Below are 105354 nucleotides of genomic sequence, written 5' to 3'. Positions count from 1 at the left end.
ATGACTGGAAGAAGTTAGAGGAGCCAAAAACAATCAAGAGTTTGAGGAGGAAATAACCAGTAAAGTCAAAGGCACCTGGCAGATCAAGAGGAACTGGGACCAAATTACTGGCTTAGAGTACTGGCCGTGACCATGTGTCAGAGAAGTCAGCATGAGAAGATGGAGCTGGACCAAAGGCATTCCAAAAGTGTCTGATTTAAACCCAAATATTTTGTGTGTTTCTAAAAAAAAACCCTCGTGTGTTGTGATGGACAAACGACCGTTGTTCCCGCAAATGCTCTTTATGTTGATTCCATCCTGTAATAGCAATCCTCTTGTGAATCTTCCAGTAAATAGGACATGCCTGAACAAAACTGTCAGGTCAGCCAGCTTTGAACCAAGGGAATACAAAGGGGTTTTACTGTGGCTGGCAGCCATCAGTCGAACATGAAGCTTCTCCCACTTGGATAACCCAACATGATTCAGAGAGAATCTCACTTTTTGGACGAAAAGAAAACTGGTCCCCTGGGTGTTGTTGAGAAAAGCCTGAAATATTTGCATTTCAGAGGTCCAAATCAAGAAAACAAGCAACAAAAATAAAATAAAACATTTTTTTTTTATGCTTTCTTGTGAATTGTCGAGACTCACAGTCGGAAGCATTAAAGCTGTCCTGTCTGGGCTGACGGCTGGGAGGGGATGTCAGCCACAGGGACTTCTGGCCTTTTTGCTGATGTATCAGCAGGCAGATGTCAAGGGGCCCAGAGATGTGCCTTCAGCGAGAGCCTCGAGTCATTTTTCTGGGGAAGTGGTGAGAGAAAAGGGACAGCAGGGAGAAACAGCGCTGTGGTGACGGCTGCTCTGCCTCTCCTTCTCTTGGCCACCCATCCCTCCCTTTCCATCTTCTACCAGGCAGCCACCCAGCAAGGTGGTGATTTCACGTCACCGGGCTCTTCTTTTTCCTTCGAGGTGATCTGAAGGGAGATGTCGGCAAGCCGCCATCACTCTGGCTGGGTCCCCTGATTTGAGGGGGCACCGTTTGGTATCATTTACCTCAGAGCCCGGCTTTTCAAACCCCCGAGTGCTCACAGCTGGGGCAAAAACCACTCGGCGCTCCGCAGCAGCTTTGAAAACTCTGCGTTTCCTGAGAGGAGTCCCACACCCTTTACTTCCCTTATTTCGCGGCACAGCGGGGTGAGGGGGGGGGTCGGGCCCGGGACGGCCCCTCAGGCCGCGGCTTAGCCGAGGGCGGGCTCCCCTTCCCCTCCCTCCCCCTAGGTGTCCCCCTGGAGCGGCCTCTCGGCGGTTTATTTTCCGTTGAACCCCGAACCCCTCTCCCGTCTTGTCAGATTTGGGAACCGCTTTTGCTGCCCGGACGCCGTTTGACCGGGAGGGCTGCGAGGCGCGGAGCTTCTCCCTCAGGCGGGAGCCAACAAACGCCGCTTCCCGCCGCCCCCCTTCGCAGCCTGGAGTTTTTTCCTACTACAGCCCTCAAACTTTCCACCGGCTCTGACGCTTCGTAATTAACCCTCTGGAAGCCGCTGAGGGGTTTCTAGAGCTGGCCCAGGAGTTCGGGGGGGGATCTGAGGCGCCGCGGCCCTCTCCGCCCGCACCCCCCTCGACGGCTTCCCCTCCTCAGGACCGGCGGCAGCGCCGCTCGCCCTTGGCAACCGCCTCCCGCCTCGGGTCGGCCGGCGCCTGCCCCTTTAAATGGCGGCCGCGGCCCCGCCGTGCGCCCCGCTGAGGCAGTTAGCGGGCGCCGCGCCGCCCTCGCCCCCTTCCATGGTAAGCGCCGCCGCGGCCGCCGTCTGCACCCTCCCCGGTCCCACCGGCGGGCTCCATGCCCCCGGCCGCTGCCCCGCTGCCTCCCGGGCGAGCCGTCCGCCGGCGGCGGGCTGCGCAGGTAGGTGCGGGAGGGGGGGAAGGAAGTCCCGCTCCTTCCTCTCCCCCTCTCCCGACCCCGGGGACAACGGGCTAGGGTGTCCCGCACGGGTGAGGGGCCACCGCCCACCTCCCAGAAAGTTTTTTTTTTTGAGGGGTGGCGGCGGCCTTCCAGGCCCGTGAAGCGCCGGGGCTACTGCGGGCCCCTGAGGAAGGGTCCGGGCTCTGGGGTGCCGGGGTGCTGTGGGGAGGCGGCTCCGGGGTTGCTGTGGCGGCCGGGGAGCCCCGGCCATATGGCGGGTGGGTTGGGAGCGCCGCGCCCCTGACATTCACGGGGAGCCGCGGTGGCCAGCAGCAACTGGTGGAAGTCGCAGCGAGTCCGTGTGTTTGGGTGGAAATCCTCGGGAGAGCAGCTCTCACGCCACGTAGCCTGGGGTGTCTCTGCTGTCTGCCTCACCCCGTTGTTTTCTCTCGAGTGTACCCCCAGGCTGGGCCGCGGGCTTGGTCAGGGCCTCGGAGGAGTGCTAGCCTGCTGGCCAGCTGTTGACACCCCTGGCTAGCCACGGGCGCGCGTGTGTGTGCGCCAGCGGCGGTGTGATTTTTTGAGCAGTTTTAGCCTCAAAACCCACCTTCGGCTCTTACTGATGGATCCAGTAGTACAGGTGGCGTTAGTTATAGGTTGGGGCTGTGGACTGGTTTTGTACCAGTTTGCGAGGTGGCCTGGGACAGGTGTCTCTCTGCGGCTCGTTTTCCCTTCATAAAGTAAAACTGACCTCCCAAGTGAAGAGGATTGCTATCAAGGGAGAGTGCTTATCTTTATTATAAGTGATATGAGTAGAATGACTTGCCTCGGAAGTGTTGCACTTGAATTTACATACAACAATATACAATGTATCATGTAGCTAGTATTAAGTATAAATGCGTGATGTATTTGTATTATTATACAATATATACTGGTCCTCTGATAAGTGCTACTACACCTGTGTGACCTTTCTCAAGTTTTGAAAGGTCTCACAGATGCTAGAGATGTGCTGCATGTTACGTGCCAATGCCTCATGTCCTCGTGCTCTGCGCAGCTTCAGTGTGCAAGTTGAGGGTTTTCTGTGGAAATAAAATACTCTGATAAAAACGTAAGTAATAATTTAATGCAGTACACTCTATAAAAAATGTAAAATCAGCGAAAAGGCTGTCAATAGGAAGTGTTGCCATGCCGCTCACCTTGGTGAAACTAGCATGTGAAGTTTAATATGTAGCTGTTAAATGGATTAACCATCTTCTTATTTCACCCTTCTTCTCCGTTGTTGAATTACATACCTTGCTGCTTTGTTCACAGGAAGTTCATGAAGTGGATCATGGTGGTATTAGCCAGCTACATGCTGATTCAGAGGAGACTCTTAGTTCGTGCACAGAGAAAATGCAGGGCCCTGCTCAGTATAGCTGGAGCGCTGACTGGAGCTTTTGGGTAATGTGTTTTACCTTTCTTCTAGCTTGTGTTTTATTTATAAATATAATATATGTCTATTTAAATTTATATATATGTCTATATACTAGCTTTGTATCCACAGTTCTCAAGTTGCTTTGTAGTCATGAATTAGTAAAGCATTCTCCACCCATGTAGTGGGGTAGGTAATTTTATCATTATCAGCTTACTAAAGTGTAAACTGAGACTGAGGGGGGGGGTGAAGTTGTTTACCTGATGTTACCTATCAACTTAGTGACAGGACTTCTGGCTTTCATGCCCAGCCCTGTCTCCCAGTTCCTTGCATGGTTCGTTAACCTATCCGATGTCTCTTTATGCCTTTAGAAAGACTTAATGCTTTTTAGCAGTAAGGGCTGAATTTTGATTCTCAGTGTTGGGTAGTTCTTCTGATGTGCTTTCCTAGTGTCTGTTTTTTGTCAAGTAAACACATTGGTTTTCCACAAGAGTAAATAAGCTTCCTGTGTTCTGTGTAAAAAAAACATGTTTGTGAATAAGAAGAGCAGAAAGGAGGGGTTTAGTTTTGTTTTTCTCCGGGGAGATGCCTCACTGAGAGTGGAGGGTGTAATAATAAATTCTGTCTTTAATACTCTTCTCATGCTTTTCATGAATTTTTTCTTTTTTTTTTCCCCAGTGCCATGAGAGAAGGTAAACTTACAGGTGTAGACTTACAGCATATGCTTTGCTGTTAGTTTGGTGGATGGGTTGCTGCTGTAGGTAGGGAAGGGGAACACTTGTGCGTGCAGCTACAGGCAGGGTAACACCTGATCTTGTGAGAGACTTGGATTCCTTTCCTCACAGCTCTGACTCAGGTTCTGCATCAGGTGGCCTCAGTCAATTGGCGTGCTTCAGCTTGTGTGTAGGAACATCATCTGGACTGTGGTGTCCTTGTCCTGATGAGGTTATCAGAGTGTTCACTGTGCTCAGCAGGTGAAAGATTAAGTAACTAGCGAAGGCCATAGAGAGTCTGTGGCAGAGCTGTGTTCAGAACTGGGGGATCTGATTTCCCAACTCCTTACTTACGAATCTAGCTTGTATATGTCTTTCCATCCTTCCTGTTCAAACTATGCACATGTCCTAAGGGTCAGAACATTGATTTAGCATAAACTTCCCCCAAAATGCATGTGTGTGTACTTTTAAACCAATCAACAGTAGTCTGGAGCCAATAGAAATGGTACAGACTGAATGAATCCTGGCACGTTGTAGAATTGTGTTGCTAGAGACTGAGTACTTGGATCATTGGATATTTTCTCCACTGCTCCTACAGCGATGATACAGGGCTGTCTGCCTGTGCCCAGCTGTATCTCTACTTGAATCAATAGCAAATCATGCTGCACAGACCTTGTAACTGCCAGCTGTGCTCTCATTAGATGGCAAATTAGTTTGTGTAAACTAACTCTTGATGGTTTGTATACAACTGTTAATACAGTTGGTAGTTTGTGAGAAACCAACCTGTTCAGGTCTTGGAGTCAGTTTGTTGCAACTCAGTCTTTCCTTGACAAGCTTGGCAATCTTAAAGTAAGGTATAATACATGAAGACTATAACTGTGCTGTTGGCTTTGCATTTTCAGGTTTGAGATACACGCCAAAGGTTAGAAGTTTCTTTGCCCAGAGCTTTAGGCATGTAGGGTGGAGGATATTGTGTGTCCTGTAGTAATGTGTGCCTGTAACTGCAGGGGAATGAGCTGCTTCTGTGCAGTGACGGCCACTGAGAGAGTGTGAGGTGTTGCCCTGTGTGATTAAATGGTCTATGATTTATACTTTGAGACCTCAGTATTTGTTTGAAGTTAGTGTTTATCTGGTTCTGCAAATATGACCTTGCAGTTAAAACAAAGGAATTGTGTAAATACTTGCCTCTTGTAAGACAGTGCTGTGGCTTGTAAAGTTCTAGCCATACTGTTTGTCACAGATTAGTTTTAAAAAACCTCTTCCAATCTGGTTATAGGAGTTTGGTACTCATTTTCTCAGTCTCAAGAGGACTGAATTTAAAAGTAGTGAGAGAAAAAAGTCTCAAATTCAAGGCAAAAAGTAAGATTTTTCTAATTAAAATGTTGCATCATTGGCATCTTTCCCTGCTCTTCTTAGACGGAAAATGTGTTTTAATAACCTGCATGGGTGATGATCAGCTGCTGACTATATAAACAAATCATTAAAACTCCCTAAATACTGAGTCATAGTAAATGTGTAGGTGATAACACAGAAGGCAGCTTGTTGCAGTGTGCAAAGCATGTGTCACTAACACTTGGCAAAGGATGATCTTGGTGTCTTGTGGCAGGTGTGGATTTGTTATGCTCATTCCTACTCTTGAATCAGCAGGACTAAGGAGTAGCTACAACAGGGAGACTAGCCAGTGGTAGCATGCAGGGATCAGCTTTGTCTGGGTTATTTGCTTTGAGAGGCTGCACGTTTCTGACCAATTTAGTTTGCTCCAATGATTCATTTCTTCTAAGCAGGTGCTCTTGCTTCTCTGATGGTGGAAAACAAATGTGGATGTTAGAGCCTGACTGGTTTGACTTCAATTTTTCCTGGATTTGAGTGGGAGTAGGCAGTTGTGCCATGCCTCTGGAAGCCAAGCCAGGTATCCTGAATGCTCAGTAGGTGCTGTGAGCACATCTAATTAGCAGCAAGCTAGGGTTGGGAGCCTCTGGGATATAATCTCTTTCCTGGCTATGGTGAGTGGGGAGAAGGAAGGCAGCAGAAAAATGAGCAGGGAAGGAAGAAAAGAGGAGAGTCTTACCATGCATAGTTTTTCCCAAGCTCTAAAAAAAATACTTTGGATAGCTTTACTGAAAGATTTGGAGAAAGAATTCTTTTTCAATCCTACTATGAGCAGTTCTTAAATTGGTAGTGCTACTAACTGCTGTTTTGAAGGTGGGTGTTTATTTTGTTGTTTAGTAGGGTTGGGGTTTTTTTTAACACTGTTCCCTGGAGGTGGACAAAGGTTTTTATAACCTCACTGGAGGAAGAAAAAAATCTTGCTTACAAACTTAATCTCAGGGCTTTCCTTCTTTACTTGAACCTGTAAAGCTTGCATCTACTTTTGATTAAATGGTTCTGTTTTGGCAACTGCAAATAGACATAATGAAAGTCAAAGATGCTGTGGAAATTAAGTTACAACTGGAAGCCCTATCTCAAGATTCTGAATTCTTTTTTACACTCTTCATACTGAGATATGATTCAGTTTAATATCCTTGGAAGAAGAAACCTGTAAAAGTCTTAAAGTGTTCTACTGTAATGAAGAAGGTAAAAGTGAATGAGGAAGCTAACGAAAAGGATCCTTGCATCAAAAGTGAGGGTGTTGTCTCTGGGGACTCTAGTTTCTGTTAATAAGCAGTCAAAGAAAGTTCATACATATCTACAATAAGAAGAATGCCCATGGAAAGGAAGACCAAAAAAGTAAGTCCTTCCCTTGCAATGAAAAGGTAGGTGGAAAGAGTTAAAATCAAATGAGCGTCTCTCAGAAAATTGCTTTTATCTGGGAGGCTTGTTCAAGAATTTGGAAGTGTGAGGTGCCAGGGAGGTGTTGGAAAGAAGATACTAGAAAAGGCTTTTAAAAAAGTCAATTTGACTGCAGTGTAATGTCAGTTTAAAGAGTTGATCAGTGTGAGGGAGTACGATGATAGACGCAAGCAGGTGAGACAGTGAAAAGTGAAAATAAGCCTTTTATTTTTCGTAGTAGAAGAACGAATGAGGTTGCACAAGATTTGGATAAGCATTTTGAATTTTTGCAAACATGGATTTGGTTTCTGTGAGAAAGATCTATTCCGTGGGAGCATGTGAAAATACATATGCTAAGAATATGACAAACATGTGTGACTCAAACCTGCACAGGAGGGATGCAGATACACATTACAGCTGGGAAGATCACTTATTGCAGCACAGATACAAGTTGACATGCTTTGGGGCCCAAGACTAGGAAGGGTTAGAAGAAATATTTCTTGCATTTATAGTTGTTTGAATGCTCCTTCCACCTTCCTCTGAATACTCATTGCTTACTCTGGGAAGGGTTTACTGGGCTTGTTAAATCGGTAACTATGTTCTGGCAGGCTGGTATTTAAGGCCTCTGGACAGTTGCTTCATCTCCTGTGTTGTGTACTTGGTATGTTACTACCTCTACAGAAAGCTTTTCTTCTCATCTGTGCCTCCAAATGCTTGGCTTGTGAAGAAGGGACATCATGGCTTGTGATGTCAGAGGAGGGTTTTTAGCCTCCTTTTTGTTTGCTGGTGTAAAACAGTCTGCTAAGGAGGATGAAAATTGGATAAATACTCTGGGTCTCCAAAGAGAGTAATCTTAAGCACACTTAAGCAGGTTTTTTTCTGGAATGTCATAACTTGAATCTAAATAGGTTTTGCTGTGCTTGTAACACTGGTATGTTTGTATCTGTAATCTCTAGAAAGGTGCCTTTTCTTTAGCCCTGTGATAGCACTGATTATCCAGAAGCAGTGTTTTAAAATGGTAAGAACAGATAAACTGTGTAGTTCTGATCAGCCCTTGAACATGACTGATTAGGCTAAAGTTTTTAGCCTAATTTTCTCACATCTTTTCACTCGGGGAATCTTTCTTGCTGTGGATGTAGCTCCAAATGGAGCACTGGGGTAGATCTGACTGCCATCAAGTTTCAGCCTGTTCTGAACAACTGACAGTTGGTGCCCTGTCTAAATAAGCTTTCCCCAGCTGCAGCAGTGGGAAGTTCTATATAATATGAATTATTATTACACACATCTAAATAATTAGTCTAGAACCAGAAGATTAATAGATCGGGAAGAAAATACTTCAGATACATGTGATTTACTGTTTGGGGTTTTTTTTTAAGTCACTGAGGGCAAAACCATTAGAAATGTAATGTGGTTCAGAAAATCAGCATGGAGTTGGTTGAATGGTGATACCCTTTCAATGAAAGGGCAGTTCATAGCTTGTGGAATGAAAGGCTTAGATAACTCTGGGAGATGAAGTAACCTCTTTTTTTTTGGCTTTTGTGGCTTGGTTGCAGCTTTGTTGTTTAGTGCTTCTGCAAACAAGCAGTGGTATAGCACTGTCTTTTTCAAGTCTGCTACAGGCAAGCTACTTTTATCCCTTTGGAGGGAGAGAAGGCAAGTAAACACAACTGTAGAAGATATGATTGTTTAGTGGTACGTTTAATTAAGTCATTCATTAGCAGCAATTAGGAGTAGGAAATTCTCCAGGAGATGCTTAAGAGGGGAAAAAAAAAAACGGCCAGCAAAATCTGAAATATTTTGTTGAGGTTTAGATGATATGGGACACATACTTAGCTATCCAAAACATGAGCATTCTGGACAAGAGTATGTGGCTTTTCTGCTCATGACTACTCTGAAAGTTCTATTTTGTGTCTTCCTATGTAGCAGGTGGTTATGCACTAACTGAGTTATGTCAAGATTCCATGGTGATATTGGTAGCATTTTAGAAACTACATGTAGTAAGTGGGGTTTTTTTAGGTAGTGCTTTTTTATTGAAGCTGCTTGCCTAAACTTGGAATATTTGTGTATTTGTTACTGCAACCCCCTAAAGCCCCTAGGGAAATGACAGATAAAGTCATTCAGGGCTTTGGCCTGCACATAGGATCTCTCAGCTTCTCCTGTTTTCTACCCACCAGGACTCGAGATCACCCCTTTTCAGAATGAGTGGAGGTATGTGATTGTGAACTATGGTGTGTATGTAGCTCTGATCATGTCTCAGCTGACCCTTTAAACTCCATTTTTATATAAACTTGAAGAAAAATTATGTATGGTCTGTCTTTGCTGAGAATGGTTCAATAAAATCTGGTAGCAGCTTTTAATATAGAAATGACAAAATCTACATTTGGTTTCTGAGGTAGCAAAGGAAGAGCTCATATTAGATATTTCATAGAAAAATTAGGTTTGAGGCAATTGCTTGGCAGGTGCTGTTTTCCATGTAATTAAGTGCAGTAGGGCTGCTGGCAGACTTAATGAGATGACCAGTATAATTTATACCAAAACAGTTCATGTAATTGGCTACAGTCACTACTGCATTAACTATGTAACTACTGTTTAGCTTGTTTAATATGCTCTTTCAGGTTTTCATTGTATTCTTGATCCGAAGTATTTATGTATCCTGTGAGTTGCTGAAAAGTAAATGATGCCATGAGGGATTACTTTCAAGAGGATTGTTTTTCTTTCATGACCTTTTCTTCTGACCAATATTTGGGGACTGTTACTAAACTTAAATACAGATCAGAGATGCCAGAGTCCAGTTCTGGTAAAGTAAGGAGGGAAAAGGGCAACTGAAGTATGCCATTCTTCTGTATTTGGCTACTTTTGTATTAAGTAATCTTGGTGGGACTTAGTTGCAGGTAAGGAAGAGGAGTTCAGAAGTAATGTGTCATGGTTACTTTATCATATGAGAGTCTCCCCACCACTTCCCCCCCAGCCTGCCTGCCCCCCAAGAATCTGGATTTTTTTCACCATATTTAAGTGGACCAAGTAAGTCTAAAAACAAGCAGTTTGAATTTTTTTCATTACTTAGGCAGCCTGCAGTGAAAGATCAGGTGAAGGAACAGATGTTCTTAACAAATAACATTGGCTAATTGTTTCACACACATGCTGTAGGAAGAAATGTGAGTCAGATGAAACTGCTGTTCAGAAAGGAATGTATTTTTTATCTAAAAGGAAATCTTGACAGAGCTTTTAATTGTCATTGCATCATATTAGTACGCTTATGGCTGTTGAAACCTGAACAGTGTGGTTACAGGACTCGAAATTAAACTGGGGAGCAGACAAATTGTCTGAGCTAAAGGATAACTTTGTGCTGGGAGGGTGACAAACTTACTTCCATTACACAATGTTAAAATAGTAACTGCAGAGTTCATACAAACACACTTGGTTTATTTGTATTAAGTTTGTTTTAGACTTAATGTATCATGGTGGTGGTTGTTGGCTTTTTTGGTGGTGGTTGTTGGAAGTCCTCCTGCAGTAGATGAAATTACGAAAACAAAAGATTGCTTGAATGCTGCATCTTTGAAGTCAGGAAAGTAGGTAGAGATCCACAATTTTTCCCTAAAATAGAGAGGAGCTCAGCACTTGAGACCCTTGTGAACTTGGCTTGTACTTGTGTATTGGGGGGGCAGCATGAAACATGGTCTCTGGCAGGGGCATTACAGGCATAATTTTACTACCAGGTTCAAAGAAGCTATTGCCAGCTATGACTGGTATTGATGAAGATGCTGAGTAAATCTGAGATTGGAGCATCTTGCCTCCTGGAAGCTAAAAGTACCTTTGTTTCTAGTTCAGAGTTTGGGAAGATGTTTGTTGATGAAAGTGTCCAGATCTCTTGAACTTTTTGCTTAACATTCCTATTTAAAATTGAAATGTTTGTTTCGTTCAAACTCAGAGGTACTTGGTAGCAGTTATATAAATAAGTATTTTTGAAACTGAAATTATCAGCCTCACTGCTAATTGCAAGTTTCCAGACTGAGGTGAAGATGGTGTTATCAGATGACACCATCAGGTGAAGATGGTGTTATCTTATAAACAGGAAATGCACTGAAATCACTTCATGCTCATGCTACTTCTGAGGCCTGAGTCAGTGGTACCCAGACTTCGGCAGGGCCTTTCTGAGATCACTTTGGGTCCTCTTACTGTCTTTCTGATGGAAAGAAATCACCAATTAATATTTCTTTGTATAGATTTGCCTCCCAATATCTTGCTGCTCTTTCAGCACACAGTGATTCCCTGATGGATCCTAGCTTTGATTTGGGAAGGCAGAAGAGTTGCCTTGTTCTTCTGGTGAAACCAGTTCCTGCTATTTACATATGTAGCTGATCTTGACAACAGAACTGCGGCCATCCGAAGTGCCACCACCCAGCTAGGTGCATACAGACAACTGCTTAATCCTAGTGAGTAAGATTACTCCACTTCTGCCAGTGTGGCTAGCAAAATGACTGTAAAAATAGCCCCATTGTATTCAATTATCTTCTCCTTTCGGGCATCCAGATTTAAATCTGATTATCAAGTGACTAAAATGCCTTGAAATGCGTTTTTCTGTTTCTTCTCTCAGCTTTCTCTGTAGGGCTGTGCTAGGAAAGGGATCTCTCCCCTGCTGTCGGGTGAGTCATTAGCCCTACATTCAGCCAAGTGCTCAAGGGGATCAGACTTGTAGGAGGCTGGGTCTTTAGTGGGCGAAGTGGATGCACCGTAGAGACACCTGCCTATTCTCCTATAGCTCTGAAAACGCGTGTGTGTGTTGTGATAGCTTCTAGGGATGCAGTCTTGCAGGTGGGGGTGGGTGGATGGTGCCATGCAGCAAAGAAAAAGGGGCTCCACAGCCCCTCACTGCTGTAGCGGCTAACCCTCTGTGCAGGGTGAAGCTCCTGTGCAGCCTGCGTTTTCCTCTGTAGTCCTCCTTGTTTCCAGAACAGCCCCTTACACAAATGGCAGTCAGAGTCTGACTTCAGGTAGTTCCTTGCAGGAATTTAGCAGATGGGTCCTAGGTAGGGCAGATGGAAAAGGGACAGACAGCACAAAGCAAACAATAGATGCATGTCTGCTGTTCCCCTGTCAGAGCAGGCAGGGAGGTCTGATGGGCATGCAAAGTCCTCTATCCCTTGCCTCAAAGTGTTTGCTTTGTGTCTACAGAGAACTGAGCTCTGTGCAGCTGATGGAGAGGTAGGTGGTAGTGTACTTGTTTGGGGAGCTTGGGTGTGCATGAAGCCTGTCCTGATCTCCCTACCTCCCTGCTCTGGAGCTCAGACTGAGGAGGCCTTTTAGCAAGGGCTTGACATACAGAGCAGACAATAACCAGGTCTTGTGTGAGAGTAGACTTAGGTCCACGCCGAGTTACCAGGGGTAAATGTACTCAATATCTAAGGCTGGTGCATGAGCTGTAGCTTTCGGTGATGTAGAGGAGGAGCACTGGGTGTTGAGTGCTCCTTTCCAAGCTGGTGTTTCCCTGGTGATGATGCTTTTCTCTGCTGTCCCCTTTGGGACTTTTGTGAACTTGAAATGACCTATGCTACTACAGTCTGCCTCCCAAAATCCATTTAGATGATAGTGATTTTTAGATTGGAGCTGGGCAGCTCTCTGCTTCCCCCCACGTCCTAAGTTTTCTTTGACCACTTGCTGCAGCATTTGTGTGCATGTTCTGCAAGGTTAGTGTGTTTCAGCCTGTTTTCCAAGCTGGCATGCAAGCAGAGGCTGGCAGAACTTTAGTTCTAGTTCTGCTGGATGGTGTCCAGCACCAGCTCTGAGCAAGTGGGTGAGAAAGGGGGAGCCGTGGAGGCTGCCTGAGTGTTGGCCAGGGATTTGCATGGGTTGGAACAGGCTGCAGGCAGCTAGAGGAGGAGGTATGTGTAGGGGGTGTGTGTGTTTTCTGAGTTTTAGCTTCATGCCTCAGTTTTATTTCTGAAATGGAGCATATGCTTTGCTCCTCACTGTGTCAAACTTGATCTTATATTCAAATTTGAGCTGTTACAAAAGTACACTGGTTTCACCATTTAAAAATGCTTTAGAATGCTTACTTGCAGAAAGTAAGTACTGAATACTACAAAGCAGTTGTTTCAGAATAAGCAGGGAATATTGTCAATCCAAACTTTTTTTTCAGGGAAAAGTTTCTAATACTAATGACAAGTGGCTTTCTTATCATTGGTAAGGAGATTATCAGCTTGTTTTGTTGGAATAGCTGCAGCTGAACCCTACTTCAGGGAAATGTAATGCTTTGTGAAATTGAGCTAATTCTGGTGGGATCTTAAGGGAGAAACTTGGGGTTCCTCATATGTTCTAAGATGAAACGATTTGTTACAAAATTCTTCCGTGTTATTTTCTACTTTTTTTCCTAAAGAACATTAAAAAAAATCTTTTAAATGGTTGTGCAACTTAGTCCTCAAAAAAAAAAAATCTTTCCCTTTCAACTTTTTAAACATTAAGTCTTTGAGTTTTCTACTTGGGAAGGAAGCCAAATTTAAAAATTCTTCACCAAAAAATGATACTTTTGTTCTATTTCTAATTATATTACCTAATGTTAGCAGCGTAGTTCTCAGTATTTCATATGATGCTAAATTTTCTTGTCTGTCAAAATTGTAGCTGTGACAATTTTGGTTGTGGATTTTGTAGGCTATTTTCCAAGCCGTGTTCCAGCATGATTTGATATTTGTACTTATATAGGCAAAGCTCAAGTATGAGACCACCTTTCCTGCTCTCAAAAGAACAAGGTGGCTGGTGAGGTGCAGGAGAGTGTGATAGGTGGTAAACCGTCTGTTCATCAAATTCAGCGAACTGTAATATGAACTATTGCGTATTGTGTAATACTAACAGCAAATGCTTAGTTGAACTAACATGATAGTGTAAAAAAAAAAGTGACAGGAAGGGGAGGGGAACAACAAGAGAGGAAGCATCTGTAGGTCAGAAGATGTGGAGAATTGCAGGCGCATAATTGAATAAAACAGGAGGATGTTCACGACCATGAATCTCTTTATGCAAAGAGATTACTGGGCCTAGACTGATAAGAACTCTGCAAACTCAGAGGATCATCACATTCCAAGCCAAAGGTGAAACGTACACTGTGAGGAGGACCTACGGCCTTCCTCCCAGAAGACCACCCCCCACGATTTGAAGACCCCTGACCGTAGTTTTAACAACTTCTGCGCAAGCGTAAAGGACCGATAAGCTAATTACCATACGAAGCGGGAGTAGGCGGGTTCAAGTAATGAATATGTATAGTGTATAATGACTATGTAATAGTTTGTAGTATAAGATTGAAACAGAGTGCCCTGGAGGGTGCGGTCCGTTGTTGGAGCAGGAGACTCCCCGGCCGCCCAGCGCTGTTTTGCTTGTTGCCGCTTGCTAAATAAAGAAATTGGGAACTCTGACTCAGCCAAATTTAAGAAGTCCGTTTATAACAGAGAGGACCAGGCCTTTTGTGAGCAGGATTCCAGTTCAGCTGAGTTCATGTTATGCCACAAGGTCAAGAGTTGTGATACAGGCCTCCCTGGTCAGTGGTCGACCAGAACTACTTTTTGGAAAAGCAGAGTCTTACCACTTTTCAGTCCCACCAACTGACCTGACGTCCACAGTGGAGGTGGTAAGGGCTGGATTGCTGTGGAGGTGCTGTGGGACACAGTTCTTCTGATGTACTAGAGCTGGTCTTTAAAATAAATAGGAGCCATGTCCCTTTTGGAATTACCTAATTCAGTCAAGTTTTATGACACTGGGTGTCAAACACTTTGTAAGTGGGCATCCAATATTTTGGAAGCTCTCCATAATGAAATAATTCTGAGGAATTTCTTCCTACATGGATTTTTGAAAGCTACTGATGTTAGTGATAAATAAGTCTGACATTTTTCATGTGCCTGCCTGTGCATCTATGAGAACAAGTTAATAGTAACACTCATTTTGAGGGGACTAGGGACTCTAGCCTTGCTTATGGGATCTCATAGGATTTTTTTAAAAAAAACCCCACAGAACCCCCAAACAAAGAAAACCCTGGAAAATACAGTAGCTTGAGTATTTGCTCAGGACCTGTATTTTAATATCTCTTCCTTGAAATTTTACATGTTTCATTTCCAACAAATGAAAGACATAGTTACACCAGAATTCTTACTGGATGCTACTCTGCCTGTACACAGATGCCGCTGAAGAACTGCCCCTGGTTTGTCTTCTGCTCGGTTACTAAGAAATGTTAAAATCTGTTTCTCCTTCAGTCTCTGAGAATGAGTGGGGCTGGGCCACAGAGGAGGATGTAATGACCCCAGTGCACAGCCCCATGCTTGCCAGTGGCCCACTAGAAGAGTGCCCTGTGCTTATGAGACTCCCCTCTCCAGAGAAGTTAAGGGTGAATGAAGAAGGGCATATAATAAATATTAGTAAAACAGTGCTTAAACTCTTCTCCCTCCCACTGTGGCTATGAGCTTGTGTCCATTTCCTTGAGAGCATGGGAACTTCTGGAAAACAGGCTCCTAGGGAATACAGTGGCTGAGCCAACCCTGGCAACAGTTGTTTGTTTTTTTTTTTTTTTTTAAATTGGTTGACATGCCTCATATGACCTATGAATTAAATACAACTGTGTGGATAATCGCGTGTGATCAAATAGCTCCTAATTTAAAAAAAAGTGGAGACTATGTACACATCCAGTCCCAAATTGCACAGTGTATTGTACACAGTGCAGTAAGTCACCCTAAGTAAGGTGGTGTTGCTCTTCAGGTCCTGTGAGTGGTTTTTTCCCGGTGTGAGTTTAATGATTTTGTGCTTCAAGAGAAAGAAAAGAGCAGTAAGTTACTGCTAGTAAAGCTTATGAGTATTCAATAATTGAAAGTTATGTCTAACCCCAATTTTTTCTGTGATTCTCTCAAGAAAAGGTTAGTGAAAATAGATCACTGTAACAGAGTGGATCCAGACTGTTTGCTTGTGACAGGATAAACAGAACAAGTCTGACACTTTCAAAATACATCCTCGTGCTTGTTTCCAGGAGAAATGGAAAACTGCCCTAGAACTGTGAAAAGATAAGGGAGGCTGGTAGTCATGTGGACATAAGCTTCCATTGTGATTCTGCGCCTGCGGTGCTGCGTCTAGCTCTTAAGAAGCACATTGAAAGTAGGAGGGGATTCAGAAGACCTATGAGAATAAGTCCAAATGGTAATAGACTTGAGAAGCTTGATCCCTACCCCAAAAGAAGATATGGGTTAACTTGCTCCCAATCTGAAAATAATTCACAAAGTGAAGATAAGATTAACCAACAGACCACTAGAAGAACTGTCTATAGCTAGGATGGACTTTTCCTTCAGGATGACTTTTAATTTAAGAAGGTAAAACACTTTTTTTTCTTTCTCAAAGGGAAACTTGGTCATTGCAGCTCTGATTTTAAAGCAGGAGCTAAATTGCAAGATAGCTGTGGCTTGTGCGTTATAGATTAGATTGGATGGTGGATGGTCATAATGAACTTCTCTGGGCTGAAGAAATGGCTGCAGTGCAATCAACGTTTCTCATATGGAAAAGCTTGTCAGACTTGGCACGTTTCACAGGTAGCCTCAGCAGAGAGACTGCCATCTCAACATGCTATGGGAGTTGTTCTTGTGCTATAGATAAGTCTGCCTGAACGTGTTCTGGAGTATGTGAAGTCTTATGTTTGTCTGCCTTGCACTGGTAAATGAGGCTTTTGTTTGGGGCTGTTAGGTCTCTCCTAGCCTAGTGAGGCTTTAGACTCACTGAAAGTGGGGTGTTGGTATGTTTTGTTTCTGTTTTTTGTTGTTTTTTTTTTTTTTTTTATTTCTCCCTTAGCAGATAAATTTTGGGAATACGTGTAGTTTAATGTAGTCTTTTTGAATAAAATTAAGCTCCTCTCTGTGTGGTGTTCTTCTGAAGGCTGTTTTCTTTTTTTCTCCTGATACTAAGAAGGATTTTAGATGAATTTGTAGGGGGGTGGGAAGCAATACTTTCTCCAGTAGAAATGTAACAATTTTTGCCGGGATATTTAATGTTTGTTTTAATGTGCTAGTGTAGGATTAAGAAGTACTTCAATCCTAACCTTACTAATACTGTCAAACTTGGTTTTGACTGTGTCTAGAAACTTCATAGGAAAGTACAGGTCAGGGTTCTTCTGTCTTTGGGGACTAGTACATCAGGTGGTCTTTAAGTGGCATGTAGAGGTAGTGGCATGGATTTGCTTGCTAATAGGCAGAGGAGCAAAGCCACATGTCTCATTGACCATATTTTGATGGTTAGGAGAGGCTTCTAAGCATAAAAGGAGAGTAGGTTAGGCAGCTTGCTTATTGGCTTATTTGATGGTAACTGATACTAAGACTAAGGCACGTGTGCATCTCTTCAAAGGAGGTGATATCAGAGTTGTGTTACTCTAGCAGTGAGGTCAACTTAGTTGTGTTCCCAGTTGTTTGTATTCATAGCTGCATGTTGAAACTGTTGGGTAACGTGGTTTTTGTGGTATCTCGAAACTAGGGGAAAACACTAACAAAGCAAATGCAAAATTATTGTCATTAGCAAATGTTAAGAAATGTGCACACAGTTATTTTGAGGTTGATTGACTATTTGCATGCTTAGTGATATGTGCAATCAAATAATTTCCTAATGATTAGCATTTTCACTGTACTCCTGGGAGAAGGTGTAGCTTAATTTTTCTCCCCGGTTTGCTAAATGGCTCAAATTATTTGCAGTGTCCACACTTAGAAGATGTACATGTGAAGGGAGGCTGGTTTTTAACAGGCTTCTATCATATAAATAACTCAGCCCTATTTAAGTTAACACTTTTTTCTGGAACATGACTTTATATAGTTGTACTCTGGTCCACTTCTAAACAAGGTATGAGAATCATTTAGCTATGTGTCTTCAGATAGTATCTGGTTCTTACATAAATGTCTTCTGGAAAACTTTCTGGATGAGACTGAAGAGATTTTTCTGCTTATGCTGTTTTGCAGGTTTCTGGTTTATTTTGTGCCTTCAGATAAAGAATGCTAATATGTTGTTGGCTGGACTTAATAATTTTCTTCATGATAAAATATAGCATACCCTTCAATGCCTAAGATTATCCTCAGGCAAACTTTGCCTGATGATTTATAATTAAACTTAGAAATGTGCCTGTGTTAAAAATGAGTTGCCGTTTTCATCTCTCAAATGCTGCACTACAACCAAATTTATGCATCTCTTCTTTTAATATTTGATGGTGAGTGTTGTAACCCAGAGGTGGCAACCTGCCTCAAATGCTGCCATGTCTTGGATATTATAATAGTGATTATGAGAGATGTTGTATTCATAGAAATGTAAATGTCTTATTTTCTTCACTTTAAGGAAACTGATAGTGCCAGTAATGTTAAAAGTGTCCCTGTTGTTCCCAAGTCCTCTGAGTAATCTCTTAATCACCAAGCCACATACTGAGTATGTAATAATTACAGATCTGAGCGAGCTAGTTTTCATGCAAAGTAAGGAAAAGATAAAAAGTTTCAATGTGCTCACTTTTTTCTGCTAATTAGATAAGGATTCAGAGCAGGCTCTTTATAAATGTCCTAAGAGTTCAGTAGAAATCTGCAATTAATAAGAGGATTTCTTATAGCCTGCTTGTCACTTGTGACAAAGAGCCCTCCTAAATGCCAGCAAGGGTTTCTCAGACAAGCTATAGCAGGTTTTATGCTCTAGAAAAACTAAATTTCTAAGTAAAACTCAAGATACCTTGAGTTTGGATTCCTGGAGCTATTCAGGCACTAATATAAATGTGGCCGTGATACTGCAGTGTTCTCCTCTTCCTAGTTAATTTTGTCTTATAACCACAAAAATGCTTAACTTCAGTGTAGCTCTTATCTCTTGTGTGTTTGAGAAAATACTTCTCTCCTTAAAAGCATGGCTTCTTACATCGTGGCTTCATAAATCAGGTTTGAAGATTGTGAACTTTGTTTTGCTCTTTTTCCCCCCTTGTATGTTAGCATTGTCATCACAAGCTCAGACTTCATACAGTTGAGGTATGACTGTAAACTGGACAGTCCCTGGAACTTCAGGTGGAAACTTTACAGATCCAAGTTGACTGCATTTTTTCCCCATGTCTCTTTCCAGAGTAATTGCAAAGAATTCAGTTTCTTCAAAGCAGTGCAGTTGTTGGATGCCTGTTTCAGATAGTCAGTTAAAATCGTGCATTTTGGAGCATGATGTGACAAGGCCAAGAAACGATAGCCTATCTGCTTTAGTAGATGACATGCTCTCTCAGAATGTTTTTTTCCAATTTCAGAAATAGCTGAAATATAATTGGAAGCATACAGCTTAGAGGACATCTCTAACATGTTGCCCTGTAAGTTGCATCTAAAGCTTTCATGCTTGCTTTTCTCAGGAGAGGGGTGGATGTATTTTCTGCCTCTCTCCCTCACTGCATTTTTGCACTGCAATGCTGAGATTATTAGTGGACAGAAAATATGTACTCACCACCGGTCAGACATAAAGACTTTCTTTTTTTGATGGTAATAGAAGGTAACATTGACTTTTTTTTTAGAGCTGAACTGGGGTTGTTCAGTCTGGAGAAGAGGAGGCTGAGGGGAGACCTCCTGGCCCTCTACAGCTCCCTGAAAGGAGGGTGCAGAGAGGGGGGATGAGTCTCTTGAGCCAAGGAACCAGCACCAGGCCAAGAGGGAATGGCCTCAAGCTGTGCCAGGGCAGGGTCAGACTGGCTCTTAGGAAGTATTTCTTTGCAGAAGGGGTTGTTGGGCATTGGAATGGGCTGCCCAGGGCAGGGGGGGAGTCCCCATCCCTGGAGGGGTTGAAGAGTCGGGTTGACCCAGCGCTGAGGGATCTGGTGGAGTTGGGAGTGGTCAGCGTGAGGTTAATGGTTGGACTGGAAGAGCTTCAAGGGCTTTTCCAACCGAGATGATTCTGTGAATCAGGGTGACTTTGCCCTCTTCTGTATTATATGTGCTTAAACACCTGACCTTGAAGTAGTGTTAATGTGTTCTTGTGGCCAAAGAGTTTGATTCTCGTAGTGACAGACCACAGTAGGATGTGTGTGTAAGGTTGTGTTCAGGGAACTTTTGAACTGCAAGAAGCAAGGATCTCTTCTGTGGAAAATAGCAAAATGTGAGCATCTTGATGAAGTGGGCGCACTGCTGGCACTAGTTTATTAAAAGACTCTCAAGCTGAAGATGAGTCTTGTCTTTGTTCTGGGATTGTTTTGACAACAAGCACAGACATAATGAAAGTGTCATGACCAACTAATGTGCTGCAGAAATGTGCTAAAACTGGGGTTTTTTTGGTAAACATGCTGTGAGGTCATCCGGTCAAAAGCAGTTCTTTGCCTCCTTTGTTCTTTCTTCTCCCACCCAAATGTAAGTAGCCACTAACCTTATGGTAGAGCTGGGCTTAATGGTGAATGTAAAGTTTTGGTGTAATACAGGTGCTCAAGGAGAGAATGGTAGCCAAGTGCTTAAGATCTTTAGAAAGGTTAAAAAAAAAAAAAGTGTGAAAGAGTCTTTCTTAGTATATTTATACCTGGTTTTGGTAACTCTTGGAAGTGACTTCTTCCTGTTTTAGCTATAGTCCAGCTGAGTCGTTGCCTTATGCAGCATTTAGTTAGGACAGCCCCTAAAATAAATGACCAAAAATATTAAGAAAAAAATATGGCCTTGTTGTTACTGCAAAATGAAAAATCGGGCTTTTAAGCAGAATCTTTTCTGGAGTACATACTGAAGCTCTTTATCTGAATGGGAGCAGGGGCATTTGTTTATAAGGAGTTAAAGTCCATCAAGATTAATCTTTGCTGTGAGTTTACTGCCCAGTTTGAATCTTAAATGAATCATAGACAGCTATATTTAAATAGGGGGTGAAATGTGAAACAGATCAGGAAATCAAGAGGTGATAATGATGATGCTGTTTGTGCTTACTGGAGGAAACTTTTGCCTTTATTCTTACAAATCTAATTATAGCAACTGGCATAAAATTCACTGTATTGTAGTATTCTTAAAATGGTACTCCAAGTAGGAATTTGTTGTTCTAGGTTGTGTCCTTGTGTCCAGCTAGGGGCCTGCATGAGGACTTGATCTACTCTCACTCCTGTGTTGTTGCCTTGCTGCCTCTACATTTGGTCTGTGCTAGAAGCCTTAGCCCTGGAAGGGGCTCTCATGCCTTAGAGTGGAGCAGGTTGCCATCATACAGCTGTAATCCCTGATAATTGGCATCTGGCCTGATAGAGGGAACAGCTTGGCCCATGGTATCCTAAATACTAGAAGCACACCCTTCCATGAGCAAGCATAAAGTTAGTGATGATCACAATATCACCTGTTCTTTTTTGCTCTTCTGATGTTCATTTGTTCTCCAAGATAAAATTACACATCCAGTATGAAAACTGTTGATAGCTGAAAATAAATGTTTGCTTAGCTTTTTACCATTCTTTGTTGCAGCTCTCAAGTTCCACTTACAAATATAGAAGTGAGGAATTCAAGAGACAGTTTTCTCATCTGCCAGACTCGGAGAGACTCATAGTAGGTAAGATGTAATCACACCAAAAGTGCTTGTCTTCTGGCTGATTGTAGTAGTGCCAGGGTGGTGGGGACGGTGTGTTTTGGCAGATTCTAACGACAGCTGATACCTTCCTGTTCTCCTGTCTCTGAACTAGCATCAAATACCTTCAGGGAAGGTCAGGTCTGTACTCCTCTCCTGTATTGCCTGCTTTGCAAAAAAATCCCAAACAACCTTTTGGGGATTGAGAAGTGAAGGATTGGATACAGAATCCTTCAGTTCATCTAGATATGGGATGGGAGCCTCTTAAAAGTAGTGATAGGAAAATAAATGTAGTGGGTTTTTAGACAAAACTCTTGACGGTGGTAGAGGTGTGACTGTCTGACAGCAGTTAGCTGACCAGCAGGAAAGGAAGGTCACTCTGCAGGGTCAGGGTGAGCACTGAGCACATAAACTCAACATGTGCTTGTGTGATGTAAGTGTGAGAAGAACCAGAGGTAGAGTTAAATCCTGAGACCACTGAATTTGTTTTATGTTCTTTACAGCACGGACAACCAACTTGGTGTTGTTGTCATAACTGTTCTACCCTGTGAGTGTCTGAGTCCTCTTTAAAGAGGCAAATAGTTATTACTGAATCAGTTGCTACGGATGTTGAGAGAGGAGGGAATGATTCCACAGGTGGAAATGGGTTGGTACTTGGGTACAAAGGTAAAGAGATGTTGCTCCAGTGACCCTGTTAAGTAGGTAGAACATCCTTAGCAGAAGATTTTCACTTGCTCCCTGGAACTAAGCCTAGACCCTTGCTCTAGGCACCTTGATTAATGTGACTTCTGGAACCGAGTGTCACAGTAGGTGCTTGTAATTTAAAAAAAACCTCTTTGCAGGGACAAATGCCAGCTATGTGGTATGAGGACATAAAATTCAGTATTTAAGTGTGTAATTCACATCAGCCATCATAGGAGATCATTGGAAAACACAAACCAATCTTCAGTTTTTCTGACTTATGCTGGGCATTTGGGTGTATTTGTCAACATGGTATATTGAGGACAGATTAAAAACATTTTATACTCCACTACACACTGGTCTGTGTAGTTGTAGTTACTGCTCAGGATAGTGCTGAGCACAGAGCATGTTACCTGGTGGTGTGCTGTGCAAGTCTGCTAGTTCAGGGTTGTCTCATGCCTTGAGTGGAGGTTTTTCACAGCCCAGTATACCAGGCTAGTTCATCCACACGCTGATGACATGGGTGTAGGCATAGAAGTAACACTCAGCTGGAAGAGCAGAGGTGGTAAGTGCATGGGGAGGGAAGCAGGTGGCAGAGAATATCAGATTATGGTGCATAACTTCTTGGCTCTGAAATGTTCCTTTTGAGCTCTGACTCACTGTTTTGCTCCATGGCAAAATCCAAAGCAAGCAAGTGTACAACCGTACCTCCTTTGCCTTCAGTGATGCACATTAGTCCCTCTTTTATCTCTTGCCTTGCAGGTAAGCCTGCCTGCACTGCTAGAGCATTCTGTAACAAATACACCATACAAGATTTAGGTGTTTTTTTGTACAAAAGTGGCATGGGGACCATTTAAAGTTCATTTCTGATCTTATGCAACTGTTAAGGAAGTGAATATTGAGAGCCTGTCAGTATATGCTTGCAGCATGCTGCGTTCCTTCCAGGTTGATGGAAGGGAAATTAGAGCTTTCACTTGCACAGAAACAGTTAAATCCCTCTGTCTTTTTCCAGCCTCAGGAGGAGGCAGTTATCCTCTGAAATGCCTTCTGCATTTTTAAAATACTTGAGTTCAGTACGGAAGGAAAGGATATTACTTCAAAGCATTGTTGTGATGTTTCTTCTTACACAAGATTGATATAAAAGCCAGTGAGCAAACTCTGGAGCACATATTCAATGGACTGCTTTGAACTTGGAGAAAGGTTTAGTTATGGGTTAATCTCAACAACATAGCACCTGCTTCATCAGAAGCAAAGTCATTCTTTTATATACTTTTTTAACCACATAAAAAACAGTGCTTCTTTGGAAGGACTTTTTGCATCCTCCAAGCAAAGAACTCTTCCTTTGCTTGATGCAGAGAAACTTATCATAGGCTTTATAGTGCTCAAAGAAGCAATTTCTTGCTGCTATTCATTAAAAGAACTGTAACTGTTGCTGTTCTTAATTTAGCTGTTAAAAAAGAAGTGACTATTCCACTGTAATGAGCACCGTATATAAAGATTATATGAAATACAATTATTTTCTTATAATGAAAGGGAGAGGTCTTAGACTTTTTAAATGGGAGTTTAAAGGAGTGCCACTAACTCTAATTTGTCTGAAAATGTTTGCAAGCAGCATCTTAAGTTAATGGATCTGAAAGCTTAGGAGAAATGCTAATTTCTCCCTTTGTTTGATACTCTTGTGTAGGTTCGTCATGGTGGTGGTGCTCATCACTTGCCCACTGCTCTAATATTTATAGGCCTGCCTCCCTGCCTGCCTCCCTGCCTGCCTCCCTGCCTGCCTCCCTGCCTGCCTCCCTGCCTGCCTCCCTGCCTGCCTCCCTGCCTGCCTCCCTGCCTGCCTCCCTGCCTGCCTCCCTGCCTGCCTCCCTGCCTGCCTCCCTGCCTGCCTCCCTGCCTGCCTCCCTGCCTGCCTCCCTGCCTGCCTCCCTGCCTGCCTCCCTGCCTGCCTCCCTGCCTGCCTCCCTCAAACATAGGATTCAGATGCAAATTTCTTGGTAATGCTTTCCTCAAGTCTTTGACCTTAAACTCCTGCTATCTTCCCTCTCCCTGCTCTCCCAGCATTTTGGTATCTGACTTTTCTCTTTAAACATGCTTTACAACTTACTGTTTTGGGTTTCTTTAAGTTTATGTAATTCTGTTTGTGGTTATGTCTCCAAGGGCTCGTTGCAAGAAACTTTTTCTACTTGATTGAGGGGAAGTCCCCCGAGAATTTAAAAAATCATAATAAAAGCTTCTGTAGATGCAGACTTACCTTCAAGTTAGGATGGTAAGGGACTCCTGAACATCTTGGTACTTGAACAAGAACTATATTCATCATCTTGTACAGAGTCAAAAATCTGGCTCAGACAATACCAGGTACAATCATTTTCAAAGTAAAAAAACCCTCTTTGATACCTCTAAAGTTAAAATCATTAACATCCTGCATGAATAGGTACATTCTGGGTATTTTCTATACATAAGATAACCTTCTTTAGGTTGGAGATTCCAAAAGAGTCTGTCTTAACTTTCTAGCAGTAGTACTTCTGAAAATTCCTTTTGTTTGAATCTTCAGGCTCTGAAATTATGGAAGTTCTCTCAGGTTTTTAAAAAGCGTAACCAAATCCTCTTCTCTTGCTCTTAATTAGCAGATATCTGATGATGGGTAATTGCTTTCTAGATGAGATCTGTTTCTCAGTAGGGATATTTCAGCCAGAAGCAGTATCATAATAAAAATGACAGTCAGCTTCTGGAAATATCCCCTGCCTGAAGAACTGGATAGCTTCAAGCTGCCTTTTAGTGTCTCAGTCTGCAGCTAGTTTTAGCTAGTGCTAGAATCTGTTTAGTGGAAAATGATTATCTTACTACAGCATATGAACTACTGTTATGTAGGAGTTGACAGTATAATCTGTTATACTATGAAATGTTTGTGCATTCTGTTGTTTAGGCACTTTGAAGTTTGACTTAGGAATACTTCTCCCCTGTACTCCTTATCTTGCTCGATACCTCTTCTCTGAAAATACAGGATAATGCACAGGGGGTCACTAACTGGAGTGCTGTCCTCACACAGATATTTCCATCAGCTCTGGCTTTGGGGTATTCCCAGAGCAATGCTCTGGATGCGACCCAGTACAAGTCTGACTTCACAGACTTTTGAAGAGTGAAAGAAATGGCTTTTTATTTGTATTGTAATACCCTTTTATCTCATTTTAAGTTAACAGGTTTGGGTCACCTGAGCTGCAATAAGTGAGTAAACTTGCTCTTGCTCTCTATACATAGATTATGCCTGTGCACTCCAGAAGGATATCCTGCTGCAAGGACGCTTGTATCTCTCTGAAAACTGGCTCTGTTTCCACAGCAACATTTTCCGATGGGAGACCACAGTAAGATCTCTTAGCTCACTTGAATCCCACCTTTGTCCTATACTATCAGGATATAAGAGTCCCTCAAACAAACCTTACCTGTTCAATCTCATGCTAGTAACTTTGTGCTGAAGAGCCTGAGTGGAAATGCAGATCTACTGCTCTGTAAAATAAGAATAACATTGGAGACATTGGAATGCTGAAGTAAGCCTCCTCAGTCAGTCATTCAGCATAGGAAGGAGTTCAGGAGTTAAGCTAAGCTGATCTTTCACATATCTGGATGATGATTTGCCTCTCTTCGCCAAGGAGGGTAGCTCTGTAAAGGGATGTAACACAAAATGTTCTCCTGTAAGACCAAGAGCATAAGTATGTGGTGTTTCTCTGTTCAGGAACAATCCAGCATTGAATCTTACTTGGTTTAGTCTCACATGTAAATATCAGCATCTAAGAGTAGCTAAAGAGAATCTGTAAATGACCTCTGCAAGTTTTTATATTGTGGTCTGTAGCTTTTGAACAGTATGAGCAACAGTAGATATTTGTGACATGTTGGCTCTCTGTTTCTGTCAAATTAGGTTAATGAGTTAATTTTTTTTTTATTCAGGCAGTTGTTGCTTCTGCTGTAGAAATAGCATGAGGCAGTGAATGAGAAAGTTAAGGTAACCTAGTTAATAGATGATGGAGACATGTCAATGTTCTGCAGCTGTGAGGCTGTTCATATGTTAAATTAATCTCTTAAATTCTACTATGTGTGCTCAGAAGTACAGGAAAGACAACAAATTGCTCATGTACTTAATACAATGGGGAGCTGTAGAAATGCTTAACTGAAAACAGAGATTAATTTCATGAGATCAGTTTGATAATTGAATGTTTCTTATTATAGACTTCAGATTTAAAAAAAAAAATCCCTCTGAAATGAAACCCTTGAATACATAAACTACTCAAAGACATTTTTCAGCTAAAACAGCATACATCCTGGTAACGTGTTTCTGCCTGCCTAGCAGAGTGATATCTTCAGTGATATCCTAAGGCAATCTGAGCTCATCAACTGCAATGGTAGAGCCAAGTTTTGGGACCTCCTCAGCAGGCCACGTTGATGCAGAGAGAGAAAGTGGAGGATCTTCTGCACACACAGAAAAAAATCAAGATCCTACTCTGCGTTATTCCTTTCTCTAAGCTGATTGTTAGTACAGTCTTATCTTCAAGGGAAGCAGGTAGGCTGGACAGAAATGGCTTGTTGCAGCTAGTCAGACCATGCTCTTCTAAACAGAAACATTTCAGATACTAATATGCAAGGCAAACACACCCAAGCAGGAAGATTTCCTTGTGGTGTCTGCACTGCGAGTAAACCTTTGTGAAAGTGAACTAGATTGCAAACTTCTGTGAGATGACATAGGCAAGATAGTCTGTTATTGAGCTATGTCCTGCTTTACATGTAGTGTACTGACTGGGATTGGCTTTTAGATCTGTGGTTTCTATGTGGCTGGGATTGTGCCCTTAATCCTTGAGTGCTGGAGGAGTGCAGGAAAAGAAAAAACATCTTGCTTTCCTAGTGTGAAAGCAGAGGAGGTTACTCAAGTCGTCTTAAATTGCTTCTACTTTGGAATGCTTGCTGTTAAGGTGTGGTGGTTTAGGCCCTGCCAAGACTAGAGACCACATTGCCGTTGTCCCTCCCCCAGCCTTGGACACAAGTAGGGCACAAACCCAGGGGTTGAAATAAGGAGAAATTTAATACGTGTAATAAACAATCTGAACAACAACAATAGCAATAATAACAACAATAAACAGTAATAACAGTAAACAAGACAAGATATACAGAGAAGTACCACAGTGGACGCAACAGCCTGCCGCGCGTGCTTCCCGCAACAAAAGCCGCAAAAGAAAGCTTCCTGCGCTGCTGTGCGGGACCTGACTTCAGCATGGTATGAATAACCTGGCTGGAGATCCCTTCCCCCTGCTTGGGAGAAACTTAACCCTATCCTAGCTGAACCAGGACATAAGGTTAGCAAGCGGAGACAGTAATTGCCTTTGATCTCAACTGAATTGCATCCCAGGGTTTGGGGTTGGTTTCAGTTCCTCTTGGATGTTCTGCACCTTTGTAAATTTTTAGTCTTAATAGTTATTTTTAATATGTATTATTAAATCTGTTTCTGCTTAGATTTCTATTGCCTTGAAGGATATTACTTTCATGACAAAGGAGAAGACTGCTCGGCTCATTCCAAATGCCATACAAATAGCAACAAAAGGAGAGAAGGTGAAAACCTGTATTTAAAAACTTTTTTTTAAATTATAAAGTCCAGGGTAGAGTACTTGTAGTTTTAAATTTGCATAAGTAACTTCCCTGTCAAATCTTTAAATGTGATAGGTATTAGAAGACAGACTTGATGGTTTGGTCCCTGTGTGTATTGGCTTGATAATTCAGCTTTAGTTTGATTGCAGAATCCCCAAGTAGTGTTGATGCAGTAACTGGAAAGTAAGGGAGTTTTTGTCCCACCGATTCTCAAAGAAAAGCCATTTGAAAGCTAAAAGTTCAGGGCATGAATTCAGAATGAGATGACAAAAATATCAAATTCACTTGATTTGAAGTGCCCCTGGAAAAAAATTGCTGAAAACAGGAGGACTTTGATGTCATGGGGTTTGAGTTAAGGAGGAATCTACCCATAGAACATGCAATCGTATGTGCTGGGAAATGTAGGTATGTGTGTGGTTTTTGAAAAACTGAAGAGTGTGATGCATAAAGTTTTTATGTGCTTCATGATACTTCTTTCTAGGGTGAATCTGGAGCTGTTCTTTGTAAAGAAACTGTGATTCCTCATATTTGGCTTTTTGTTCTCAATTGATTAATTATTAACCTTCATCATCAGAAAGATAAATCTCTTTGCTAAACAAACTTCCAAATGGGAAAGATTTTAATACTGCAAATGGTGCATTTAATTTGATCTCCTATTTTCATTATTATTTTAATTTCACTTCTACTTATGTGAAAAGATTAGTAAAAGGAATCTATGGCAGAAGGATGGAAAGGGCTGTGGCCTGTAAGAAATAGGCATGTGCAGCTCTGATTTACTCCACGTTCTATTTGAAAGTGGGAGAAAGATTTAACTGTGTAGTTGGTTGAAGGGGAGCTCTTTCTTTGTGCCAAAGGTACAAATGATTGCAATCAGATGCCCAGAAGGGCCAGTGTCTTTATATATACTATGTGGATATTGGGGAACTAACTCTTACTAAAAGTGATAGTGTGGAGTGTGAGGAATATGAGCCCAGGCTTGTTGAATGTGAGAGGAGCATGCCATTGCTGAAAACCTTAGGATATTTACGACACAAGGACGCATTCTGCATTTCTTGAAATACCTTTTTTTTTTTACCTTGTTTTTCCTGCAGTTTTTCTTCACATCATTCAGTGCAAGAGACAGAAGCTACCTCAGTATTTTCCGTTTATGGCAGAATGTGTTGCTGGATAAGGTAAGCTTGTGAGTGCTGGTACCTGTGGTTTAAGTAACAAAATAATCCTTTTCTAATGTAAGCAGATGTGTCTTTGGAGGATAAGAGACTTTCCTTTAAGAAATCAGCTTTTCCCTTCTGACACAGAATTCTAAGCTGATGTTCTCCTTCAGCTCTTTGTATTTTAGATCCCAGATAAATGTCTCATCCTTTCTTTCTCATACTGCCACCTACAACTTTGTTGTTGATGATGGAATATTTTGTCTGTGAAGATAAGTTGCATGCTTCTCTTCTTCACTACCAACTCCAGCAGATATTACTGAATCGGCATGCATTTACTTCACATTTTCTATGGCTAATTTGTAATGAAAAAGGCAAGGGGCTTTTTCAGTGAAAGCTTTTTTTCTTTTTAAGGAAAAAGCTAAAAGTCACCTTCTCAGATAAGTTAGCTGAACCTTTGCCAATCAGCTCATTACAACTCCCCTGACCTTGAATAAATGCAACAGAGGCAGGCTGTATGATATAGAAGTGTATTTTGGCAACTTCTGCTAGTTGATTTATACTGTAATTTGTGAATATTTAAGCAAATCTTCTTTCTAAAAATGTACTGATGCTTTTGCAGAACATCGCTGTAAGTAATGCAATTTTTTTAAACCAATTCCTTCCTGTTTATGGCTCTTGTTGTTTAAATATTTCAACACAGTTGCAATTGAATGCTGAAATATCCATATATAACTCTGTGCTGCAATGGTCCCCAAAGGCTTAAGGTGGTTGCACTACTCCTATGTAGTACCCACACAAGTGGTTTTTGTTAGATCAATTTTAGGGCAGACTAGAGGCACTTTTTTTCAAACAAAAGCTGAAAATAAAGGGAAGTGCCATTTAAGGCAAAACTAATGTTTCTTGCAAATCTCTTCTCACTCACATCAAATACTATCTAACTGTAACTGTAGACTAGATATTAGGAAGCATTTCTTTTCAGAAGGGGTTGTTGGGCGTTGGAATGGGCTGCCCAGGGCAGGGGGGAGTCCCCATCCCTGGAGGGGTTGAAGAGTCAGGTTGACCTGGCGCTGAGGGATCTGGTGGAGTTGGGAACGGTCAGGGTGAGGTTAATGGTTGGACTGGAAGAGCTTCAAGGGCTTTTGCAACCTAGACAATTCTGTGATTGTGATAACTGTCTTGTAGGCAAAATCCATGATGTATTATGTCATCTTTTGACTGGAATGTGCAACTGGAACTAATTTTGTTTTCTTTTGTTAGGCAGAGTTTGTCAGGAATGATGATTACCCCATTCAGTTGGTTAGTTCGTGGTGCAGTAGATTGAATGTATGGGCATTCAGGTATGGATTCATATCAAAGGGGCTGGAATAGAGGCAACAAGCTTTGTGCTGTTCAGAATTAGTTTCTCCTGTGCTTTTCTACTCTTTTGACTGAGTGTGACATTATGAACAATTTTTCACCTTGGAGCAGTAACTAAAGGATATAGATGAAAGTAGAGGGTGTGGACTGGGTGTAAGATGAGATGACTTAAGCCATCAGGTTTTAGGAACCAGTGCATCTGGGTAGCTTGGGTACTCTTCTTATTCTTTCTGTCTAATTGTGCTATTAGCTTTCTTGCATCCTCACTGAAGTATGTTGAAAGATAAGTCTGTCATGTGAATTTCTACTTGGGGTTCTCAGCAGTAAAATGGATCACTGCCTTGAGGTGTATGTAGGGCTTTTTAACATGGTATGTTTGGAGCTACTTACTGAAACAGAATTTCTGTTAGGTTGAGCTCCTACTTCTGCAACATAGTAATTTCTGATTCTCAGCTAGAATGTGTTGGAGGCACCTGTCAGCCTGCTTGATGATTCTTTACAGCTTCACCAAACTACATCAAGCTGTAGAGGGGTGCTGAGGAGTTGAAAGTAGAAACTGAAGTTGCTAGAGCTGGATCCACTGACTCCACTACAATGGCAGCTTTCCACCTACCTGTTGATAAAAGAAAGCCCTTGGTGCATCCAAGCAGTTTTGCTGCTTTCTTCCCACCACCTCATGGCAGGGACAGAATACATTTGAGAGATCTCATATGTCTGAGGCTCTGGCATGATATGCAGTGCCCTGAATACACGAAGCCTGGTGTTTCTGGGCTCCAGTGGTCAAAGGGATCTCATCAGGATTTGTAAGGCTTGTGACAAAAAAAAGCAAGTCTCACTCTGGAACCAGTTCCAAAATGAGCTGGTTTTAATGTATCCTCTGCAGATAGTTAAATATTTTGAAGCCTGTGGATAATTTAGTTGTATCTGGAGTGCATCTGCTAGACCTGAAGACACCATCCAACTGTTACATTGTGAAATAAAGTCATTCTGGTGTCATCTGGAGTGTAACTCTGAATGCAGCTGTTGCAAGTGCTGGTTTATGCCACTTGATGATGAATAATCCCAATTTCCAGGATTTAGATCCAGGGGATGGAGCATTTGCTTCAAACCACATTTGTGCAGAGGTAACTTTCAGTCGCTGGCTCTGGCCTCGTCAGTGTTTCCTGGGCATAGATTTCATGTTATGAGGTTTCACCTCTGAAGAGTGACCTGTCTGCTTTACCTGATACACCTCAGGGTTTCACCACCCACAGAACTACTGGGTAGGGTCAGCATGCCCTTTCCCAGATCTCCATCTTGTGGCCATTCTGCCTTCTACCTTTTAAGTATCACATGTCCTAGACAGTTGGAACAAGTAGATTTGTGTAAAGTTTGCCAGATGACTTGCGTTGTGTAAGAAAACCAGCGAATGGTTACATGCTGTTCCATGCCTAAGCTTACTTCGGCCATCAAGGTGCTCTCCCCCAACTTTGTGTAACTGTTCTGGTAGAACTCCTGGTCCCCTTGGCTGAGTTGTAATTCTCTAGCTCATAGTTTCTCATTTGGATCTTGCTCAGAGTGCAGTACTGTGCATTTGGTGCCCTTCAGCTTGTTGTTCTGGGAATCAGTGGGTACCTTCATCTTAAGATAGTTCATTCTCAGGCTATTTTCTTAAAATGTCCATGTAAAGACTTTTTTCTTTCAAGGAAAATTCCATTTTATTTTTTTTTACAGTCCTATTGTAAAATGCGCTCAGAGTGAGTCTCTTAGGCTTTTACCTTGCCATTGTTTTTTAAATGCTCCTGGTTGAAGGGGAAGCATCATGGAAAATAGTCATTAATGTAGGTCTGGAAGAGACATGACACCAATCTTGATAAAACAGATAGCTGCTTCCACATCCACTGAGGCTTTCAATAATACATCAGCATATAAAATCAGCCAAAATTCCTGTTTTGCAAGAGGCTTTCTAGATTTGTAAAACAAGTTTACTAATGGCTGCTGTTGACAGTAAGAGCAATGGTGTTTATTCTTTTGCTTTATTTTTCTAAAGCTTAGGGGTGTCAAATGTCCTTCCAGTTGAAGGGGGAAGGAACAAATTAAAATCTAATTAGGCAGGTCATTCAAATCCCAAACGAACACAGCGCTCCTTATTTCTAATGGAACAAGATCTTAACTTAATCAGTCTCAATTCCCATGAGTCCTCTTCCATAGAGCTGGATTTATTTTCCTGTTCTTCTTATGCTTTGCTGGGTAGAGATTTGCACCTGTCTCCGGGGACATTGTAGCAGGTAAGTCTAGAGGTGTGAAAAGGGACCAGAATTTCTGATGAGCTGAGGTTCTTGTGGCAAACATTTACCAGGGCAGCAGTTCTGCCTTCCCTGGCAGCTTTTCAGGGAAGGTTGTGAAAGAGTTGTTTGTTTGCACCTTGGTGTGCAACAGAAGGTTGTTTTAGAGATCAAAGAGGGCTTGGGTCGATAGTGACCTTCATGTTTGGGCGGTCAGAGGGGTTTTGCCATTTTCCTTCCCTGTCCTGCAAACACGCAGTCACAGAGTTTGACATCAAAGTTGCTTGGTGGGAGTGTGGTGTGTGGTGGGGAGTTGTTTCTCGAGTAAACCTGTACTGAGTGTCTTGTTCTTACTTCTGCATCTATCCATAGGGTGTAAAAAAAGGGTGACTTTGTTTCTGTCAGTGGTATTCTGTAGTATTGCTTGTGCCATGCCACCAACTGTCTTGTGTGAAACAAAATATTGGCGTTTTGTGCTCTCAGCTGAAAAGACAAAAAGGTGTCCCAGCTGCTTCTTGTAGCCTTTGGTTTTGCGTACGAAGAGAGTAAAAACCTGGCATAAACCATCACCTTGAGTGGGCAAAATAATTCATGTTTAGATTCAGCTTTTCAAGCTTCAGAGCTTCTCAAACCGTCCTCTCAGAAGCAGAAGTCTGACCCAGAGAATTTGTGCCCTTCTTTGCCTTCAGAACTAATCCTTTCTGATATAATAAAGCAAGTCTGGTTTGATCTTGGGCTGTGACCATTAGCAACTCATTATATCTAGCTGAGCTAGGAATAATTGAGCAGAGTGAGAATCCTGTTTTAGACGAAGAAGTTGGTAACAGCGACTTTATAAAACCACAGGAAACAGCTTTATAGATTCCTAAAATGCATAGCTTAAAGTTTCTCTGCTCTCCTCAAGCTGCTGAGCTCTGTGTACAAGGGCAGTCTGATTTGCCCACAGACTGGTGCAGAACGTGCTGGTGAATTTAATTAGAGGCATTAAGGCATTTGCCAGTTATTTTCTTATGACTAGAAATAAAGGCACTGGCAATCTCGGGCCACAGAAGTGAAAGTGGCCTTGTTTCTGTCCTTTAATTTGAGGTTGAAAGTTGTGCTGTCTAAAGCTACACCTCCCTCCTATTTTGCCACCGTGGAATACCTACTCCTGGTTTTAGCCGTTTAATGGAAGCAGCTGGAGGTGGTTGGTTGTGGTTTGGAGTTTACTGCTCCGAGGGGAAAGCAAGGCAGCAGCATGGGGGTGCGTGTGTTGGTTTTTTAGCGCTACATCGCTTCGTCCAACAAACCCCCGTGGTAGAGGGAGTCTGGCACCAGCTGCCTTGCTGTATATTTTAATGTTTACTTTGTCTTCGGTAGGATTAAATACCCCAAAACTGATCTCTGCCGCTCTGGGATGCTTGTGCCGGATGCTTGTGCCAGCTGCTTGCTGAGCAGCCCGACCCCTTGTGCTGGAAAAATCCCCTCAGCCCCATCCTGACCCACCCGGGCTTTGCCCTGAACCTCGCTGGCTTTCCCACTGTTTGTGGTGGGGGTGTCCCGGCCACGGCCACAAGCGCCGTGGCGATGCCCGCCAGTGGCCCCGCTCGCTGCGGGGGGCCGGGCCCCGCCGCCGCCGCCGATCAGGAAGTGGGAGCGCGGCGGCAACCGGCGGGGCCGGGGGTGCCCCGGGAGCGGCGCCGGGACTCGGGCGGCGGGGAGCGGCAGGTTTGTCGCCATGAGGGGGTGACAGGCGCCCTCCGGGCGGGACACAGCGCGGGAGGGAGCCCCGGGGGCGGAGAACGCCGAGGGGGTGCAGGGGGATGCATTTACATTGCTGCCCCTGGGTCGGCTCTTTGAGGTCTGTCTAAAATTGCGGGTAGTATAACACTCTGCAGGTGAGGCAGGGAGGTGGAGAGGATCATTTAAAGCCCTTTTTAAATAATGCATGGATATTTAATGTGATCATTTCATGCAAATAGTAAGCAGGACTTGTGTTACTCCCTCATTAGCACGTTTCTGTTCCCTTGATCAATATGGATTGTGGCTGAGGCACATTTTCCAGTGTGGTGTCTCTTTAAGATCGCTACTATTGCTCTCTGAGCTCTGCTAAATCCCAGAAACTTATTCCCTTTCTCTCTTTTTTTTTTTTTTTTTTTTGGTTGTTTGGTTTTTGTTGGTTTGGGTTTGGGTTTTTTTTAGCCCTCTACAGCTGAACTGGACTTTGAAACTAGTTGCTGCTTTACTTTGCTGATACGAGTTTGTCATGCTACTTTCACTTCCTAACTTTCCTGATGATTGGAAAAAAACTTAAAAATATCCCAGTAGCTGTGGGAATTCATGGTGCATGGCAGAGATACTATATAGAAAGATAAGAGTAGCTAGTGAGGAGTCAAGGTAATATTCTTACTGAGCAACAGCAACTATTTTTTTTTTTTTTGGTGAAGGGGCTTATGGTGGTGTTCCAAGGTGAGGATCTCCTGTCCCACCTTGGCAAAGTGGACGGCTGACCTATACACCACTGTCTGTAGGGACTGAAACGCTAGCCTCTCACCATTTGTAAAGCTCTCTGAGCATCCTGAAGAAACAGGCATGTATCTATTAAGCAGTTTGTCGAAGATCAAAGAGGGAGGCACTGGCTGTCTACTAGTTACTGGTCTTGTGCCATATCGTGTGAAATTCAAGAGCGAGCTACCTTGAACATATCTGTGAAAACACTGGGGACACATGAAGCAGCAAGTAATGGTTACAAACATGTTTTCTTGAAATAACAAGTTTTCTCATGTCTGGTGTTATTGGTTGAACAGTTATGGTTTGGGAGTATGGAGTAGACAGGAGTACGGTTCCCCAAAATGCTGAAATCCAATCTTGGAATGTGATACCTAAATGCTTTCAGTCCTTGTCAGAATTGAGGTTAAAGGCTGTGGCGTAATTCAAACTTCTTACTGTTTTACCTCCTGTGCCTTACTGTCCCATGCCGTAGTTCTTGACTAGCTCGCTTTCTTTCAGAGGCTGACCAAGCAGGAATTCTGGCAGCTGGTGCACCAGAGCTATGGCTCTGAGCTGGGCCTGAACAGCGAGGAGATGGAGAGCTTCCACTCATCGTCTGAGGACAATGGGCAGCCTCGGTAAGGGGAGCCTGTAAAGCTTATTGAAATACTTGAGGAGAAGCAGTGACCTCTTGCTTAGAAATTCTTTTTCCAAAGTGCTGCTGTAGCTTTACCAGGAAGGTTAAGCCTATAGTAAAAGGATGCAAAGAACTGCATAAACTGAGCTCGCATGAAAACTTAATTGTGTTCATTGTCTCATAGTAGGAGCACAGCTGAGGCCCCTTAGAGGAGGGAGATCAGAAGACCTTGTTCTCCCTGTATCTGCTTGGGGATATCATCAGGAGAGCTTAAAGAGCAACCTTTTTTCATGGTGGTATCTAGCCAGGATCTGCATGCCCTTCAACAAAATGGAAGGGCTGAACGGAATGGAGCTATATATGATGATCAGATGCTTCTTCCTCTCCTCTGTGGAGACCAAAATACTTGTTTTGGTTTATCCTCCTGATGTGTGAAGTCTTTGCTTGTTTTTGTATTGTCCTCAGCTTAAATTAGGAAACTGGAATAATCTAACTAGGTGGATTTTTTTTTTAATGGTTGCCTTGATTTTTTTCGAACAAATGTGAACTAATTTACAAACTGCCAGGGTAAATCTAATAACAGGGCTTTAATTTTGTATCCATACGTAAATAAGTATGGTTTTACAAAACTGAACAATGTAATTTATGTCTCTCTTCAATCCTATATTATCTGAGTATGTCTGTTAGAAAAAAAATATTAAATTCACTTCAAGCTTCAAAACATGTCCTATTAAATATTTCCTAGGTTTTTTTTTTCCTGTAGAAAACATACTACTTTGAAACTCTGGCATAAGGGATGCAGGAAAAAAATTCTTGTCTCAAGCTTTCTTAAAATGTTTTCTTTCCAAATTTGTTCTAAGCTATCTGTTTCATCTTCTCCCACAGCACACACTTTTTCTGATTCACCAGTGCTTGGTTTTACTAACCTTATGGTCAGAAACTGAACCTTCTGAGAAGTGGCTAGGGTGAGGAAAATGGCTTGAGAAATTAATGAGCTGGATGTGGGAAGAATGAGTTGGTAGCTTTTGATATTAGCTGAACCACAGTGGTTTGAATGCAAAAATCACACTTGGAAGCTTTCTCAGATTTATTTTTTTTTTCAGCACTTCTGTCTCCAAAGATATCTTCCTTTTTGCTTTGGACAGATCCAGCATTTGTGATGATTCTGGAGAAAGGGATGAAAAACTACCTAAAATGATTGGTTTAGTTCGGGAACCCACACTTCAAACAGAAGGAGAGTCACTCAATAGACACGCGTTGCCAGGAGTAAGTGCTGACACAGCCTTTCTTGCTATTTGTAACTGATAAGCATATATGCTTAACTTGTATATATGTAAGGATATATGGGGACTGTAACTTCTAAAGAAGCCTTTGAGAGTTCATAATAGTTTAGGAGGTTTTCACATCAGAAATTTAAGATGAGTATCTTCAGGTTTCACGAATGTTTCTTGAATTTAACAAAATTCTATATAAGAGAATATTGTTGGTGTGAGTTTCAGGAACGTCCTGTTACTAATTCACTGCTAACCTGGCTAGAATGCTGAGGCTTGTGCCCTGGTCTTTGTTTAAAAACAAAATAAACTGTGTTTTATCCACTTTCCTAGGGACTGTGTGCATTTTTATCCAAATGCTTTATGAAATTAATGCCTCTCTTCACTTCTGGTGTTTTCTTGCATGTGCTATTTGTCATTTAAAACATCATCTCTTCTGTCTCTCCTATACATGAGCTTTATTAGAGGGTAGTTAAGCTGTGTTATCCTTGCCTTCAAGGGTCAATTAGTCTGCTCTTGTGAATATATGAAGCATTTTTTATTTAAACTTGTGGAAATGTTTCAGAATGAAGGGTTAAAAAACCCACACTTGATATAATAAAGATGGGTTTTCCCATCATTCCATGGGTTAATAGAATTGAACAAGCATGAGTGTTTCACTCGTGGTGTTGTATGGATTTGTGAATGTATTTGGCTAGTTGGGAGGGTGTTCTGAGGTGTGCACAGTTGCTGGGACTCCTGCATGTAGTTGTAGTCCTAAAAGGTTATAGACATTTTCACTTAATAGATACTCCAAGGGAAAGATCTTGGAAAAGCAAATAAAGCACTAAAGCATTTCTTTCAAAATTCACTAGGGTTGGCTACCTAATTGCTGTTTCTGTTTTGGAAAATTTGGGGAGGGAAGAAAAGGGGATGTTTGTAATAGCTTTTATTACCATATAAATATTCTGGGTTTTGTCACTTGCTAAAACTGATCTGGAGGTTAAGCAGGCTTTAAATAGTTTTGCTGAAATCCAAGTTAATGGCTAGAGACTCACACCCAGCAAACAATACTGGTGTTTGTCAGATGTTAAAAACTTAGTTAATCGGATGATGGGTATCTCTTGTGGAAATCCTAACAGTATAAAATAAGATTTTTGGACAGCTATAAGGGAGGTCTGGGAGGACTGTGGATGCTGCTGGAGTTTAGGCTCTGTAGGATAACTAAAAATCTAGCCAGGTAGCTTTGGTTTGGATTTGTAAATCGTCTTTGCACAAGAACAACCATTTAAAAATAATTGCTGTGCCTGGGAAAGAAGTCTTTTGTTTACCTAGTGGGTGCCACTCCCAGAGATCTCTTGCAGGTGCTAAATCTAATTGGGCATGTTGGTGAGCAGTAATGCTCAGGGATTTGGTTTGTACACAAGAAAAAATGCTGCGATTCTCCCTTGAATAAACTGCCTTTAAAAAGTCCTTTTAATTATAGTGTAAAAGAGTAATCTTGATAAATGTGTAACTGTTTAGCTTACTGTTTCAGTGTAACTAAAATACATAGTGATTGTGTTCAGCTGTATGTGTCACTTGGCATTTCTCAAGAACGTCAATGCTCTCTCCACAGCCCCTGGATTACAGCGTAGTTTGTAGAAGCACAGGGTGATAGGAAGAGGCAGTAGTGTTCAGAATGTATTGATCAAAAACCATCCCACTGATGATACAAAACAGTTAATCACCTTCCAAAGACTGGAGGGAAACAGGCTTAACCTCTCCTTTACTGCTCTGATACACAAAGTAAGTCCCAAAGCTCTCATCAGAGGAAAAACTGAAATAATGGAGGGGTTGGCTATGGTATTTGGCCTGTCCTGGGAAAAGTATTGTCAATAGCTGTCCATAGCTGATTAAAGAAAGTCTGTGTGTAACACCAGTCATGGCTGGTCTGCTTCTCTAAGTGCAGTTCATCTCAGTGTGGGGAACCACCTTAGTGCCTTTATTTTCAACCATCACCCTCCCTCCACCCCTTGGAGGGGAGGCTTTCCAGTCCCAGAGCCTTCTGTTCACTAAAAACTAGAAAAGCCTTGGCACAGAGCTTAGCAGTATGCGACTAGCTCATAAATGCATATAAGGAAGAAAATATACATCTTTGATTCCAGCTGGCAGATCTTAAAATCATTATTCTTTAGTGTAAAAAAAATCCAAACATGCTCCCCCCCCTTCCAAAAAAACCCCCAAACAACCAGCAACCCAGAAACCCCAAGAAAACTGTGTTTGAGTTGATCAGGTATTGCAAAAGCCTCAGGATGAATCTTTTCTTTCCTGACATTATGAAAGGCATTTTTGTAGGAGCTGTTGCTCTTGTCCTCTGACTCGAGTCTGACTCTCCTGCTCTGCTCATGGCATAGTGGACTGTTATGCTGCTGGTGGGAGCTCCACTTGTTTGCCAGATCCCTGTCATCAAAATGCTATGAAAGTTCCTTGGATTTGAGCTGGATCTGTATGTCAATTTTTAGACTGTTTCACCATAACTAGCTCTTTTCTGACTTTCATCTGTATTGGTAGAGTGTTTTGACATGATGTTGATTCTGTCCTAGTTCCTGTTATGTGATTGATTATAACTTCAGGCACTGTAGCTCCTTTCAGTAGGAACATTTGTTAATTGATCTGCTTTTTTGATAGTCTTCCTTTTTTATTTTTTTATTTTTGACCTTGAGGGATTATTTTTGCCTGCTTATACTGCAGTTAAATTCATGCCTGTCTCTGTTTTCCAGCCACCCACCTTCTGCTAATGGCCCTCAGTTACACAAAAAAAAAAGTAGATGGTCTTTATTTTGAAAAAAACAAAGAAGTACAGGAAGTACCTCATGATTATTCAAGTAGCGGATGCTCTTGGTTTTTTGAGTCTGTGCTGAATAATCTCTAGGGATGATGGTATTGCAGATGAATCGGAACTACTCAGCTGAGGAGGCCCGATTTTGTTTATTATGATCTGAGTACTACTGAATATGAGGGCTGTTCCACTGGAGGCAATGGGAGCTTTGGGGAGAATGAAAACCAGGATTTGAAGCTAGCAGCCAAGCATTTTGGCTGGCATTTTGAGATGTATGAACCTTGCACATACAGTTTCACTAGAAATTACTGCACCAAGTGTGTAATGAAATGTAAACTTAGCATCCAGTTACTATAGTTTAGGGTTAAGAGCTGCATTGTTGATTCAGGGACTGATATTTTGGGGGATTTCCTGCTTATGTATTGGAGATGGCAAATAATACTCCATTTCTTTGTTTCTGAGAAGTCACATTTTATAGGTAGGATGGCTGTAGACAGTGTTTTAAAACTTTTTTTTTATCTAAGGGTCGTAGAGCCCTACAAAATAAGAAACCTTTCAAATATGTTTGGGACTAGGATGACCTCATCTTGCTGAAAAAGGGAGACCCTGCCTGTTTTATTGTGCTTCCCTCAAGATTGTTGGACCTGTTGCTAAACTGGCAGGAAAAAAATACGGGCACAAGGGGACTGGATGGGGAGTAAACTCTCCCCTTTAAGGCAGCTCTTGTTATAACAGTAAAGATGAGTAAGTCTGTCCCTTGTTAGCAGGGTAAAGTGAAACTTTGAAATAAAGAGGAAGGGAGGTTGGCTGGGGTATGGGAGCAAGGGAGAAATTAGTGCTTGACTGTGTGGTAATTGGACGGGAAGAATTTGTGGCTTCCTTTATATGGCTTTCTTCTTTGAAAGTAACTTCCTCTTTTTTTAAAAAAAGTCTGTGATTACTGATACATTTTATTTCTCTTGGTTGTTTCAGGTGGAGGAGTCCCTAAATGAGAAGCAAATAAAGAAGAGCCCTCTTCCTTCTTCAGAAAGAAAACCTGTTAAGCTAGTCAGGAGCAGGTCTTTAGAAAAGTCCTTGGACCTGAATGAGAATGAAAATGTTCCAGAGAAGAGCAGTGCCTCTGATAGCGAAGAAGGTAAATCTCTTAAAAATTGGGATCTGTAAAACAACCCGGTGTTCTGTCTCTGGTAGAACTCTGGTGTTCTATCTCACCTGTGGAGTAAGTTAGAGGGTCTAATCTTAGTATCTTTCTGATCTTAGAAACTTGTTTGCTCATTTGTTTCACAGAATTGCAGCAAAAACATCTTTGTATCTTACTTAGTTTCTGGGAAGAAAGAAGTTGTTGTGGGGTGTTTAGAACAAAAACAAATTGTGGTTTTGGTTTTTCTCCTTTGATGGGTAAAGAGTTGCTAACAGCTTAAGCTAAAAAAAAAAGTTTTGTGACAGTGTGGTGTTCTTTGTTCACTTTCCATGCTCTCACAGGTATTTCAAATATTTTTCTTTCATTTGTTTTCACTTCTTGGGAACTCGGGAAAAATTTCTGACTGTTCTCCAGTTTCTGAAAGATTCCCCCGCTCTCCTCACCCCACTTCTTTACACTTCTACTTTCTGAAGGCATGTGGGCTTCAGTTTGATGGAGCAGACTGAGGAACTTGTTGAAAGTCCAGGCAAGACAATTTCCCAGGTTTCAGGAGTGTGTTGTCTATCGTGAATCTGGCCTGAAGATGGAAAAACCTTGACGTGTATTTTGGAGCAGATTACACTTTGTGTACTAACAGAGTTAGTGTCTTAATGGATCCTAATATACCATCCTCATAACTCATTGCCCAGTACAAGATGAGAAGAAATTTGGATACCGCAGTAGTGTAGAGATTGTAACTTGGTTGTTACGTGCTTTCTTTCCTTATCCTGCTGTAGGACAAAAAAGTGTAGCTGTATGTCTCACAGTGGTTTTGGTGTAAGTGTTTTAAAGCTATGTCCTGGGGAGAGAGTAAGGCCAGAGGGTGTCTTTTACCCAGGCTGGGTGACAGTGAGACTTTTGCCTAGGTCTCTGGGCGCTTGTTCTGTGGTCCCACAGTAGTCCCTGACAAGTTCTTGCTCTCTAACGTGAGCTTTTCACTTACCATGGGGAACTTTTCTATGTCAAAGGACTGGAGTTGTTCAGACAGATCCCTGAAGTTGTGGTGAATGTTCTGTTAAATATCCCATCTTAGACTCTGTAAATGCCTTTAAAATGAGGTGAGCACAAACCTGCATTGCTTCCAAAGTTGTATATGGTGTGCACATGAAAGACAGAAAAGCTCAACAGTAGCAATGTGCTCAGTAGCAGCTGGATATTTCTTTCATATGCAGAGAGATAACTTTTACCTGTTGGCAAGAATAGAACAGTTCGGTTAATTGAGGCCAGTTCTTAATCTGGTTGAGGAACTTTACATCTCATCCTTTCAGAGTTGGCAACTGAAGTTGCTTGCAGGTGTCATTATGCTGGAATCACTGAGGTGTCCGGGAAAGCTTTCAAAGTCAGGGATTGAAGTGGTTGCATGCAAGTTGTGATTGTTGCCTGAGGATATACTTTATATTCAACTAACTTTCCTTTTGCTTACCCCATACTGCTTCTGTGTTTGCCTGAGTTCAGATTCTACACACGGCATGTCAGGTTGTATCATTTTTGTGAATATACCTACTTGAACAGGCTGCTGTTTGTGCCATACTCCTACACACTTCACAAGCTGCACAAATTGTTTAGTCTATCACAAGGTGTATCTTTTAGAGCAGCAAAAACTTTGGCCTTCAGATCTTTTGGGTATCTTGCAGTTTTCCTATCCTCTTAGTACCACATCTTTCTTCTGTCTCTGGATTTTATTTTTTATGGCAGAAACTGAATGAAAAGAGTCCTGTTGTCTTTCATGCTGCTGTTTGCCTAAACAGCAGTAAATACTCCCTGTCATCCCTGCATTGGTGATGTTGACTAAATATAGCATATTAAACTGAAAATGTCTCTTTAAAAAAAGAGACTAAAGACTTCATGCTGCTTTTCTTATTTCTCCTCCTTCCCCCAAGACTAGTCTTTTTTTATTCAGAGCAGGAATTTCTAGTCCTACAACATTAATCTTTCTCTTGTATTCCCTTCTTCATGCTTAGAATTTTTTTCTTCTGTTTCTCTGTCTGTTTTCTATTGCAGTTGCCCCATCCTCTTACAAGGTGAATTCCTTCATGCAAATGAAACTAGCTTTCCTACATGGCAAAGGTTTACCCATGTGATTAATGTCTCTTGTGTCCTTTGGCTCATACTCAGGCTGCCCATGGAGGTATCTTGGCAAATAAGGTGAGGGGCAAGCTCGAGACTGTTGTTCTCCAACTCCAGCTCTGCCTGACACCCAAAGCTGGAATGCCAGGGCCTTAGCAACACTGGTTCCTGTACCCTAACCCATTCTCACATTGCTTACCTGGGGGATGGGAGGGTGTGTCTCATATGTGCCACTGGCCTGTTGACCTGCATCTTGATGCTTTTGTTGGGTTTCATAAATTGGAGTATTGTTCTCGAGCCATGGGTTAAAAATTAGTATTAGCAGTCTTGATTCTAAATTTTGGAAAACAAATTTTAGTTCAAGCACAGAATATGTATTTCCAAAGTAGAGCTGGGAGATTCTGAAATTCTTCAAATGACCCTTACTCTGTGTAGCTGCTTTTTTTTTCCACTGGCAATGATTGGCAGCATAAAATGCTTCAAAGAAAGAAGGGGAGGCATGAAATTAGAAACCGGTCTTTTCTAATAGAAAGCTTTAATGTATATGGGGACACCATAAATTCCTGATTTTACATAAATTGACAGACTTAATATATTGTTTTTATTTGTACTAATAACCACCTTAAATGTGTGGTCTGCAGGAAAACGTAACTGGCTTGCACTTTAGTGCTGAGATGGGTACAGCAGTGGCTTGACTTTTCTTGCAGATAGGGATATATGGGGCAGAAAATGTTTGAAATACAGGGCAGTTAAAATTAGTTCAGCCCTGGTTTTACACCCCCAAAGAAATGAAATTTTGGATATACAATGTATGTATGGAAGAGTAGCCCTGTTTTTGTTGGCATTTTAAAGTACCAAAAGCATATATTTTGTTGAATATGTAACTACCAAGTATTTGTTGCTTTGGAGTTTGGAGGGTGTATGAGTTATCTAAAGGTAAAAGGAATAAGTTTTTTACCTTGTGAACTAGAAAAAGCTAGCATTGTCACAATACTTACTCAGTACCTCCTCAAGTTAATTTTGTACTTAGTCATTTAAAGTATAGGCATGCTCTTTTGATAATGGTTAATATTGTTGATGCAGTCTTAGTCTAGATGGTGTCTGGAACATGTTCACTCTAGGAATTCTTTTTATTAAGTTGATTTCAGGTGTATCTGGTGAAAGGCTCCTACCTGCGTATTCTTCATGCAGTGTGCAGTTTTCCCCCATCCCCAGTGGCATAGAAGTCCTCAACAGTGCCAAGACTTGCATACATACTTTTTTTTTTTCCTGCTGATTCTCCCCCAACTCTGTGGAGTGGAAAAATCAGCTGTCTTATTAATTTGTTTGACAGCCTCTGCTCTTACCACTTCAGCTTTCTGAATTTGCTTGTGGTGTATTGATTATTAATGGGTATTCTAAGAATAACTTTTTTTCCTGCCCCCTCTTTCCCCTCTTCATAATTCTGTCTTGTGCACCGCAGATGTTTCAAACCTCTGCAGTCACTGCTGCATAATGGTATTGTAGTCAAACATTATTTCACAGCTTGCTTTGCAGTGATGAAAATGACCTTATGAAGTGCAAGGCAATAGCAGGGGAGGGAACAGACTTGCTGTCTTCAGGCTGAACCAGGACACGCTGGGTAGTATGTTTACTCCTGGATTTTTTGAGTCCCTAGGGATCCTAACCTAAACTCAGAATAATGTCATGTTCTCTTATCAGACAGTAGCTCCAATTTATCTATAAATGTATTCAGGCTAAGAGACTTAGTGGCTGATAATTGCATGCTGCTGAGGGGTTAGAACAGCATTAAAATTTAAGGAGTTAGACTGATACCTGGATACTTGCACAAAACATCCTGTTCATAAACAGTATTTCTAAGCCAGTCTAGTTAAAATGCTTGATGTTGCTCCAGTATTGAGATAAATAAAAGGCAAGTAGGTTTACCTGTGTGAGTTAAGCAAGTGAAAACAGTAGGCAAACATGCATATTAATATGTAGCAGAGTGGTTAAAGCTTTCTGTTCAAATTGCAAAGTGTGTAAACTGTACGCATTCTTTGCTGTGCTACTGTTTCTGCTCACTGCTTCACCTAGGATTTCTACAGATAAACTCTAAGAAGCCTGGATGGAAGTGAGACAGAGCTTGACAAGCTTCAGGTATGCAGCGACTTGCTTCCACACACAGATGTGGAACTTCACAGCACTGAAGCAGCATTCATGATTTCCAGGCTTTGTGGAAAACAGCTGTTTGAATCCTAACATCTAAAGCAGCTGATGGGTCTGATAGATCAGTCCAGTTTCAGCTTGGATTTTCTAAAAATGCTGCTTTACGTATTAACACCATTTAAAAAAATTTTTTGTTTCTTTGTTCCAAGAGCTGAGAGGGATTGTAAGTAAAAACATACTTCTCAATTGATTCTCTCAATGCATTTGGCACTTCATCGACTATTCCTTGTTAGAGACAGGACTAGATAGAGGTGGAGTAGGTAAATCAGCTAACAGGAGATTTTGTATAGACCCATGGATGCTCTGGCTTAAGGTACAAGGAGGGCACACTTAATGCTTGAAGAGTAAAGTATCTCAGTAGTAAGGTCTGCACCTTAAGGTAATAATGCATGGGCTTCGTGTGTACCATAAATTGCTGTGGCTTACCAAATTACTTGGCATCAGCAGAAACATGGTAACTGTCCTCAGGCATTTCAGGTGAATATAAAGCTGTGTCACTTAGCTAAGCCTCACTGGGGCAAAGGTAACTTGTATTATCGTCTATTTTGCTAAGACATACGCAAATAGCTGCCAACACTTATCTGGTGCATGGTGACCTGATCATGTGACTGGGCCTTTGAGGGTGGGTTTTGTGGTTTGGTTTGTGTGTTTTGAGGGTTTTTTTACATGGTAGCAGATGCCTTGAGCATGTCAAGGTCCAGCGGAGAGACTCAACCAAGTAACTAGGTTTGAATTACCTGGTATTTGACTCCGTGCATGTTAGGTGATGCACAGTAGGCAAAGGGGATGTCAACATCAATATCTGAGGCTTCCCATCTCTTGGTGAGAGAGAGGAAGTGGGAAGTGTGCTCTGAGAGGTCTTCAGTGCTGAGGACTTGTTGGCTGAGGTCAAACTTAGAGTTCATTCAGACTGCATTTTGCTGGAATTAGGTTTAGCTCTAAGAGAAAATACAGTGGACATAAACTGAAAACCCAGGCTGAATTTTTAGATTCCCTCAGAATGTTTCAGCACAGTAGAATCTGTGTTCTAGCATGGAAAGATTGCATGCTATCTGGTTAAATAGGCCTCTTAAAATGCATGCTTGCTTTCTGTCCCACCTCACAATTTCATAAGCAGAACATGGCATGGGAAGGAAGTCCATCTCTTGTGCAAGCACAAAATGGCACTCATGTTTCACTTTTGGGGTCCTACATTGAAGCGTGATTAGGTCAAAGAACTGTTTTGGGTGTGTAATGGGGACTTTTAGCAGGCTAGAAGCAGAACTAGGGCGGAGGTCTGCTCAGTCATAACTGGATTTTGCTGGGGACTGTTGTGGTGTTTAGTGGCTTTTTGCATTTATCAATACTGACTGGTACCAAGAAGTAATGTTTTAAGTGCTGTAACCTTAGCCTATAGGCAGCTTTTGAACTATAGCTTGATATTCAGGCTACCTTTGAATTGGTGGCTGGCACTGACCTTTGCTAGCTCTGAACAGTCATTTCTATCAATTGAAAGGTCCTGACTTCTGTCTTGCTTCTACAAGATTTGCTTTCAGGCTTTCTGTTTCATTTTAGTAATGTGTTGGCATGGTTTTTTGGTGGCTTTTTTTTTGGTTTTGGTAATTATAGCTTAGGACGGACTTCTTTCTAAAGCATAAGCAGATTGAGTTGGGGTTGGCATAGGAAACTGCTTGCCCTCCAGGATTATAATTCTGTCCCTTATCTCTTGCAAGAATGGCTGAGACATCCACAAAGCTGAGTCATTCTAGCAACCAACAAGAAGTAGAAACAGTAATGATCAGTGCTGCAGCCACACAGTGCCACTGGGGCACTTGGTGGTGGTTTTGAAGTAGAGGATGGCAATTAAGCATCTTGGTGCCCTGTCCAGGACTGCAAAATGGAGCAGGGTATACCTCTTATAAAGAGGTATGGAGAGAGGAACAGTTTGAGGAACTGTTTGGGAGTCTACCTGGTCTCTTAGATCTACCAGCATTACAGATGTTAAAAGCAGAATTATGAAACTAGCCACAAGAAAGCTAGTATGGCTTCACTGTCCTGCTTGCTATGCACGTGTCCTTTGTAGAATAGACATGCATATTAATGAAGATTACACTAACTTCTTGCCTTCCCCAGTGTTTTCTGTAGGATTAGTAGAATGCTGAAGGCAGAACTAAAGGGATGGGACCTTGTGATGTTGATTTAGTAATTTATGTTTGCACAGGGAAATGGGGGCTGGGGGGGAGTGGGTGTGAAAATTGACTCTGAACTTTGCTCCTGAAGACAACCTACCAAATCATGTGCTGCTATCATTACTGGGTTTTTGAGAGTGAGAAACAAATGCTAATGCAGGCTAGGGAAGGATTTGAGCTGTAATAAAGCTTAAAATATGATAAAGTTTCTTCGTAATACTGTTCCTAACATCATCATCTCTGCCTTTCCTTAGCAGTAAAGGAGACTGTCTCTGAGAATGATCTCTATGGGAGGCTTTTTATAAACAGAGTTTTCCACATCACTGCAGACAAGATGTTTGAAATCCTTTTCACCAATTCTCACTTCATGCAGAGGTTTCTCAATTCCAGGAGTATAGTAGGTAATATACTCTTCTCCCTTCTGTCCGTGTTGCAAACTATCCTGAAAATTTCAACCTCCTGAGAAATGTTAAATAGGGCTAAGTTGAATTTTAAGTTTCTCCTTGCTTTAAAAGAGTTATGAAGCTTTAAAGTTCCACGATGAGAGAGGATATTTAAAGCTAGCCTGTTTATATCTATAGATCAGCCACATTTTGGAGTAAAAACCTCATTTCAGTGCACCACAAAACTGCCCATTAATGCCTGAATTTTGTGGAGGCTATTAAGTTAATGCATTCTGTGGGGTATTTCTGATTACGTTGTGTCCTAAAAATATTGGAATGTGTATGGCTGGCACACAGGCAAAATAATTGCATCCTCCTAAACGATACTCACAGGCTTTAATTTTCTGGATGAGTAAATTTTATTCACTGAGATCATAAGAACAGAAAATTAAGTCAAAAAGGTAATATTTATTCAGCATCAGCTTGGAAGGCAAAGTAGCAAAAGCTTTTGATAATGCTGAGTGAATCTATTCAAGTTTAAGCAGATGGGAAGTGATATATTTTAATTTAATTGCTTACTCTTCTCCCCACCTTCGAGTCTCTTTCTGTAGACTCAGGTTCAGCTGGTTAGTGCCTCACCTTTGTTCATCAGTGAACTACAATTTTCCCTTTCCTGCAAAAGACACAGTCATTTGAAATCAGTTTTCTGTCTCTCTCTCTCTCTCCCCACCACTGTTCTTAAACTAAGATATGAAAGGTCAGAGAATGTCTTTTAGGTAATCTGCATTTGAGATTTTTGTATAATTTCTCATCTAGATGCTGTATCAACCCCTTGGAACAGAGATTCCAGTGGCAATCAGTTGAGGACTTTGACGTACACTGTAACGATTAACAATCCACTTTGTGGGAAGTTCACAACTGCAACTGAAAAGCAGGTACTGTGTGCATGTCCGTGTCTGGTGCCCGTTAAGCGAGGGAGAGGTCAACTCTACAGTCTGTCAGAGATCTGACCATGGATTAAGAGTTCAGGGAGCTGAATGTGGATCTGCAGTTTTAATGTAGCATCTTTAAGGTAGCTCACCATTAGTGAGCAAATGCAGATGAAATCAGAGAGGCTTTCTACCTTTACAGATGGCTGCAAACCTCTCCCACAAAGTCTGTGGTGAAAAATATTAGCACCTCTTATGAACTGGGTGGTGAAAAGATGCAATGAAATGCTTTCAGTGTCCACTTCTGGGCTTCCCAGTACAAGAGAGATGGAAAGAGTCCAGTGAAGGGCCAAGATGATTAAGGGACTGGAGCATCTCATAAGAGAAACAGCTGAGAGCTGGGACTGTTCAGCCTGGAGAAGAGAAGGCTCAGGGGGGATCTTACAATGTATATAAGTATCTGAAGGGAAGGTGCAACAAAGACTGAGCCAGGCTTCGCTGCCAAAGGCCACACCTTTCAGTGGTGCCCAGTGACTGGTAAGAGGAGATGGGCACAAACTGAAACACAGGTGGTTCCCTCTGACCATCAGGAAACACTTTTTTACTGTGAGGGTGACTGAGCACTGGCACAGGTTGTCTGTAGGGGTTGTGGCATCTCCTCCCTTGGAGATACTGGAAAGCCATTTGGACATGGTCCTGGGCAAGCAGCTCTAGATGGCCCTCCTTGAGCAGGGTTCTTGGACAAGATGATCACCAGAGGTGCCTTCCCATCTCTGTAATTCTGCTTTAGGAAAGGTCTCCTAAGTCAGTCTCAAAGAAGAGCTGTGGTCATGAGTGAGTGACCAGCCTTGCATCTGGTACTTGAAATGGCAGTGGGGAAGAACTGCTGCTGTCTGTGTTGGCTCTGTCTGGAGGCATCTTCTCTTTCCCTGTACCATCTATATTTGGAATTGTTAACTTTTTAGAAGTTCAGGCTTTCTCCCTACTCTAGTTCACTCAGAACTGGTTGATCTATCTTAAGGAATTCCACCAGAAGGAAAAAAATTATACCATGAATATACCTTCTTATTTTTATTTTCTTTTATGGTAGATCCTGCATAAGCAGAGCCAGAAAGGTCAGTCTTACCAGGTGGATGCTGAGGTACTGACCCATGATGTCCCCTACCATGATTATTTCTACACTGTAAACAGATACTGCATCAGCCGCACATCCAGTCACAAATGTCGATTACGGTGAGCCTGGGTGGTGCATGGTGGGAGGGGAGGAACCACGGCACATACATTGCGGGTTGATGACGTGTGCTTATCAAAAGATCAGCCAACAGCATGGAGAAGGTCAGCTTCCGTTAAAGTTGGGGATCTCTTCTGAAAAACAAGCTTGGCTTATTTCTTGTCACATGTATGCTGTATTTGGATCTCATTAATTCATTGAGAAACATTGACTCTGTGAGGTACAGAACTCATCTTCAAGAGTGAACTGAGTTCTGACCAGTCTTGAGTTTTCAAGTGCAGCTGGGTGAGTGGGATAAACTGGAATTACCTGTGATGTTTTATTATTGAGTTTACCAGATATCCTTGCTAAGGGTCTGCAGAGGAGGATGGTTTCACAGGAAGGTTCAGGGAAGCTGGATTGTACCTACTTTTGCAGGGAGGGTACTCAAGCAAGTCAGACTTCATCATGAAATTCTACCTAGATAGAGGAGTCTTAAAAGGCACTGGCCTTTCCTCTCCTATTTGTTGCAAACGTCTGCAGTGATCAAGTTCCATGTTCAGTGCATGTGTGTGACTTTCTGACTATGTGCTGTCTTTAGTAAGATCTTTTATCTCAAACTTCATCAGTACCCAGGAAAGGTAAGCAAGCCTGGATTTTATTCTACCTTATCTCAGGCTATAAAAGTGCTGATGGCTCCCTCTCTACTGGGAGAAGGGAGGAAAGGTCCTTGCACAACTGTTCTGGATGATTTTTTGAGTGAGTCATTCTTCCTCTTCAAGGGCTATATTTGTTTTATGAGACACATGGCAACACTAGGGTAAGAGCAAAATCCTAGGTTTCTTTATGGTGCACAGAGCACGCACATATAGAACAGAAGGTGCATGGTGGTGTTACAGCTGGCCTTATTATACTGCATTAAAATGGCTCAAAAACTGAAAGATGCTGTTTTGTTAGACTAGAAACAGAGGCTTGCATTGATTTGGATGATTATTTGAAAACGTGTTCTAGGACGTTCAGTGTTACTGACTTAAATCAAAACCACAGGCTTATCCTTTTGTCCTTTATGAAGTGTTTTGGAACTCATTCAGTTGTTAGAAGCAGCCCTCTGAAGCATTATTGATTAGCTTGACCTGGGGAATGCAAGGCAGGAATGTCACTTCCCCTCTGTCATGCTCACAGAAAGACATATTTTAATTTCTGTCTACTCAGGGTAGGATCTGAACACTTGGCGCATGTGTGGTGATAATGACTTTCACCTGCTGCTATTGAAGTCCCCATTGTAATATAAATACATCATGTGTACACATATGGAGGAAAAAGCAGGAGTTTATGATCTGAAAGCCTGAAGCCTATTTTAACTGTATGTCAAAATGAGAACACTTCAGTGGACAGAAATTCTCTGCTAGCCTGAGTCTGCAGGAAAACACTTCAAAACGTTTCCCATAATCGGAACATTCAGATCTCCTGAGGCTTTAGCTAGATATGTTGCATTTGCTACTGTCTGTCTCTTGCCTTGCTTCAGGGTACGTGCTGCCCAGGTGGAAAGCCAGGGCAGTTCCAGTTGATATTTCAGATTATGGACCTAAGAGTCCTAGAGATATCTGCCATCACTGTGCTGATAGAAGAGCACTCTTTCACTATTGCATTCTCTTTATTAGGGTTTCTGCAGAAGTGAAGTACAAGAAACAGCCTTGGGGCCTTGTCAAGTCTGTAATTGAGAAGAATACCTGGGGAGGAATACAGGAAAACTTCAAACAACTTGGTGAGGCATTTTCTTCCTTGTGCTGGAGTAAGGAGGCTACCTTTCCTATTTATGTTTTCACTTCTGTCAAACTTGACTCCTTAAAGAGTTGTTTGAAAAGGAAACACCGAAGGAATCTCTAAGTCAGAAGTTACTGTTGTCACTATATCTGCTAATTCCATGTAGAAGCAGCCCTGTAGCTTAGTGCTAATGGAGCTCTTGTATACTTTGTCATAACTGCTTTCAGAAGGAAACAGGAGGAGCAGCAGGAAAACTGTTACTCTCAACTGCATGTGCCTCTCAAGTATTTCCTTCACTGTGGGTATAAGAAGCAGTGGCACTTGGCAGGCTCCCTGTCTATGTCTGTTAACAGCCTGGCCAGCCACGGCTGCAGGCTCACAGTCTAACACAATTCCTAGTCTCAGTCTAACAGTGTCTTGAAGTGCTCTCCCCACTGCTGTCTAACTATCATTAAACAATCCTGCATAGGCTGAGTGTACACTGTATCTGAAAGTGTACTAAGGGCCCTCTAGCAAACAGGACAGGTAGTACAAGTCAAGGTGTAGTTACTGCCAACTACCTGCTTTAAGTTCATTTACTCCTCTTGCTGCCACCCTACACATCAGTACCAGGCTTTCCAGCTTTCTTTTTGAAAGTTCAGTAACCTTATTTTTTCCACTGCAGAATCAGATCTCCTAATGGAGGAATATGCAATTAATCAGTCTATAGAAGACTCTGGAAAATTAGTTGCCCTGAGACGAAGACGGCGCACTTTACACCGGAGTCTGGCAGAATCACTTCCCAAACGCTCTTCCCAACACTCCTCTGGTGACATGGGAATAGAGTCCCAGGGCATTATAATAGGTAGGAGTTTTTATATCAAGTGTTTTCCAAAAGGTGTGGTCAAGAAAGCTTAACACTTAAGCTAGTACAAGAGTAACGCTTGCGTGTATGTTACTCTCATTGTCTTTATCTAATTGGTTTGATAGCAAATGCTTTAGTTTGTTCAAGCTTGCATAAAATAGATTTGGAGCATGCATAGTCACTTTCATGATGAGTATCTCATGAAATCAATCTTTCTGTTGTTAAACAAAAAAACAATCAAAACCTAAAATGCTGCATTGTACCTGCATAGGATTGAAAATGAGATGGGATCAGAAAGAAATTTAACCTGACTTCTGTAAAGTTGCTGAAAAATTGCTTTTATTTCTTCAAATAACTGCACAGCCAATCCATGAGTTGATTAAACTTTGTCACTCCTCTCTGTCACCTCTTGGCCCTGTCATATTATTTTTTTTTTTCTTTTTATGTTAAGGAGTCTTTCCCATCTACTTCTGTAATTTCTGGGTCATTGAAGCATTTCTTGCAGTTCCACTGCCTCCAGGCATGACAGACTTGGCCACTAGCTGATACAGTATTAGCTACACCTGAAGAGGGGAGGAACATCCGTGCACTAAGGTGTGCCAGTGATGGATTTCATGACACAAGTTGAATTGTAAACACTGAAATAAGAACAAGTGCCCTTTCCTAAAGGGGGAAACAACACAGAGTATAGCACTGAGAAAATGTTTGGATCAACAGCATGTGTAATGGACTCTTTACCTAGCTGAGATTACTTCCTGATTACTTACCTTTGCTACTGCTGCTCCACCTTGTCAAGTGAGTGTGTCTGTCTCAGTATACACTACAACTTTCCTGTATGCCCTTTGTCCAGAGCAGGAAATGTGAATGTAAGGAATTGTTTTAGGAGAACAGGTAATGGTATTTAAAGACCAGTCTGCCTACAGTGGTAGGGGATCGCTGTTCAGTTTGGAAAGGACACACACACTTCCTCTCCCTCACTTGTGTCTGATCCCTGTTGCCTGACAGCTAGCAGATGGTCTTTCGAAAGGCTGTCATCAGGCCAATATATAAATCGAGCCAGTAAGGATGGGACAAGTTACAGGAGAGCTTGATTTGACACTGGTTGTCAGAAAGACTAACATGGGCAGGAGAAAAAGCAGAGAGCCACTGTGCAGCCTGTCTCTGCTCATTGTAACTAGCAGTGTATGTGCCTAATGAGTGCTAGTAATGGATGGACTGTAGCCTTCTCAGGTTATCTGGGTTTAATGTGAACATACCCCAGCGCTGCATTCTCCCCAGCATCCTTGGGTAGGGGGAATCATGCTCTAGTGGAAGAGCCTAACTGTCCAGCTGGATGTTGGAAATGACTGCAGAAAAGCCTTGGTGAATGGTGGAGATAATTCTGTGTACCCCCATGATGTTGTTATTTTCCATTAGAAGCTGTTGGGCTATTCTGTGTGAAATGCTGGGTACTGACATATATCTGCAAGCATCACTTAGGAATGTTCTTCAGTACTTCTTAACCTCCTTCTCTTCCATCCTCTATAGGAAGGAAAAGAGATGCTGTAAGTAGGACCACCACCATCATTGTAGCAATGAGTGTCTTGTAAGTACTGACTTGCATTAAAATGTGTCTTGACTCAAGCTCATCTTGGTCTTTATCTGTATTTGTTTGTATCTCACTTGCATGTTAACATTACATATAGCATGATAGATTCTGACACAAGTTGAATGGAGCACTCAGGTATAGGAGGGGAATGGATTGATTTAAGAAGCAACTCACAGAATGAAAATGCTGACTTGTCAAGTTAGTCTGCCTTGCAGGTTTACTTAGGCCTGATCCTATTAAAAAAAAAAAAGTCTAGAATGTACTTATTTTCTCCTAGAATGATTCTCTTTTCTTACCTGCTTTTAGCCCAGATCTTGTTTCTGAAGCATTGCAATTGAAATTGTTACGGGACTTGATTTTTGTTCTCTTCTCTCTACAGTTTGCTGCTCTTGGTCTTACTGAATATAACGCTGTTTCTCAAACTGTCGAAGATAGAGCATGCAGCTCAGTCCCTCTATCATGTCCAGCTTCAGGAAGAAAGCTCTCTGAAGTAAGTTGAATTTACAATCTTTCATTTCTTTCTTCGTCAGCTTATGTGAATCAGATCTAAAGAAATACATTTTGAACACTGGAACTCGGTGCTAAGTTTTCAAAAGCTGCTCTTCTGTGGTCTGTGCTGGTATCCAGTGACATGTCTGACTGCATCTTGTAGTAATAAATTTCTCCTTCGACAAGCTGTTTTTTGGGGGAGTGTTAACCTTAGCTTGCATTTATCACCCTACTGTGACTCATCTTCTGTGAATATCATAGTGCTGATCACAGAACCAAAGTGTTCGCTTCATACTGTGTGAACCAGTATGATCTCAAATGTAATGTTGAAGATTCATTTAGCTTTTTAGCCTCTTTCTGTGAGTCTCCTGCTAAATCTCCTCTCCCCCTCAAACTTCCGTGTTAGGTGCCTTTTGTATTCAGACACACGGGAGAGGCTCAGATGTTGCTTTCTCTCTTGAATACAGTGTCAGCAACAAGTTAAAAACTGTAACCTGATCCTGAGTATGGAAGTGGTGTGGTCACCTTCTTCATAAGAAAGATCTTCGCCTCTGAAATGTGAGAACTGACACTGTAGACATAATGTGAGCGCATTTGTTCTTGGTGACTGTTGTCTACAAAAGTCTGAGGCAGTATCTTTCAAACCAACAGGGATTGAAATTCAAATGCCGGTGTCTTTTTATGTGGCTTTTAGGAAAGGATGCTCTTAGCAATGGTAGAGCAATGGTGGCAAAGAGCAGTTGCTTTTAGAAAGGCATGAAGGTGCTTGTTTCATGTTTCTGATGTAATCACAATCTCTTTCAGCATATCCCCAGAAATGGTATCAAAAGAGGAGATCCCTCAGTATGATAAGGAACAGGTTAAACATGTGAAGGGAGTTTTGAGAGACTCAATTGAAATGCTTGAGCAGGTAGGTCTGCCAATCTTTCCTGGTGATATTCTTGTTTCTCAACAACTCCAGTTTTCTCTCGTATGCTATCATAGTTTTTGTCTGATGTTTTCTGGTGCTAACAGAAATTTTCATAACTCTTTGATCTCTTTTGTCCTAGGCTTGAATTTGGTACACAGGCAATGCTCATGTTTCTCACATTTTGGGTTGGGGTTGGGTTTTTTTGGACTAAGATTAAATGTTCATGTCAACTTTATTAAACCTGTCAAGTACCTGTATTGATGAGATGTGTTGATGCAGATTTGAATCATGACAAAGCAAAGACTGGAGTAGTTTGAAACAGATCCTCATTTCTAAGAAGACTCAAAACATAATATTAAGTATTTACCCACCTCATTGTGGGGGTTTTTCATTCAGGTTTATCCTGGCTTTTGCTCCCCACTACCCTTCTAGATATTGGGAAGAGCATAGCCTTGGTATCAATGGGCCACCTAATCTCTAGTGAAAAAGAAATATAATCTACAGACCGTATGTTTCTGAGAGGCTCCACAGCTACGGTGCTAATCCTCCTTCTCAGGAACTTGCACTTCCAGGCTCTTACATATGACAAACACTATGTAAAAAATGAAGTTACTGAATGCTGTTGTATGTCTCTGATCCTGAAGTCCAGGACTGGTAAACCCTAGGCTGAAATTTCAACTCAGTAAGTGAAGGACAGTAAATTCATATTCTGTTTTTTTATGTATAACCTATGAATGTTCTGATTTTAAGGGTTTTTTTTGTTAAATCTTAAAATGTGACAGAAGAAATTATTAGATTAGGAAAGCTGTGGGGGAGTTCACATACTGTACCTCTATCCATCACCAGTTTGCTCTGTGTTCTCCCACGCACTAAAGGAGGGTAGAAGAAACCATTTTTTTTTTATACTCCCTGTTCAGAGGTGTCTCTGCACACAAAATTGCTATTAATCTGTTAACCATTTTGATCACAACTCGAAAAAGCTGCTGAGTGCTGGAAATTTCACTGTAGAAATTAATTTCCTGTTTTCCATGCCATTTTTATTTTCTCTGCTTACTACCCAAACAGTTCCTAATTCTGAAGTGTTAAACTGCTTTTGGAACACAGTGTAAAAAAAAAAAAAAAAAAAAAACCACCCCCCAAAACCAAACCAAAACCCCGCCAAAAACCCAAAACAAAAAACCAAACCAACCAACCCCTTTTTTCTTTTTTTTAAGAAAAGTTGAGGATTCAACTACCTTTTTCATTTCAAATAACACTTTTGTCTGGAAGTTGTGACGCACCTGAGTGCCTATTACCTTGTTTTTTCTGAGGGTTGTCAATAATCTAAACTTGTTTTGTGCACCAAAATACATTGTGAGGGCTAGGTATTAAAAGAAAATTCATGCTTTGCTTTTATGTTCCTTGGAGTATTTGGTACAAACATTAACTGAGTAAAAATGAGTGGGATGGCTTCTCTTCCACACTAATGTCTGGCGAGGTGTTAAGACTTTATCATACTGGACTGTTAGTAATTATAAACTGTACAGAGTACAGCTGTTAGGACAGCACAGTAAGGCAACTGTTTCTAGAAACAGAGAGGAGGAAATTGCATGAAATCTTGAAAAGAGATGGAGGAGGGAGACAGTATTTCACTGATATCGCTCAACCATGCAGAGGACTAACAAGTAATTGATGGGGTGTGATGGTTGTATCTTCACAGCTCAAGATCTCCCTTTCCATGCTCCAAAGAAGCTTTGACCACTTGAACAGGACACAGAGTAGCAAGACTGAGAGTTAATACCCACATCAGCTTTCTGTTCAAGACATCAGAACAACAGATGTGTGTGAGGACTTGTGGGGTAGGGATTGTAACTGTCACCTTTGGACTCGTTACTATTTGGCTCAAAAGCTGCACGGAATAAAGGTTTCTGGAAGAAGTTGGGTTCTGCATTCCTGTAGCCTGGCCAGCTTTCTCTCCTTCCAGCCTTGTGTCCTGGGGAGTCTCATTTGCAAACAGTGCAGAGCTCTTGAATCCCATGGTGTGTGAGTGAGGACAGTTGTGCTGCTGGTGAACACATCTGCAGACTTCAGAGGAGGGGGGAACACCCTCAGCAGAGAGATGGGCTTGGCTTTAATGAAATCTCAGCTTTTTGTGTCAACTTAAAAAATAATTGTCCATGAGGAGTGTTTTGGAGAAAAAGAACAGGTAGTGGTTTCACAGCCACAGGATCTTTTATATGCTTTTTTTAGTCGTGGAGACCTTGTAAAACAAGACACCATCTTTAAGGATGAATATTTTTGAGATTAATTAACTAAACAGAAAAATGCTTGATAACGCTTTGCTAAATCTCTTGCATGCTGTGAGCTTTGGCAGCCTGCCTTCTGCCATATGTTTTTAGCTCTCCCAGAGAAATTTCAGCCCTTGGTATTTTCCCTCCGTCAAGAGCTGCTCTTCAGTTCTTTAGCATGGTGTGCCCACTGATGAAACACCTTTTCTTCTGGCTTCAAGCTTTTTTTTTTAAGCAGGTTGAGAGAAGGAAGATGAAACTTGAATTTAAGGGGAATGGCAGCGGCCGTCTGTGGTTGCAGGGTGGTGCTGGCTGGTGGGGTGCTTGGTCTGTCCAAGCAAACTGCTGAGCTCCTCGGTCTGCACCCTGAGGGGGGTGGTATGGGGGGCCTGGGCTGAAACCCTCCACGGGGCTAAAACATGGGCAGTGGGAAACTTTCCCAGCTGTGCCAGCCCTAAGGCTGGGGAGCAGCACAGATGCCCAGTCTGCAGAGGAGGGGGAAGGCGGGACTGGGCCAGGGCCTGTCCCCGGCGGCGGGACCCCGCGGTACCCCCATCGCAGCCACCTGTTGCACTGTCCCTTTAAGCCAGGTGCCACGGCGTCACGGGCAGTCCCGCCCCTCCCGCGCAGTCATTGGGCCGTTTGCCCGTCAGGTGGATGGGCCGGGGCCGGCGGGAGGGGTCCCTCACACCTCCGCGGCGGGGCGACGCCGGGGGCGCGGTTGGCCAATGGCGGCCGGGCTCTGCCGGAGGGGGCGGGGCCTCTGAAGGAGGCGGTGGCAGGCGCGAGGCACCTGCGGCGGAGGGAGGGAGGGGCGGAGCGAGCCGAGCCGCGTCCCCGGCCCGGCGGCGGCGGCGGCGGCGTATGAGGGCGGACGGCGATGGAGGAACCGCTCTGCTGCTGCGAGTACGTGGACCGGAGGGGCGAGAGGAACCACCTGGCGGCGTGTTGCTGCGACTGCGAGGACCTGGATGAGGGCTGCGAGAGGTAACGGCGCCGGGACCCCGCCGGGAACCCCCCTTCCTGGCTCGGGGATCCTCCGCGGGAAGCCGGGCTGCCGCCCTGAGGGGAGGGGGAGCTGCGCGCCGCTTCTTTGCGGGGCAACTTGACGGGAGAGACGCGGGTGAGGCTGCGGGAGCGGGACGGGGACAGGGGAAGGGCCCCGGGTGGCCGCCTGCTAGCCGGCGGCTCCGCTTCCCGCCCTAACAGGTGGCTGACGTGCAAATCCCTGCCGCCGGGGGCTCTGGAAAGAATCGCCGACACCGTCGCGGACCGGGTGCGGGTCCCTTGGTTCGCTGGAGCCGTGAAGATCAAGGTCAGCCTCGTGCCGCCCCTCGTTCTGCTGCCCGTCTTCCTCCACGTCGCGGCTCTGCACTTCCTGCTGGGGCTCGTCATCTTGACCTCTCTGCCCGTGGTCGTGCTGTGGTATTACTACCTCACCCACAGGAGGAAGGAGCGGACTCTCTTCTTCTTGAGCTTGGGGCTCTTCTCCTTGGGCTACATGTACTATGTGTTTCTCCAGGAGGTGGTTCCCCGAGGACACGTGGGGCATTCCCAAGTGGTGGCTCTCACCGGTGGGTTAATTCTGATGCTGGCAGCCCTGTCTCGAGCCAAGAAAGATCCCGGCTACCTTCCCATCCCAGTGAGCGACGAGAAGTCACGACGGGGTTTGTCCAACAAAGGTGTCAGAGGGAGCTCCAACGGGCTCCACGGCGTCACCCCCTCGGGAGCTGCCGGCGGTCGGGCTGTGAATGGGGAGACCAAAGGCTACTCCAGGGTGTCAGCAGAGGAGCCAGAAGGTGTGAAAAAGGACTGGTGCACGAAATGCCAGCTGGTCAGACCAGCCCGAGCAGGGCACTGCCGGCTTTGTGGCAAGTGTGTAAGGAGACTGGACCATCACTGTGTCTGGTAGGTCTCGTACTGCTGAGGTTACAGGTGTGTTCTCACTCTGTCTTCCCTCTCCCCTTTTTAAACTTAGGTGTTTTTTTTTTACAGTCCCTCTAAAACGGAGTTGCTTTTGTTACCTGTGAGACCTAGTAACATTCTTTAAAATGGCAAATACAAATTTACCATTTTAAAGAACAATTTAAACAGATTTGTTTATTTAAGTGGGTTGACCTGATAGCTGGTAACTTCTAATAGCTATAAGCATCCTTCAGAACTGCCTTTGGTTCTTTGGGGGTTTTTTTTGTTGTTTTCTTTTTAATTTTTTCTTAAGACTTGGTCCATGGAGCGCTAGGAATCCTGCAGTTAACTTGCATTAGTGCTGTCCTGGGGAAGGGAACCCGCTCCTGCCTGTGTGAATGGAACCAAGGAGCAGTAGGGTATCTCAACAAAGGATATGATACTTGGTAAAAGTTTGAGGCAAACGGTCTACCACCTATACCCTACTGGTCTGTTGACTTCTGCCTGTAACTTTTCTATAAAAACCTTCTCTGAACTGTTTCAAAGCTCTTTCCCTGCATTGTGTAGAAGCACCTTGGAAATTAGGTTCTCTGACAGCTGGGGGAGGGAGGAAGAAAGAGAAGCTGGTTTCTTATCTTTTTAAGCAAAATAATCTCTTCTTTCCTTTTGGAGGATTAACAGCTGTGTAGGGGAGCAGAACCACCAAGCGTTCATCCTTGCACTCTCCTTCTTCATGCTCACCTCTGTGTATGGGATTACACTGACCCTGCACACCGTCTGTAGGGGCCGAACTCCATTTCTGGCACTGTTCTACTGCCCCGGGGCCTACTCTGACTACAGGTGAGACATCTGTCTGGGAGGGAGCTGGGGTGGGCACAGGCTTGGTCAGGCAGCTTAGCTCCTTTTCCTCATTCTGTGCTCTAGGCCAGCACTGTTGGCCATCAAACCTGACTGAAAAGTGCTCACTAATAAGCTCTGGAAAGTAGGGATGCATTACTGCTTTTGCCAAGGTGGTGAACCTGAGACTTGGAGAGAGCTCACTGTTTATTTGGAAAAAGTTGCTGGAAGAGCTGGGATTTGAAGGCTTTACTGTGACCTATAGAGATACACCCTTAAATATCTTTGCCCCCAGATGTAGGTAACAGTCTGACAGTCTGGAGTCCGTGTGCTGTCTCTCCCTCTCATCCCTCGCTGTTCATCTAGTGACTGTCCCTCTGAGTTTTCTGTTTAGAACAGGCTGTTAATATGCCTTGTCTGGCGGGGAGGGAGGTGGGAAGTGTTGGACGTGAGTTCAGAGACTGGTGCTACTGCTGATGGGCAGAGTGTGCCAGCACAAGTGACTCCACCTTCTTCTGTGCTCCATTTTGTGATCTATCGAGTGCAAGCATCGTGGTGTCCTTAAATAAGGACCGAGTACCTTTACAACAGTAAGAGTAAAGAGCTAGGGAGAGTGATAGCAATATGCAAGAGAAGCTCTGATAGCACTAAAAGCTCTCATTGAGTCCTGAAGCTTTCATTTTGAGAAAGCCTTTAAGGATTATCCGGTGAAAGCAGCAAAGTGAGATCACTAGATGTAGACAGGGATTTGAAAGGATAGTGATTACCAGGGAAAGTCACTCCAAAGCAGCTGCTCCAAAACTAAATGGCTTCCTTCCCATCTTTTTCCCTGCTGCCAGCTCTGCTCTGTCGTTCACCTGTGTGTGGTACTGTGCCATTGTAACAGCTGGCATGGGATACATCCTCCTTATCCAGCTGTTGAACATCAGCTACAACGTGACCGAGAGGGAAGCTCGGCTGGCTCTGCGGGACAACACTGGGCGCAGGCTCCTGGGTGGGTTAGTGATAGACACTGGCCAGTATAACAGGGGTTTCCTGTGCAACTGGGGCCATTTCTTGAGCCTGGGGTCTTCTCCTCCACAGCGCTCTGCTGAAGATATCGTGTGACACCCCTCTTTCTGCAGATGACGTTGACTGACTCTTTAGGAGGGGAATGGCCCCTTCCCCTCAGACTCCCTCCTCCCACACCCTTCCTTTGTGGTCGGTGTAGGGGCTGCCAACCCCATCACCAACAACATCCTGGGCAGAACGGTTCTTCACGTGCTGTCAGCCAGCAATAGGATGCAGGAAGCAGTAAGCCATATGCACAAACCTGGAGAAGGAGCCTGCTGCCTTTTTCCACTGTGGGGAAAATTCGTGCAGTTCAGCTCAGCAGGAAGAAGAGCACAAGGTTTTGAGAACTTGAGTTTTCATTAGGTGTGAACCCTGGCATCAAGAGGAACCTGCTGTTGGACTTCAGAGCGTGTGTTTGTTCCGGCAAAGGTGAAGGAATCCCTGGCTCATATCTACGTGTGACATTTCAGAGATGTCAGGAGGGTGAACTTCTTGTGCAGATAGCAGATGGACCGCCACAGGAGCCGGGCTCTTTGGCTAAAAGAGAGAGTCTAGGCAGTCGCTGAGCAGCTCCCTCCTCTCTGGTGCATTTTTTTTTTTTTCTCTATTTTATTCCACCCAGCTGTATACATGCTTACATTAAGTGCCTTTGTGAGCAACATTCCTGTAGGGCTTTAAGATCCCTTTGCCCTTTTGACCCCTACAGTTGTTATTCCATCCCCATCTGTCTGAGAAGACACTGTCCTCTTCGATCTCATTGTTCTTCCTGCAAGCTGAGACTGTGCTGGTTTGAATGCTTCACTCACGTTGCTCAAAGTCTTTCTGCTCTGATTATGGGTTGGGACATGAGACAGCAGGCAAACATACCAAGCAAGGAGGAGAGGCTTTGAAGCAACATGTAACAGTGGACTCTGAGGGGAAAACAAGAGTGCTGTTGTGTTACTGTAGCTTTATGGAAACTACCTTCCTCCCTCCCTCCATAGGAGAAGCAGTCTGTGGGAGTGTAGAGAATTCTAACAGCATTTTTGGTAGGTAGCATCTCGGTAGGTTGTGTTGCTGATAACAGTGATTCTGTTTCCTCTCCACCTAGTCACTGTGGAGCTGCCTGACTGTAGATCTGTTTTCTCAAGCCGGGAAGCCAAAGAAAAGTTTAGTCTCTGCATACGTAGGGAGAGGATGTGTTGGAGCTATCTGGTTTTGGGATCAGTGACTTGCACTGGCAGGTGAATGAACGTGTTAAACGTTCTCTGCAAGAATGCCACTTGTTCCTCAGCAGCCTGCAACTGTATTTTTGCCTGGACTTGGCCTTCAGCTGAAATCACAAGGTTTTGGTGGTGGTGATGATTTCTGGGGTTTGTGGATGGGGTATTTCTTGTTGCTTATTGTTTAAACCCTTTGTGTATGTGTTTGGCCCTGCAATAATCTTAAAGGTCTGGCTGGAAAAGCCTGGGACCGTGGCATAAGAGTTACAGGTTGGGCCCAAGATACAGGAGGAGAGAGAAGAGCCTTGTCATAGCCATAGATGTTTTTAAATATGTGTGCGGTGGGCACAGACCGTACCTACCCCTGACTCTGCTTGTGTGGCAGGTGGCTGGGGGATGTTGGTCAGGTGATGCAAATTCCCTGTGCATTACCTCTGACACACGTGATGGATGCTGTGTGATGCCAAAATGTGGCAGAGTTAGAGGAGTGTCCCCTGAGATCCCTGCTGGATTTGGTGTGTGTGCTCCTGATTACGTGTCCCAGTTTAAGGCCAAGACCGTGTCCCTCTTGGCACTGTTTGGTTTCCTCAAGCAGCACTTTCTATAACGAGCAGATAATTGAGGAGCAGCTGCCCTCGGAATGGGGCTGTGCAGGAAAAGTTACCGAATATTCTTTATTTCTTCTTACCCCTTTTCAGGGTGCAATCTTTTATAAGGAGGTAAAGGGGACACTGCTCTCTCTTTCTGCCTCTGACCAAACACTAAGAGGTTCCTGACCACTTCCCTGGCCCTAGTGTGAAAAAAGGCACCCAGCTGGACTGTGCCAACTGTTCCTCTGTGACCTTCTGACTGGAGCTTGGAGCCTGACACTAGGAGTTTAAATTCACACAAAGACCTCACCTCCACGTTGAGTGGTCTGTAAATGTTTCCATGGCTCATTTTGTGGTGCCTGCTGAGATGAACTGGAGCCTGGCAACCCTGGAGACAAGGATGCTGTGGGCTAGTGGGTTTGTGATCATCTCAGGTCTCATCCTGCTGGGGCTTGGGAAGATGAAGGTAGAATGACCTCCTGGGCTGAACGAACCCCTTCAGTGGAGGTAGTCAACCTCTTCTGTCCCGTGAGTTACACGTGTAGAAATCAATCACATGCCTGTGAGCTGAGCAAGCTTTGGGAGCGTTTACAGGTTTGAGAGAAGCAGTTTCTCAGAGTCCTGCTACTCCTGGCTGGGAGAAAGCAGAGCAGAACAGATCGCCAATCACTTACCTGGCAGTGCCTCACCCTGTTGTGCTCACTTTCTCCCACAGGCAGAGCTTGGTTCCTACTTTGCAGCCTGCCTCTCCGTGTAATCTTGTCTCTTAGTGAGATTTCATGTGAGCTGCTTACACTGAGACTCAGCGGTGTGCTCCCAGGCAGCATGGGCTTTGCGGTGCAGATTAGGAACAAAGGACCTTGGAATCATGTAACTGTTCCACACCTTGGACAAGCCCACCCTAATATAGTGGGGGTAAAGTGCTGAAGTAAATTTTATTTTTCCACTTGCTCCAGAGGGAACTGGAACCACTAAGGACATTCAGGTTGCAAGGTGGGGTTGTTTTAGGAGCAGAATGCAGTGCTGATTCCCCAGTGAACAGGAAGTTCATGTGGCTGTCATCTGCATAGCAGTGGTGACTTTCTTTAAGGACATGGGTTTTGTTTACCATCCTGGCTGCTTCCTGAGAGGATTTACCTTGTGAATGCCTTGGGAGATGGGAAACATAAAGTAACAGCATATCTAAAAGGGTGGAAGTGTTGGGAGCTTCAGATGCTCCGTACTTTGGAGCTCTCCTTTCACTATCCCTGAGAATTAGCAAGAAGCTTTTGAAGGGTAACAGTCCTTTTGAGCTCACAGCAAGGGCAGACTGTTGTGATCTCTTGTGCACTAAAGGACGATTTCTGAGTGTTCTCTTGCTGAACTTGTTACTGGCCACACTAGTAGAAAAAAGTGAAAATCTAGGCGGAAAGAGTCAGTCCTCAGGCTCACTGTGTTAGTCACTGCTTAGATCCACACTGCCCAGGTGTGGGAGCAGGCTGCATTTCACAGGTGACCTGTGGTCGTGTGCGTGGCCTTGAGGCAAGGACCAGTGTCTGGCCTGTAAAACTGTGTGCAGAAAACAGCACCCTGCTGGCCCTTGAACAGTTTTCACTGTGACAGAAGAGAGGACCCAGAGCTGGTCAGAAGCAGGGAAGGATTTTGGTAATAGATGTTTCTCTGCCCAGACTTAGAAATCGGTTTACCCTGCTTTAACCTTGACCTTTTAAGTGGCATTTGTTGTTTCACAAATAGTGTGGACTTCTGCAGCCCAGAGCAACTCTTTATGGGGCCGGGTTCTGATGTTGCTGATGTATTGTTAAACCTGCCGTGTCCAAACACCAGCACCCTGCTGTTTGGTGACTGTCCTGACAACTGTGCACCGTTAGATAAACCCTGTAAATGATGGCTTGCCACTCTTTAACTTTGTCTTCTTACATCATGCTTTGTCGTAGGCAAGTCACAGGTCCCCACATCAACTGTTCCTCTGTGTAACTTGTCCTCAAATGACAAAAGTCACTGGTGAGCCTGAGCTGGCACTGCTTGTGACTCCTAATCACATTTCAGCCTTCATGCTATGATGGTGCTTTTTTTTTTCTTTTAAGTAGGTTGCTTTCAAGTGTCTTAACGAAACCATTTGCTGTAAAATATCTTCTGAAGATAAAATGGATACTGCCTCACTGCCTAATGTCTTAATAATGTGCTTGTTTTCTTCCTTCTATATGAATGTGTATTGCCTCATTAGGGCAGGAAGCATGTGTGATTATGGATGTGTTTTCCTGTATTGCTTTCAGTGAAGAAATCTACAGTATCCTAGGATTTTGTTCCACTATCAGGATGTTTGTACAGCAAAAATCTTTCTGCGGACAGGTGAGGTTCTTTCTGAAATGCAGGAATTCAGCCTCCCAGGACCTTGTCCCTGTGGCACTCCTCTAATGATAACGTGAAGAATGATGGGCTCTGGAAGAACTCTCTGCTTTGGAGAATGGGGTGTTTTTGTTTGGGTTGTTTTTTTTTTCACCCTAAGCTTTAGGAAGAAACTCTGTGAAACGTATTTGTGAGCTTTGTTGAAAGGACCAGTGTGTGTGGTTTTGTGTCCATTTTGCATCACTTCAGTGTTTCCAAATGGATGCAATTCTGAATTGAAATAAACTATTAGAAATGATCTGTGGAGTGGCCTGTTGATTTATGCCAGAGCACTCAGCCAGGTCAAATGACCAAAAGCTGCATTAATCTCATGGCTATTCAGCTGTGGGCTGGATTTAGGAACAAGGGAGCAACAGGATAAGGAGAAGTTGGGAAATGAGTGTTCTTCCAGATCTGCAAAAGTTTGACCTTTGGGTTTGTTGGTGTTGGGATGAAACGGAGACCTGCTGGCAGTCCTCACCACCCTGTAAACTAGGGATATTCCCCCTGCAGTGAGGATTTGAATTGGGATCTTGCTTCCTACAAGCAGTCCATTATCAGCGTCTGATCAGGTTCCTAGCTTTTTTGTCCAGTGTCTTGCTTTCCCTCCTACATGATACATCCAGAACCCTAAAAAGAAATTATTTCTTTAAACCCTCTTCATGTTTGGAAATGATGTGGATATTCTCTGTGCAGACAGTGAGAAGAGATGTAGCCTTTGATTCTGTTGGTATCTTGGGACATCTGCTGAAAGGCAAGATGATTTTTAATGAGTAGAATCACAGGTGCCTTTGTTCCCAAAGCTCTGCTTTGATTTGCTTGGGTGGCACTGCTGTCTGCTGCTCAGCTCTTACTCTTTGAAGATTACTTTGTGCTTGCTGATAACAAGGACCTTGCAGTAAGCAGCGAGCCAGGTTTGTAGTTAGGTGAGTGTGGTGTGTGCAGAAAGGTGTCAGACTTCCAACACGCCAGCAGCCACCAGCTTCATTAACTCTGGTGCTGCTGTTGGGGGCACAGGAGACTGCTGTCTCTCCTCAGCTTTTATTTTTTTTCCTCCTTATTGCTTGCCATGTTGCCCCTGCACAGCACAAGCGTGTCTGGAGTGGCAGCTCATGTGCTGGGGCTGGTGTCCGTAACGAGTAACAGGTTTGTGAAGGTGGGAGTTGTGGATCAGGGTGGTCCATGGACCCTTCCGAGGCTAACGACTGTCCCCAGCTAGTCTTGTTTGTCGGGGGGGTGCAGAGGAAATTGTTTAATACTTCCAGCACTGTTTCAAGTCCAGTTTGAGCCAGTCCTGGGAGACTTTGAAAAGACTGGTGTACAGATTTACTGAGAAGAAGATATTTCTGTGGTCAAGGTTGTTGGGAAAGCATGTAAGAACTCTGGAGGGCAGGTGTCAACAGGAGATGGGGTTGGGGAGAAGGAGTTTGCAATCACTTCAGGGTTCTGCATTTGCTGTTGCTTTGTACCAAAGTGAAAAATCCTCCGAGCCCCGCCTCTGCACAGGAGAAGGAAAGTCTGGCTGTGCAGCCACCTCTCTCTCTTGCTAAGAAAAGCAAGGAGCTGACAGGCAGGAGTGTGCCTGAGCTGTGAGAGTGTGGGCTGCTGCTGACCAGCATTAAGGCATTGACAACTGCATCTAGCCAGGCACTGGAGCGGGAGGAATGCTCTGGCACAGCTGCAGGCTGAAGCTGTTTCCTTGGTCTAACAAACTCTCTTGTGTGTCACCCTCCTGCTGGGAAATGTCTGCTGGAGCTTTAATTTGCAAAACACTAACATCATGTCAGGGATTTGGAGGGTGTCCTGTGCAGTCTCTCAACAGTATCGTGGGGTATATCCTTGCTTCTGCCAAGGAGGTATGAGTTGTTTCAGCCAGGTGTGGACTGAAGGGGCAGCTGGAGGAGCTACTCACCTCCCCTTTGATTCAGACCATGTTCAGTATGAATGTGCCTGATCCCTCAACATCATCCCTGTCCCTCAGCTGGATCCAGCTGAGGCTTCAGCTCCATGCTAGTGCTGAATTAGCTGTAGGCAAGGGCAAAGGGGTGTCAAAGCACAGCTCCTCCTGAAAAGTAAATGTTGACTGTGCTTCAGGCTCTTTGGGGGAGAGTTACGCTCTGCATAAGCAGCATTATTTTCATGGATGCTGAGTGGGAGCTGTGGGTTTTGAGGACAAAATGTACAAGTGTGGCATTGCTGGGGACAGAATCTGCAGTTCAGGAAATGATGCACCCCTGAGTAACCAGTGCTTTGGGGTGCCCTGTTAGCTGCGAGAGATGTTAGATTCAAATGCCTGCTCAGCCTGTTGCTAGTGTTAAGTCCAGGCTGCGTGTGGGCTCATCCATTCCACTCCTCCACGCTCCTGCTAATCCCCTTCTAGCTGTGGCATGCCCTGTCGCTGGCTAGCTGTAATGCTGCCCTCTCTCTAGCTGAGAAAGGATGCTCTTCACCTTCCATCCTCTGGGTCACTGTCCTCCTTAGGCTGTGAAGGGGGCCGAGGGGGGGCTGGAGACTTTCTCCACTGCGCTTGTGGCCCAGCCCTGGTAAGGAGGAGGTCGGCTAAGGAAAAGGCCACCAGCAACATGGGAGCTAAGGGCTGGTTTGGAGGTGTTCTGGGAGCTTGTTAGGTGCTATGTGGGAGAGAATTCCAATGGGAGTGTACTAAGAGCAAGCAGATTGTGGCTGCTGTGCTTCCACAGCTTGCTGCTGTCAGCACCGAACATGGCTCTGGCTGCAACTGGGCATGAGTGTGGCAGCTCAGCCCCCAGCTCCACTCCTCCCTGGCTCAGTGCTCTGTGAAAGACGCTCCCCTTCAGCAGTGCCCGTTCTTCCCCGCGAGACGAGTCATTCAGCCCTCTCAGCTTGTCGCTTCCTCTCACAATCTGCCTTTGAATGCAGCCAGATGGTCTGTGCTCGCCCACACTCCACACAGGCACCTCCAGCTCCCCACGCTTGGATAACACGCTCATCTGACCTGCTGGGGGTCAGGTCTGTCACCAGGCTCTGGGAGATGGACAGTAAATGTGTTGTAGAGGATGGCTGTGGGAGGTAATGTGGGAGCAACAGTTGTCTACAGACCTGCACTGAGAGTCTGCTCTGCAGCCTGATTGTGTGGGCAGGGAGGCTCTAACCACATCTCTGTGAGCTATCTGCATGAACAAATTCCCAACGCTAAAGCTCTGGAGCGTGCTGCCATGCCTGGGCACCTTGAGCTGTCCTACACTACCTCATCTGCAGTGCTTAGGGGCAGCCTAGGTCCCCTAACCCTGGGCTTTTGTCTAGTGCCTCTCAGTTGGCTTCTGACACAGCCTGCACCAACAACTCTGTTGTGTTCATTTCACATTTGGGTTTATTGGAAACTTTCAGTGCATAGACAGGTTTTAAAAATTATTTGATACAATGGATAACAGTAACTTATCTTCTTCCTGGCATTCCCTAAGTGCTCCCTGTACTGCCAAATGCTTTTGGAGAGAACTCTGCCTATCTTGCTGTGAGGGGGAAGTGATTCCAGATTCCTGCCTTATGCTGTTGCTAAGACAAGACGTACAGTACCTTAACGGCATTACTCTGCGCTATGCTGCAGGTTAAGGTTAAACAGTGATCAAAAAACCTCTCATTTTAATCATGTCAGCCTTAGCTTATGTAAAAATACAGTCTGCCTTTTTCTTGTTTTTTTTTTTTTAAGTGCTGGATCACGTGAAGGCCCAGGCAGACTTGCACAATACATCCTTAAACCCTACAGTTTGGAAAATGTTTAAATTATGAGAAGATGGAGGCTCATAAACTTGGGATCACCACTTGCCACCAAAATCAAAGCACTGTGTGAGTGGGCCAGTGCTGTGAACTAGGCAGTCCCTTGAAAAAAGAATCCAGATTTTAGATTGTCCATATGCGACGCTGCGATCTGGATCATTAGCAAATAGGATCTGTGTAAATAGCTCTTCCATCTCCTCCTCCCATCCAAACTTTCCTGGCAGAGTGAGACAGAGGCCGTTCTCTGCGTGGCCAAGCTGGCAGTAGTGGCTGGGGGTCAGCTGGCAGTCAGCTCTGTTTGTGCTCTCGTCAAGCTGTGTGCCCCGACCGAGTGCTGGCAACACCAAAGCACCAGGTTACTGCTTAAAGAAAAATTAGTGCAGTTCAGTTCTGTGTTTCCTGATTCATGTCAGTGCTTCAGCTCTGCCTGTGGAAACAGCCTTGGCCTGAAACACACTCTGGGCTAGGCTTTGGTTACCTAGGTCTCACTGCCACCAGCCAAGACACCCCTAGGGAGGCTCTACCCAAGGAGGATCTTGTGGGGAATAACCCCCTGAAGTGCAAAGTGAAACGGTCAGATAAGTTTCCCTCTGTGCTTAGTTTACTACAGCAGCGACCCCAGGAAGCTTCCCTTGGCTGTAAGACCCTTTGTGCTGGACAGAACTTCCCTTTGGATTTGTTTCAGTCAGCAGGAAGAAAGCATTGAACAGAATCAGACTTTCTGTCCCCTTTCCCAGTCTCCTTCGACTCTTTTCTGTCATGTTTGGAAGTCGGGGAGAATTTCAGCTACTCTCCTGCGTAGCTGGTTTCTCCTTTCCTCTCTCTCCCTTTCCTTTTTCATCAGTAAAGGGTACTGCCTCCACGCCTTGAACGCATTCAGCACAAGTCTCCTTAAAGAAAATGGGGACATAAAGAACAAAGTGATGACATGCAGATGTGTGCATAACATAACAGATAATCAAAATTACTTCTGTTTAAGGGGGAACTCCCCTAAAATTGCTGTGGGATTTGTCCTTTCTGCTACTAGTCAGAGCTGTGACATGTTAAACATTTGCATGCAGACCACTCCATTAATATGTCCATCGTGCCTGGAAAAATAACATTTTTCTTCTCTGTTTCTTCTCCCCCAAGAATTTTGCACCTCCCTCTAACAGCATTGACTAGCTGGTGTTTGGCTTAGCACTCTGAAGGTGAAAAATGTTTCCTGAAGAATAAACAGGGTCTCTGAAAGCAGTTTCTTCAGGAAAAATGCAGGCTTATTTGGTCCAGCCCAACCACTTGGGAGCACAGGCAGCTGGGCTCCAATTCTTACTTAATTTTAATTCCCCCACCAAAGGTGCCTTGCCCTGGGTTCCCACATGAGCAACAGGGAGCAACAGTCCTGTCTAGTTTGCTATGGCAAGGTCTGAACTGGCCTTTTACCAGTCAGTGGGGGAAGAGGTAATGAAGGACAGGTAATTATGCTCCTAGTACGAGGTCATATGTAGACTGAATCCAGTCTCTTCCTGGGTCTGAATTTTCCCTGGTTCCTCCACTTTGCTGGCTTGTTGGGTTAACTGGTGTGCTGTTCTGCTCTTACTGACACAGCAAGCTAGAACAGGCTCACTCTACCACATCAGAGGTACTGCAGATCCTGTTTGGGCTACGCACAGGCACAGCCTGTTCATGACTGCATGCAGCTGACATGCTTTCACGGTGAGCTAGGACAGCATGCTTCTGTTTGCTGCTGAGCTTTGACAACAGGGTTTTTTTTTCCTGTTAAAATGCACAGATAATGTAGTTACAGGACAAGGAGCGAACTGGGTGCATCCAGCTCCAGTCATCACTGGTAGAACTGTCTGCTGCAGTTCTCACTGCGAAGTCAGGCTGATGAAAGATTCCTTAAGTAGGGTTTCTAGTTGATCAGTTTTGGATTTGTCAACTAAATAATCTGCTGTGGACAGATTACATTACAGTATGTAATTCCTGCACAATCATTTGGCTTGCTATAACTGTACTTAAAGAACCTCCTAAGGCAGCTTTTAACAGAAGCTGCATGGCCAGATCTGCTAATCAGCTTAGAAAGTTTCAGCTACTTATCTCCTTTCACTGTACTCTCTTTCAGCAGATTTAAAAGTCCTGTGAAGGGTTCCACTAAATTTCCTTTTCCAGGCTGCATGGAAAATTCTTACCCATAAACCTCTACTGCTGATGTCTGCATATATCACAGAAGCAAAATACCAGCAGTAAAGAACCTGTTTCACATGTTCTTCAGGAGCAGATAATTGATCTGTCAAAAACAGTCTCTAAAATAATCTATAGGGTATATTAAACTTAAGTAAAAAGAACTGCTGACAAGGTAGTGCGCTTACTTGTTACTGTGTTCAGTAGCAATTTTTAGCTTCTCCAATAAAGTACTTTTTTCCTCCATAATCCGATCAAACCACACCCAGAAGTACTTCCTCATGAGCCAGGCTGCATGGAGGGTACTTGCTCTCTCCTCCAGAGCAGAGAGATAATCCTTGTACTAGGGAAGGAGGATAGAAAAAGAGGTGAGAATGGCTTCTTTCCCCCAAGCCCCAGCCCAGTAAGCAGAAACAGAGATTGTGGTGGTGAAGGGTGACAGGAGGAAAATGAGCAGGGTGAGAGTGCAAAGGTGGAGGAGCAGTATGTAGGGGAGCATCCTGAGTGAAGGGAATGATGGAGAGCTGCAAGAATGTCTCTGAAGAAGGGAATGATGTTGCTGGAATGGGGACAAGTGTAACAAGTGTAGTGGCACTGTGGAGAGGGGAAGGCATGGCAGCAGCTAGCTTGCCCAGAATAATTTCTCTGCTGTAGTGCAGGCAAACCTTTAGCCAGCTCCTGAAGCTCTGCCTCAGCAATGTATGGGAATAGAAGTCCTGAGCCTGAGACACCTTCTCCATGAGGCTCCCCTGGGTGTCCTGGAGCCAAGTCATCAGGCATTTCCTCTGCAGGCCCAAGCAGTGGTGCCTTTGTGCCACCTGAGTAAAGACAGCAGAGAGGGCAGCTAGTTATCTGAACTAGTGACTAGATAAACATAAAACCACAGAAAATCGGGTACACTAGAAAATCACATCAGTTTTTTGGGCTCCCCCAAAATGCAGAGTCTGGCAGCTGGAATAATTTACAGGACAGGTTCCCACAAAGAGGGGTCAGCACAAGGAACAAGCCCAGTCTCTATATGGGACCACTGCTGCGTCACTTCTAGAGAATATCCTTTTGAATCCTGATGCTCAGTTTAACCTGAAAGCATGTTAAAGCAGAGGCACGGCCTGTAACAGTTTAGTCCAACCGTGTCCATAATGCTGACCAGCAGGGTGGACTTTCAGAGCAGCTGCTCTTCCTCTCCTTCCTCCCAGCTGGAGGCCTGTGTGCATTTGGTCGAGTCCTGTAAGTAGCTGCAGTCCCGGTGACTTACGTGGAAGCTTGCCAACTTAGCCCTGGGCTCTGGCTAAGTCTTCAGGAGACAGCTGAGCCTTATTAGCCCACCCCTGATAAGGCATGCCAATTCAGTCACGTACAAAAATGTTTCATTAGCAGGATTTGTGTGGCAAGGTCTCCGAAGCTACCACTTGCTATTCTGCACTGAAGATGTGGGCAGGCTAGAACAGATCACTGAATTATCACTTGTGGTGGCCTGCCCCTAGCAGGGGCCAGCTCTGCACGAGCAGCAGCTCCAGAGAGAGGGAAAGCCCTAGTGATGGGCTGGGATTAACTACTACAACTACAGTGGCTTGGCAGAGTCTTACTGATTAACTTTGCTGTGGAGCAAGAGAACTGACAGGCTCATGTCACAGAACTTCAATTTTTTTTGGCTGTATCATACTAAACTCCCACTGTGTTACTGTCATCAAATCATGTGGCAGTTAGTGCTGCAGACGAGTGGAGGCTAACAGAAGATGACTTCTTATTAGATTGAAATGAATTCCTTTCTCTTCCCTTTTGGTTCCTGTTTAATCAGCTAAAATGCAGATGCCACCCTTGTGGGTTTTTGATGACCTTTCATGATTATTGTCAGATGGGCTGATTTAAAGCACTAATACAGGGCAGAGGAGGCAGGGAGAATTTTTGCTTTTTCCATCTCTACCTGGCTTAAGAGCCTATTAAGGCTGCTGCTAAGTGCTGCATCCATTCTTTTTCCCTTCCTCCCATGGCACCAGTCCTTTCCTCTATCCTCAGCACTTACCACCAGGTTTTCCTTCGCTTGCTCTCTCAGCCTTTTCCAGGGCACCATTCCCAGCTTTCTGAGCAAAACCTTCTCATAGTGATCTCTGGCCTTTTTTTGGAGCTGCTGCTCTTTCTCCTGCCTCCTCTGCTTCTCCAGCTCTTTCTACGATACAAAGAGCAGTAGTTTTAATTCACTCTGGATGAAGAGTATGTTAAGCAATGACAATAGACTGTGATATTGGAGCTGGAGGTCCTGATCTGACAAGAAAAAGGGATCTGCATCATCTTTAGCAGTGCAGACCAGACAAGACCCTATGTATTAGAACCTGTGGTATAAAGCAGAAGTCTGTCTAGAAAATTCATCGTGGAAGATGATGGTATTTCTGGACGTTTCCTTGGGCCATGTTATCGGCACGGGCCTTCCCTCAGCACTGCAGTTTGGTGTTACTGCAGCAGACCTATAATCTGTGGGTACCAGCAGTGTTGATGTAGCAGGAACCTCCTTTTGATGGGCCTTTATCAATGTGGGGAGGGGTGCTTTGGTGAGCTCAAGGAGGGCAGCTTTCTACATTTATAAAACTAGATTGAAAACATGTCCAAAAATGATTCTGAGTTTACACACAGGCCTTATCACTTAAACTAACCTAAACAATAGGGGAAGGATGTGGGTATTATATAACTGTACAACAATACTTTTGGCTGAGACTCAGGGATGAAGGTCAAACATCCTAAATCACTCAATCCCAGTAGAACAGTAGTTCAAATTCCTGTAGGATTTCAGATGTGCTATCTGGGTTATTAGCACAGCTCACTTCCAAATAATACTGAAGTGGGGTTATTTCTAGGCTAGCTCCAAGGAGAAGATGCTTCTGTTCTTCAGGTGGAAAGTCATCCTTGATGTAGTCAGGCTTGTTTACTTTTAAATCATGTGTGTGTGTGACCGGTATCGTTGTGTATGCTGGAGGGGGAGCCAAGTGGAAGGAGCAGTTTAAAAGTACACTGGACATGCTGCCCCTGTGGGGGCTTACATGGTGATACCTCAGCAGTGAACATCCACCAGCTGAGACCTCTGGTCCTGCTGATGAGACAGAAACAGTGTGTACTTCACAGTGTGTTCAGCCCACAGCCCTGCCCCTAACATTGCCAAAAAGGGGGAAGGTGGTGAGTCTACGTAGCAGGTGCTTTGCTGTGGAACTCTGCACTACTCATGAAGACCTTCAGTTCACGTTACTCTGGCTGCTGACTGAGTGCTAGTGGGTAAGGGCTCTTCTTCCCTATCCCTGCTAAAGGGGAAGGAAACAGATGAGGTGTTTGGTCACCAGCTTCTGCTGCCTTCTCTCCTCTTGTCGTTTTTGCTGCTGGGCTTCCTTTTCCTCAGCCTCCTTCCTCTGTCGTGCTTCCTCTTCAGCCTTCAGCTGGGCCTTGAAATGGAAGAAGGTTAAAATTTAATTTGGCATGTGTGACATTTTTGGAGAGCACAGACCTCTAAGCTTTCCCAGTATTCCTGTAGTATTGACCAGCACCTGAAACTTCAGAAGGAAGCAGACTTTGTCACCTATGAGACATGATCTGCTGGGCAATGAACTGTGGAAGGGAGAAGAAGGAGGGACTGTTCTTTCTACTACCCATATATATATGTCTTTCTACTACCTATAAATATATATATCTTTGTCATAGAATTTGCCCACTCTTCTCCTGAAAAATTTAAACCATACACCAAGTTATTTATTGATAACTTGATTGCTGAAGTCAGTTCTGAATCCCTGGGCACTGCTCTGAAGTTTTACTTCTACATGCAAAGCAGCATTACAGGTGCCCAAACATTTCTTTCCCCAAACACTTCAGATCAAAGCTGGTTTACTTCAGTACTGGTCATACTTGGCACAATATACTTCTCTGAATGTTTATCTCCTCCCCTTGCAAACCCCACTCTACTTTCATTTCACAAAGCTTTCGCTCTTGATCAGAGGCCTAAAGCCCACACCAACCATAATGTGTAATTGCTAGGACTGTGCTTCCTGATCTCTACAATCGTGGCAACTGCAGCTGAGGAAACCAAACCGGGTGCTTGTCTGTCTACTCTGTGGTTAAAGTGTTCTCTAAGGCTCATTTCAGCCTCCTGTGTATGTGAGTGCACCTGTCTTGGTTGAAAGAGGAAATGCTGGTTGCTTTAGGACCCCATTCTGAGTTTTCTAATCCTAATGCAACTTAATGTTTTCAGTAAGATCTTAACCCCCAGGCACTAAGAAGGCTCCTCTGTTGGATGTGCATCACGGAACTTGCGTATTAACTATGCAAACATTGTCAGTAGTATCTTAACTCTTCGGCAGAGATTTGCTAGGAAGATGCAGGATTTTTACTAGATGAGACTGCACGTCCTCAAGCTGCATGTGACCAGGCAGGAAAGGCAGGGGAGGGGAAACCCACCATTGCCAGGTCCAATCAATTAGATCTTGCAGGCACTGCCAGCCTTCCCATCCTGGGGTAGGTGTGAAAAAAGTGCTGGGGGTGGTTAGGAGGCTGCTTCTAGAATTGCAGCTGCATCAACATGAAGTGTCTGCCTGTGATATGGCAGGGCTAGTGCAGTCCCTGTGTGCAAATGCAGCAGTAACTGCTTCTTTTGATGTGTGCTGGCTATCTGCTTTCTCACAAGCTGGTTTCAATAAAGGGCCTTTTCTTGGTCCCTGACTCTGGGGTTAAAACAGCATTTCTTGTAACTGGAATGGTGTGAAAGAGACTTTATTTCATTTTCCACTTCCCTCACCAATTTCTCCTCTTCTCTTCGTTGTTTGGCTTCTTCTAGTTTCCTCCTCCGTTCTGCCCGCTGAGTTGCTCTCTCCTCCATAGCTACAGAAACAGAGGACATAAGGCTTAGGGAGAACGAGCTGTAGGATAATGGCAGAAGTTTGCTGAATAAGGATGAACACTACTGCCAGGCCCCCTGTTGACCTGGCAATGCCAGCACAAAGGGATTTGCTTTCTGCTGCCTCTTAGGGCTGGCAGTGTCAGGAACAAGGAACCCATAAACATTTATGAGATGACTCAGGACTGCCCTGATTAGATTCACACCACCCTCCTTGGTTGACAGTCACAGCCATGAGGCTCAGTTATGAAAGGAACTGTGTTCAGAGGTTTTATCCCTGTCTCCCCTGATTGAGTACTGAGGCTCAGGGCACCTGATTCAACAGCAATTCCTGTGAGGTCTCCAGGAAGCTCAAATTGGTTATTTAAAGAGCAACTTCATGATGGAAAGCATCCCTGCCACAGTGACACACAGGTACATGGTCCCACTAGTGAGAAACTACTGATTAATGCTTTTTTTGGGAGATAAATTGCAATGGGGTGATCTTGCTGTCTATCAGTGAAGGTGTTACAATGCTGACAGGACCACACAGAACATGCAGTGGAGTTGAGAACCCGCACTCGCTGCTTCTGAAGTCGCACAGGCTGAGCAATCTGGGGGCCACTGAAGTGTTTCAACCACAGTAGGTTTCCTCACATTTTTTTTTTTCTCAGCTGTCCCAGGATTCTCTGCCAATGGAAAATCATCCAGTGATAACTTATTCACTGAATTTTTTTGGATGTTCAAACAAATACACTTATTGTCTCTAAAGTGTACAGAGTTCAGTCAAATCAGAGTAAATGATGGCTTGGACTAGGTATCATAGGCGCTGAACACAGTCAGTTAATGAAAAGCAACTATTAATGCCCAACTATCATGGCTAAAAAGCTCTGATGACTCCAAAACTGTTAATTGCAATACTCCTATTCCAGACAACCCTTCATGCAGCCTGTGACCATCCACTGGTTGATATGGAAGAACATTACCATGGGACAGAACAGAACCTGATCTTAATTTACTGCATGAAAAGGCTGTGCTGCACATTTAACATGTATGTTCCAGTGTCGCCAGAGAAGGGGAGGTATCTCACAGATCCTTGGGTACTTGTACCACAGTGTACTAAGCGTGGACTTGAGGGGCTTGCAGTGGCTCAGGTTTTACAGATGCTTGACTTGGTTGTGAAAACAGCTCCCCCTCATAGTGCTGGCAGGCTGGGAAAGAGAGCGCTGAGAGTTTTACTTGCATAATGTCATCAGCCAGCAAGGCTGAGGCGAAGAAAGAGGGAAGTAGGTTGCACAGAGCTGGGGATGAGCCTCTTTAACCAAGTAATAAGCGATAGAACAAGAGGGAATGGCCTCAAGTTGCGCCAGGGAAGGTTTAGACTGGCTCTTAGGAAGCATTTATTTGCAGAAGGGGTTGTTGGGCGTTGGAATGGGCTGCCCAGGGCAGGGAGGGAGTCCCCATCCCTGGAGGGACTGGAAAGTCGGGTTGACCCAGCGCTGAGGGATCTGGTGGAGTTGGGAACTGTTAATGTTGGGTTGATGGTTGGTCTTTTCCAATCTAGACAATTCTGTGATTCTGTGAAGTTTCCAGACAAGCTGTTGAGAAAAGTGTCTGGAACAACCTTTGCAATCTAGAGCAATACCTTTCAGTATAGGATGAGCTGAGGTCAGCTGGCTGGAGGGCCTCCTGCTTTGCATCACTGCCCTTGTGTTTTCAGGCCCATGAGAAACAGGTGGACTGTGAAAGGAAAGAGTAAAGAAATTCATCACTGAATGTGGTCAAATGAGGTCAAATTGTGTGAGAAAGAAAATCATGTCTTTCTCAAGGCTGAGAAACAGGCCTTGTAGTTTCTGTTCTCCATTGTGCTGCATTTTCATTCTGAACCCCTGATACACCTTTCTTCTGCTTGAGATGGGATTAATGATTCATCCTTGTGAAGCAGCCGAGTACTCGGGGCTGCTGCATGTTCTGAAACACCAAGGGTGACACTCTCTTTGTTCCTAACTAAATAAATCCCTGCTGGTACTGTGTGTGACACTCTTTCTAAGTGAATCCTGTATGGATCACACGGTGTCAAGCCACTGCAGAAAGAGAGAAGAATGGAGAACTGTGGCCAGCCTGATATTACCCTTGAGGCTAAGTCACAGGTGAGAGGAAGAGCAGATAGTGCCAGCATGACTGAAGTGTGCCTGGCAAATTCTGGCTCCACTTGAGTAGAGATGAGACACGCTGACTAACTGAGCCTGCTTTATCAAAGGTATATACCTCAAATGGGTTGTATTCTTGCATCTGGATTGTTTTTCCCTCTTTGGTTTTTCCTCCCTGGTTTGTGAAGCAGAGCTGTTAAGTGGATGGGCTTGTGCTGCCTCTTTAGTTCTTCCCAGCCTCTGATTTTCCTGCAGTTCAAGGATCAGCTCTTGCTGTTTCCGAAGCTGCTGCCTCTGCTTCTCAATCAGACATTGCTGTAGGGCATGACGGTGCTCAAAGTGGCTACCATACACAGGAGCTGTGTTTGGACCAGGTGCCTGAAACTGCTGGGGGGCAGTGGCTGTTTGATTCCTGCACACAGCCTGGTCCTGGGCACTCGGGGCTCCATGTTTTAGGGTCATCTGCCAGGCAAATTTGGGTTTTCTGTAGGAATGAGACATATGAGCAGCATCCCAACAAGAGTGGTCTCTGGGCTGGTCAGCTTCTTTCTGTATGAGGCAAGTTTCAGTTGGCTAGGGGGAAAAAAAAAATACAAAGAAATGAGGAAAATTTGGCATTGATTAAAACCAAGCACTCCTCTGCCCTTCCCACATAGTTAAGTGCTTCTTTAATACAAATCTAGTAAAATGCCTGAGAAGCAGGGTAATTTCAGCTATATAATTTTGATCCAGTTCCTAGCCAGGGCAGAGGGGCCCTGTTACGCACAAAATGGGAGGCTGTGGGAAAGAACTGTTAAAGAGCTGGGTGCCATTTCATAGGGAGGAAGAAATCCTGATCAGGCAAGAGCTCTGGCAGGAATATATTCTGACTATTTCGTTGGGGAGGACAGCTTGTTTCTCAGGGGTTAGCTCATCTCTTGGGGAATTAGCACACTCCCTTTTGGACTGTGTTGCTCCCACTCAGTGCTCAGAGAATAAAGGAAAAAACAGTTATTGAAGTGATCTACATGGCTGATCTACTGGACAGTCCCTTTTCAGATGGAAGAGAATTCTATAGGGTGCTGCTTTCTCATGCCTCTTCTCCAGCTTTGATAAGTATTATCATGAAACTGATGCACAGTGAGGAATGAAGCTGTACCTTTTCTGACACATGGTCTTTCTCTGGAGAGGCATCAGATGTATGTTCCGCTGCCTGATTCCTAGGTCAAATCCCAAATTCAGCCCAATACTTTCAGCACAAATTTTACCAGTACATTAGAAAAAAAATACAGGCCTACTAGGATGATATAAGCACCACAGGAAATCAACTTTTGCTGACACTTAAGCAGACAATAAGCTTGACCTGTAATATGTGTGTGTGAGCTCTCATGCTGGGATCAGGACACTGCTGTGGTACAAGTTTTATAGACAGAAAGGAAGGGCAGGCTCTGACCTGATAAATGACAGTTTAAGGAAGCAACCTCTGATTCTCCTCTCCTACCTCTTTGTGATGTGCATTATCCTGAAGCAGCCAGTGATTACTTTTTTTACCCATGCATAAAAGTCAGAGAGCTGCACTGGCATGACAAAATCTCTTGTCATGCAGTCAAGCGTTATTCTTTTTTAGTCTAAGCAGGCATCAAAGATGTAACTAATCTCTCAGCAAAAGTGATCTGGGGGTGGGACACTCATTGCGACTCACACTGCATGAAAGGTTGCTCCCTGGCAGCATTAGAGATTATTTTTAAAACTCATCCATTGTCCTTCATGTTTGACTCTGAATTTTAAAGACTTCTCAATAGCTGCAGGCGGGTATTTGGGGGTCACCCTGGGAAAGATTCCTCTGGGACAACATACTCTTTATTTCAGATTGCACAAAAAGACGTACTTTGTAGGAGTACTGAGATGCCAAAAGACAAAACTACATGGGAAGGATTTACCTTGTCCTGCTGCAAATCTTGGCGATGGTTTACTTCTGCTGTCCCAGGCTTGTTCACTTCCAGCAGCCTGCCTGGAGTACCCTTCCCCAGTGCCACTGCCTCCAGCAGCTGTGCCATCTTCCTCTTCATCTCCTCCCTCCTGATCTGCAGCTCTCGTTTGTCCATCTCTGCTTGGCTCCAGCGCTGCCATGCCAGAAAGCAGCAGCGCAGAAGCCGTCGCTGGTTGTGCTCCACAGACAGTTGTGTCTTCCTGAATGAGAAAGCATTTATGTTATGACAGGAGTGAGACTTCTGCCTGAAACAACTGCATGAAGTACAGCAGCCAAGGCCATGACATGAGGCCCCATAACTTCCTGAGTCTTTCTGTCACTTAATTCTGAAGGCCCTACAAATCTGTACAGAGTTTCTCCAAGGAGGAGTGGGAGGGCAGAAGGGATGCCCATTATTTTGCAGTAAGTTTCCCTAGTTCACATTTTTCTGTGTCATCCTCGGGCTGCAGGATAGGTGCAGAAGAGTTATCCCGTTCCCTTGCCAGCTGCAGAGAGGGAAGCAGCAGTGTCTTACCACACAGCCTGCCAGACACCTGCAAGAACAAAATTTTCTCTGGCTGATAGGGAATCCATCCAACAGCCTCCTTAATGAAAGGCACTGGCCAAAATGATCTCTGCTGTACAAATACTGAAATAGGAAATAACTATATTAATCAGGAATAAATATAGCACCTCATAATCTCTGGCCTCCAGAGCGAGCCAGGGTGAGATTTCCATGAAAGATGCCTATTGAGAGAGGCAGGCTTGTTGGGCAGTGCTAAAGCTCTTGTTTATCTCTGTCGTCCTTTTCATCTGTGCCACAACACAGACACCTCTAGCAGACCACAGGCAATTTTCTCAGAAAGCTTTTTTTCTCCTGCTGGCTAACTGGCAAGCCCCTTTTACTGTCCCTGATCACTGTGCTGCCCAAGTACTGCTGCAGCAGGGGGAATTCCACAGGGTAGGGTCACTACCTGTTTTGATCCTGGAGATGAACTTCCAACTGCTGTGTCTCCTGCTCTACTTTCTGGGCCCAAGTATAGTTTCTCCAGGCTCGCAGGGCCTTCAGTTGGCATTTCCAGTCAGCAAGGGCTCTAGCTTTTCCCATTTTAATTCTGTGCTCCAGAATGACTTTCAGCCAAGCAGAGAAATGTCGTTGCATGCACTACAAAGGGAGAGTTTCAGAAAACCAATTAGCAAGATACAGCCCGTCACACAAATGCTGATACTCTCCACCCTTCCCCTCATCCGACTTTCCTTTTCGAGACTCTTTTTAGAATCCCCACTTTCAGCAATTATCTTGAGGGTAAAAAAAAAATAAAATTAATGCAGAGCATGTGCAGGTCTTCTACAAAAAGCAGAAAGGGACTAGAAAGATAACATCATGGGGCTCTATGCTTTTCAGTGAAGTGTAAAGGAATAAAATGGGTAAGGAACACAGACTTTCTAGAGACAGGAAAGACATTTCAAAATCTAGATGTCTAAGATGCTACAGGTAAGAACACTTCTGTGGAAAGGAGTTCACAAATATCTCCAGGGACCACTTGTGGTTTTTGGTTTTTTTTAACTTAGACAAAAATCAAGACACTTCCTAGAGTGAATTTATGACACAACTGACGCTCACCCTCCTTCCAGTAGGAAGCCAAACCTTTTCCCTATTGTGTAATTAGACTCGCTGCCTCTGGGAGTGATTTACATTGTACAGAACAGCAATTTGCTGTCTAATCTACCCCGTAATTCTTGCCCTGTCAATGCAGACACTGTTCATTTTGATCCTCCAAGTGGCTCAACTCACAGGACTCGGCTGTTCCCCTTTTGTCATAATGCCTTGTTTTAATTGCATTCCTCTCACCGAAATCTCCAAATGGAGACATACAAAAAGGACAAACTATCAATGTATTAGCCATTTCTTTCTGTGTAAGGAAAATAATCAAAGTGTCACTATTGCTTAGCTCAGCTAAGCCGTGACTTCTCACATTATGCCAGCCCTAAATTGTTCTGTGGTTTCACTCAGGCTTATCTTCACAGCTTAAACTGTGCTGGAGAGAGGTTGTGTACTGCTAAACAGTAGCCAAGCTCAAATCCAGCAGACAGAGAGATGAAGTGAGCCATGGGGAGAATCAACATAAAAGCTATGGGATTCTTCTATAAAAAAATATTTTAAAATTCTAGATATCTGTATCTAGACATTAACAATGATGACTGCTCTATTAATTAAAAATATTATGTGATGGATGGCATTCATACCTGCACTCAGGGAAATTTATTTCCTTTGCTGAGACTGCCCATATAAAATTATTCAGTACAAAAAGATTGCTCTTTAATTGCAAATATTTGATACAACTGTTTAACCCAGAGCTGACCATGGTATCAGAGTAATGAGGATAAAAGAAATAGGTTCCTACTAGGAATCATTCATTAAAGTCTGCACATTTGCCTAAGAAGAGCTGTTGCAGTATCTCAGAATACCCTATTGCACCCAGTGGGAGTGGATCCTTGGGGAACCCGTTACTGTGGATGTGCTGGCATGCTTCAACTCTTGAAGACCCAGCTCAAGACTTGCCCCAGGCCCCAGCACTTCTCTTTCTGCTCCCTGCTCCTGCACCAGGGTCTGCAAGGCAATCTTTAAAAGATCTTCCCATACACCCAGTAAGGGCTTCTCAGTACCTTTTGTGTCATTTCCCCCCTTTTTCCTTCCTCAAGGGAAAACAAACCTTGCTCCACTGCCTCCTTGTATATCTGCCTATTTCTCAATTGCAGAAGCCTTTATTTTTACAGCTGTCCTGATAGCCACATCTTTTCCACAATTCTAAGAGAAACCTCACGCTGAGTACACCTGAGGCACAGACATGCTGAGGATGGAAGCTCAGGATTTCTTACTCCTAGTTTTACAAGATACTTTTTGCCCTGCTCTTCTACATTCCCGGTATCAGGAAGGGGGCTTGGAAGAAGTAAAAAATCCTGATAACCAGCAAACGGTAGCTGAGGGCAAGGTAGTTCTGAGTCTCAGATAAAGAAGGGTGATGCTCACTCTCCGTTTATTGGTGTGAATCCTGCGCAGCAGCTCCTGAGCCTTTCTCTGTTTCTCATCTCCTTGCTCTTCTTTCTTCAGGACCAGGGCTGGTGACACAGTAATAGATACCTCCTGCTTCTGACTTTTTTCTTGTTCCTTCCCCTCCCTGGAAAGTGAACAAACATGCAGATCTAATATGGTGAGGAAAGTACTGTAGCACAGATTTCACCTCTCTTTTGGGCCAGCCCTAAGAGAGTCACCTCTACAGCTTAGTTGCTGATTATTTAACCCAGCCTTCTTAGAAAACAGCCTCTGTCAGGGCTTGGGGTCCCAGAGATTAAACAGTCCGGAGCATTTCCAAAATATAGCAGGCAGAAGAAAATAGTAAGATTTCAGTAAAGCACTTGCAATGAGAAGATTCAGGATCCCAGGGCTGCCTAAGTAAATAAATGGCATCCTTACAAGTCACATCTCTGTGACAACCCAAGCTCAGCAGAAGCAAAAATCACATCTCTGCAGAATTCTCAGCCAAGAATGCTCTTTATTCTCTCATAGCAGAGGAATTATTATTGTAAGTGCTAGACTTTCATAGACTTTCAACACAGACTTTTTTTTTTTCTGGTGTACTGGCTTTCATGCTGCATTAGACACTAACAAGGCTGGATGTGGCCACAGATTCGATGGAGAGAATGGACGGTGGGGTGGTACAAACACGCTGCTACTTTGTGATCCAGTGTACAAAGTGGTAATGGCCGAGGAGAGGCCACTAATGATAAACTCTGCTTTTGACATTGGTAACAAAGGAATAAAAGGTTTGGGGGGAGTTCGGAGACAGAGGAAGAGCAGATGTTTCTAAGTGTTCTTCACGTGGTTCTTTCTGTGTCCCACTCTCCCTCTTACATTCTCCATGCTTCTGCTGTGGTGTGCCTCTTCTCAGCCATTGCCTTTTGCAGCTTCACCATTTCTCTCTGGATCTCCTCCTGCTCCTTTTTGGCCTTCAGGGCCTTCCTTCTGTCCTCCTTCTGTGCTTGGAGCCTGGCCTCAAACAGAGCTGATTTCTTCAGGGACTTTTCTTGTCTCTGAAGCTCTAATGCCTTTTGACGCCTCATTCGGTTTTCTTTCACCTGGGAAGGAGGAAATCAAGAGAAAGTCAAAGCAGATGCCAAAGGCTAAGGAATTTGAGGTTCACTGTACACAGACAGGGTGAGTCACCACCCACCTTTCACATGAAGTGAGAGACCCTATCCATAGCTGGCACTGACTGGACTGGTTCTGCTCTCAGACCAGCAAAAAACTCCACTCAAGAGCATGAGATTAAACCAGTGTTACTTGATGGGAGCAAACTCAGAACTGACTGCCACGGTGGCTTTTCCTCAGTCTTTGGAAAGGGGGAAAACCCAAACAGATGTAGTAAAAGCTGGCCGTGCAAGCTACTGTGAATGGCTAACATGCACATGGAAACGCAGTAATGTTTCAGCTAAACTGTGGAAGAGTATCCTCGGGTCAGAGCCTCCAAGTCAGAGATTATTGCAGGTTGGGAGAGAATACTGGGGAAGTATCACTGAGCATTTACTCTAATCCTATAATCCTCCATTTTATTCCTTTTAACTGCACTGCCTTGCCTGCTCACCTGCTTGTGTCTAAGCTCCATGATTATTCGTGGATCTGCAAGTTTTTTGTTTTCCTTGATGTCTTCAAGTCTAAGGTCTTCCATTATCCCACAGTTCACATCTTCACTCTGCAAAAGATGCTGTAGGTATTCTTGGACAGAAGAACCTTCTAATTCATGTTCCAGATAGCTGCACAAGTCTGAAATGAGGAATTCAGATTATCTCAGTCTCGTCTGAAATGAATAAACCCCTCTGTCTCAGATCACAAAGCCTAACGTAATTAAAGGGATCACTTTCCCAGACTGTGAATGCATTTCTGATGAAAGCAGACACACTGACTGCACTCCATTTATCCCCAAAGAGTCTTAATCAGTCTCCCATTGAACACACTAGAACGGTAACAACCTTTCGCCCATGTTTTACTGCCTTGCCTCTTGAGCATCTCAAACAGCTGTATAGATTTGACAGGCCTCACAAATACCCATAAACAAAGAAATAAAATTCCTCTTTTACAAAGGGAGACATCGAATGGTGATGAGGTGCGTTTGTGCAGCCCTACAGTAAGCTGTTGTGAGAGCTGGGGGAGAAAAAAACATCACCTCTGATCTTGTTTCTCCCGAGCCCGCTATCCTGGCCTGAAAGCAACTTCTACCTCTCAGTCTGCCAAGCTATGAGGCCTGGCTCCCTTCCCCAGCACACCCTCAGAAAGGAAGTCAGGAAGTTTGTTGTGCTCTCACCATCAAACCGCTCATACTTCAGAGGGGCTGCCGAAAGCTTTTCCAGGACAGAGTCAACTTCCTCTTCTCCATCGCTCACCAGCTCTGGCTGCAGTTTGGTCTTCATCCAGCTCCTGAGCAGCTCCTGGGCTTTCATAAGGAAAGAGAACGATGACATCACTTGCTTAAAAAAATATATGGGTAAGCATAAACTAGCAAGACTGTCTCTGGGATAGTTATATAGCATGCTGGGAAGGCTGTTTGAAATGACTGAAAGCTGATCTGCAACAGAAAATGGAATAATGCTAATAGTTCTGCTCTCATCTTCTTGATTTATAAAAGAACAGGAAGAAAAGGTGGCACTTTTTCCCCATCACATATGTCACATGAATTCTTCTCCACCTCATTTTTCCTACAAGATTCTGTGGACATTTAGATCACTTGTGTGATTATTACAGCATTTATCAAGGAGATGGAATCCACATGAGGTAATTCATAACTCAGATAGCTTTCATATGTTTTACCACTGCACTTGCAGACACTTAATTTTCCACACGTACAGCCAAGGTTGTTGTATGTTAAATACAAAAAGAACCACTGTTTGGACAAATGTTTGCTTCATATGTACAGGTTAACCTTTGCAAGTACCACAGCTCCAGGAACAACTGGTGAGTCTAGATTACAAATCTGTCAGGTGGCAAGCTTCACCAGGGACTACCTGTACTCAGAATTAAGACTGCAACTACAGGAATGCACCCATGATGGATTTGGTTCTCCTCAGTGAGCTCAAATGCCTAATGAACAAGCGGGTACAAAGTCCTTCAGCAGACTTTATTTGCATCTCCGCTCTTCTGTGGAAAAACTCAAAAAATTCCTTTTCCAGAGTCCCTGCTCAAAACCAAGAGCAGCTAACGTGGCTGCTGCCTCAACCAACCACCTGGCCTTGCCACATGGGTGGCCAAACTGTTCCTGAAGCAGAACACAGGTATCAGGAGCAGCCCCATGAGCAGCTGAGCCATCTGTGCTGTGAGGATGGGCAAAGAGCAGGGGTCTCAGCAGCCACTGCAGGGCAAGTCATCCCATGTCAAAGCACACAGGTGATAGACGGCGGAGCAGCTGCTCCAAATCTCTAGTTCTAACACAAAATGAAGATGCTCCTATTGAGTCCTGGTATTACTAAGGCAATAAAGCCTTTTAAAAACTTCATTAAAAAGGGGTTTTTTTTAAGAAAACATAAATCTGATGTTTACTGTCCTTCAAATCACTTTTGTTCTCTTTCATAATCTCTCAGGCCAGCTCAGGAACAAGGAAATATATCTGATAACAGAAGAGAGAAAAACAGCTTATCACTTGGGAAAAAGTTACTTTTTTGACTGAGAAATGTGAGCTCCTCATAACTGGAGTAAAAGAGTTTTGGCACTTCTCCTATCAATACCATTCTTTGCAAAGTGGACTACATGTAGTCAATACCATTAAGTATTCTAATAATGGATTTCAGATAAAAGATTTTTAATTGAGCTGGAAACAATCCTGAGGGATTGGTAGCTATAAAAAGGGAAACCCTAGCAGAGAAGAACAAACAAAAATAACAAAGAAACATGAGAAAAGCAAGCAACTTTTCCACCAACTGCAAAGACAGCTCCTTTTGAGGCACTCTGCTGTATGATGCATTCAGACAGTGAACTGTAAGCAGACAGGTGTATTTGGTGCTATTAGTTGAATCTCTGATGATTCCAAGTGAAAAAGCTTCCTGTATTGAAGCAGATGCCCTTGAGATGTGTGTTCACTCCATTCCTTAAGGCTCACTTTTGAGTCTTAAAAGAATGGTTAACTTGGTTTTTAAAACCCTGTCTCCTATCAGCTTTTTACATTGCAGATGTACTTCTAGCACTGATGGATGATAATTTCCTATTTATTTTTTTTAAATGTTCCACAGTTTTATTTTCAAATTTCAGTAAGCACTTGTGGCTGCAGGCATTACAAAGGGAATATTTAGTTAGCTAATTAGCAAGGAAAATTTTGCATGGGAATCAAAGCTAAACCACACAGTTATTCGTAGATGTGAAAGTTACACAGAACAGCTCCATTTTCACATCTGGCCTGCTATCAAAAATATGTCAGGTAATTTCATCCAGTTTATTATAGCCCACTAACTTGCATTCCACCACACAGCGTGTCTTGAAGGGCAAAATTCATCCTCATTTTGACCTGAAATCTCCAGGAGACAGTTTATCCTTCTCTTAGCTATGCTAATTAAGATCTACCTTAAACTCCAGCATTTGATTCTTATGCCTTTCTCCATTAGATGAAAGAAATGTTACTATGAACTGTTTCTTACAGTCTCAAGCTTTGCAAAAGCCTCTTCAGACCAGAACCACGATGCTGGATCAAGAACAGTTTATTTTAGGCAGACGGTGGCAAGCAGTATTTCAGCTCACCTTCCTCACAGGCCTCATGATCTTGCAGCTGTTCCACTGTTTCCAAACTTGTCACAGGACCATAAGGCCCCTGTGGATACCTTGACTTCTGAAGGGAAAAAGCTTCAGAGACAGGATACTCAGAGGCTTGGTCCAGTTGCTTTAATTTAAAGAAAGGAAAACATTTCTAAGGATTGTTGGATATTAATTTTTAAACTTTCTATATCCAAGTTTGTCCTCCAGAGAGAGCAAACATCAGTACGAATGTAACACAAGATAACATAGCTGTTAAAAGAAGCAATTTCTTTTGAAACACATTTCTCTGACTGCTCAATTAACTGGAGAAATTTGACTTAGAAATCATTAAATAATAAGCATTTTTTTGGCAATTAGTGCCATAGTGACTGGAGAACACGTAGGGAGAATGCAAACACCCAGACCCTGGGGGCTGGTTGGAGACTTGCTGAGCTAGACCCCAGCAACCACCAGCTATAAAACTCAGCATCAGCATGTTGTCATAACCAGGCTGACCATTGATTTTCTGTCCCACATTCATCTCTCCGAGGTGTGAACGGCCCCGGGGTGTCACCATGTGTTTTCATATGTAACACCCGCCCCCCTGACAACCCGCATTTCTGCGGAACTTCCTCCCTTTGTGCTAGGGCAACCAGAGCTGCATCAGGAAGCAGATGCACACTCCAACCAGCTGTAAACACCAGGGCGCCCAACGAATCATAACAAAGGGAAATTCACCCTAGAATTAATTTTTCTTGATCTCAGGTGGTTGCAGATACAAGAGATAGTGCTTTGGGGTAAATATCTTGTTTTACTTGCCCATGCATACAACCTGCAGTAACCGCTCAATGCAAAGTCCTGGGCGACCCATGAGGTTTACACATAGCAAGAAGGTACCTTACTCTTAGTGACAAGTTACTTCACCTTGATCCAGTGTTCCAAGTTATCAAACTTCAGCTGGAAGTAAGAAAAAAAAAAGTTGTTGCAACCACCTGCCTCTTTTTGTTTTTTTTTTGAGGCAGTTTAACGCCGCCAAGCTCAGCACCCTTCACTTGAGCGCAGCACGGACTCCCTAGCCCTTAGCACGTCAAACGGCCGCTACTGCAACCCACACACCTGGGAAAACTGTTTTCCGAGCCTGACCCTGCTCCTAAAAGCGCCTGGGACCCCTCGGAGCCGTCTAGCGGGGAAGCACCCCCTCTGCCCCGCCGCCATTTTAACCGCTGGGGGCGTGGCGGGCGCGCGCAGCCTCCCCACCCCAGAGGGCGCGCCCTGATTGGACAGCGCTCGAACAACGGCGCGCCCTAGCGCTCCCCGCACCGCGTCCCGCCAGGCCCCGTTACCTCCGGCCCGGTCCCGGCGGGGCGGCGCCGCCAGCGGTAGAGCCGCAGCCCGGGCCCCGGGAAGACCGCGGCCACCCCCGCGAGCCGCCCACCGCGCTCGGCCCGTCCCGCGGCGCATTGCGCCGGGAGCGGTTTGGCCGCCATAGGAACGCCGCTCCCCACAGGCGCGGGGCGGAAGCGAGGTGCCACCCCTCCGCTCCTCTTCCCGCCGCCTGCGCGCACTGATGACGTAGCGGGAGGTGGTTGGGGTGGGGACGGCCAGCGGGAAGGCCCGTGCCCCTTCCCTCCCCTCGAGTCCTCTCTGGTGACGGCGCGGCGGGGCCGGTGATGAAGCTGAAGCTGTGCGGAGCGGGCGGCGGGCGGCTGGGGACGCTGGCGGGCCTGGGCAGGAGCGGGGCTGCCGCCATGGCGCTGCCGGGCTGCCTGCTCTACACGCGCACTGGCTCGGCGCCACACCTCACCCGCGACACCCTGCAGGCGGTCCGCGGCGTCCCCGCCATGGCCCAGCTCGCCCTGCCCGCCCTGTGAGTACCGTGAAGGGTGGCGGGGGGCGGCTCTTAGGAGTAGTGTGACCAGCAGAAGTAGGGAGGTGACAGTCCCCCTGTGCTCTGCACTGGGGCGGCCACACCTGGAGTGTTGTGTCCAGTTTTGGGCACCTCAATATGAGAGAGATCTCGAGGGGCTGGAGCAAGGGCAGAGGAGGGCAACGAGGCTGGTGAAGGACCTGGAGAATAAATCCTGTGAGGAGCCATTGAAGGAGCTGGGGCTGTTCAGTGTGAGGAGGAGGAGGCTGAGGGGAGACCTCATCACTCTCTACAGCTCCCTGAAAGGACATTGTAGAGAGGCTGGTGCTGGTCTCTTCTCACAGGGGATTAGTGACAGAACAAGGGGGAACGGCTTTAAACTGCAACAGGGGAGGGTCAGACTGGACATGAGGAGAAAATGTTTCCCAGAAAGAGTGGTCAGTGTGGAACAGGCTGCCCAGGGAGGGGGTGGAGTCCCCACCCCAGGGTGTGTTTAAGGGTCGTTTGGATGAGCTGTGGGGGGATGTGGGGTAGGGGAGAACTTTGTAGAGTCGGGCTGAGGGTTGGACCCGATGATCCCAAGGGGCTTTTCCCACCTCAATGATTCTGGGGTTCTCCTTTCCCCTCGAGCAAAGGAGAATGTTGAGGTAGGTTGCCCCTTTGTTGCCTTCCTGTTGAAGGGAGGTGCAGTGGCTTAATAGGAAGCAGATAAAGGGAAGGGGCATAGAGGACTTGCATAATTTTTGCGTGTGATACAAGGAAATGATGACCTGCTCTGCAACTTCTTTACTTATAGCAACTTATAATGATTTCTGAATATTGCTTAATAATCCTGCTTGCCCAGACTGTTCTGTGGAATTTTGCCAAGGACTTCTGTGTTCACCATACAAAGCAGTTCACTGTGAAAATCTACCAAGAACTGCAGTGTTCAGCAAAATATTATGGTTTTGTCCTTGGAAAGCAGATCTGCTCTAACTAGTTTAGTCTCGGTAATGAGTAAGATAAGATGCAATGAGTAAACCGGCTCATTCGCTAATGTTGGCTGAGAATCTGCATGCTCCGAGGAAAAGTACAAGGTGAGGAGGACTGTGAGCCTTCCTCCAACAGACCCCTGAAGATGCCCACCAGGAGGCAATGGGCCGGTGCAAAGAGAACATCAGCTGCTGACACCAGCCTCCAGTACTTACCGAGTCTTACTCATGCATGTGAATATTTATATTCTGTAATCCAATCAAAATGTATATCCACACTCGATAGTTTTTTGGTAAAATGTGTTGTGGGTGTGCAGTCTTTGTGGAGAAATCCCTTTGCACCCTGGTGCCAGAGGAGCCTGTTTTCCGCAAATCAATTGTTTTAGCCAAAGCCGTCTTAGCAAATTCAGTCATCTTCCCAGCAGAATCCCCAGATTTCGAAGCAGTCAACTCAAAATTAGTTAGGTAAGTAGCAACTGAAAGGAAAAATTAACATCATAAAGCCCTTTAGAATCTCTCCCCTCCCTGCCTTGTGTAGTTGTTGAGTGATGCACCTTAGTAAGGCCACCCAGAAAGTCTCAGTGTGACTTCATGCTCTCTGGCAACTCAGTGGTCGGTGCAGGTAAAAACTCTGCCTTTTCACCATAGAATTATGTCTGCCCTGGTCTTTAAGCTCTGTGTCTCTGGCATTTAGTTCCCTTTGCCCCTGCTTTGCTGCCTGATGGCACCTATCAGTGCCTAAACACATCCAAGTTCAGACAGCGCCTAAGCATGGGAACAGAAGCCTTAGTTATGAAACTACTTTCTTGACAGTTGTTTGCTTAGTTAATGTGTTTCTGTGTCTGGATGCAGGGCAGAACTTCATGAGGTCCTTGAAGAATATAAAGAAGGAGCTGCAAAATTCATAGGTAAAGTGTGTGTGTCTGCTTGTGCATCTGGAGAGATAATAATGCAGGTGGGTCCCATGGGTGCATTTTTAGGCAGTACAGTAGGCAGAAAGATACATGCATAGGCTTTCCGCATTTAGGGATTTGTATCACTCAAAGTGGCACTAGGGAAGACTTGAACTGGTATGTTGTTACTAGCATGGCCAGAAATCCTTCAAATGTGCTACAAAAATACGTAGTTTTGCGCTTTTTTTTTTCTGCACCCAGCCTTCTCCTTGGGGGCTTCAGCACTGGCTGAGATATGTTTAGCCCAAAAGGTGAGACTAGAACTGAGAGAACTTTTACTGCAGGACTCAGTCGCTGCTGTGAATGAATCTTGCCAGATGCAATTTCTGATGTCTTTTGACAAGAGAATCAGAAATTCTCATGAAAATGGCCTTCCCCATACAGCTGTTCAAATACATTTCTGGAGATTATCTGCTCGAGCTCGCTTTTTTGTTTCTCATAAAATAGGTTTCCAAAGATCTCAATAGATTCCAAAAATTTCCAACAGAAAATCTTCATCCAGTATGAAGAATAAACAGGCAAAGCACCCCACATCAAATCAGTCTCAGCTGATGGACGCTTCTGCTTCTGAGGGACCCATGTTGAATTTTTTTGAGGAATTAAAGAAGCAGGTGGAGAAGCACATTTTTCTCCTGTTCTTTGCTCCTGACAGTTTAGCAGTCAGCCTGTACTTGTTCCATGTATTCTCCTTCCATTTTTTCCATGTTAAATTTTAGGAACAAACTCAGTTTTACTTATGGATTGTCAAATGCAAAGCAGTCAGCGTTGCTATGGCCCTAAGCTACTGCACCAAGCCTTTGTGATCTTCACCAGTCCCTTTACTCCATTCTTGGAGCAGTTTCTGAATGAAATCTTTATGTTGACACCTCGGTGATCAGAATGTGTAAAGCAGTTCCTGTGTTTGTGCCTATCCTGGGTTTTTCCTGTGGTTGTCATAACAGATCAGTAAAACCCTGACCGTGTGCACTGTGCAGCCAGGATCACTGTGGTCAGGCTCATGTGGCAAAGGAACCTGAATGCACAGTGAATACAGGGTTAGTATCGTGTGTATCTGTATCATAGCCTGTATTTATATCTGGGGAGGGAGGGAGCTCAGAGAACTGTAGGACAATCAGCCAAGTCAACAAGCTGCTTTGGGAGTTGCCAGTGCTTGTATCAAAGCTGAGGTATTTTTATGTATGCTTTGTTTGTGTCAGTTGCACATACATTATGAATGTATACAATAATGTAAATTATTACAATTTTTTAAAATGTTAAGCATTTTTGTCCTATGTACAGAGGTCAACCTTTTTTTTTTTTTCCTTGAAAAAAGCACATCAAAATTTTGGACATGCATTCCATTACATAAGCAAAGTTATGGCTTGGATTTCCAAAGGAAGTTTGCATTCAATTTTTAGTAAGCTTCGACTGCTTTGGGACAACTTATTTCAAGAAAGGTTGTAAATCTCTTTATCTGAAACTTTTTGGAGGCCTCACTAATTTCAGTGTCTGTCTGTGAAGAGAAAACTGTATGTCGTTGAGACATACTGTCTAACTTTCTGATATTTGAAACTTCCAATCTGGCAGGGATGATAAATTTCTCATTTGTGCAGCTGATCTGTTCTCTCTCTATATATTGTCCTTCCTTAAGAGTCTAGACTTGAGGTTGTTGCTCACTTTGGATTGTGTCAAATGTCAGATGTCCCCAGTGTATCAGTTGAGTGTTCAAGTGAGTCAGCTGTTGGGTCTGGCACATTTTAGTAGCAGGAGTATTAATTGAGAAAAAGCACAAATCTCAAAGGAGCTATGTAGGCTGCAGAACCAGAGGGTATTATTCGATGGTTTGTCCTGATGCTGCACTCTCTTCCCTGCACCTGGTAAAGCTGGGGGAAAAGTCTGCTGCCATTGGTGCTGAGAGATCAGATGAACAATATTTTCATTGTCAGAATGGATGGACTTGTGTGTAGGAGAATATCCTCTTCTCTTTTATGGATTTACAAACCACGTTTTTGCATTAGCTTTGTTTTGTTTCATGAAACTCTACCCTGTGTCTGTCGCTCTGTTCCCAGGTATGCCAGACACAGTGCTGTACTGCTCCCTTCATGACCCAGTCACTCCCTGCCCGTCTGGCTACAACACTAACAAGGTAAAGACTTGAAAGGGTCCACTTCAAGTTCCCAAAAGAAAGCTGCCAGTCCTCCCCTCATCTGTGTGGGTGTGCTTAGACAGCCACAAGATTTTTTTTTTAATGCTTTATAGAAAAATAAATCTTTGCACAAAGAGGAATGTAGTTTATGTGCTCATACCTCCAACTAGATAAAGCTGGATGCTTTCTTACTTGGCAGTGTGTTCCCTGAGCAGTTAGGTGACAATTCATATAGAAAGGAGAGCTCTGGGCACCCATGCTGTTGAGATTAATATGGTAGTAAAAGAAAACACATATATTCGAGCTTATGTGCTTTAGCTTACAGTGATGCCACTGATAAGCAATGAACCTGAACTATTGTGTGTGTATTTACAATCAGCTACCAGGCCTACAAATGGGAAGAACTTAAGTATTTCTGCAGGAAAGTGGCTCAGCAGTCCAGGAGTGTGTAGTGTTGCGGGTGTTTGCCTGTTCCATCCCACAGGCACACATGTTCCTCGTGCAACCCACACGCTACCTGCTACCTGCCACAGCTTTGGCCTGGAGGGGCCACTCCTGGCACCTGCTCACGTACAGTCAGTCCCAAGGCCTGTTTGGGTACGGTCACTTTTGGGGAAAGGTCAGGAAGTATTTCTTTGCAGAAGGGGTTGTTGGACATTGGAATGGGCTGCCCAGGGCAGGGGGGAGTCCCCATCCCTGGAGGGGTTGAAGAGTCGGGATGACCCAGTGCTGAGGGATCTGGTGGAGTTGGGAACGGTCAGGGTGAGGTTCATGGTTGGGCTGGAGGAGCTTCAGGGGCTTTTCCAGCCAAGATGATTCTGTGAATGACAAAGGGTAGCTACTGCCATCCAGCAATCGGTGTTTATTCCTTGCTGCTGAGTCATGTCTCTCTGCAGGGAAGGCATCAGAATCTTGTCTCACCATTGTGCAGCTGTGAGGTGATAGAAGCGATGTAAGCCTGGGTGTTGTAGGTTTGATTCATCTTTTATTTTCTTTTTTTTTTTTAAGCCGGTAAAGATTTTTGTCTACTTGTTGCAAGGCCTTCTGCAGCTGGATCCCTGCTGACAAACACTTCTGAAAGCAATGGGACAGAAAGCTCTGGATTCTGTGCTGGAAAGCCTGGCACAGGCTGGATTTAAATAATCATGGTATAGCGCTCAGTTCTTTAAGCTGCCTGGCTATTTTATTTATGAAAGCATTTTTTTTGCCTCTGGAGAGCAGAATGAAAGTAACTAGACTTGGTTACACCCTGTGCCCTTTGGCTCAAACAGTTCTGCTTTCCTTTGCCTGCCTTCACCAGCTGTTCCTTGCTGCTCTCACATAAGAGACAGCAGGTACTAACTGGCCAATGTGCTGCAGAACAACATACAGCTGCTGTGTTCCACTTACTCTGCAGGTACTAATTTGGGATCTTCCTCCTTGGGAGTTGCGTTTTGGTTTTTTAATGAAAAATTTACAAAAATGTTATTACTTTGGAGGCTTCTTCCTATTTCTTTGTTTCTCAAATTTAGTGAAATTGACTGATGGGGCCAAAAGTAATCGGGAGGGAGGGAGGGATGGATGGATGGACAGACGGACGGACGGACGGACAACAGACATGGTATATTTGCACAACCCTTTTGGTTTTTGTGGAGACCAGGCAAAAGATAAATAATTATTCCGCTCATACTTTTTGCATCAGCTGATCAAACTCAATTTGTGAATTAGTATGCCATGAGAGCTACACTGCTTAATCTGTCTGTCTGGCATAGGCTAGGAGAATTTGTTTAAACCCTCAAGCCACGAAAAGTCACCATAACACTGCAAGCTATAAGCTATTTCTGATAGCTGAAAACTGTTCCTCATTTAAAAAGCACTAATAGAGTCGCAGATGAAAAGGACTAACTTCTAAAGGGCTCGAGCCGAATACTTAACCTACTTCAATACCCCCTTTTAAATTTTGGGGCAGCAGTGTCACAGGTCTAACATTAATAATGACAAAAGCAACTGCCAAGCTGCACTCACAGGTTAATTACAGCTTCTGCAGAATGGGATGACACATGGCAGCGTCCATTGCTGCAGTGGCTGCAGTCACATCTTGTGAAGCTGAAAGTTTATTGAATTGAACAGTGACATCTGCTAGCCCAGAGGTAACATAACCTCTCTGTCCAAGTGCTTCTGTCTTGCTTTAAAATCTTTTGAGAGTGGCATGGAGTAATGATGAAAGATGGGGGCCCATGCATGTACACAGAACGGAAAATGTGTGAAGAGACTGAGAAGACTCTCTGAAATCCTAATGAGTACCTGCTGTATCTTACGTTGGCTCAGTTTGAGTATTTCTTTTGCACTTGGTATTTCAGTCCCTTTATTAGCTGGATTTGGGACCTAAAATAAGATTGGATTCTAAGATTAAGTTGTCTAACAACCTTTTGTATTCTTCCCAGTGTGCATATATGCATGTATATTCACATGGGTGCTATGAATTCACTGATTGGTAGAGGAAATAGTTTCTTGGTTTTACGCTGTGTACAGAAAACTAATGAGCTGTATTTTCTATTGCAGCCTTTGCTGCTTTTCATGAGGTGACAACATAAATTTGAGGGGAATGAAATCCTTTTTTAGTTTTTTTTCCAGTTCTGCTAATTTGTGTGATGAAAGGCCAGCTGCTCTATCTGAGACTTCCAAACATGTGGAGAAGTCACTGTGTCAAGTGTGATGGTTTCACCAAAGACTATCCCAGAAATCCCAGTTCAGTCATTCATCTCCGTTCACTCATTTTGCCAAGTGCAGCTGATTATCTGAGCTGTGCTCCTGGAGAACTTACCTATGAAGTATCATTCCAGTATCTGGTGTTTCACCAGCCCAGTTCCTTCTCTCCTTTGACTCTTAAGATCTGTTAACCTTTGCAACTAATGTTCATCCCTATTCTTCCTTGACAGGCAGTGTCCCTGTGGGGAAACTCAGGGCGTATGGAAATGACAGCTTCCAAGTTCATGGACATACAGCGGGCCATCCAGCCAGACTGGTTCCAGTGCATCTCTGATGGGGACACCATCTCAGGGGAAGCTGGTAGAAAAAGGGCCAAGAAGTCTGTGGATAGGTCACTTTCCTTCCTGGATGTATGCCTTCAGCTGCTAGAAAAATCACCGGTAAGGTCCCCAAAATACCAGGGCAGTAGCACCACAGCTGCTTTTTGGTTTGTGCTTCATTCTGGGCCGGTCCCAGGATGTGATTTAGTAGGAAATCATGTCACACATATATATCAGAGAATGCCCAGGTGGGAGTTCTGGATGAGGTATAACCAGTAGCACAGTGGGTTTTCCTTCTGTCACTCTCTTCTTTTAATAACTTGCCTCCTGCACCAGGATACCCATCTCTACTAGTTGAGAACAACTATTTTTTAAAAAAAAAAATTCTGCAGTTGAACTGTAGTGCATTTCTTTCACTTACTTTTATATAATGTATATAACACATGGGCAAAGTAGGATCTTCTCAGCCAGATTCAGAACCCCCACGTTTTTGCTCTGAAGTCCCCTCAGTTCCAAGTGAGGGAGAACCTGCTAGAATTTGCCAGTGCTACTCTTTAGTTCTTCCAGCAGCTTTGAAAATTCCCTCCCTTCCATTGAAATGAGACATACTGTCTGAAACTGTACCACAAAGGAAAATGGGTTTCAGGAGCTGATACTTGTATCCCCTGAAAGGCAATTCATTGTCTGACAGCTAGGATAACGGCTCCTGCGTTGTATTTTGTGCTGACACACACAGTGCTGAGGGGCCATCTGTAAAAAGCCATCTACAAAGATGAGCTATGGTTCTTCCCTTCTCTAGGGAGTTGGGAAAAATTCTCAGTGAGTTAGTGTCAAAGGAGCAGAATCTTCTCTCTCCTAATTCCATTTCTACTTTACACTTGAACTTCAGAGTGTTGTGTGGGGAATAATCTTACATGGCGTGAAACACTGTGGCTCTGGCAAGTTCCTGGGCACGCAGGGCTTAAGTAGCAGGCATCTGGAGTCTGGGCTGGGAGATGTCTTCCATGTCTTTGGCAGAGCACGCTCTAACACTTGTAGCTTTCTCCTGGGCCAGGAACTACAAGGAAGTGTAATGTTTGGGGCAATTGAAGGTGGAGATATCTTGGAAGAGAGGCTCAGATCAGCCAGAGAGACTGCCAAGCGACCTGTGGGTGGCTTTCTGCTAGATGGCTTCCAGGGCTGTGCCATGGCCAGGGAGACCAAGTTGAACCTGATAGCTTCTGTCACAGCAGAGCTGCCAGAGGATAAACCAAGGTAAGCTGTGTGGGCAACCTCCCAAGAAGTCCATCTGTCCTGTGATGAGGAGCATCCACAGGCTGCTGTGCAATATCACGGTAGGAAATAATCACTGTATTGCACAGCTCTGTGTGTGTGCCAGGCTGTATAAATTTTACCACTGTCAGGCTGCAGTCTTCAACCCTGGTTTCAGTTTTTAGCTGCAGCTGACACCAAGCTGTGCTCACGCTGTGGGTTTGAGTATTCCCTGCAATTGGAGAATTATCAAGATTTTAGTTTAAGTCATCTTTACTTTTTTTTTAGGAAGAATTACAGGTATGTTGTGTCTGGGCTACTTGCATTTGGCCTCTGAGGCCATGGTTTACTTGGAAGTTCAGCTCAAACAAGTACATTATTATCAACCTGTTTTACAGGGACCTCTTCTCAGAAAAACTGCCATGTTTCCAGTTCTCTGGTTGGAACTGGAGGAGAGCAGAGAACAGTGCTGACAGAATCAGCCAGTGCTTACACAACCTTACAGCAGCCAGCTCAGACCTAGTACCAGAGGCACTGAGCCTGTGTGGGCTACCAGAGCTGGTGCAGCCTGGACCAAAGCAAGTGTGTTCTCTGCTTGGACTGGCATAGCATGGGGATTGGTGTGTATTCTGTTAGTTATGCCCATCAGATCTGTGCCAGAGACAGGCCAGGAGTGGCAGCATTCCTGACTCTTATAAATGACTAACAGTAACTAAAGACTTCCAGAAAACATGTGCTAATATTTGCTAGTGGTTCGGAAGTGCAGGGATTTTTTAGTGTTGGGTTGAACTTGCTGGCTTTTGCGTGGGTTGCTCTTACAAGAGCAGTTGGCAACAGAAGTAGAACAGGTGCTCTTTAAATGGCTTCCTGAAAAGAGTGACTCAGAGCCTGTTGTCTTTCTGTAGCTGTGCTGCCCTCTGCTAGCTGAGCATTGCTCTGACCTAATGGTGTTCAGAAGGAAATTAAATGCAAAACCACGTGTTCTGGTGTCGCAGCTTGTTCGTGTTTAGTGGTGCCTGGGGTTTGAATTTTCCTGACAATTAGAAGGCTTGCGATGTTGTTGCCATACTGTCTGGTTGAGCTACTTAAAAGATCCCCTGGGAGCATTAGAGCCCAATCTGCTCAGCTAACCTTAGTGACTACCAGTGCATCTGCCTCATCTATCAAATAGTTTGCCTGTCTGGTTAAGACAAGTGTTCCTGACCTCTTTGTAGGAAGAAAGCAGGTTAGCTAGAGGGACTTGTAAGTACCTCAAGTGAATTTCAGACAATCCTGTTTTCCTGAATCACCCTTGCCATTCTGGCTGGGGAATTTGTTTTGCAGCTATGTTCTACCCCAATATGAAATTCTGTAGAAGACAAACACTTCCTGTGCTTCACCCAAGAAGCGACTGCTTTTTGTGTGGTGGTGAAATGAGCTTATGAGTGTACTCTAAAGAGTCTTTTTGTGTATCTAAAGGTGCTGAAGAATCTTGATAAAATTTATATTCCTTTGCAATAGCATCAGAACCCTTGCAAGAGCAAATGTTTGTCCTGTGCAAAGATAAATTTAAGCAAGGGTTTTGATCTTATATGCAGAGCTACTGTTTGAACTATTGAGTATCATTTTCTCCCTGCCACGAGAGCCTGAAACGTAAGACTCATGCTGTAAACATCTCCCATCCTTCTTCTGTGCTCATCAATTTAATTGGAGTACTTAGAAAAGTGACTAAAAATGGCACCTTGTGACTTCATTTATCAGCCCCTGTGTCTTTCCCTAATTATCTGTTTAGATCATTGCCCTACATTGGCTTCTGCTGCTGTCAGCCCAGTTGTGCACCTGCAGGAGAGCAGGCACTGCTCTGTTCTCTTCTGCTTCACTCGCCCTCAGGGAAGCTGCCAGCTGAATTTGGCTAACAGCAGGATCTCTGTTGCCATTGATGGTAATCCAGCAGGGTTCTTCCTGGCTCTTAATGCCATGTCCCAGGAGATGTTACAGCCCAGGTTTCTGGGTAAATCATTTGAGCAGGTAGGGTGTAAAGAGGAGTGAAGACTAAAGCAAGGAACTTTTCTCTTTCCAATGACATTCCTCATTAGTGCCTTCTCCTCTAGGCAGTTCTCCAGGTGCTACATGATGTGTCTGTCACCTGAAGGACCTGTATCTTTGACCAGCCATCTACTGTTGTCTCTGCTGCTCTCGATCAAGTCTTCTTAGACTGTCTCCTAAACAGTTATCAAGCAAAATGTGTCTGGAGACTGGTAGTTCCGTGAGGCACAAACATGACTAAGGAAAATGTCTGTTCTATGGCATGGATGTTAGGTGAATTTTGAATCTAAGTCTATTTATCTGCGTGTGAAAGAAACCAAATCACTTCAAACATAATAAACAGAATGAGGGGGGTTTTTGCAGTAAATGAGAGATTATTGCTGTCTTCTAAATGGCAGATAAAAGCCCACCATGGACTGGATATGTTGGAGGTAGGGAAATGGAAGTACACAGGATTCTGGGTGGTGACTGTTGTACCCACTTGCCTTTTGGTTAGCAGTTGCAGGGGTAAGCTACACGTGCTGGATGTGTGCCTTTTCCTTCAGGTACCTGCCAGCTTCTGCTCAGACTATTCTAGATTTGTCATCTTGTGTGTGTGTCTCTTACAGAATCATCCACGGTGTAGGCAAACCAGATGAGGTGCTTGAGTGCATTGAAAGGGGAGTAGACATATTTGAGAGCTTCTTTCCCTTCCAAGTGACAGAGCGAGGCTGTGCCTTGGTTTTCAGTTATGACTGCCATCCAGATCCTGAAGCAGCAGGTAGGCTTCTTGATGGTCATTATAAGTTTTACTGTCTCAGACAGTACTGTGGCAAGCATAATTCATGCTTTGGAGGAATCTATATTTGAATGTTTTGTTCCTGAAATAAGTGCAGTGACCACTGGAAAAACTGGGATTCCACTGTCAGGTGTTGCTTTTGAAGGTGGGGGGTTTTGGTGTGAAACCTGTTGAGGTGATCTTGAGACCTCAGCCTAGGATCTGAATGTCTTGATTAGCGAAAATATGCTCAGGTATTTCTTAAACACTTACTGAATAGAGGGGGTTTTGTTCAACATCATTGGCAATTTTTTTGTTGCCATTAGCAGTGAAGGCTGAACATATTAAGTGGAGATTTAAGGTACTTGATCTCTAGAATTAACTGAATATGTGTCTGTCTTAAGAATATATTTTTTAAAGTCCCTTCTTTCTAGCTGACAAAACTTAGGGATCCCTTTTCTTTGGGCAGCTTTCCTCTCTGTCTTTGCATTCATCAGTTCATATTAAAAAGGAGATGTTCAGAACTCATTACCTCATTACGCTGTGAGATGTGATCATGTATATCACCCACTAAAGCATCTATCAAATGTGTTTCAAGCAACTGTTTTGCTTTGGCCTATTAATTGTTTTTAATACGGAAAAACATTTTACATTTTTCCTCCTGGGTAGAACCTAGCAGCTTTTTATGCTTGGATAATCCAAAACCAGCTAAATAGAACAGAACATCTTGTGTCTTTGTGCTTGCTGCTATTTTTTTAACCCTTCTCTTTGTTGTTCTTTACCTTGTCTGACCTTACTCTTAAATCATATTATTCTGGGTAAGGACAATCTCTTTGTTCTGTGTCTGTTTAACACTCAGTAAACATGGATTGTGCAAACAGCAATATTGAGGTTTCTGGATACATCTCCTGCTTAAGAGAAAACCTAAAAATGCAAATCTACAAAATTATGGGGTGATTTTTTTATTTTTAGGATAGACTGATGGAAAGGCAGATGTGGAATCTACATCTTCTGCATTAGTGCCACCAGCCTCTTTTGATTCCTTTTTTTTTAAAAAAAAAAAAGGCATCTAAACCTCTGAGCTTGATGACAGCATGGAAAGTAGAATGATTGAATGCAGATGAGTTGCCTGTCTACTCTTAACAAAATCTCAATAAAATCAATTTCTTCAGGTGATTGCATTCTACTCAGCATTCAGTTCAGACTGGAAATATTTTTGACATTTTATTAAGAATTCAGCTCAGTGGAGCAGCAAAAAGTTATACTGTTGTTTCAATTCTCACTCTTCATTACATTTAGTAGATTAGTTTTCACTTGTCTCTTGCTGGTTTAATTATCTAAAATTGTATGTGTGTGAACTAGCCTATGACAACTAAAGAAAAATAGTTGATTACTAGGTGGAAACTAGTGGCACGAGTTTTCGTCTGGCAAGAGAGTATCAGAAATACCTACTGTAAGTTTGCTACCTTTCCTCTGCCTTTGCTGTCTGTTCATAAAAGGCTGCCATCTTTTTATTTAAAACAGTTTTAGAACAAAATGGGGCCAAGGACCTGGAGAGGAATGGTGCTGAAGACAACCAGGATGAAATCTCCAAAGCTGACCCAGAAATGACACCATTTGAGATATTTCTGAAGGACAAAAGGTGTGTGAGTTTGAGGAGGGTACCTGCAACTGTATCACTAAATATTGTGCTTTTGTCCTCTGTATTTGATTGCAGGTGGTCAGCAGGTGAATAGGAGACTTCATAAAAAATGGTAGTGTTGTAGACATTGCTTGTGGACGTTGCATGGAGAGTGTTGGACAAGCATCCTAGCTTAGCAGGCAACAGCATACAACTGAAAGTGCTGTCCTTTGCTTGACCTAAAGGCAGGGATTTTCTGATCACTTATCCAGCAGACAGACATACTGTGATCATAACTACGTTCCAGCTGAAAGACAGTAGCTTCACAAAGGTTGTTCGGGGATCGTTTTGGTCTTCCACAGCTAACTTGGGTCGTCTTGAGATGCTAGGTTGTATTTAAACTACCGAGAGCCTCCACTTTCTGACTCAGTTTGGGCAGCTGCAGAGCAATTCTGCAGTTTCTGGATACTTCACAAAAACTTTGGCCAGAGTTAGCATCTGTCCTTCCTTCTTTTTAATCCAGCTACCGCTCAGCTGTCTGAGTAGGCAACTGTGTTGCTCTGCTCCATCCTCTCTCCACTTTGTGAGAACGATGCATCTCCCAGTAGAGGGGAATACTGTTTTGTGAACAGTGGAATCAGTAAATCTTTGTTTCTGATAGCCTCCTCCTTCACAGACTGTGTGATAGCTAGTGAGGTTTGTCTTGCTCTGCAACTTTTCTGTCAGGAAAGGCACAGATAAAGCCTCTCTCTGCTGTTAGCTGTGATGTAGGCAGAGTTCTTCTCTGACGTAAATGTGTGGCGTTTTGGTGCTCTAGTGAGTTCTGGCATGAGATTTAAGTCCTTTAAGTGCCAACTAAATTAAGTGCCAACAGTGCTGGTATTAGATGTCAACACATCTTACAGCAGCTGGATTTGGCCCTTCAGGACTTCGAGGCTCAGGTCCCCCTAAAAGGCCATGTAGTAACTGGATATTCTTTATTGCTTGATTGGGTTTAACCTTTGTTATCCAACGTTGTTTCCTCCTTAGGTACCACGATGATTTTGGTCCTGTGCTGGAAGGATGCACCTGTTACTGCTGCCAGAGGCACACTCGTGCCTACATCCATCACCTCCTCGTGACCAATGAGCTGTTGGCCGGTGTCCTGCTCATGATGCACAACTTCCAGCACTACTTCAGTTTCTTCAGTGCCATACGGGATGCCTTGAGAGACAATAAACTGGATCAGCTGAAAAAATGTGTCTTCAGGCAGGTGCTTCAGGGCTCAGCAAATGCAAAGCCAGGCCAATGAGTCCAGAGAGGACAGAGGAGGTTGCAGGCTGCATCCTTATGCAGTGGGACTGTGTACTGTGGGCTGCCAGCGGGGTCACCTGGACCTGCTAGTAGTAAATGCCTTCCTTCCTGGAGGGATCTAAAGGAGACATTTGAAGATCTCCCCTCCTGGCAGGGAAGGAAGATCTTATTCAAATGTCCCTTTCAGTTAAATCAACTTGTTGCATTCTTGGGGTTTGGAAGAACCTGAACAGCTCACAAGACCAGTTTGGATAGCTTTGGTTTTGGTTACTCACAGTTGATCTTCCACGTGGAAGGACAGAATTATTGAACTTGTGATCGAAGAAGCAGGCTGTGAAATTAATCCAGCTGTTTGGGACATACCCAACGGATATGACAGGTAATTATTTTTCTAGAAAATCCTGGTGGTGTGGTTGTCCCATCATGCAGCTCCTTGATGAGAGATCCCACCTCAGCGTAACACGCTGTTAACTTGTGACCATTGCCAGCATCTCTGTCCCTGAAAAGAACTGACTGGAAGTACTGCTGGGTTCAGTGGCACGAGGGGCTGTATGTGTACTTCTTCCTCAGGCTGCTTGCAGTGCAGAACGTTCTCTGGGCCAGGAGGAGGCCCTCCACCTGAAAACCCCTGCCTTGGGAGTCCCCGCCTGGGACGTTAACCCATGTCCTGCTGTAGAAGGGGTTTTTTTGACTCTACCCTTTCACCTGTGTGGACTAATATTTCACTCCAGCACATCACATGTGGATGATAATGAATGTACCATTCTTTCCAGCTGTCCCAGTGCTGGTCAGAGAGCAGGCTGCACAAATGTCAGGGTGAGACAGGGCTGCAGAATAGACACATCACAGGAAAAGGTGTTTAGCAAAGGCTGGTGGCTCCTTGTTTTAAAATATGACTTGGTTATGTCACATTCCTTTTATTCAGTTTTTTTTAACACCCTGCATTTTGGAATCCTGGATCTATTTGTTTTATGTTACAAAGCAACAATTAAAAAAATTTTGTTATTCATTCCACTGGCTCCTCAGTGTGTGACAGAGGTGGTGTGCTGGATTGCTTGAGTCCAGTGCTCAAGATGTCCCCTGGAAATTTGCCCTAGCAGCCTGATGGAGGACAGCGACTCATCTAGAAGTAGGATAGTTTGCCTTAAAACAATCCCATAATAGACCTGGAAGTGTTAAAGACACTCACCCCTCCCTCTCCCCATAAGAACTCTACTATCTGAATTAAGCTTAAAAAAATACTACAGCTAAAATTGCTGTACTTAAAGCAATTAAAGATTAACCTACAGTTTGCTCTTCACCATTTCTTTTAATATCTTACATCAGAATGACTTTGCTA

The 105354-nt window shown here is 44.0% G+C and overlaps 4 protein-coding genes across 15 annotated transcripts; 3 read left to right on the top strand and 1 right to left on the bottom strand.

The window, feature by feature from the left end:
- The first annotated feature begins 1345 nt into the window (after positions 1 to 1345).
- GRAMD1C (GRAM domain containing 1C) lies at positions 1346 to 57430 on the top strand. 6 transcript variants are annotated; one of them, XM_074928000.1, is made up of 18 exons: positions 1350 to 1761; positions 3191 to 3319; positions 21181 to 21265; positions 25217 to 25320; positions 27455 to 27550; positions 28678 to 28758; positions 35349 to 35467; positions 36570 to 36732; positions 40510 to 40672; positions 47415 to 47558; positions 48357 to 48475; positions 49560 to 49702; positions 51341 to 51444; positions 52108 to 52287; positions 53815 to 53872; positions 54255 to 54365; positions 55169 to 55274; positions 56974 to 57430. In XM_074928000.1, exons 1-18 carry the CDS (start codon positions 1687 to 1689, stop codon positions 57049 to 57051), a joined length of 2058 nt encoding a protein of 685 aa, XP_074784101.1. In that variant the 5' UTR covers positions 1350 to 1686; the 3' UTR covers positions 57052 to 57430. The 6 variants fall into 6 exon arrangements, with proteins under 6 accessions (XP_074784135.1, XP_074784101.1, XP_074784091.1 ...); XM_074927990.1 differs by having other exon boundaries at positions 1352 to 1761; positions 47412 to 47558; positions 56974 to 57429; XM_074928019.1 differs by having other exon boundaries at positions 1353 to 1761; positions 36612 to 36732; positions 47412 to 47558; positions 56974 to 57428.
- A 991-nt stretch (positions 57431 to 58421) lies between these two features.
- On the top strand, positions 58422 to 65754 carry ZDHHC23 (zDHHC palmitoyltransferase 23). The gene is made up of 4 exons (XM_074927979.1): positions 58422 to 58528; positions 58751 to 59449; positions 60119 to 60286; positions 61123 to 65754. The coding sequence occupies exons 1-4, from the start codon at positions 58422 to 58424 to the stop codon at positions 61388 to 61390; spliced, it is 1242 nt and encodes a 413-aa protein (XP_074784080.1). The 3' UTR covers positions 61391 to 65754.
- A 3110-nt stretch (positions 65755 to 68864) lies between these two features.
- CCDC191 (coiled-coil domain containing 191) lies at positions 68865 to 89689 on the bottom strand. 5 transcript variants are annotated; one of them, XM_074897516.1, is made up of 17 exons: positions 89488 to 89689; positions 89069 to 89101; positions 88151 to 88289; positions 85734 to 85862; positions 85017 to 85195; positions 84287 to 84510; positions 83405 to 83552; positions 81348 to 81538; positions 80345 to 80594; positions 78544 to 78998; positions 77921 to 78015; positions 76198 to 76280; positions 74753 to 74854; positions 73453 to 73596; positions 72095 to 72247; positions 71618 to 71772; positions 68865 to 70156 (listed from the first exon to the last, which is right to left on the bottom strand). In XM_074897516.1, the coding sequence occupies exons 1-17, from the start codon at positions 89629 to 89631 to the stop codon at positions 70024 to 70026; spliced, it is 2757 nt and encodes a 918-aa protein (XP_074753617.1). In that variant the 5' UTR covers positions 89632 to 89689; the 3' UTR covers positions 68865 to 70023. The 5 variants fall into 5 exon arrangements, with proteins under 5 accessions (XP_074753617.1, XP_074753623.1, XP_074753632.1 ...); XM_074897522.1 differs by having other exon boundaries at positions 71618 to 71766; XM_074897531.1 differs by lacking the exon at positions 71618 to 71772.
- A 46-nt stretch (positions 89690 to 89735) lies between these two features.
- QTRT2 (queuine tRNA-ribosyltransferase accessory subunit 2) lies at positions 89736 to 105025 on the top strand. 3 transcript variants are annotated; one of them, XM_074897493.1, is made up of 8 exons: positions 89736 to 90011; positions 91835 to 91890; positions 93984 to 94060; positions 96979 to 97188; positions 98123 to 98322; positions 100953 to 101104; positions 102626 to 102743; positions 103752 to 105025. In XM_074897493.1, exons 1-8 carry the CDS (start codon positions 89815 to 89817, stop codon positions 104011 to 104013), a joined length of 1272 nt encoding a protein of 423 aa, XP_074753594.1. In that variant the 5' UTR covers positions 89736 to 89814; the 3' UTR covers positions 104014 to 105025. The 3 variants fall into 3 exon arrangements, with proteins under 3 accessions (XP_074753594.1, XP_074753601.1, XP_074753607.1); XM_074897500.1 differs by lacking the exons at positions 89736 to 90011; positions 91835 to 91890 and adding an exon at positions 91918 to 91937; XM_074897506.1 differs by lacking the exons at positions 89736 to 90011; positions 91835 to 91890; positions 93984 to 94060 and adding an exon at positions 95640 to 95660.
- Positions 105026 to 105354: the final 329 nt, after the last annotated feature.

The sequence above is a fragment of the Athene noctua genome, chromosome 1 (genome assembly GCF_965140245.1).
Source record: "Athene noctua chromosome 1, bAthNoc1.hap1.1, whole genome shotgun sequence".
NCBI classification, from domain to species: domain Eukaryota; kingdom Metazoa; phylum Chordata; class Aves; order Strigiformes; family Strigidae; genus Athene; species Athene noctua.
The sequence above is the reverse complement of the archived record's forward strand: the minus strand, read 5'-3'. Positions and strand labels throughout refer to the sequence as shown.

Excerpts from the sequence above, each read along its gene's own strand:
- CCDC191 (XM_074897516.1), bottom strand. The coding sequence starts at position 89,631 with ATGGCGGCCAAACCGCTCCCGGCGCAATGCGCCGCGGGACGGGCCGAG. Across the intron at positions 85,863-88,150 it reads TCATGAGGCCTGTGAGGAAG|CCCAGGAGCTGCTCAGGAGC; the intron begins GTGAGCTGAAAT and ends TCCTTATGAAAG. Across the intron at positions 85,196-85,733 it reads GAAGTATGAGCGGTTTGATG|ACTTGTGCAGCTATCTGGAA; the intron begins GTGAGAGCACAA and ends TCCTCATTTCAG.
- ZDHHC23 (XM_074927979.1), top strand. The coding sequence starts at position 58,422 with ATGGAGGAACCGCTCTGCTGCTGCGAGTACGTGGACCGGAGGGGCGAG. Across the intron at positions 58,529-58,750 it reads CTGGATGAGGGCTGCGAGAG|GTGGCTGACGTGCAAATCCC; the intron begins GTAACGGCGCCG and ends CCGCCCTAACAG. Across the intron at positions 60,287-61,122 it reads GGGGCCTACTCTGACTACAG|CTCTGCTCTGTCGTTCACCT; the intron begins GTGAGACATCTG and ends CCCTGCTGCCAG.
- GRAMD1C (XM_074927990.1), top strand. The coding sequence starts at position 1,687 with ATGGCGGCCGCGGCCCCGCCGTGCGCCCCGCTGAGGCAGTTAGCGGGC. Across the intron at positions 3,320-21,180 it reads GCGCTGACTGGAGCTTTTGG|CTCTCAAGTTCCACTTACAA; the intron begins GTAATGTGTTTT and ends TCTTTGTTGCAG. Across the intron at positions 49,703-51,340 it reads AGTCACAAATGTCGATTACG|GGTTTCTGCAGAAGTGAAGT; the intron begins GTGAGCCTGGGT and ends TCTCTTTATTAG.
- QTRT2 (XM_074897493.1), top strand. The coding sequence starts at position 89,815 with ATGAAGCTGAAGCTGTGCGGAGCGGGCGGCGGGCGGCTGGGGACGCTG. Across the intron at positions 97,189-98,122 it reads AGCTGCTAGAAAAATCACCG|GAACTACAAGGAAGTGTAAT; the intron begins GTAAGGTCCCCA and ends CTCCTGGGCCAG. Across the intron at positions 102,744-103,751 it reads ATATTTCTGAAGGACAAAAG|GTACCACGATGATTTTGGTC; the intron begins GTGTGTGAGTTT and ends TTTCCTCCTTAG.